This window comes from Schistocerca nitens, chromosome 1 (assembly GCF_023898315.1).
Source record: "Schistocerca nitens isolate TAMUIC-IGC-003100 chromosome 1, iqSchNite1.1, whole genome shotgun sequence".
NCBI lineage: Eukaryota > Metazoa > Arthropoda > Insecta > Orthoptera > Acrididae > Schistocerca > Schistocerca nitens.
In genome coordinates, this window is record NC_064614.1 from 862,378,707 (window position 1) to 862,522,885 (window position 144,179).

The window sequence follows — 144,179 nt, forward strand, 5'->3', positions numbered from 1 at the left end:
ATAGAGGCCTTCAACGTGCTCTTTCAACCTATCCGCTCTCTCTCCTCTGCGTTAGTAGCGACTTTCTATTGCTGTCTTAATGTTACCATACTTGCTTTTAATGAAACCGAAGGCTTGTCTAGGTGTCTATAACCTTACACAAATTCCGCGTATCTCTTCATTCCTTAGTACTTCCGTATCCCACTCCTTTGTGCGTCGATTCTTCCTGACAGTCTCTTGACCTTCAGTCGACTCTTCATCACTACTAAATTGTGATCTATGTCTCCTCCTGGGTACGTATTAAAATCCAGTATCTGATTTCGGAATCTCGGCCTGATCATGAAATCTCTACCTAATCATCATTTAATCTGACGAAAATGTTTCCGTACCTCTGGGTCTTTTCCAAGTATACCTCCCCCTCTTATGATTCTCTTACTTGTCGGTTGGAGTGTCAATTATCAGTGATGACCTATAAGTCAATAAGTTGAGATTGGGTCTTAAAGCATGAACTTCACGTTGCTCTTACTGAATTCTTGGATACCAGTGTAAACTCTGAGCTGTTAGCTCTCTGTAGTAATCGGTTGTTAATCAATATGTTCATGATTCGCTTACAATTTAATTTTTGTCAGTGCCAGTTTCAGCTTTTTTCATGCTTGGTCTGGGCAATATTGTGAATTCGTGTATAAATGGTTTGCCTTATTGTAATCTGTAAGTTAACTGTACTCTTTTCTGTTATGGAACCCTGTTGTAATTGTATGTGGTCTGGAGTTTAAAATTTTTGGGTAACTGAATACACTCGATGTTCAACTTAGATAACTTAATTTTGACTGAACACCCCAAATAGTTTTCTTATTTCAAGCCAGGAATACATGTACATGGTTCTTCCAAAAAACACGTTTTTTAGTGAGTGCTTAAATTCTTAACTGATATAAGGAGCAAAGTCAATTGTAGCACTTTAAGATTCATTTGAAACATTTTGTAGCTGCTTGGATTATTAATTGTTTGAAGGCCAAAGCCTAGTGCGCTGGCACAGGCTTTGTTAGAAAATATTAAAGATCCAATTTGTTGTTTATTCAAGTACCAATATATGCTGTATTCCAGACTTGCTTGTTTGGCAAAATAAAATGTTCAATAAAAGGCTCAGTAGCTTATAGCTCAAGGATCCCCGCATTAACTCTGACCTGCTTCACGGCTAACTACCGCCATCCAAGTTTTTGATTGTTTAAAAGTATATTTTTCAAGGAGAACTATTGGTAGAAGGACACATTCACACACACACTACATCGCTGATGAACTCACTGCGTCATGCGGTAGTTTATAATCAAATGCGTCTTGTATAATTATAATGTAGTATGCAGATCCCAATAAGCATTAACGTTAAACCTTTAATGCTACATATAAACTATGAACAATATTCACTACTCCTAATGACTGCACTGCTAATTACTTTTTCGTCTCCTTTCCCCCTAACATGGTTAAGGAAACCTGTTATTTCTGCAGCCAAAGGGCTTTCTCGCTGACTCGCTGCAGAGAAGTTAACATACGAAAAATAGGAGTGTCATAAAGTTGTTGGTGCCGAAAGCCATCTCTGGGCAGGTAATGAAAAGAACACGGCTGTCAGCAGTATCTGCACAGTAAGAGTGTTGAAGAGGTTCTGCGGCATACCCTAAAAACTTCATTGTGTAACAGTTGAAAAGGAATCCTGTTTAACTACATAAGATCAAAAGGCCAGCTGAAATATCACACATTCAGAATGCAGCTTGCTGTAATGTTTATTCAAATCCTAGTAAGTGATTCTGTGATTGGATCATACTAATTATTTCGGTAGAATTGCCTAGTTTTCACATGTGCATTCAAGCAGAGGTCATGTATGGAAATTTGATGGGGAGATTTCCTGCCTTCTTCTTCCCATCATAACTTATTGGTTGACAATGATAAAATCTGTGACGGTACGAAATCGTCAAACTTAGCTATAAAATTATTATTGATCGAAACTTCCAACGTCTGCTGCCATTAGCCAGCAAGGTTCTGATGCTGACGGAACCACAGAAGTTTCATAAAGCCAGCACACTTGCATCAGGGACATCAAATAAACTTGCTTCTCTTTCACAGTCATTGGCCGCATCCGCGACATAGTTTCATTTCATTTCCAGCCGTCTGTGATAAGGCTATAGTTTGTACTTGCAGTCCCTTGTCCGTTTATTAAGTGTTTATGAACTTGATACAGTTGTTAAATAATTTTTTGGTGTGTTATATCATTAAAACAAATTATTGTAGTGACTGCGAGTTTCCTTGTGTAGTTCAGTGAATCCGTTCACTAACATATCAGTTCAGAAAAATGATTCAAATGGCTCTGAGCACTATGGGACCTAACATCTGAGGTCATCAGTCCCCTAGAACTTAGAGCTACTTAAACCTAACTAACCTAAGGACATCACACACATCCATGCCCGAGGCAGGATTCCTACTTCCTTGATTATTTGGGCCATCCATAGTAATTTTTATTTAGTAAGACGTTATCCATTGTATGCCACTGTTTCTTTCAAATCTGTACGTTCTGATGGGAAGTTTCCTTATCATTTACATCGCTGGTGATCTTAGGGGTGTGCTAAGCAACTAAACTGACACATCACGACTGCTGTCAGTGTTTCTGAAATAATTGCTTCTCGCACATCATTAAATAAATAATCATTAAATAAATAATAGCCTCAGTCGCTGGAACCTTCCGTAGCCCCAGAGGGAGAAATTTAATGGAGGCAGGTGAAATCGTCGTGATGCAGTCCTCTCAACGAGACTGCCTCTTTCGCTCCTCGGCTTGAAGCATGATGGGCAGGACGTCCATCACGCTAGAACCACATCATGTGACGAGTTCTCAAGGACACATTTTCTAATAACAATGGTAAAGCACTTATCAGTAATCAAAGGTAAGAAGCTTACAGAAAATGGTAAGAAGCTTACAGAAATGAAGTTCTTCCAGGAATGATGTGACAAGGCAAATCATCCTTGAGCAGGCTGGAACACTAACGAGATTCGACTAAGAAAAGTGATAGAGATCCAACGAAAGGCGGCACATATCGTCACGTAATCGTTTAGTACGCTTGAGAGTGACGGGGTGCTCAAAAAACTCCAGTACCAGTCGCTGGAAGAGAGGCTTGATGCATCACGGATACTTTTACTGTTGAAATTCATTGAGCGCACGTTCCAAGAAGAATCGGGCAGCGTATTACTTCTTCCCATACACGTCTCACGAAATGATCACGACAAATCAGGGAAAACAGAGTACATACGTAAGCTTGCCGGTAGCCTTGAGTCACGAAAGGAAAAGGTAAAAGAGAGTAATTTCAGAGACGGCAGAAATATCTTCCGCCACACACCGTAATGTGGCTTACGGAGAGTACATCTAGATATAGATGGCTTTTATTTTTGATGCTGCTCCGTTTCTCAGGCTATTTTTCCATATTCAGGTGAAAATAAACGCCATGTCTACTTACGTCGATTGCAGGTAAATACTATAACATGGGATAATGGATTTAGTCCGAACAACCTGTAATGCTGCGAGTGGTCTTTAGGGCTTTCTCCAGCTTTTCTGATGAAAATGGAGAGAGGATTCAGTGTTTATCTACTAATATCAAATATTCAGTACGAGCATTTCCCACAGATAAATTCTTCTTACTTCCACATATCTTACTCAGATTTATTTTCCTCCCAACACGTTTTTCAGACTCTTACCTTTCTTCACACTTAAAAATATTCGTGGTTTTGTTTATGAGATTCAGTAATGATCCACAAATCTGTTTTCTACTCCTTTAACAATTTATTCAAGAATAATATTAATTTTATCTCTTGAACAGCAGAAAATTTTGTGTTTTGTTGTCTTTTATATGACTTCAATGTTAGCCTGATTGTTGCAACTACCTTTGACCAGTCAGCATTCCGCCACAATATTCCAAGCCTTCTGCCTGTGACTACTGCTTTCTGTCTTGTTGCAGATCTGCATGGATGATCATTAATTGCAATGACTAGTACTTCATATCATTCTGGATGAGAAGATTTGATGTATAATTTCTATTCTCCCCAACACACTGTCGATATATTTACTCTGGTTGGCTTCTTTAACGTTCCAACCACGGTTCCAGTAACAATTACAAAATAATAGTACCTTACTTCTAGCTTCTATAATTACAAAGCAGTGATCTGACTTAAGGAAATTTTTGCACATCTTCAAAATCTTACAAGGTAATAGTGAGATGGCATGAAATCGATCTTCTACCTAAGGCTAGTATCATTTTCGGTGAATTTTGTTTAGTTGTAAACTTATTATAACCTTCCATAAAAGTTTAAAAAACTAGTTCAGCTTTATCTGCACAAATTGTATTGTATGTTGATGCTGAGATCGCTGCAAGTAAAAATCCAGTGACGCAAGAGGATAGTACAAACCTACTATCGTTTCACCGTCGCACAGGCTCCAATAAGGAGAACCTATAAATACACTTCCTTGGCTTTGAGATACAGCTGCAAGAATATAAAACAATAAGTAGTCAGGTCCATCGAATTTCGGTTTTACGGAAAGTATCCATCGGCAATGTCCACTTACTTAGCTTATATTTACCGCGAGTCTCTCGTCTGGAGCGAAATCCAAATAGACTGGAATAAAGTGTGGATGATTTCTGTATATAAGAAAAGTAAAAGAGTGGATCTACAAAATTACATATCAATTTACCGAAGCTCCCTACCACAAGATGGTGACGGATCCGACAGGTGTTGTTTCTTTCCGTTCGCACAGGGAACAACGCTAGTGTTGAGAGGGCTGCGACTTTGAATTACAGTATCAAGCAGAACAGCGTTGTACAAAGCTAAGTCGTTGACCTTCAATTTGTCCGATTATTTAGGTGCTATTAGGGAGCACTCTGCCCCGGTGTCGGTTACGACATCCACGTGTGATTTACGTTATCATTTTTCACCATATAGGAAAAGCGTAAAGAGCCATTTCTTAGTTATTTACCGTCGTTTTGCAGATTGCTATGGCAGAATATCAACGGTTTACGACTGAAGACGAAATTCGTCAGGAATTGTTACGACAAGAGGCTGCACGTACACCATGGCGAATGCGAAAGTATCAACGAATCGTATACTGAAACTAGCGATGTAATCTTACAAAGTGATGATGTGGAAGACACTGCTTCACTTTCTGATGTCAGATTTTTCTGTAGCTCAAGCTTTTACCATGACTGACATGAGAAACGTCTAGCTACTTGGACGTGAGTCTGAAACTACACATACCAAAAAAAGTTTTGCATCATCTCGGTTCCGAGAGTTCCGGTACCTGTACAGATAATTGGAATAGAGATCAACATAAACATCAATGCCGCCATTTTAATTGCTCATGAAAACCACACATTTGATTATGCACCACCATACAGCGAGACCTTCAGAAGTGGTGCTCCAGGTCGCTGTACACGCCTATACCACTAATACCCAGTAGCACGTCCTCTTGCATTGATACATGTCTGTATTCGTCGTGTCATACTATCCACAAGTTCATCAAGGGACTGTAGGTCCAGATTCCTCCACTCCTCAACGGTAATTCGGCATCGATCCCCCAAAGTGGTGGGTGGCTCACGTCGTCCGTAACCAGCCCTTTTCAATCTATCCTTGGCATGTTCGATAGGGTTCATGTCTAGAGAACATGCTGGCCAGTCTAGTCGAGCGAGGCCGTTATCCTGAAGGAAGTCATTCACAAGATGTGCACGATAGGAGCGCGAATTGTCGTCCATGAAGACGAATGCCCCTCCAATATGCTGCCGATATGGTTGCACTACCGGTCGGAGGATGGTATTCACGTATCGTACAGGCATTACAGCGCCTTCCATGACGACCAGCTGCGTACGTCGGCCCCACGTAATGGCACCCTAAAACAGCAGGGAACCTCCATCTTGCTACACTCGCTGGACAGTGTGTCTAAAGCGTTCAGCGTGACGGGGTTGCCTCCAAACACGTCTCCGACGATTGTCTGGTTGAAGGCATATGCGACACTCATCGGTGAAGAGAACGTGATGCCATTCCTGAGTGGTCCATTGGACATGTTCTCATGTCCATCTGTACCGCGCTGCATGGTGTCGTGGTGCAAAGATGGACCTCGCCATGGACGTCGGAAGTGGTGCATCATGCAGCCTATTGCGCACATTTTGAGTCGTAACATGACGTCCTGCGGCTGCAAGAAAAGCATTATTTAACATGGTGGCGCTACTGTCGTGGTTCCTGCGAGCCATAATCCGTAGGTAGCGGTCATGCACTGCAGTAGTACCCCTTGGGCGGCCTGAGCAAGGCATGTCATCGACAGTTCCTGTCTCTCTGTGTCTCTTCCGTTTCCGAACAACATAGCTTTGGTTCACTCCTAGACGCCTGGACACTTTCCCTGTTGAGAGCCCTTCCTGACGCAAAGTAACAATGCGGACGCGATCGAACCACGGTACAGACCGTCTAGGCATGGTTGAAATACAGATACAATGAGCCGTGTACCTCCTTCCTGGTGAAATGACTGGAACTGATCAGCTGTCGGACCCCCTCCGTCTAATACGCGCTACTTATGCGTGGTTGTTTACATTTTTGGGTGGGTTTAGTGACATCTCCGACCAGTCAAAGGGACTGTGCATATGATAAGATACCCACAGTCAACGTCTATCTTCAGAAGTTCTGTGATCTGAGGTGATGAAAAACTTTTTTCGATGTGTATTTGGTCAGCTAAGCAGTTGAAAATATGTTTTCATTTATTCCACGGAAAACCTAATTACTTACCTTTCAGGAGCTAAAGATGGGACAAAAGGCCTTGTCGAAGAGAGTGAAAATTTTCGCTGTTTATCACTGATAGAATGATTGACCTATTAGTGAAATACATCAATGAAGAAACTGACCTTTAAGGAGAGAGGCCAAGACGATGATACATCGGTAGAACTGATTCAACAGAAATCAAAACATTTATAGTCTGTTGTTCACGCCAATCGTCCTAAAAAATTCGGAATTGGTTGTAACGGACATGTTTTCTGATATTATGGTCCACCTTTGCTACAATGCAAGGTGACAAGAAATAGATTTGAATTTCTGTTGAGCGCAGTAATTTTTATACAAAAACTTCTAGGGATCTTAGAAAAGAAAGCAATAAATTTGCTCATTCCGGGAATTTTGGAATTTGTTCAATAAAAATTGCTGGTAATACTAAAGCCCTTCAGAATACGTCAATGTTGAAGCGATCCTTTTGAGGTTTAGGGACAGATGCTCTTTTCGTATTTATATACCCCAAAAAGCAGATAAATGTAGTCTCCAGATCACTGCAATGTGCGATATGAGAACGTTTCGTTTTTGTGATGGGATTTCTTATGTTGGTAGAGACAAACGATCCGAAAGTACCTTACTCCGGCCAATATAGTATGTTCTAAATCTTACTGAGCCATTGAAAGCAATCAGCGGAAATATGACGACCGACAACTCATTCTCCTCTTGTGTATAAGTTGAAGAATTAACTAAAAGAATACTCACTTTAGTCGGTGCGCTTCGGAAGAACAAAAAATAATTTTCGCTATCCATGGTAAATCCTAAAGAGCTTAATAACAATTCTTCAGTATTTCCTCACGATGATCTTAAGATGTCTGTTTCTTCTGTCCGAAAACAATGAAACTGTAGTCCTCACACCATCCATGCATTCCATTGGCGAAATTGACCAAATAAGCCTAAAACCTGCCATAGTTTAATTCTTTTATTTGACTAAAGACAGTGCGCATGCTTTTCATAAGAAATGTCATGCAAAATATGTCAAAATAATGAGTGGGCTATCCTATGCTTCTATGGCATTTTAGATGCAGGGGCAGTAAATCCCCATGTAATCTACAAGCTAAATATGCCACAGAAAAGAAAATCACCAAGTGACGGGCAGAGGTTTCGCAAAAAACATTTTTTTGCGGTCGTTACACTACACTTGAAGAACAGGAAGACAAACCTCCACAGTACTAAAATATTGAGGGAAGAAGTATGCTACATCCTAAAAGCAGAAATGACCGATGACGCACCATCACTAATTCCTTCAACATTGGCAAGCCCAGGTAAATGTTCCGTTTGTGGATGGATAAAAGAATGGAAGATGGAGTCACATATGCACCAGGTGCAAAAAAAGAGTTAGTGGGAACACAAGAACGTGACTTGTGCTTCATGCATATGATTAAAATAAATTCGCTGTTAAAAAATGAAACACATGTTGTACTTTTGTGAGCAAAACGAACAAATTGGTTTGTTCCTAATTAAACTAACTTTTGTAAGTTTTATAAATGTAAATAATTTCTGTGACGTGTATTTATGTGTGTAAACCAAATGGATGTGATATATAAAGGGAAAAACAGTATTTGGCTATGTGTCATATACGACAGGATGTTCTGACATGTGTCCTGATATTCCACATCGTACAAGTTTGCTGAAGACTTCGTCAGCATATTCAAAGTGTGAAAATAATAAATTTCCTCACATGAGGATGGAGGGCATCAGGCAGATTCCATAATCGTAGGTTTCCGAAAATAGTGAGACACAGTGCCGCAACTCTGTCTGTTGACGTAAGTACGGTCACACGGAATAGTTTTTCAAATATGTGAGTGATTCGAAGACTTTTTAAGTAAAAGAAACCCACTACGTTGCCATGGATGGAGAGTGTCCATCAAAGACAAGGGAATCGTCAGAAGTGCCCCGGCGAAATGTGACAGGATATTCTTCAGATAGGTAAACTATCTGAGAGGATTGCATAATTAACAACAGAAGATTAATTCTAATCGATCGATTATTAGATGGGCCTTTTTACTTAATTATATGGAATTTATGAATTGCTTGTTGAAAGGAGATAAACATTAAAGTTGGACGGGTGATGTTTTTCTAAATCTGGAATTCGAAGTTTCAAATTTATAAATAAACTTTGCTGAGGAACATAAACGGATGACTATGACGTTTGCTAATTGATTTTGTGGAACGTAAATAGTCTTGTCGCCATAAAATTATTTTTCATTAGGTCATTCGGCTTGATAAACGCAAAATACAATGCGTTATCGCTGACCGTAACTTCCGGATGACACGTCGCATCTGCCTGACTGGCGCGCGCGCGCGCCTGCAGGCTTCACTATGACATATCATCCTAACGCGACAGCCGAGAGACAGCGCAGCGAACGACGTACCGTCGCTGCCCATAGTATCGTGAGCTGGCCGCCAGCCCTCCGTGAATGCTTAATTACGGCCGGCTTCTGCCTTTGGGCGCGAGACGCAAAACGGGGCCATTAACGTAAAAAATACTCAGCCGTATCGTTAGATATGCGTCGTGTGGTAGCGCTTTAATGTAATGATGATAAGCTGTGTGTCGTTAGGGAGGCTATCGCACGATCTAGTGCGGCACGAGAGCGAGCAAATGCTTCCAACATTCTATCTGTCTAACTTTCTCTCTTTCTGACCATTCCCTCTCTCGCCGTCTACCTTTCCCTCTCACGCCGTCTTTTTATTATACTTGAAGTATACTTGAGATTTCTGCGTCTGATAAACCGGCAAGCGCACATTTAAATGCTGGTAAACGTTCATAGTAGTCTATCACAAAACAATTATTTTAGCAACAGTATATTTCCCCAATAATCTACCTATCTGCTTTTTCCTTTAACATCGTCTGTTTTACGAGGGGTGTACAACAAGTAACACTTTTTTCTGTAAGGACGTTGGTTTTATTCTAGATTCCGATAAGTCATATTATTCCCCACTCTTTTGGCTAAAGAAGACTATTTTTCTATATTATCCCATTTAAAGGGGGCGACACCTTAAGCTACCATATTGGGAGGACCTGTGTGCCCGTATGGTACCACTCTACTGGTCGCCGTTGGAGCCAACGACTTGCTGCAACGTCTACCGTGCAAATGGAATTGGAAAGTGGGACGTCCGGGATGTAGGGTGGAGGAAGACCAGCAGTCCAATAATGTTTCCTGAGCTCCTATAGCGTTCATAGACTTCTGTGAGGATTTGCATTGTCACGGAGAAGGATAAATTCGTTGGCATTTTTATGGCGATTAACACGTTGAAGTCATTTCTTCAGTTTCCTGAGGATAGCACAATTAACTTCAGAGTTGATCGTTGCACCATGACGGAGCACATCAGACAGAATAATCCCTCCAGAGTCCCAGAAAACCGTTACATGACTTTACTCGCTGAGGGTATGGCTTTCAACTATTCTTCGGAGGAGAGGTAGTGTGGCGGCACCCCATGCATTGCCGATCTGTTCCCGGTTCGAGAAAAATCTACTACTATCACCCTTGAAACGCGCAAGCCATTTTATCATGTGGTCCTTCGTTTCCCTTTATGTTCTTCTGTTAGGCGGGTTGGAACCCAGAGTCACACATCTTGGAGTATCCGTGTTGGTGGACCATTGTGTCAGCAATACCAACAGAGACATCCAATTGTGTAGTGTGGTGTTTGATTGTGATGCGTCGTTCACCTCGAATGAGTCATCGGAAGTTTTCAACGTTGCAGGAGTCACAGCTGTCTGTGACCGGCCGCCGCGCGGGAGATCGCTTAGGATAGCACAAAGTTGTTGCATTGATAATAGACGCCTCGCCCAACGACTTACCGTGCTTTTGATTAGCTACCAAGTCTCTGAAGACATTCTGTAAGCCCCTATGAATATCTGCGATGCTCGGGTTTTCCGCCGAAAGAAATTCAGGGACAACTCTTTTCTTGGAACGCACTTCCAGTACAGACGCCATTTTGAAGACTACGCATAACACCGCCACCTACTGGACTTCATAAAATTATACGTAACGAAGCGGGAACGTTCGACGATGTCCCACTACAAAATCCTCATACTTTCAAAACGAAATTGGCAGATAAAAAATGTGTTATTCAATGCCCCTCGTATTTCCGCGGATACGTATTGAAAGGATATGGTACCTACTTAATAACGTATAAATGTGTTCTTCATGTATAACGCATACTTCAGGGACTCAGATACTAAGACTGAGGGGCCATACTACTGTAGTACTCATTTCCGAATCACGAATACGCTTCGTAAACACAACTGCAGAAATGTTTTCACAGAGAGCCTATCACACTGGCGCTCGCCCCGCGCACAAACGCGGACACGTGCAGGCACGCTGGCGTACCGTGGAGATCCGGAAGGAACGGATGAACAGCGGAAAGAGAAACAAAAGAGTCCGACCTGGCAGGCAGCGTGCGGACGCGGTACAGCCTGAATGGCGCTCCGCGTGGACAGGAGGGGTGGTGGGCGGGGGAGAGGGGCGCCGCGTGCTGGCGAAATGAGCGACGGGCCGGCCCTGCGGAATTAGGCCAGTGATGAGGTCACGGACGGAGGCGAGCTGGCGAGCGTCGCCGTGATTGTAATTACCTAACTAGAGTCGTGCTACAAGAGGGCGACGGCGGTGGCGGCGTAGGGCGGGGGTGGGGGAGGCAGAAGCGGGTGCGGGTGCGGCAGAGGCATCACGCAGCTTCCGTATGCAGTGACGGAGCCTGCCATATCTCGTCCCGTACAACAGGGTCGTAATCTGTGCTGCACTGTTTCATCGTCGTTTCTATCTTTGCAAACGTCAGGCACTAGGCCTCATGAGTCAGGTGCACATCAGCCTTTTGTTAAAAAATTCCGTACCGTGTTTCTCCCTAAATGCACGGGTATCAGTGTGTGATTGTTCCAGTAGTAAGTAACGCAGTAATACGACAGCGGCATTATATACAGAGTGATTCACGAAGATGTGTAAATATTTTAATATGTTATTCTACTAGTAAAACTAAAGAAATAAGTTCAAATAAACATATGTCCGCAAATGTTTAGTTACGGAGTAACGGCTAATAAAATATTTTGCCTGAAATTTAGCAACTTCGCTAATATGAAGCCTTGGCAAGCTGTACGACGTTAAAGTACAGCACGATTTCCATTTGTTTTGTTATTACTGATCTGGTGAATCTAATAAAACATGCCCCAGACGTGTATCTGCAGTAGTTTTCCGGAACATCCAAAGAAGCAAAGAAGTAATTTCGTATAATTTGTGATTTATTAACTAATTGGACCAATTTGTTTCTTTAAATTCCAGTCAATTGCAGAAAGTATTCAAGAGAATTTGTAGAGAATTTAATTTTGAAAAATGATGCCAATAACGTTAACTGAAACTGTATGAATGTGTCAGATAAGCTGCTTCTTCATAGAATTCGTGTTAAACCGGAAAAAAAACAAAGCTCAGTGTAAAGTAAGTTGTACAGTGTAGGTACAATTTCACAATAAATGCCCAAAAATGTCTCCACCAAGTTCAATGCATTTAGCTGCACGTGTATGAACAGATTTTGTTGCTCACTTCAGTTTCACATGGTTGTTCTTAATTTCGTCTATTGCATTCATAATGCGGGTAAGTAATGCCTCTCGTTTGAAGTTTAGGAAACGACTGAATCAACTCACTAACGATTGCCATCAATGAGATAAACGTTTCTACAGTCTTAATGGAAAGTAAAAAGATTTACTTGTATAATAATCTTTGCTTCTCTAGATGTTCCGCAAAGCTACTGCAGATACACTTCTGGGACATGTTCTGTTAGATTTACCAGCCTAATAACAACAAAATAAATGGAATGAGTGCTTTACTTTAACGTCGTAAATTTTACGGTGGCTTTATATTAGCGAAGTTGCTAAATTTTAAGCAAAATCTTTTATCAGCCGTAACTCCGTAACTAAACATTTGTGGAACTATGTTTATATGAACTTTTTTCTACAGTTTTACTTGTAGAAAACATATTAAAAATTCGCCCTGTATAGGGCGTTTCACAATTCATGTTACACTCTTTTAGACGTTATAGAGGGAAGTTTGTACATCAAGCTGAAGATCGGAACCCATGTCCCAAAACTTCATCCAACGACGCTACACAGTGTCAATGTTATAGCCGCCGGTGCCTGTAGAAGTACATATATACAGGGTGATTCTGTGATGATGTTCATAACTTTTTAGGTTGATGGAGAATGATAAATACATCAATTTGAGGTGACGGTCCCTTTATCGGAAACGAACGAGTCGAAAGCTATAAACGAAAACCATTCTGATGCTTCTGACAGTGGATGACATGTACTGTTACTGTTGTCTTTAATACTGTAGGTCGGCAAGTTCCAGAGGTGGTAGCATAGACCAAAGTACGAAAAATTTCTGGTAAACATGGGCTCTAAAATCCATACCTTAAGAGCTATGACCACTTATTCAATAAAGGAGATATGTTTCACACTAGAGAAGATGGACAAATGCTCATAGCTCCTCTGTCGTGCATTATAGATCTATGTTTACTAGACAGCTACAAACCGAAACATGTAAAGGTAAATGCTATTAATAGAAAATATACTCAACGTAACAGGCGGAGGTAGTGAATGAAGCAGACACAGTCTGTTTACACACAAATGTCAACTGCTGGATGGTGTGAAGAGACCATTGGTTCAGTAGGAGAGGCTCTCTCCACCGATTTCAGCATGGCGTTAGTAGCATCCAGTAAGACGCACAGTAAGTAAATAGGTTACAGAATAATGTACATTCAAAGTAATAGCGTACTACGAAATCAAAAGGTAAAATCAAGATACATAACAATAAAACATGACTGATATAGAATCAGCTTATCATAGTACATTGAGTAAACTTACAGGTAGTAAACCAATAGTAATCGGTTCTGAGAAAGAAGACTGCCCTCTATTGTCAGTTCGTCAACTCGCCATCGACTCGTAGAGCACACCCACAGAAAATATACGTTAAGGAGACACCGTTTTTTGGCGCTTATACGGCGTGAAACATCGATGTGGGTTGTCTGCGGCAGTCAGGTGATAGTATCAGAGCTGTAACAGCCATCGGCCGCTACTAGGTGTTGTCATGGAACGGAAGTCATGAAGCTCGAGTAATGTGTCTTTTGGACGCCGCTAGTGATCGTGGCGATATATTTTTCACCACGAATCGCCTACAAGGCAAATATAACTGTAGATATGGCTACAGAGACATGAGTGCTCCTTCGAGCTGTGCAGTGACGACCATTAAAAACGTCGTTGGACATATCGAAGACATCAAAATTGAATGGTGTTATCCAATGCTCTTGACCACATAATAACAGACCTAAAATATAGTGTAGGTAAATATAGAAACCTCAGTGATAGACGTAGTAGTTAGACTTCTTAAAGGACCACCATGGGATGCAGGAATTAGACAGGCTTGGTAAAATACATAAAAGATGATAAAATAATATGGAAATGACATTAGTGACGCATGCAACATTAAAAAGGGAATCAATTGTTAAAACAGAGAATAAGTACGTAATTTTTATAACACGTCAACTGAGTTCAAAAAAAATATTTTTCTCTAAAATCCAACTGCTCATTCAGTAGAGATAAGGCTTATCTTTGTGATGCGCGTAATTTTTATCTCTTCTAAGATATTTAATGCAATCCCTTCGTGGTACTATGGATAACATTTAAATTAATGTGAGACCCATCAGATTATTACTTTCTGTAACATGCTGGCCAAATAATCATTTAATAAGGTTGGTGCCTCATGTATGCTCTGTAAACCGAGACGCGAGATTGCCGCGAATGTGACCTACGTATCGTTTATCAAAGGCATCACACAGATTTTTGTTAACCTCAGAATTTCAATACTTACTGTTACAGATACTAATTTTGTGCCTGAGCCTATTCTGTAAGAGATTCAGAGTGGTGACACCTTTGCCCATGTAGTTTATTTTAGTAAATTTTTGACTGAAGCTACACAAAAAATCATTAGACTGTTGTAACTAATTAAATAAAAGATCAACTTCATTGTTATTAAATTACTGACTGACCTTAGAAACCTGTTTGAAAATTGTCATTTTATTTTGAATTTCATCAGACATAAGGGTTAAGTTTAATAATCTATTAATCATTGATGGAAACAATGGTTTATTACAGTTAAAAGCATGGCAAGAAGCAACACGAATGACAAAATATGTGGCAGTTATCTTTCTGTATGTCACAAACCTACATTTGCTGTCAAAACTACAAATGGTAATACCCCAAAAGTTTATTCTTCGCGGTTCTTGTTCTACATTGGCCGGCAGCTGCGGGCAAGTAGTTGTAGGCGCTTCAGTCCAGAACCATGCTGCAGCTACGGCCACAGGTTCGAACCCTGCCTCAGACATGGATGTGTGTGATGTCCTTAGGTTAGTTAGGTTTAACTAGTTCTAAGTCTAGGGGACTGATGACATCAGCTGTTAAGTCCCATAGTGCTTAGAGCCATTTGAACCATTTTTCTACAGTGAAGGAAAGCTTAGGTTGAACATTAAACATATTTAAAATATCAGAAAATGCATATATTTCATCTTTGGAGCCATTGTAAAGTAACAGCATGTCATCAGCATACCTTTTGTAGTGAAGAATACTACTCCCTATTTCCTAATCATCTTTTTAAAGTAGTAGTTCAGCACGACTAACAAAAGTGTCTACTATGATACAACTAGGGAGTTTCACATAGCCGAATCTTCTATTTGAGAATACATTTTGCTATCATAAGAAAAGTGAATAAAACGTAAAGTAGTCCAAAGAATTTGGTCGCTTCCTGTGTACTTATAATTTTGTGTTGTAATAAGTTAATTTTAATAACTAAGAATGAATAAAAACAGTGTAGATCGCTTTTTCAGATTTTTTTTATTTGTTAGAAATCCATTTCGGCCCTTGCCTGAGGCTTAGAACGCCATTATGGCTGCTGCTGTCAGCAGACAGACCAAGATCCATAGAAGTACACTTGTCACTGTCAGGAAACGCGATAAAGAGATTACTTTTATTGAGTTTTAACATTTTATAGCGATCACTGCATGTTTTCTAAAATTTTACTTTTAGTATTGTCAGTTGTTTCTATAATTGATATACAGGTATATAAATTTGCAACAAAATGCACAATCAGAAGTATCAACATTGTAAATTTTTTGAATTAGTTTATAAGTGCTGAAATTTTACTGATAATGGTCACCACTTTAATAAACAATTTTATATTATCAAGACCTTTTACTTTATAAAAATGTTGTTGACTCAGATAGCTGTTCTTTCAGCGATGTTCACTACAATTGTTAATTCGCTGCCTAGTCAGGTACTTGGAAATTATAAGAAGTAAGAGGGATAAAGCACAAGATCATCAAACTAAGTATGAGATGAACTTCAATAAACAGTGTTTAGGTAAATATTTTATGCCCAAACCTATAAACTTAATATGAAGACCAATTTTACTGTCACTTATTTTGTGGAACGAAAGATCAAACTTCTTTGGATATAGACTAAATTGGAGAAACTTTTAAGACAGAAGACATTTTGAATCACAAAATGAACAGATCATGCTTACTTTTAAGTAGTTATATTTATTCTTACATTTTTTCAAAATTGCAGTTCCACACATTCGTTTTATTGTGTGAAACTAATACAGAGAAGCGCCACAAAAAGCAGATTCTCTGATTAACCAGCAACATAACATTTTACAGGTATGTACTAAAAATGTGCAAAAATTCTGTCATAATATAACTAATTGCAACAATATACAATTCACTGCCCAATTAAATGAAGATTTAAAAATCAACGTGACATCATCCTGTAATGGTAACACTGACCACTTTAAACGGAAATCTAAGCTAACGTTAAACCTCTGTGAGGAATTTTTGATAAAGTTGTTGCTGTGAGATAAACTAATGGAAACAGGTTAATCATACTGGGATTCGTTTCTGAAACACTCCAGAGGAGTCTAACCAACAGAAACAGGTGTATCAGGAACAGACGTTTTCCCAACACAAAAGCAAGTTGTAGTATTACATATTAATATCGGTGGCCAACCTAATTTGGTTTTCTTGTGTCAAGCAATATAATAAAGCAGTATTAACGCTAACCCAACCTTCCTCGAGACACACATACACACACTAAACTATTTCTTTATATCTGTTCACACTGCAACACAGTAACCTAACCTTGCAGATAAATTTACTACCGACTTGGAAGTCAGAGAAACAAAAGGCCAATGAGATAGCAAATAATACCATAAGCCTCTCAGTAGCATTTATTTTAAATAAACTAGATGCAGCAGTTTAGAGAACCAATCACCAACACATGTGAAATTAGTTTTAATACTAAACAGGGAAGAACATGGAATGGTTCTGATTTAATTCAGGGGGTCTGTAAATGATCAAACCCTATAACATCATTGCTTAGTACAGGATCTCTATGCCTGTCCATTAATCAACTTCAATTAGAATAGCTAATGCTGTAAATATTTCTTTCTTAAACTCGTTTTGAAGCCATTAAACAGAATGTGAATCCAACTACACTGGTTCTGATGGAGCCTTTAACTAGCCTATTACATGAGGGCCTTGAGCTTCCATAGTGTGAAGAACAATGCTCATTAACAGAACTACACATGTATGAGAAATGGTAGGTATTCTTATCAACAATTATTAATTAAATAAAGAACTACAAACTACAATGCTTTAAATAACAAATATGTTTTGATAATCAATCTTCTAACCTACTCAAAATATAGTTGGTTGTACAAATTCCAATACAACATTAAATTGAAGTTCAAATACTTTCTCTAGAGGTGAACACTGACAAAACTTCGTAATTCTGACAAAAGTGCATAAATACCACAATAAATAATGTTTTTCGCTTCCGATAGATTTTACTGATTTCAGGCAGATTTCCAAGTAAGGCAAAATATTTAAGAAAATTACTGCAGATTGAATTAAAACTGCACTGGAGTCCGAATATTTCTCGAACTATTAAACTGAACTTTAAACACTATAACTCCATACTTTGGAAAGCAATCACAACTATTTTTACAGCTGCCAAATAAGTATTTCCATAATAAATTACGACACTCGGAATTAAATTCACTAAGATATGATTCCTGTCCAGGTTTGTGATTTGGGATAATCATGGGTGTAAGATCTAATTTTTAGCTTCACCATGATTATTATTAAAATAAACCAAATTTCATAAATACTTGGTCCATTTACAGAGTGCCAAATCCAAAAGTTTAGTGGAAGGCTGGTCCTCTGGCTTCAAAACTCCAAGAATATGAACCACAATGATACACTACTGCTAGCAAGATGTTAACCACATCACTGTTCAGCCTAGGCTCCTTACCCATCACAAAGGACAAGTTGACACTCGTACATCAACACACTTCTTCTACTCCAGCAGGCTACTTCTGTAGCTGCAGTGCTTCCCTACATTTTATATATTCAACCCTACTTTCTCTAACTATTGACTAAGTCATTTACAGTACATTATATAACAATCATTCTAGTAGTTATTTAAATCCACAAGCACAGTTTAAATGACATCATTTAAAAACATGACATAACTGAAATTTCTATATATAATCAAAGAATTTCCATGACAGATACATCACTCTATATAAACACCACTACAAATTGACATATAAATAGCGATACAGACACAAAATAGGTCGATTTTAGGTGTTACAATCTGCAGACCATACCAACGTTAATCACATAATTGCTGACGTTAAAGGCACACATACATACTCTAAAGTTAATAACTCAGTGGCCTGCAATTAGGTTCAAAACCTAAAGAATTTATTTAAAAAAAAATTAAATATAAACTGAATAAAGACTTTAAAAAGTTACAGTTATAAAAACAAATTGAAAACAGGTAAAACTAATGTACCATAATTGACAAAGTAGCCATGTTAGTTACTTTCAGAGAAGATGACTATATTTCTAAGACTCTTACATTCTTCAATGCATATAAAATTACTGGAATTATCAAGACTCTTTTTCAAACAAAGACAAAATACTAGTTGAACACCATAACTTCCTATGCTTAGCTAAAGATGAGATGTGACTGAGAATTGTAAGTCCACAATTGCCCAAATAGAATAAAAGCTGGAGAAACAAACCTGTCAATACATCAATCTGTGAGTATCAATAGCAACCCTTCGTACAAATTAAGCAAGAAAAACGTACATTTTGAATTTTTTGCATTTATGGGAAGTATTTTAATAATAACAATAGTTATTAATGGTTTCAACCAAATTATAAAATAGATACACCTAGCAGTGGTGCATTGGTCTCATTTGATGTTATAAATTTATAAATCAGATACAGATAGAAGTGACAATATTAAAAATAATTTATTCCAAGATAAAACTATGAGTACAGGAGAAGTGACCGAACTTATTGAAATACTTGAAAGTATGTTAGCTTTTAAGTACTTTTATTTTGATGATAAATTATATTCTCAGAAAGATGGTTTGGCAATGCGAAATTTCTGAGCTGGCACCATGGCATTCATTTTTGTTAATCACACTGAAAACTAAATTTTCAATAACCATCCTGATATAGCAAGTAAAACCTTCTTACAAAAAATATGTAGATGAACCTTTGTCCTTACAGTAGCTCCAGAGATGAAATAGATGCACTTACTGTAATTTTAAATGATGTTCACTTAAAGCTTTTGCCTGCTTTACAAGAAGAAAACCATAGAAATATAAACATTTTGGGTCCCACCATTTCTAAGTTTGGCAGTAAACATTGGTTTACCACACATAGAAAGTGGATTAAGATAGATGTCGTCATTAATGCTGCTTCCTCCCATTCTTTCAAATACAAACAACAGTTTTTCAATCAGTGATCTGTATAATTTTCAAACTACTCCTTAATTCTGATAAGATTGAAAAGAAATAACAATTCTAAAACAGGTTGCTAGGGCCAACAAGATTAATACCAAAGAAGTTGATTTTTAGTCCAACAGTTTACAACAGTCACATATTTCTCTAGACACTCTGAATCGAAAATTTACTGAAATAAAGGACTTAGGTAATATTTCCAATAAAGTAAATAAACTATTAGAAACAATGGACTAACCATAGCTGTCACTAAACTTAATCTCTTAAATCCAGGCACACACTCAGTCATTGTGACAGTAAGTATTTAAATTGTTGTGTTTATAATCTTCTGTGTGATGCCTATGATAAATATAATGTTGAAAGCATGCACCACCATTTCACCTTTCGGTTTAGAGAGCACACATGAGGGACCACCAAATGTAAATCATTATTTCTCTACAAACTAACGGAAAATTGTGATCCAAATGGCTCATTCACAAAAATTTAAATATTTACATATTTCCCCAAAAGGTCTCTTATTAAAAATTCTAGAAGAGATATAAAATATACACATCACAGAAACTGGCTTTTATCTGTAATCAATTAGCAGTTACACTTTACAGAATAACATACTTTTGAGGTCTTTGTTGACTTATAAAAATTACCTGCTTTTTCCCTTTCATAATGATTGATGACCTTCTTCAAGTTTTTCAAAGTTACATAGTTCACTAATGTCATTTCCACTAATATTTTATGATGTTCTATGTATATTAACATACATTTCATCCATTTGTGGTCCATTAAACAATTTTAAATTCACAGCTATAATTGTTTTTATATCTGTGTACATGAAGTTGCAGATTTGCTATTTTGTGAGCAGCAGTACTGGATAATATTCCTCAACTTTATGTCTTTGCAGGGTCCAATGGTTTTAATGGTCATTGTTGCAAAGCTCGATGTGGCACTTGTGGCTCTGCAGCCAAGTCTGAAGTATATCTGACTTGTTGGCGATTCATGACAATGAATACACCAACATGATTATTAGATGCATCCAACAGTCACATTACTGAATATTCATGTCTGCCACTCCATGCCAACATATAACAGTGCAGTTGCTGCAACATTTCCGCTCCATTCGCTACCTTTGCCTCCACCAGCACATATATCTTCATTTAACTTTTTTTTATCTTTATAAGTTTCAATTGGTAGCTTTGTTGTTAGACATCCCTCTACATATGTAAAAATACTTATATTTCAGTGTATGGTCTGGAGTTGGTCTTAAAAATGGAGTGAAACTTGTCACCATTTCACTAGATTTTTTATACCATCAAGACTATTTTAATTATCTGATAATTCTGTAGTTTAGTAATTCGGTAATTTATGAATGACATCAGAATTGTGATCCCTCAGTTAATTCTGTAACAAGATTAAAGGTGAGATTAAGTGAGATTAAGATTAAGCGAGTAATATCATGTACTGCAAACTGTGACACCTACATGCAAAACTGTGACACCAAATTGAGTGAAAACTTAATTTGTGTTCTTCTAAAACTTACAAAAGAGCCATTGAGCAGAAATAGTGCACACACATGAAACTAAGTACTAAATCACAGTCCTTTAATTGTAAATAAAAAGTAAATAAATTCAACATGCTGCCAAAAAGAGACTACATTTCTCACAAAAAATTTTCATAACTGCACAGTTATCTACTTCTACTGTGGTACCCACCAGAAATGCCTAATACATTCAGGTGATATCAATTTTCTAAAAGAAATAATAACAGTTCAGTTGCTAAAGACAGGTAGTATTTATTATAACTTACATGGTAAACTAAATTGAAGGCGCAACTCATGGAGAATTGTGGCAGATACAGTCAACTTAATTTTAAATTCGTGTAATTGGCTGGTGTGTCCTATAAACTATTAATTTTTCCATGTCATTTGCTTCCCTCCTGCTGCTAACCTTGCTGCATTATTTGAAATAAATGCTTTGAAACATTCAGGCAGTTAATGTCTCCCCTTGTACCTTGTTTTTTCGCCTCATTCACCATAGCAGACATAGATTGCAGAAAGTAAATAAAACGCTTTATATTCGCTACGTCGCAGACAAAGGAAAAGAAAGAGTCCAGTGTTTGACCATCAATAAGCAGCACTGAGATAAGATTTAGGTACTAGGTTGCTTCTACAACTAGATAACCACAGAATGTCCGCCAAAGTTTCCAATGGACAAATCAAATGAAGCACGTTGAGCAGTTTCACGAACATCACATTCTTCTCCTACGCTGTTATGGATCCAGTATTGATTTGGCGGATCTCTGCGTTAGTTAACACGCTATCCTTCTCCCATCCATACATTTAGCGAATTACTTTAAGGTGTCTTGGAAATTTTTGGTTTGAATCTTGTCATTAGAACGGGGTAATTGTCACATCCATGTCCCTCTGTGACTATTTCACGCTTTTGTTAAATTAATTATGTTGTCAATATGTGTGCTTCGAGTAGAGTACTGTAAACCATTTTTCTGCATTGAATGCGTCGCGTTTTCGTTGTTATGTGCAGTTTGGGAACAGGCAATGAGTCTTTTAGAAGGTCCCGAGTTCGAGTCTCGGTCTGGCACACAGCTTTTATCTGCCAGGAAGTTTCAATGCGTTTTTTTTTATTTTGAGGATCGTTTGTGTTTTTCAGATTTCATTTATTTACTTTTTATTGTTTCGTTCAACACCCGAAATTTCACTCACTATGTAAAATTCGTATCACATTTTGTGAGCAAATTTTCTCTCAGTCTGTTTTTGCTTCATATGATTAATCATTTGTATCATGTATATTGATGGAATAAGTAATAACACGTGGTTGAATCTTTGTCTATATGTTAAAAAGGAAAAAAAGGCAATACCACTGAGGAGAATGGTACTGGTCCTCTCCTGCTCTCCCACACAACTACACGGACCGAAAAAAATCGCAAACACCAAAAAATAATTAATGTACACTAATGATATTTCACGAGCACATTTGTCTATGAAACATACATAAGTATTTAACACTCTGAGATCAGAGGTCAGGGTAAGCATGAGATGAGCCATTTCAAGTGTGAAATACTAGTACACTAATGGCCGGTGCTACCGCCTGAATGATAAATGTAGGCGTGCAAAAGTACCATGCACCATGTCGTACATGGCTGGATGTCGGATTGAGGAATGAAATTCGGTGGATGTTGCACTTGGTCGGTCAATACCGGGACCGTTAATTCTTTTAGTAGATGACAGTAGAGTTGTCATCGGATGATGTACTACATGTGTTTGATTGAAGACAGATCTGGTGACCAGCATGGTGCGTTACATCAGCGTTATGTGGGCGAACGTAATCCTGTTGGGAAACGTCCTCTAACTTGGTGTTCATGAACGACGTGAATGGCAGCAGAACAGTTCGAATCATCAGATTGGCGTACAAATTGGCAAACAGGTTGCGTGGGGTAAACACGAGAGTGCTTCTGCTGTCAATCGAAGTCGCACTCCAGACCATACAACCAGGTGTAGATCCAATGTCCAGCTCGCAGACAGGTTGTTTGCATGCCTTCAACTGGCCTCCTTCAAAAGAACCGCCACCCTGTCTGAAATGAGCTCTCGCTTGACATCACTGAACTTTCAGATGGTGGTGGTTTGGGGCAGTGGAATGCATGCTACAGGGCGTCTGTCTGTCCTTTACGTACTGATTTGTAACAGTTTGTTGCGTCACTGTGCTGCTAACTGCTACTCAAATTTCTGCTACACAAGCAGTATGATATGACACAGCTATACGCTTCCCTCTCGGTAGTGCCGTTTGGAGACCAGTCTTCTTGCAACGGTACATTCTGGTCGCCAGTGGCTACATCCCTGACAAGTCTTTGTGCAATTTTGCTGAAGAAACACCCAGCTTCTCGTAGCCCTATTGCACGACCTCATTCAAACTCAGTGAGGTGTTGACAATGGTGTCTTTGTCACCTTAAATCCATTATCGACTAACACCAACTCAGCACGTCCAATCTCAAAGATCGCTCTCATGACCCTTACAGTGTGTATCTAAAGCGAACCTGATATGCATCCTCATAGTGGCCAACCTTACGCGACCAGCACCAAATCTGAATAAACTTTCGTTCATGTCGTACAACTTTTTCATGAAGGTGCAATTTCTTTTATCTGCCAGTATGTAATTTGTTGGAAAAGTTGACATCGCTGACTCTACATTTGGGCAGTGAGACAAGCAAGTGTTACATACTATTATTAGGAAAAATGGTCAACACATGCTGAGGAATGTGGTGCTCACTGACAGGCTCTTTCAATGACATTCTTCTGTGAGTGTATCTTCACCATGTTGTTAAATACCCATCTTTTCTATACATGCTACAAATTGTTATCAGAAAACTAATAGTGTATACCAGTGATCAGAATATGAACTGATAATAATACAGTGTTGCAAGTCCTAGCCTGTGTTGTAATTCGGCGTGAAAATGGTAGTAAAATGATGTAAGGAAGAAGATTTTTTAATTGTCTTTAATAGTATCTTCTTCTTTTTCTGTTTCTTCCTCTTCTGCAGCCTAAGAGTAGAACCGTTTCATAGGTCCTAGCTTATTTTATCCTATGAAAATTATCTCCACAAACCACAAACTCTCTCCGATTCCCTCAAAAATTGGTGATTTATGTAATTCTTTCCTATAGAAGAAATATCTTACAACGTACAAAAGCGCTCTACTTTCTTGAGATCATTCACTTCATTCCTAAGATAAACAATAAAATAATTTAGCAGGGAAATGACCTGTTTTAGGTTGTTGTTGTTGTGGTCTTCAGTCCTGAGACTGGTTTAATGCAGCTCTCCATGCTACTCTATCCTGTGCAAGCTTCTTCATCTCCCAGTACCTACTGAAGCCTACATCCCTCTGAATCTGCTTAGTGGATTCATCTCTTGGTCTCCCTCTACCATTTGTACCCTCCACGCTGTCCTCCAATACTAAATTGGTGATCCCTCGATGCCTCAGAACATGTCCTACCAACCGATCCCTTCTTCTCGTCAAGTTGTGCCACAAACTCCTATTCTCCACAACTCTATTAAATACCTCCTCTTTAGTTATGTGATCTACCCATCTAATCTTCAGCATTTTTCTGTAGCACCTCATTTCGAAAGCTTCTATTCTCTTCTAGTCTAAGCTATTTATCGTCCACGTTTCACTTCCATACTTGGCTACACTCCATACAAATACTTTCAAAAACGACTTCCTGACATTTAAGCCTATACTCGATGTTAACAAATTTTTCTTCTTCAGAAACGATTTCCTTGCCATTGCCAGTCTACATTTTATACCCTCTCTACTTCGACCATCATCAGTTATTAGGCTCCCCAAATAGCAAAACTCCTTTACTACTTTAAGTGTCCCATTCCCTAATCTAATTCCCACAGCATGAATCGAGTTAACTCGACTACATTCCATTATCCTCGTGTTGCTTTTGTTGATGTTCATCTTATACCCCCCTTTCAAGACACTGTCCATTCCGTTCAACTGTTCTTCCAAGTCCTTTGCTGTCTCTGACAGAATTACAATGTCATCGGCGAACCTCAAAGTTTTTATTTCTTCTCCATGGATTTTAATACCTACTCCGAAACTTTCTTTTGTTTCCTTTATTGCTTGCTCAATATACAGATTGAATAACATCGGGGAGAGGCTACAACCCTCTCTCATTCCCTTCCCAACCACTGCTTGCCATTCATACCCCACGACTCTTATAACTGCCGGCCGAAGTGGCCGTGCGGTTAAAGGCGCTGCAGTCTGGAACCGCGAGACCGCTACGGTCGCAGGTTCGAATCCTGCCTCCGGCATGGATGGTTGTGATGTCCTTAGGTTAGTTAGGTTTAACTAGTTCTAAGTTCTAGGGGACTAATGACCTCAGCAGTTGAGTCCCATAGTGCTCAGAGCCATTTGAACCATTTTTGACTCTTATAACTGCCATCTGCATTCTGTGCAAATTGTAAGTAGCCTTTTTCTCCCCGTATTTTACCCCTGCCACCTTCAGAATTTGAAAGAGAGTATTCTAATCAACATTGCCAAAAGATTTCTCTAAGTCTACAAATCGTAGAAATGTTGGTTTGCCTTTCCTTAATCTTTCTTCTAAGATAAGTCGTAGGGTCAGTATTGCCTCACGTGTTCCAACTTTTCTATGAAATCCAAACTGATCTTCCCACAGGCCGGCTTCTACCTGATTTTCCTTTCGTCTGTAAAGAATTCGCGGTAGTATTTTGCAGCTGTCACTTATTAAACTGACAATTTGGTAATTTTCACATTTGTCAACACATGCTTTCTTTTGGATTGGAATTATTATATTCTTCTTGAAGTCTGAGGGTATTTCGCCTGTCTCATACCTCTTGCTCACCAGATGGTACAGTTTTATCAGGACTGGCTCTCCCAAGTCTGTCAGTAGTGCTAATGGAATGTTGTCTACTCCAGGGGCCTTGTTTCGATTCAGGTCTTTCAGTGTTCTGTCAAACTCTTCACGCAGTATCGTATCTCTCATTTCATCTTCATCTACATCCTCCTCCATTTCTATAATATTGTCCTCAAGTACATCGCCCTTGTATAGACCCTCTATAAACTCCATCCACCTTTCTGCTTTCCCTTCTTTGTTTAGAACTGGGTTTCCATCTGAGCTCTTGATATTCATGCAAGTGGTTCTCCTTTCTCCAAAGGTCTCTTTAATTTTCCTGTAGGCAGTATCTATCTCACCCCTAGTGCGATAAGCCTGTACATCCTTACATTTTTCATCTAGCCATCCATGCTTAGCCATTTTGCACTTCCTGTCGATATCATTTTTGACATGTTTGTATACCTTTTTGCCTGCTTCATTTACTGCATTTTTATATTATCTCCTTTCATCAATTAAATTCAATATTTCTTCTGTTACCCAAGGGTTTCTAATAGCCCTTGTATTTTTACCTACTTGATCCTCTTCTGCCTTCACTATTTCATCCCTCAAACCTAATTCTTCTTCTACTGTATTTCTTTCCCCCCTTCTTGTCAATTGTTCCCTTCTGCTCTCCCTGGAACTCTTTACAATCTCTGGTTCTTTCAGATTATCCAAGCCCCATCTCCTTAAATTCCCACCTTTTTGCAGTTTCTTCAGTTTTAATCTACAGTGCATAGCCATTAGATTGTAGTCAGAGACCACATCTGCCCCTGGAAATGTCTTACAATTTAAAACCTGGTTCCTCTCGGTCTTACCATTATATAACGTATATGATACCTTTTAGTATCTCTAGGGTTCTTCCATGTATACAACCTTCTTTCATGATTCTTAAACCAAGTGTTAGTAATGATTAAGTTATGCTCTGCTAAAAATGCTACCGGGTGGCTTCCTCTTTCATTTCTTAGCCCCAGTCCATATTTCCCTAATATATTTCCTTCTCTCCCTTTTCCTACTCTTGAATCCAGTCACCCATTACTATTAAATTTTCGTCTCCCTCCACTACCTGAATAACTTCTTTTATCTCATCACACAATTCATCAATTTCTTCGTCATCTGCAGAGCTAGTTGGCATATACACTTGTATTAGTGTAGTAGGCGTGGGCTTCATGTCTATCTTGGCCACAATAATGCATTCACTATGCTTTTTGTAGTAGCTTACCCGCACTACTATTTTTTTATTCATTATTAAACCTACTACTGTATTACCCCTATTTGACTTTGTATTCATAACCATGTATTCACCTGACCAAAAGGCTTGTTCCTCCTGCCACCGAAATCCACAAATTCCGACTATATCTAACTTTAACCTGTCCATTTCCCTTTTTAAATTTTCTATCCTACCTGCCTGATTAAGAGATCTGACATTCCATGCTCCTATCCGTAGAACGCCAGTCTTCTTTCTCCTGTTTTAGGTTACATGCATGTATATATCAATATATCACAACCATGAAACTGATTATTATTATTTTTAATTTTCTTAAATCTATTTGTTTTTCTAGTTAATATGTCGATCTTCAAAAGACTTTAAATCCCAATTATTTACTAGCTTCAAGTATCTGTCTGGTAAAATATTCTTAATCTCATGATTAAGATCCATACAAGTTTTCCAAATATTTGAATGCAGTAACGTTATATAAAACATTCACATGTGGAACACAGTTTTTTTGAGTGTTCAAGAAATGCTTGTACTATGAACTTATTGAGTAGGGGCTACAACTCTATAGCAAAAAGTTATCTTCACAAAATTGAATTTTAGTTTAAACTAGCGAAACTCCATGCCATATCAAAGAAACATGGAGAACTTTTTCTTAATCTTTCTCTCTTGTTTCTTATTTCACCCTTTGGGTTTTTCAGCTGCTACTGATGTCGTTTTCTTCTGTTCCATCATCTTCTACATGTAGAATGATGAGCTGCCAGAGTTATGATGTCCTTAAAAATTCAGCATATCAAATGATGTAGTATGGCCAGTCAAACCATTACCTATAGCACCAGCGTTTGTCCATACAGCCTGGCGAAAACCGTTTACAATTCGTATATATAATAGGTATTTCGTGTGACTAAGCTAATTCTAGAACAAAGAATGATACATCTTATACCGGTTTTCTGAACAAACACTGAGGAAGGAGACAGAGGAAATTGTAGTTTCATAGGGAGAAACAGAACAGATAATTACTGAGAAGCATTCCACATTTTTTGCAGAAAAACTTCATTTCAACGACTTTTCAGATGAGCTGTGCATAGTATTGCACGATTGGATAATGATGAAACAGAAAACTGATAATTTCGACTTGTCTGAGATGTAAAGAATATGAAGAAAGGTGTACCAAATTCTGCTGGGTTACAGAAATATCTTAACAGCTAATTCAAAATTTTACACCCCCTCCCCAGTGTAGTGACTTCCACAGTTTGCAGTTAATAAAAGGATATCAGAATTTTACAAAATATTTTCTTCTTGTTTAAGCTCATGCCTAGCATCATATTTAACTATAGATGTAAGAGTTTCATAGATTCAGCAGCAGTTCTACCTTCATTTGGAAGAGTATCTCCTATTTACATGTCAGCGTCAGTGTACAAGTAATCAACCTGTCTAAGAATAGCATCTCCAGGACTTGAAGACCATGAAGGAGCTAAATGTCCACAACTTTGTGAGACTTATTTTTTTAACAATTGCTGTTTCTTCAGATAAATAATGTATCTTCAAATGCTATATAATAACCTCTACTTTCATTGCCTACTTCAGTTCTCAAGTACACTACAAGTTTCTTGAAATTTTTCTTAGACAAGAGCTTCCATGTTCTATGTCATGGTTGTTTGTTGTTATTGTTTTTGGTTCGTTTTTTTTTGTATTTTGTATATAAAGCAAGTGGATCACTATCCTTTATTTCTGCATATTCGAGATTACAATTTTATGAATTTCAAGTAGTTTCCTCTAATTGTCTTCATACTTTCAGGGTATATATTCTTACACCTCGCATAAACATAATGAATAAAACCAAAAATATCCTTAGTAATCAACAAAGTTTTCCCTTCAAACACTGGAGCTCAAATATCTTTAAACTAATTGTCTAAAATTAGCTGATGGTTGTTCTTCTAAATGAATTCAAATATATTCATTAAACTACAAGCAGATGTAGCTTCCTGGCAGATTAAAACTGTGTGCCCATCTGAGACTCGAACTGGGAAACATTGCTTTTTGCGGGAAAGTGCTCTACCGACTGAGCTACCCAAGGTCGAGTATAGGTCTGGCACACAGTTTTAATCTGCTAGGAAGTTTCATATCAGGACACACTCTGCTGTAGAATGAAAATTTCATTCTAGAATACAAACAGATGTGCTTCGAAGTGACACCATTTATAAAGAAACAAATTGTAACAGGGAAAAATATCTTGAATGTGTTCATATGCTAAAGCAAGATCATCGTCATTAGTGGTACTTTGACTGAAATATCACAATGAATTAAATATATTTAGTCTTCTACAGAATAAAGTTTGCATTGTATTAGATTTTTAACCCCTGGAATTACATATAAAACCAAGAAAATAACATGCAGAGATTGAATTCAGCATTGTTGTAGGGGGGGGGGGAATGTTCCCCATCCTGAAAATGTGTATTATTGTAAGGGATAAAATTTTTGTTCTCTTGAAAAATCTCCCATTTTTTCCATACTTTTCATATTCTGGTATCCTGGAGGCTGAAATACTATAATCAATGAAAAGTATAAAATTGTGTCACCCAAACATTTGGAGTCAGGAATATCGTACAAGGAATACAAAATATAATTCATGATGTTATTCAGAAAAGTCTCGTTATTTCACTTATGACTATGAAAATCTATATCATTGTAAGGAAAAGTGGTTCCCCCCTTGGAAATCTTCATAAATAAAACATAAAATACCCTTAGTCTTTTTTTATTTTCTTGTTAAAAATAAGTCTATAAATTGAGACCCTACAAGTCCTAAAATCCAGAGCAAAAGAATTAGGGTATCAAAGATGTTCTAAAATGGGAAGACGGAAACTTACTGATGTTATCATCTACAAAATCAATGAAATGATGAATTATTCTGTAAAGGAACTGAAACCTAAAGCAAAGGAACTAGGAGTTAAAGGATATTCTAAGGGAATAAATTAATATATTAATTAATTGTGGTTTTGAAATTTTGTGTTTTGAGGAAATATATAAATTGTATTCAGCTGAAAGATATAAAAATGAAGTTGTTAATTGTAGAAAACGAATAATAGATTTAATAAAGCTGAAAGAAAGTTCATACCAGGATGTTCTAAATTATCTGAATATTTTGTGAAAAAATTGTTAGAGGAACCAGACTGGATTGCACTATCAGTAACACGAAATTTACTTGATGGTTAAAGATAAAAATTATCTGAAAAATTTGTAAGACAATTTCAAAACAAATTATATTATGGGATGATACGTGGAAAGAACAGATATTGTCTGAAAATTTGATTACAGAATCTGAAAACAAAGGTGACTGGGATACCATCTTGAAATGTCAGAATTTGTAATCAACACTTTCTCAGATATAGTAATGCCTTATGAAATAATGGAACAGGCTGAAGGCAGCGAAAGTTCTATGCTTTTAAACATACAAAATTTCAATATGTGAAAACAAAATGAAATGATATGTTTTATCCAGAAAGTGTTGTTAAATGGTTAATATATCTTTTTCTTGTCAATGTGGAGAATAGTCAATAACGGGATATAACTAAAATTTTTACAAGACAAACATCTGGTGCCTGGAACTTCACAAACAATTTAAATTCTCCGGTATCCAGCTTCCCAAAGATTGCAATGCTGTAATGAATAAAACATAAAATTCTCAGAAAGTGTTCTTATGGCCAGAACTATACTATCTGTAACTGATAAAGACTGAATATATCAAATATTCTTGTGTGTAGCTATCCACAAGGCTAAAATAACTGTACCAACAATCAATATTCAATCTAGATTTCATTCTCTGGTACAAGTTTATTGAGTTGAGGCATTAATTAAGTCTTAGCAGCTCTTCAAAATCTCCGTACATACCTTTAATATATTTCAGTGGTTTTTGTAGGCTTCTTATTTGTCCTCTGATCACTTAATAACTGTATTTATAGTCTTCATCAAATTATTTTAAAAGATCAACAGCTGATCTTAATGTCTGATCGATTGTTTTATATACAGCATAAGGCAACAAGCCATCTATTTCTCTGTTTATATCTCATATTATTCATAACATAATATCTAGTATTCCATTTAAATTTAGTATGTCTTCCTCTTAAAGTTTACTTATATTTTCTAAGTGAGTAATTTGACTTTGATACATTTTCTACACTTCATCTCTAGTCTTATATTCTACACATTTTCGAATAGATAGTTAAATGTCTTCCTAAACCCAGTCTTGGAATTTTTCTGCGAAACACATCTTGGAACTCATAACTGAAGAATAAATATTAGATTCATTGATAAGTTTTGTATGATGGTGAATATGTCCATTTAGTAATGAAATTCTCCTACTGAAGTCCTCATACATTTTACAATAATTTTGGTTACTATGGGCTTTATTTGCTTTCCTAAAACAATCATATCCTAAAACATTTGCATGTTGTTTTACACAAATACATGGATTATTCTGTTCATCAATTATCAGAAATGCCTGCTTCCCATTGTACATTTGTTTGTTGTTGACAAGATCTATGACTGACGCCATTTAACAGAAAATATTTTTATTAAAACCTTTGTTAGATTCATCAACTATTTTTATGACATCTTAAAATATTTTACATATGTGTAAATGGAGATACTTCTACTATTGTTGTTTGTGAACATAATAGCAGCAGCCCCAGAAAAGAATAGTAAAGAGATAAAATATTTGAATGGTTTTGGTTATTTGGATATTCCATAAACAGATGAAGCAACTGAAGTGATTGATGATATATTTAGAAAAAAGTTAATGCTATGTCAATTAACATGTATTCTGGAGCTAAATTTCCAGTTGAGTAAACAGCCTTTAAATGTTATCCATGGGCCTAGATGTGGTGTGAAAAATGCATTTGGTAGTAATAAAAGCAGTAAGTATAAAAGGAATAAAAATGTTAAAATGGCACTAAGAAGTAGTATTTTGTTTACAGCTAAAATATATTAATATTTGTTTGTTTGTGACCGCAATACCCTGATATTTTATGCTCTGTATATAAATGAAATGTATGGAAACCTATGTTTGTAAGATCTAGATGGAAAAGGCTGTATGTTAGGTCATGCTTTTTTCCCAAATGTGGATGATGATCCAGTAAAAACACATATAGATAATGATGAAACATGGTACTTCAAGATTGAAGGGTAAATTAGCTACCATATCTATTTGTCGATTTGGTTTATGAAATTAATCATATAATAGGATTGTAACATTGAGACATTTATGGAGCAATAATATATGGTTACTACAATGGTTCAAACTTGTAAGTGTCTCAAGTTGATATTGATGCTGTTAAAAGATGTATAGTAGAAAAATATCGATGCAGTCTCTCTCAGTACCAAAACCACAGCCAGCTATACCAAAAATAATGTCAGTTGTTTCATCATGTTAAGTTAAGATGTTAAATAATTTATTATTTGTGAATGGAATTTTACATATTTTTATCAGAAGTAGTTGTGGATCGGTAATGGTATGAAATCACAATTAAGCTCTAAATGGTTACCATTCTTTCCACAAGATTCACAACATGTAGAGAGGGTATATCAAAAACTAAATGGAGAAGTTGTGTGATCTGTTGACAATATAATATACATATATAAATTTACATTCATTACAGTTAATTGCAGACTACACAGGTCTACTATGTAGTACAGGGTTATGTAAGATTTTGTATTAAGAGTTATAATAAACATGTATTCAGGAAGAATAAATACATTCTTTAATAATATTTTTCTATACAGAGATGGATGAATGCAGTTATAAAAATAAAATGTATAATACTATAAACAGATGATTTTCTGGTTTGCTACAGGAAGACACTCTGCATTCAGATACATTAATGAGATGTGTTTTTCAAAGATAGTGTATTCTATGAATATAATAAATTCACAAAAAAATATAGTTAATGCTGGTACAGCTGGTTTTCTGGATTTGCTATTGATTGCAATAAATCATTAGCATTAGTTTATCAGGTAATAAACATATTAAAAAATAGATTGAAAAAGGTGAATATTTTTAGAAATCTGTAAATTTTATATTTTCCTATTATTTTTTTCTCTTTAAATGGAAATTTCTAGATATATCAAGTGCAAAATGGGTAAATATTGCCAAACTGAGTAATCAGGTGATAATTTTACTGCACAGAAATGCACAAAAGATGGTTTTAGACAATATGTAGACAATGTACAAATGAATATCACACTAGAACATACAATAGCTAACTAATAACTTCTGTATGTGGAAAAAAACGCTTCTGTATGTTATTATGTTAATCACTTTAAACTCATTCCGAGTGATGGACATTCTACACAGTGTCATCAATAACAAAAGATGAATAGCAAACTGAATGTAATAACACAAGAAAAGTGAATGAGTTGTCAAGAAATTGAAGACTTGGATTGTTTTCATTCAATCCTATCATCCAAAGACAAATATTCAACAACATGTAACAAATGTACTCTGGAAAATATAAAAATAACGAATTTAGTATTAAAAATCAGGATGATCATGCTCCTATTTCAAACCAAAATTGATATTTTAAACTATTATATTTTATTTCTCTTAGATAAGTTACTGAATGGAGCAGTTCATGTTTGTTCAACTTCATGACTATTGCAGAAGAAATAATTTTGCTGACATAGTAAATTAAATAAAATTGATATAATGACATTTATTAATAGACATTTGAAAAATTAATTGGAAACATTTACAATATTCTAAAATTGGAGATGAGGTCGAAATTTTCAAAATAATGAAGTTAAGCCACTGAAACAACTATTCCCTTTTTGAACAAATGTATTTGAGAAATCAAGAGACAGAAGAATAAATCAAGATTATCTAGTTAATGAGGCATTAGCCGACAGACTACAGTGTCTAAATTCCGAAAATAGTCTTTACTCAATTCAGCCTAGCTTTTCCTTCAATACATCAAAGTCAAAAATTACGAAATAAGTGAAAAATTGTCTAAGAATTTATCATAAACTGAAAGTAAATTTTATCCCTTTAACTGCTCTGGAGGTGTTAACATCTAAGCATAGTCACGTTCAGATTACCAGGTAGAAGGACTGGTGTCACTCATAAATATGTTCAGGGCACACAGCGACAGGTACAAGGCGTGCACATTAACAAGTCAAAGTAGTTAAAGCGTTTAACTTTTTGTGAGTGTAAAATGAGGACAAGTGAAAATATTATGGAATTTATATTTCAAACACGGAATTACAGAATCACCAGGCAGAGAGAAGGTTCACTAAGAGATTAAAGAATACCACAGAAAATACTTTATCAAGAACATCGAATTTTCAAGCAAAAGGATCAGAATTATTGGCTTGCTATTAAGAAATAATAGACATGTCCCATTGTACTGACTTGCCAGAACCAGTGAAAAAGGAATCTTTTACTTATATGAAAAATAATGACCAAAAATATTTTCTATCACCTGTAAAATTTTCTTTGTTTTCTGTTGTTAAAAATGTCAAGTCACAAAATATAAAAATTTTGATCTTGACATTGATCAAAAAATTAAAAAAATTTTGGATTTGATGCAATGGTTTGTAATATTCCAAAAATTGAGACTAGAATTATATGTGTCTACTCCACCTCATCATTATGAAAAAATTAAGGTCACACACCTATGTGCTTAGTTAACAAAGCATAAAAAGTGGAATCACCTGGAAAGGCTTGTACACAAGTTTCAAAAATTATCAACAGAAAATTGCAACTGCTATTTATGCAAAGTCTGAAAGTTTGCTTTTAAAGTTGTATAATGGTGAACAAAATCCAGAACTGATAAAAATAATGAAATTACTTCAAATGTATCCTGTATCAACAGATTATGATTTTAATATTGATTCATAAAAGACAATATTAAAAGACAGAAATAAACCTATGAAAGATACAATAAACCTAATGGAATTAAAATTAAATGAAGAATCTCTTACTATGAAATATCAAAAATATGAACCAAGTGGTTGTTGTTACTATGTGAAGTACATCAATGAGGACTGTAAAGATCTAGTCACATACTGAGTACAAAATTATCATAAAAATTTCATTGAGTGTATGAAAAACGAGATTGCAGAAATTGGAAGATTTATTCTGAAACTGAAGAAATGGGACCAATAACACCTGAAGAATAAAGAAGATATGTAATATCTAAAATACACTCGTTACCTAAACATAATTATACAAAAACTGATAAAAATTTTGTCATTATACTTGCTTCACAGGAAAATACATAAATCCATTGTGTAATAAGTGTAGTCTTCAATTGAGGCAGTTTAATTTTGTGCTTGTTAATTTACATAAATTCTCAGCATAGTTTCTTATTTGCTAATAAAAGAATTCAATTATGATAATGAAGAAATAGATTAAATACTAAGTAATGAAGATAGATATTATAGTTTTGGCAAGAAGAAAGAAACTTTTAAGATGAGTTTTACTGATACATTTGGATTCACTGCCTCAAGCCTTGACAAACTTTCATCAAATTTGAGAAAGTGTCAAATTACTCACACTGAAAATTTTTTTCCAGAACATCTAGTCAACCTAGTAATCAAGAGAGGTTTCTATCCTTATGATTACATGAATATCAAGGGAATTTGAAGATAGACAGCTTTCATTGGGTGAAGAATTTTACAATAATCTGGAAGAATGTGAAATAAGTAATGAAGATTATAACCATGCAAAATTTGTTATGAAAATTTAATGTCAAAAGTCAGTATTGTCTTGTGTGATCCCACATTCCTCTAGAATCCACACTAATCTTCCCTGGGGTCGGCTTCTATCAGTTTTTCCATTCTTTTGCAAGGAAGTCGTTTTAGTATTTTGTAACCATGAGTTATTACACCGATAGTTCAGTAATATTCATACCCATCAGCACCTGCTTTCTTTGGAATTGGAATTTCACTGAGGTGACAAAAGTCACGAATAATGATGTACACATATGCTGATGACGGCAGTATCGTATACGCAACATACAAAAGGGCGCTGCATTGGCAGATCTCTCATCTGTACTCGGGTAATTCATGTGAACAGGTTTACGACATGATTATGGCCGCACGAAGGAGTTTAATAGACTTTGAACGCGGAAAGGTAGTTACAGCTAGATACATGGGGCGTTCGATTTCGTTACTCGCTAGGGGCTTCAGTAGTCAGATATCCACAGTGTGAAGGGTATGACGAGAACAAAAAATTTCTGGCATTATCTCTTATTGTGGGCAATGGTTTGGCCGATGGCTTTCACGTAAAGACCGAGATCAGCGACGTTTCCGTAACCTCGTCAGTGCCAACAGACAAGCAACACTGCTTGAAATACCAACCGAAATCAGTGTGGGACTTACGACGAACGAATCCGTCAGGGAAGTCCGGCGAAACGTGGTGTTAATGGGCTGTGGCAGCAGACGACTGTAGCAAGTGCCTTTGCTAACATCTCATCATTTTCTGCTGCTCCTCTCCCGTGATCAGACGGGTTGGACCCTAGACAACGGGAAAACCGTGGCCTGGTCAGTTGAGTCAGTTGTTAAAAGCTGATGATAAGGTTCGAATGTGGCGCAGACACTACGAAGCTATGGAGGCAAGTTGTCAACAAGGCACTTGTGCAAGCTGGTAGTGACTGAAACGATGATTGACTAGCCATTCGGCTACATGAATCCCAATGAACATTTATGGGGCATACTCGAGAGGTCAGTTCGCGCACAAAATTCTGCACTGGCAACACTTTCGCAATTATGGACATCTATAGAGGCAGTATAGCTCACAATTTCTGCTGAAGACATCCAACCATTTGTCGAATCCGTACCATCTCGAGGTGCTGCAATAGACCGGGGAAAGCAGGTCCGACACAATATTAGAAGGTTACCTCATTGTATATTAATCTTGAAGTCTAAGGGTATTTCGACTGTCTCATACATATTGCACATCAGATGGAGGAGTTTTATCACGGCAGGTTCCGTATTAGTATTTCCGGGCCTTTCACCTCACATCAGTAAAATTACATGTGTAATACCACGGAAAGCCTTTCGATTTAGGTTTTTGAACGCTAAGTTTACTGCATGTGTTTCAGCTAACGCTGCTGTACTCAGTATACCGCTTACATTGTGGAACATATGCAAAGGGAATAAAATAAAAGTGGAAATGCTATTCACGGTCTTAACTTTGACGTACCGATAAATTTTCTCCTTCGCCTTGTTGTAATGCAAGGCCAGGAAAAAACTGATAACAGTATGAAACTCCAGTTCGCCACGGTGGCTTTAACATTACGGTTTTTTTCGTTGTTTTTCTGTCCGCCTCTGTAGCTACTACAGGCGGTGCAGCATGCGGTTCTCTTGAAATAACAGAGGCGCAGTGCTGAACTGGGAGTGACATTTCGCGGCGGCCTTTCGCACGATCCGCTGTGAGGGACGTCAGTGCGTTTGACACGCGGTGCAGATGGGCGAGGCGCTTCGCGTTCCGCGGTCACTCAGGCGCCTAAAGCGGTAATTAGTCGCCAGCAGACAAAGGGCGGACGCTCAGAAACGCACAGCGCCCACGCCACAACCGTATGGCACACGCCACAGCGAACCCAGCCTCCCTCCCTGCTCATCTTCGCTGCAGCTCCATGCAGCAGTATCCCAAAAACGTCTCTCACATCGCAGTAACTTCATCTGCTATCATGAAAATATTTTTTGTTGCTACAAGATTCGTTGGCTAGTAAGCATAATTACACGCCGGAAGTACATAACCTGCAACACATAAGGACGACTAGATAAAATAAAGCAAAGTATTAACTACTCGGTGGAAATCGACGAAAGCGCGGGAGCGTGTTGCCAAGCCCGCAACCGTACACAGGAAGTGTGAAACAAACTTTAAAAATGCTGAAAGGTTTCTTGTAACGACCCGTCTTATAATTACCCCATCATCTGGTTACCTAATAAATAAACAAAATTTCTTTTTACACGAGGTAGAGCTTTCCTTCTTTATTTTCATTCCGTCATTGGAAAATGAATGAAAAATTAAACAAGAAACAGGTAGTGGAGATATCTATATTAAATTTAAAAGTAAAGTTTAAGTTTTTGGATAACGGTGGGTAACTTCTTACACTGGTAATTGAAACCTATAATAATAAAAGGTAAAATGAAACACAATATGAGCAGGTTTAAAGCATTTAAAACATATTACGGAAACACTAATATTTGAAAGAAGTACTCACCTGCCACTAAGATCCGGAAGGACTGCCCTGGGATAGGGATTCTGATGTCGACACGGTGAAGATTGGCCAATGAGGAAGGTAGGGGTGTGGTGGCATAAAGATGGAGGACTAGTTCATAGCAGCGAAGAGATAGGAGTGGCCGTTGGGATAGCAGAAGCGCAGAGTAGATGGGGGAATTAGGGACACAAATATTTGTTGGGAAGGGGAGGGAGGGGAACATAATATAGATTTTTTTCCCTTTATTGTTAATTCATCCCGCTAGCTCCATATCAGCGAGGGGGGGGGGGGAGGGGAGTGGGCTGACAGCGGTAAAATTCTCCGCTCTTCAGCCAAGAGAATTAAAGAAAAAATATAATGAGAAACAGAAAACTAAATCAGTGGCTATTTCTCTATTATAATTAAAAAATCAAAGGCGGAGCTCTAGAAAACGAAAATACATACATATTGAAAACACATCGCAGGAAGGTTAAAGTCTTCTGATAGAAACACTGAAGCACTGCACTTTCACTTAAAAACTGGGGGATCTGTGCAGGGTGAGAAGTATAGCCTAAGGGGAATGTATCTTGCATAGGATTTACGGGTGTGGGTAGAAAGATAGGAGTCAGTTAGGTAGGAAAACTGTGGAGATGATAGATAGGGGTTAAGGTACCCACCTTAACCCCTATCGGCGGGAAAGACAAAGGGTAAGGAGTAGTGTAGTATATGGGTAGGACAGAGGAATAACAGGGAGGAGCTCAGACGTGGAGTGGGATAGGTGGGTAAGGATTATACTTGGCAGGCGGGATAAATATTACACTACATCTCATTTCGGGGATAGGGAGTTTGTTGAAGTTGCGTTGGGATAGGAGATGGAGTGTATGTACGAGTAGCGACAGAGGGATGTGTTTGTGAGGGCGCAGCAGCACGCCACGATTGGAGATGAGAAGGGAGACAATGCAATGACAGGGATCTCTGTGCAGATCGTATAGGATATGCAGAGGAGTTCGATGTGGATGAGGAGTATATGGTAGATATTAAACGAGTAATGTGGAGATGCTCGACATGAGTGAGGAGTAAATGGTAAATGTTACAAGAGTCTTACAGTTGTTACATTGAAAAAATAGACAAGTATAGAAAAATGTGAACTTTTATCACATACCATGAAGTACATATGTACGACATGACTTCGACGTACCAGTAGTCTACCGTTGATTGAAACTTGAGTTTCATCAAAACTAGAACTGTATTGTCACGATGAACTGTCTGTGCCGTAGAAGATGACATGGGGCCCCTAGTGGGCGCTTGCGGCCATACGCGTACCGAACGCCACGACTTTACTTGGCTTATGCGTAAGCTACTAGTCAAGTAAAGTACTTTCAACTGGCTACTGAGGTCTTCCATTTGTAAGGTATGCTACCATCCGGACTTGACATGTAGTAATTCCATGGGAGCGTCTTGATCGCTAAAAACTTTGTTTATAAAGCGTTTCGAGTCATCATCATCAAATAACTGTGACAAAATTTACACAAAAGAAAAATTAGAAAAGCTAATACATAATAAATATGAGGCCAAAGTAACATCTGGAACGGAAGTATATACTAAGTACAAGTACTTACAATAGGCTTAGGAAAGGTCATACGAGTATAAGTGAGCAATACAAGAAATATGTAGTAGCTCATATGCAATTACTGTTAGAGATATTTGCAAAAGATGTTATTGGGAGACTTCACATGCCAGACTGAAGATAGTAGACTCAAGGTCCATATCATATCGACTTGGTGCCAGACAGTGTCGATGTCAAAGATCAAGAAAAACTAAGTCATAGCTTTTATAATACACAAACCAACGTAAATATTCCTACCAGATTACGCCTGCCCTTTTTAAGATAAGCGTCATATCTTCAATGAACAAATTATGCAGAACACATTATGGTCGAAACCTGTCACAGAACACATGCAAGCCGGCCGGAATGACCGCGCGGTTCTAGGCGCTGCAGTCTGGAGCCGAGCGACCGCTACGGTCGCAGGTTCGAATCCTGCCTCGGGCTTGGATGTGTGTGATGTCCTTAGGTAAGTTACGTTTAATTAGTTCTAAGTTCTAGGCGACTGATGACCTCAGAAGTTAAGTCGCATAGTGCTCAGAGCCATTTTTGAACACATGCAAAGATTGTACAGCACATTAGGCAGTTAGGCATCGAAAGAGAAAGCAACACATAGTCCGCTATTATAAAAGAAGACATCAACATTTTATAATTCCAATTTTACAAACAAAGCAAGCAAGCTTCAACCTATTGAGACCACAGATGGGTCATGTCAAAAACAAACCTACCAGAAAACAGCCATTTTTCCAACTGTGTCATGATGGGTGGATAGGAACAAGCCAGAGTGCGGGGGGGGGTAGGGGGCCGTAGGGCACAAAGAGCACTGTAGGGGTCAGATGGAGACACATGACACATGTTGAACTGCTTGAAGGTGGAGGTACAGGGAGAGCTGTGTAGGAAAACGGACAGAGGTTGAGGAGAGTGGAGAACTGAGGAACTGGACGAAAGGGTAGCATGAAGGGATGGAGGGGAACAAAGAAGGAATGGGAGGGGGAGGAGGAAACGTTACTGTAATGCTACAAATTTATACAACAGACATAATGGCATTAAAATTGCGTTACAGCAAAAATGACAATGGTTTTTTTCAGTACAGTATTATCTTTCAATGTAGATCATTATGCTGAAACCTCCTGAATATATTCACAATTAACAGAGTCATTATAGTAAAATTCTGGCTGTGGAAGCGGGGTAGGGGGAGAGGGATAGAAGGGTCGAAGAAGTGGAAGGAGGAATGAAAAATGCATGCAGATGCAAGACATTATTCAAATACAATATACCAGTATGTAACACGATTCAAATTCATGTTATTTGAAGAGGAAATATTGTCTGCATAACCCTTATATAATAGAAAGGAACTGTACACTTCTTATAGCTTGAATTAAAATGAATTATTAAGCTAAACCAAAACAATATAAAGCTTCTAGATGTGTTCGGGGGTGGGGGCCTTGAGGGAAGGATAGGTGTCTGGGGTGACAGAGGCCACCAAAGGAAGGGTCAGAAGAGATGGAACTTGAATAAGTTGGGGGGAATATAGATATATGCAGAAGGAAAGGAGGTGCTGGAGGCTCTACGGTCTAGAGGGAAGTTTGGTATGAAGAGATAGAAGGGAACAGAGAGGGGAGGCAGAAAGTTACTCAGGTACTACAAATTCCCATTTTGATTATTTTTAAATAATAAACATAATGAAGTTTAAAATTATTTTGACATGTAGCCACTTTTTTCCCTTACAGTATTCTCTTTTAAAGTGGAATACTATGCCAAAACTTCGTGAACACGCTCATAAGCATAGCTGTATCAGAGCATATTACTGTGAGGAGGGCAGGAGAGGGAAGGAGGCAAGAAAACTTATTTGCGCAATATAGCAACGTGGTAGTGAAATACAACAAGCAGTTATATAATATTAATTTTTATACTCACTATTTAAAGAGAAACATTCTTAGCTTGGTCCATATGTAATAGAAAACGAAGTTACAAGTGTTGTAGACCGGAAGGAAGTTTTTAAATGGACTACTAAGTGGGGACTGCAGGAACCTTTTTTATTTATTCTTTAAGTATATGAAATCATCATTAGAACATACTACTAGGGTCTGGCGGGGGGGGGGGGATGAGGGAGGATGCAAGTTACATGACAAAATTTAAAATCTGTAACCAATCATAGAATACAGAGATACTTAATATCATTGATAAATGCAATAAACTAAGAAGACAGTATTGCAAGTCACACAAGCAGATTTAGAAATATTTGAAAAACTATAGGTCACAGGTGCAGTAATTTCATTGAATAAATCATAGAGTAAGGGATTGTTGGGGGATGGGAGAACAAAACGAAAAAGGTCAAAAGTGGTCCATCACAACTGAGGACCACGAATTACCTAAATTCTTTCAATTTTTTCTCGAATAATTCTGAATTCTGATTTCTATTAAACCTCTCGCTCATTCAGCATACAATAATGCTCACCAATCCTATGTGTACGGATCTCAAATTCCTCCAAAATATCCAAAAATGTACCACCCTGGAGCTCACTGTAATAGCTTATGATCGTCGTCGATCTGACGCAATTTGTATCCCTCTTTCGTCGTATGCTGCCCCAACACACTGGCATTGCTAGCATAGCCTTGCTCCCTGTATCGTATATAGAAATCCCTCCCTATCTCGGAAATTTAATACTTATCAAATCCTCCACACCGTATCTTATAAACCCCAGACTTTTTAACCAACTCCCTCCTTTTATATCCAACATCGTGCCTCAATTTGCTGTATCTCTTTACCTTTGTTTAAAAAAAATCTTGATATTCATCTTGTTTTAAATATTAACTATTCCTTCACAATGCGGTCCATTATACGTGAATAATACGTATTTACCATTGACCTCTTCAGCTTTAGTTTGCTAACATCTTACGGAAACTGTACCCTGAATATTCACTAGCAAATCCTGTTTCAACAATAGTCTGAAGTTTGCTTCCCCTATCTTGATTACTAATTTCTATTTTCAAAAGCCTGTGAATCAATGAGCGAAATTAAGCCCATTTATAAGTATGTGGGTGGCATGAATCGTTACAATATCTAATGACACCAGTCATGCACCCAGTGGTAGTCACCGCCAGCATGCCAGGATCTACGACCAAGCAACATGCAAGGACCATCCAGAACGAGAGGCAACACCATTCCAACCCATGAGGATCTTGGAGGAACAGCTATACTAAGCTTAGACTCCAAACCTCGGGCCAAGAATTAGGCCCGTATGTATAGCGTCAGAGCGTCAGCGTCACCCAGTGGTAGTTCAATCGATTTTCAGTTCTTCGACAGGTCATATAATTTTTTGAAGCAATATACTTTTGAGAAGGTATAATGTTCTTTTAGTATTTAAGGAATCGATTGATTTTATAATTTCGACTCAGATATTTGTTAACTGTGGAACATACTGAGTAATTCTGCTTTTGTAACTTTGAGATCTTAATCTAGAAAATTGGGGATTCTCCATTATGACACATTTCTTGTCAAGCGTAATTCGGAATAATACGAGACGTGTTTTTTTTAAATAAGTTCCGTTTGGAAATTAAAAAAAGACTTGCTAACATATCTCAATAATTTTATTTTTACACGAAAGCCTGTACCTTATTCTACTTTTCTACATAAATTCCGTCAATATTGAGGCTCTTGTCATAACGTTGTACCAGTTTTTGTATACCCTCCTCATAGAAGTCTGCCGCCTAACTTGTTATCCACTGCATCACCACTGTTTTGACTTCGTCATCGTCTTGAAGACGCTGACCGCCCAGGTGTTTCTTCAAGTGCAGAAACAGATGGTAGTCACTGGGTGCAAGATCGGGGCTGTACGGAGGATGATCTAGAGTTTCCCATCGAAAAGATGTGATTAGATCTTTGGTTTGATTTGCCATATGCGGGCGGGCATTGTCTTGCAGCAAAACGATGCCCTTGTTCAACTTCCATGGACTGTTGCTTCGATTGTGGTGTGACGTAGGCCACCCGTGTTTCACACCCGTAACGATTTGGCTTAAGAAATCATCACCGTCGTTGTGGTACCGCTCAAGGAAAGTCGATGAACTGTCTAAACGTATGGTTTTGTGCACATCCGTCAACATTTTCGGTACCCAACGTGCGCACAATTTTCGGTAATTCAAGTGTTCGGTGATAATGTCATACAAAATACTACGGAAACATTAGGAAAGTCATCCCGCAAGGAGGAAATCGTAAAGCGTCTGTTTTCCCTCACCTTATCGTTCACTTCCTGCACCAAACTTTCATTAACGTCAGAAGGACGCCGACTCCGTTGTTCATCATGCACATTTGTGCGGCCATCTTTAAATGTTCTCACCCATTTTCTTACTGTCCCATCACTCATAACGTTTTCTCCGTAAACTGCACAGATCTCACGATGAATATAGATCGCTTTTAGGCCTTTAGCACTAAGAAATCTTATAACAGCCCGTACTCGACAGTCGGCGGGACTCACGATTATCGGAGGCATCTTAAACACTCAGTACACAACGTAAACAAGGAAGAATCAGACTGTAATGGCGTCAGTGCGTAGATTAAGGTACAAGCTTTCACGTAATAATAAAATTAAAGGAAGAATCAGATTGTAATGGAGTCAGTGCGTAGATTAAGGTACAAGCTTTCACGTAATAATAAAATTATTGAGATATCTTAGCACGTCTTTTTTTTTTAATTTCAAAACGCTACTTACTTGAAAAAACCACCTCATAAATGACATTGATTGACAATTTTTTTTACATTGTCTTGAAATTTGTTCGTTGGGTCACGTCCAGCCTCTCTAATCCCTGCTTCATGGATAAAACACAATGCTTTAGAAATATGATCATCATCTCAAGTAATGATCATGTATTGCCTTTACCCACTTTCGTGATTAGTGCTTTCTCATTTTGTAATTTGGCGTTTATACTTTTCAGTACCTTACCACTGTCATTTCTGTATCTAGGCTATCTAGATTGGGACCGGAAATCTTAACAGTTTCTACCGCTCTATCTATTTGCTTAGATTTCATAAGTTTCCGTTATTGCCTGCAGAATATATCGTACTCAACCATTTCAGTAGCAGTCATTGCTCAATATCAGACTGAATCAGCGATGTCTTTTTCACTTTAAAGTATTTAATTCTATAACCATCATGCACTTCACTTTTCACAATCACCATCTCAGACCTAAGCATTTTTTTCAAAGTTCATGAAGTTAGTCTTCACTTTATCCTAGCATAATTTGGACCTCCTGTTAAAACGAACTTTCATAAAAGCATATATAGTTTTCCTTCTTGTTAAAAATCACTGTTTCACTTTATCAACAGCCCGACGAGGCACAGTATCTTCCATTTGTAAGATATGCGACCATCCAGATCTGGCGTGTAGTAATTCCATGGAAACATCTGTCTCGCTAAGAATTATTTTAACACGTATTGAGTCGCCATCATCAGATAACTGTCGCAAAATTTACGCAAAAGATGAATTAGAAAAGCTAATACATACTAAATACGAGGCCAAAGTACCACCGGGCGCACGACTGGCGTGATTAGATATTGTACATATTTACACCAATTTTCGAGTAGAAGAAACACCTGATATAATTCGCAACAATTTATCGCACCATAAAAACCTTAGTATAGGGGAAGAAATTGAACTTGTTGAGTTATTGCATTGTCTCTTTCTTTTAACTCCTTTATTTTAAATGAAAGTTTTTGTACCGTAAAAAAACTAGCCATGGCTAATTCCGTTGTGGGCACACTGGCAGACATTTTTGTAAGTAACTTGAAATGTGGCTCATTAGCTTATGACGCATTCCTACTACCAAAAATTATACCATGTTTTCGTTCGTCGCGTCTGTACCCTTACCCAGCCTCTGCCTCATTTGCTACACACCTCTCCCTGTTCTCCCCATCTTCAAGTAATTAAACAGCTGTCTCTATCTGACCCCTACCCTGCCTTCGGTGACACCCCTCCAACCCCCCCCCCCCCACACACACACACAGCCACGCCGCCTTGGTCCTATCCATCCCCAGTAAACGCTGACACAATTGGAAAATTTTCTATTTTGTGATAGGTCTTTTTTTTTTGAGTTGACCCATGTGTGGTCTCATGAAGTATGCTTTGTTTACAAAACTGTAATTAAAAAATTGTAATGTCTTCCCTTATAGGGGCTGCCTTTGCATTCCCTTCTCTGTCGGTGTGCCTAGTTGCCTAATGTGCTGTACATGTTTGTATGCATGCTGTGACAGGTTTTGACTCTTGTTCATTGGCTATATGACACTTATCGTAACAAAAAAATGTAATGTCGCAGGAATATTTATGGCGGTTGGTCTTAAAATATATCATTTCCAGCGAAGACAGTTCGGCTTAACGCTGTAGTTGTAGACTTACGCCAGATAGTTTTCTTATTGACTTTACGTTTTTAGCTGATGGAGCTTCAGCTCCAATTGACGATACACGACTGGTATGTCAAAGTCGTGTTGTACTTATTTATTCTGTGGTATGTATGGGACGTTCATATTTTACTTCTCTTGACGGTTGTTTTGCTATAATAACAAGTATAAAGTTCTTGTAGTATCTACCATACGTAAAATTAAATTACGTTTATTTATCAAGTCATCAAATGACGAGATAATCCCAAATTGCCTCATGACAAGAAACAATAAGGAAGTTCACAAAAACTAGTGAATATTTTTGAGCAACATTATAGCATTTTTAAAGTGTTTCATAATTATTGTGATAATGGTTGTATTCCGCTTTAAGGATTTTCAATCAATTTATATTTAACGCACAGGAACTTCGACTTGAAATGTTGTGAGGTCAGCATGACATCAGCTCTAAATGGGGCTGGTGAGCCGGTACGGTTCGCTATTTATTTATTTATTTATTTATTTATTTATTTTTTAACCACGTTTCTTCTCAGAACTTGCCGCGGTGTCAATATCGAGATCGGATTGGAGTCTCTGGTCGCCGCATATTTTTGGCGAGTTGGCTTCCCGCTCGCCGCGAGACGGACAGAACGAGGAAGGTGGGGTTTGCTGTGAGTGAGCTCTGGACTGTGCGTCAGGAGCGACGTCGGTGTCGGAGGGCAAGGCCGCTTTGTCGGTGGGCCCGGCAGAAGCAGTCGGCTGGGGACGGAACGCCGTGGACTGTAAGATCCTAGTGTGGAGGGCCGGTGTTGTCCCGATGGCGATCATCGTGTGCTCATTCAAGGGCTGAAAAGTGATTTCTCGGTTCTGCCCTTGGATTCCGACGGAGAATTATGGCAAGTTTGGTGTATGAAGCGAACATATGAATTCTAAAATGGTGCGCATTGGTGGCGCGTATGTCAGATTTGTGATCGGTGTAAGCTTTCCTTCGGTACTGCAGTGCCCAGTTAAAGCGCTGCTTGGGAGGAGAGCGTTGATATCGGCATTGTCATCTGTTTAGCTGCTTTAAAGTAAATGTTTTGGATCGAAGGTGGAACCAAGTGAAGGACCGAATCATTGCCTGTCTTATTAAACACAACGTGTTAAACTCTGTTGTCTACAGTTATAAAGAAAAATTGACACTCTGGTAGTGTCCAGAAGTAAACTTGGGCTGAATTGTTAAGTGTTGGTAGTAAGGGAAAGACTGACTGGAGTTTTTTAGTCGGACGCTTATTAATCGTGTTAATTGCACTTCTCTTCTTATGGTATTTTACAGTTCTACTGGTCGTGGCGAAATCGTCGATAGTATTTTCATAATTAATTTAGGACGTCATTCTGTGGTTTGGTGTGGCCCTCCCAAGAGTTTAAAACCCCAAATATTTTCTTACTGCCTTGCTGAGGTAGACTTCCAACAGTTGTTGCTTTGCCACTTGTCTACCCCACCGTACTGCTGTTTGGTGCGGTGTGGTATAGTCGAAGTGTTCAGTACTAAAGCATCTACTCCCTCGCCCGTTTTAAGATTTGCGAGCCGCATCCACCTCGACACGTAATCCCAGTAAGCAATTTGTGTAAGTTGGTTGCGCCCTGTTAACGTTTTGTACATCATAGAAATTATTCCCCGTGCCGTATGTGGTCCGGAAGGAGAGCACGGTGCTCAACAGTGCATGACTATGACGAAATCAAAAGATGTGTATTAAATATTTTTAACGGATGTAATCACTAAGATTAAGAGTTGTATTGTGTCTGTTTTTTATTAATTTTGAAAGTAGAAGGTTATGTACTTGGTTATTTATAACATCTATGCTTAATTGTCCTAATTCGCTGCGTATAGTATGTATCACAAGTAGGGAGGCTCATGGTGTAAATTGTTTAAAAGGAACGAAAGTATTTTGTGATACGGTGCTCATCGTAGAGGCTACGGGGCTTGATTGTACGTTGATAGTAATCAGATTGTATTGCATTTAAGTGGTTTTGATTAAAAATTTTGCGATCAATATTTTATTGCCTTTAGAGGTCACAGGTGATATATATGAAAATTCTGGTATTGCCGTGCGGCGTTACAAACATTTATTTAACGTTTCATTATGCAATTTGTATTTTTTTCCCTTGCTTACAAAGGTATTTTGAGTTTTAAGCGTTGCAAATTGATTCTCAGAGCTGTTATTTGATGTGTTGAAATAATGCTTACCCACAATCCCGTCCTGCCTGATGTAGTTGCTTCCTAACATTGGTCGTCATCTCAAAATAAACCTTAAATGATTGCCTTCTCTGTACTTGATGAGTCAGACCACATATCAAAAGTGATTCATCTCCAGGTCATATAAATCGCCACCGGAGCATTAATGCGCAACCATAACACAGATATCAGACTGTAGCCTTTCAGGCTAGTTCAGATGTACTGGTTAGGAGGATCCAGGGGAAACAATTAGTACCAGGATACAATAGGACTATTTTGACGATTACAAATAAGACCGTTGACGGAGCGCAGAAATTCGCATATGCTTTTTAACTATATATTTATTGGATCACAGTTGCGATATGACACAATTAAATTTTTCGGCCATTGGGGACCGTTTTAATATCTAGCAAAATGAAGTAAAAATGACAAATGTACAGAATTCGCCGAAGTATCCATATACACACAAAAAATTCCTTCTATATTGCTGTGTATTTGTTATTTTTTGGTAATTTTTGATTATTTGAGGATGGACTTTGAATTATCCTGTATTTAAGAAAATTCCATGACCAGTGAAATGAAGGCGAATATAAACTAAAACTTGCACAGCAAATATTGCGGAAATGGAAATTACTGCACATATGTAGCTTTTGCAAAATGGGTTGGTCGTCAGGGGCAAGTATTGTCAGCCAGTTTCGCACGTGCTTCAGTACTGAAACACAGGGTTCCCGCATGATAACGGATATACTTTACAGCACATTTCTGCGTGCTACGTCACTTTATAAACTACGTTTTCACCCCACATCGGACAAAAAAAATGGTTCAAATGGCTCTGAGCACTATGGGACTCAACTGCTGTGGTCATTAGTCCCCTAGAACTTAGAACTACTTAAACCTAACTAACCTAAGGACATCACACACATCCATGCCCGAGGCAGGGTTCGAACCTGCGACCGTAGCAGTCGCACGGCTCCGGACTGCGCGCCTAGAACCGCGAGACCACCGCGGCCGGCCCACATCGGACAGTATGTGAGTTTTTTTTCGTTTTCATCTAGCGTAACTTTGAATCTCTTTATTTTGGAAAGTGATAAGGATATGAAGAAAGTTTTCAAGAGTGTTCTAGATAGTGATCTTAGAAATACATCGTAAAAATTATAGGCATTTGGTGTTTATAGCCGTATCTGAATCCGTAGCTGGGTTTTCCTACCTACAATACAAATTTTTGAGGTGTTTCTCGATAACCGATAAAGATTTCAGAAAACAGGGAAACGTTTCTACTAGATAAATCCCCTACAGAAAATACTGTTAATATTTGGGCGATTTTCTGCGGTTATTTATTACTAGCGTAGCTCCCGCTGATTCGCTCACGTTGAGTGTATAGTCTGCAGAGATGTTTCTGTTCTTATTTAATCGAATTGTTATGCTGTTCACTAACTGCAAAGCCTTCTAAGCTTTTCGTATGAATTAAGGCCATATAAGCATGACCTTCTCCGTATGTACTTCTGAACAAAAATTGATTGTGGTATCTGGAGTCCGAAGTCTTTTTAATCCACCTTTTGCGTTCTTGTGGAGATATTTCATTGTCAAATATCATCCCCAAAAAGTATTTCTTTATATCTAACCGAGATGTGAAAAACAATTTTCATAAATTCTGCTTTAACATTTTTTTAATGTTACTGTATGTTTTCATCCCCTGTTGCACTTTCTTAAGGTTAAATTTGCAGATACACTGAAACAGGTGTCTTCTTATTTCTAACCGGGAAGTCAATGTAACAACAAAAATCGTTTAGTAGTTCTTTAGTAATTGTTTATTTTCCAAAAAAATTTCACTCAGTTTCTTACCCCCTTACTGGCTGAATTTCTAGAAATGATGAAACACGTATTATTTTATTTTCTGACAGCGAAACCAAATACCATTTTTCGTAGTTCTAACTCCAAAATTCCATTAATAGCGGCATACTTCCAAAAAGCCTTCCATCCCCTATTTCAGTCCCTTAGGAGTGGAATTTCGGACAATGCCTTCTTAAACGATGCCTACAGTATAAGATCCACACCCTCTCCTAACTTCCAGTTTGTATCCTTAGTTGTTTGGGTTTGGCGATGATGAGTCAGTGAAGCAGTATGGCCGTATATCGCCCCCTTAGCGGTTGAATTTCCAAAAGCAGTGGCATTCTAACAGAAAAGCCAAATACAAATTTTCATAGATTTAGCTTCTAAAATTCTTGCGCAATGAAATATTTCCATAAGAGCTTTCATTCTTCTTTCACCGTGAAACACGTATTGTTTAATATCTATCTGAAAAACCCAATTTTCATAGATTTAATTTTAAAAATGTTTTCATAATAAAATATTTCCGTAAAAGAATTTCATCCCCTAATGGGGCTCAGTTTTCAAAACCACTGAAATTCATATTTTATTATGTGATACCGAGAAATCCAATACCAATGGTCATAAATGCAGGTTTAAAAATGTTTCTCAACAAAAGCATTTCACCCATATTTCTCCCCCAAAGGGTTAAGTTTACAAAACTGAAATTTTTCAAACAAAACTTTATCCCCTATTTCACCCACTTACTGCTGAAATCGCGAAAAATACCTTCTTAAACGACGCCTACAGTATTAGATCCACATCTTCTCCCGGTTCCAAGTTTCTGTCCTTGGCGGTTTGGGCTGTCGATGATGAGTCAGTCAGTCAGTCAGGACTTTATACATGGAGATTTAGATCTCATAAGATGCCGGATTTTGCATGTAGAGTAGGGTGACTTTGAATATCTGCGTCTTGAAAATGGATAAGGATATGTGCAAAATTTTCAGCACTGTTCCATATTTGCATCTTTGGAATACATCGTATAACTCTTAGCCGTCTTGGAATCCTCTGCTGGGCTTTCGACAGCTGATGACAATATGGTAGAAAACCATTCTCTCGGTGTTTTCTGAGTAACTGCCTACGAACTAGTGGTGCATCCATAAGTCCCGTCAAGCCCATCGTAGACCACATCAGATGTAAAAAGAATCCACCGATTTGCTCCGTTTTCCTAAGCAGGAGTAAGTGTGTAATATTCATACTTTAGCCCTGTAGTAGGACACTAAGACGATCCTTCTGTTGCGTATACAAACGGGTCCTAGCCCAAGGGCTATCCTAAGCACTTCACTCAACCTTTTTATCGCCAACAGAATTAGAGATATAAGCACCGGAATATCCAGTTTTTATGCGCGGCGTTTTGGAACATATTAAGCATGCTGTCACATGTATGCCGATGGCAGAGATAACTGAAAGAACAAAGAACTATTAATAACAGAGCAGACTGGAGATTCATTTTTGATTGTGCTAGGACTCTCACAAGTCTGTACTGACATGAAAGAAGAAAATTTCAAAATGAGTAAATGTTAAACCGTGAAGAGGAGATGATAGTGGGGTTACTGTGAGTGAAGGCACTTTGCCGCCACTTCCTTGCCACTCCGCTTCCCGTGAGACGCGGAGAGTTCCTGAGTGCTGCCCCGATAGCGTGTGGAGTCGCTGCCAGCCTGTTGCAAAGAGTTGAGAAACGGGAGGAGGCTGCTGGACGGGCAACTTGGGTCAGGCAATCTCGCGCGTTCCCCACGGATAGTTCCCTTTAAACGGCGCCAATACTCCGCTCTTCAAGAAACAAAACTCATACCCCAACAATCTGTGATATCGCTTTCCAAATGGCGAAGTATGAAGTGCAGTTGCGAGCGAATTCCCCGCCGTGTGTCGCTTCAGCACTGACTCCATTTCACCCCCTCGCCACCACCACCGTTCTCCCAGGGCGATACTTCTCGCCCCAAAGCTGAGAGAGCGCCAAGCAGACCTCATGGTGGAGGCAGTTGTCAGCTTCCGGCATCTCCCACCCCACAGGTAATTCGTTGTGAATAGGTCACTGAGGTAAAACGTGAAATGAGTCTTTCTGCTTACAGTCTTATTTATCACATTGTGACAGGCAGACAAAGTGGAGAAATCGAAACATTTTCGACCTATTCTTCTGTTTGAATATAGTAGCGGTGTAACAGCAGCGGGGGAAACAAGAAACATTTGCGCCGTGTATGGAGAGACTGCCGTTGCATAGAGAACGGCAAGAAAATGGTTTTCTATCTTTAAGGATATTCGTTTTGACGTTAGTAACTCTCCACTATCAGGAAGACTTCCGGGGTTTGATAAAGATCGTTTAAACGCATTAATCCACAATGATCCAAGTGAGTGTACTCGACAACTGGCGAATTTGATGATTTGTGATCATTCAACCATAGTGCTAGATTTTGCAGGCTAGGTTAAAAAATCGAGTATATTGTTACCGCATGCTCAAAGTCAAAATCAAGACTATCAGCAGGTGGCAATACGTGCCTCTCAGCTTGCTGGTCACTAATTGGGTCGAGAACAACACTGATCGTTCCTATCCTGTATCGTTACAAGTGAGGAAAAAGTGGTGTTTTTATGTCAACAGAAGGAAAAGAAAGGGATGGTTAAGCCCAAACAAAGCAGCCACTCCCTGTAGAAAACCCATGACATCCACATGTACATTTGGCGAAACAGCGACGGTGTGGTGTATTACGCAATGCATCCCCGAGTTGTAGCCATCACTATTGACATTTACTTCCAACAACTGAGACGTCTTTAAGACGCAATCCAAGAACAAGGTTCAGGAACAATGCGTGAAGTGATGCTACTCCGCGATAACACCAACCAACATTCTCTAAACTGACACAAAATACTACACAGGGGTACGGCTTGGGAAGCCATTCCTCACACAACTTCCTTACCTGATCTGGCGACATCCGATTTTAACCTTTTCCGCTCTCTACCAAAAAACCATCAAGGAACTTCCTTTCCCGATAAAAATGCGCTCCGACCATGGTTCGATGACTTCTTAGGCTCAAAACCACGTGATTTCTGCAGTCGCGCAATCGAAAATTTATCCCAGCGCCGGCAGACTGTTGTAAATAGTGATGGCGAATATACACTACTGGCATTAAAATTGCTACACCATGAAGATGACGTGCTACAGACGCGAAATTTAACCGACAAGAAGAAGATCCTGTGATACGCAAATGATTAGCTTTTCAGAGCATTCACACAAGGTTGGCACCGGTGACGACACCTACAACGTGCTGACACGATGAAAGTTTACAACCGATTTCTCATACACAAACACAGTTGACCGGCGTTGCCTGGTGAAACGTTGTTGTGATGCCTCGTGTGAGGAGGAGAAATGCGTACCATCACGTTTCCGACTTTGATTAAGGTCGGATTGTAGCCTATCGCGATTGCGGTTTATCGTATCGCGACATTGCTGCTCGCGTTGGTCGAGATCCAATGACTGTTAGCCCAATATAGAATCGGTGGGTTCGGGTGGGTAATATGGAACGCCGTGCTGGATCCCAACGGCCTCGTATCACTAGCAGTCGAGATGACAGGCCTTTTATACGCATGGCTGTAACGGATCGTGCAGCCACGTTTTGATCCATGAGTCAACAGATGGGGACGTTTGCAAGACAACAACCGTCTGCACGAACGGTTTGACGACGTTTGTAGCAGCATGGACTATCAGCTCGGAGACCATGGCTGCGATTACCCTTGACGCTGCGTCACAGACAGGAGCGCCTGCGATGGCGTACTCAACGACTAACCTGGGTGCACGAATGGCAAAACGTCATATTTTCGGATGAATCCAGGTTCTGTTTACAGCATCACGATGGTCGCACCCGTGTTTGGCGACATCGCGGTGAACGCACATTGCAAACGTGTATTCGTCATCGCCATACTGGCGTATCACCTGGCGTGGTGGTATGACGTGCCATTGGTTACACGTCTCGGTCACCTATTGTTCGCATTGACGGCACTTCCATCCCTGCGAAACCCTACATTTCAGCAAGATAATGCACGACGGCATGTTGCAGGTCCTGTACGGGCCTTTGTGGATACAGAAAATGTTCGACTGCTGCCCTGGCCAGCACATTCTCCAGATCTCTCACCAATTGTAACGTTTGGTCAATGGTGGCCGAGTAACTGGCTCGTCGCAATAGGCCGGTCACTACTCTTGATGACCTGTGGTATCGTGTTGAAGCTGCATGGGCAGCTGTACCTGTACACGCCATCCAAGCTCTGTTTGACTCAATGCCCAGGCGCATCAAGGCCGTTATTACGACCAGAGGTGGTTGTTCTGGGTACTGATTTCTCAGGATCTATGCACCCAAACTGCGTGAAAATGTAATCACATGTCAGTTCTAGTATAATATATTTGTCCAATGAATACCTGTTTATCATTTGCATTTATTGTTGATGTAGCAATTTCAATGGCCAGTAGTGTATTATTGATGACTAAATTTCTGGCAAGTGTACCTACGCTTATTAAACTTGGTGAAAAAACGCTACGAACTTATGCGCCATGTCATCTACATCTAAATGTATACGCCGGAAGCCATCGTACAGTGCGTGGTGGAGGGTACATCGTACCACTACTGGTCATTTCCTTTCCTGTTCTAGTCACAAAACGAGCGAGGAAAAATCGACTGTCTATAGGCCTCTGTACGAGCGCTGATTTACCCTATCTTCGTGGTCCTCAAGCGAAATGCACTTTGGGGGGTGGTAGAATCGTTCTGCCGTCAGCTTCAAACGCCGGTTCTCTAAACGTTCCCAACAGTGTTCCGCGAAATGAACGTCGGCTTCCTTACTGAGATTCCCGTTTGAATTGACGAATTATTTCCATAGTATTTGCATGTTGGTCCAACCTACCGGTAACAAATACAGCAGCCCGCCTCTGAATATCGGCCTCTAACCTGACGTGGCAGGGATTCCAAACACACGATCAGTGCTCAAGAATGGATGGCATTAGTGTTCTACACCCGATCTCCTTTACAGGTGAACCATATTTTCCTAAAATTCCTTCTCTAAACTGAAGCTGACCGATCGCTTTCCCTACTTCTGATCTTATGCATTCGTTCCATTTCCTCTAATTTGCAACGTTACGCCAAGATATACAGGGTGAATCACTTAAAACTTGCATCGCAAATATTTTGGAAATATGAAGTGCTGTTGATGAGCCGTTATCATAGAATGGATTGGTAGTCACGGGTTTGTATTATTAGCCAGTCAACAGATGGTAGAAAATTTAGAAAGTATATTTTTGGTGCAAAGATACACTTTTTAAACGGAATGATGCCTTTTGACATTAATAAATTAAATGTAGGATAAATTAGAATGTCAGAGTCGTTTTTTGCAGGATTCTAGCACAAGACATTTACGAAGTATCATATTTCGGAAAGGTGGCCGAAATAGGTCAGTCACATACGTAAGAAGGGGAATTCCTGCTCTGTCAAGGCTTTGAGAAACTTGATTCGCTGTTTTTCACAACACGCACGCCCTCGTATCACATGGTTTTCATGTCTGGAGTCTCAGTTGGATGTACTTTATAGTACTGAGCTGGCTGGTCTCTCTTCCTATAAAGGCGTGAAGGATAACAGCCACCTGCACCGGATGCACATTATGTTAGCGGAATGACACCTAGATAGCCTGTTTTGGGAAAACCAGGTCTTTTGCGTAAAGCTTGGCTGTACTGCGGCATAGTGTCTTTCTTAGGACTATTAAGTAATCTGCTACATCTGTGACCATTCTTGAACGACTTATCTCTTTACAGCAACAACAAAATCTGTGTGCGGAAGGCAAGTGTGGTAAGGTTGGCAATCAACCACACTTTGTGTTTCGCCAGGTGCTCAGCTAACTCATGAGATACTGGAGTGTCTCTTGATCCAGAATAAATGAACAGATTTACGTTGGCTTTTACATTGGTAAACTAACTTATGTACAACGAGCACATGGCAGTTGGAGTCTGACTGCTGATTTTCTAGTTTTAACAGTGCACTCCTGTGACGGTAAGGAAGTCGTCGGACATTTTTCCGTATATCGGACTCCTTACAAGAGACTCCTTGTACATCCTTCGGGAGTGAAGATGTTGGCTTCCATCCGAAGCCTAAACACAGTGTATGATAATGGATCCCAGCAAAGCAGAAAGCCCGTGCTCCACGTTAATGCGTTAGATTGGAGATGCCGATAGTAGAGGTGAATGACCCGATCCACGGACTGATAGATTTTGGGCCAGTAGTTCAGTGCTTCGTGTCAAAAGATAAATGCAGGAGGCAGAGAGTCTTCTGGAACGAAGAGTATCACGTATACTTGCAAAGAGCCTTTTGGAACGAAGAGTATCACATACACTTTCAGAGAGTCATTTTGAACGAGGAGTATCACATATACTTGTTGTCTGAAACTTTGAACTAGTAGGACTGCAATCCTTCTTCGACGTGCTCGTTGTCCTCAGTGGAGTAGTTAAGGTCATAAAGGAGAGAATGGAGTGTGTGCTCTGCTCTTCTAAGCATGATTTTCTCAGCCGAGCAAGTCCTTCGTAAAATGTTTTACCAAAAGTGCATTCAGATGTGTAGAATTCATTGCCGAAAACCAGATTCGAGTGGCGCGGTCCTGCAGAGATGTAAAGTTGTTCTTTTCTAGCCTTAGTTCACCAGCTGACACGACGATTGATTTCATGAGTGATCTGGAGATGAATGTATGAATAGTGAAAACTGGTCATCATTTAATGTATTGTGTCTGCGATCTTGACTATTAAAAGATTTTGTCAAAAAAATTTTAAAAGAATTCATTAAAAATGTTCATTTCGACACTGTCCTTTATCGTGTACGGTCCAGTCACGCTAAGCCCATGTCCTACGTCAGCGTGCAAAAACCATTCACGGACGGCAGGTGGCTGCATTAGCAGTGGAGGGTACATAAATAGCGTTGAAGGGCAGAGGGGGCGGAAAACTGTTTAGATGTTTTCCTAATGCTGAAACGGAGCGATTTATCTGGCGTCAAAAGTGACTTGATCACTAGCTTTCGCACCAAAGTGGAAGCCTTTCCGAAACTGATACATTTGTTAATCGTACAGTAAACGAGAGTGGCAAAATGGCGCTGTGGTGTAACAGGGGCTATGGATGACGGCTGTGGAGATGACTACGAGCGAAATAGATGTGCAGCTGTTGAACAACTGACCGCCCAGGTGAAACAAGGGGCTAGCAACGGTGTTTCTTTAACGGTCGTTCACCGAACATTATTGAGTATGGGCCTCTGCAGCAGGCGTGTGGGTCATGCATCCATATTGACTGCTATTCATCAGCGACGAAGGCTGGAACTTGCAGGCCACTAGGACAACTGGATACCGACTGAGTGCATACTGACCTTTGCGCAATAATCATGTTTTATGCTTTATCAGACAGATGGAGCAAGCACCCTGCCAAAATCACTCAAAGTGTACAGGCCGGTGGCTGCCCCCGTAGGAAGTTCGAGTCCTCCATAGGGCATGGGTGTGTATTTCCTCCTTAGCGCTAGTAAATTTAAGTTAGATTAGAGTAGTGTGTAAGCCTAGGAACCGATGACCTCAGCAGTTTGGTCTCATAAGACCTTACCACAAATTTCCAACTTTTTGTCCAGGCCGGAGGAGGGAGCTTTATGTAATGGGGAACGGTTTCATGGCATTTCTGGGTGATCTTGTCATTCTAGCAAGCAGAAAGGATCAACATAAGTATGAAGCTATTCTTGGGGACCATTTCCACCCCAGCATGCAGTTCGCTTTTCTTCGGTACGTTAGTATCTATAAGCAGGATAACGCATCGCGTCACACAGCTCGCTGTGATTCGAAGCGTGCCAGGATGAGTTTACCGTACTCCCTCCGGGCTCTCCGGATTTACATGCAATCGGGAATCTGTGGGGTCACCTCGATCGGCCTTCTCGTCTAGCGAGAAGCCCAGCACAACTGGTCTTTGCACAGCTCCGCTTCTCTGCTAGTGCCTTCCAGAGTATCATCGACCTTGTTACTGCACTTCTCGCAGCAGTCCGAGACGCAAAAGGTGTTTATTTACGCTTTTGACAGGTGGTCACATTAACCTGACTCGACTACGTATATCGATCATGCCGCATCACGTATGTTTCATTTACGAAGAAACATGACTCAGTGTAGGGTTAGCAATTTTTGGTGATCGTCAGAAAAAGAAAAGAAAATTGCGTGGCTTGAACGTCGTGTGTGCAGACTTCTAGTCTGCCGTCTTAGCCATTTTCCGTAACGCCGCTGCTCGACGGCTGGCGCCTTGTACGATATTTAGCCGGCTCGTGAAACTCGAAACCCCGATTGCACGAAAACGCTGTAGCAACGAATCACAGTAGAACAGCATTTGTTCCATCTAGTAATGTGCTACGATCTTACGAAAAGTGAGTAAAATCGGTGACCTATTGCGCGTACCCTTCCATTGTCAGTGTGGGTGATTTTTGAATTACGTTCTGAGAGCTTTTTCTATTGTTCTGAGAACACCTATTCGTGCAAATTCTCTAATATAATATTCCTGTGGGTATGAAGTCACAGTTTTGTAAATAACAACATTTAGATCAACTAACAAAGTACAGGGACAAGCATGCAGTTTAGGAAGAACGAATTTCGAAGATTCCATTCCTTTGTCGACAATGCATTTTATTTCAACGAAAAATAAAACAGCTCCATTTTTCTTAAATATACTCCAACACAAAAAATCGTCTTACTAGAAAGGACTTATCTAAATGGTACGGGATGTAGGCTAAATGTACAGACCAACAAATGGTTACAGTTTCAGAAAAACTGGATGATTTATTCAAGAGAAAGAGCTTCGCAAATAAAGGAATTCAATAACGCGTTGGTCCAGCTTTTGCTTTCATGCAGGCAGTATATGGCTTGGCAGTTACTGATGGAGTTGTTGGATGTACCCCTTGGGAATGTCATGCCAAATTCTGTTCAATTGGCGTGTTAGATCGTTAAAATATTGAGGTCGCTGGAGGGCCTTGTCTGTAGCGCTCCAAGCATTCCCAACTGTGGAGAGATCTGGCGACCTTGCTGGCCAATGTGGGGTTGGCAAGCTGCAGGACAAGTGGTAGAAACCCTTGCCGTGTGCTGATCGCTTGCCATAAAGGGCAAGAAAACGGGGCTTAGTGTAGTGTCGATGTATTGGTGTGCTGTAAGGGTGCAGTGATGCTAACCAAAGGGGTCCTCTTTGAAGTGAAATGGTACCCCAGACCGTCATACTTGTTTGTCGGGCCGTATGGCCGATGACAATCAGGTTGGTATCCGTCTGCTGTCAGGGGCGCTTCCAGATACGTCTTCGTTGGAAATCGGTACTGAATTCGAAGCGGAATTTATCATTGAAGACATTCTACTCCAGTCAATGAGGTTCCAGGCCGACTGTCCGGACACCACTGCAGACGGGATTATTGCTGTACAAAGATCAATGGTAGTCGTCATACGGGGCGTTGTGAGCTCCACCCCATTTCTGTGACGCGCCCTTTATTGTGGTGACTGAACCACAAGTGGGACGTCGCACAGATGATAACGAAGATTTCGATGCTCTGATTGCCTCTGGTGGGTTCTCTTTTCTGACGTCTCTCTACGTCGACCGCTTCCTTCTTGTCGCTGTGTTCGGCCATGGGTCACTAATTCCTGACAACATCTTCGAACAGTGACATCGCTCCTATTCAAATATCGAGAGGTTCATCGAATACTCCAACCAACTTCTTTGAGCCCAAATACACTTCCTCTTTCTAATGTAGACATCTGTTTATATTGTCCACGCACCTGTCTGCGAGGTATAGTTTTGCTGTCCTTCTGACAAGGGAACCTCCCTATCGCACCCCCCTCAGATTTAGTTATAAGTTGGCACAGTGGATAGGCCTTGAAAAACCGAACACAGATCAATCGAGAAAACAGGAAGAAGTTGTGTCGAACTATAAAAAAATAAGCAAAATATACACTAAGTAGTCCACGCGAAGATATGCAACATCATGGAGTTTGCAAAGTAAGGAGCGCCGTGGTCACGTGGTTAGCGTGAGCAGCTGCGGAACGAAAGGTCCCCGGTTCAAGTCTCGCCTCAAGCGAAAAATTTTTCTTTATTTTAGCAAAGTTTTGATCAATCCATTCGTTCATTGACGTCTCTGTTCACTGTAATAAGTTTAGTGTCTGTGTTTTGCGGCCGCACCGCAAAACCGTGCGATTAGTAGACGAAAGGACGTGCCTCTCCAATGGGAACCGAAAATTTTTGATCGCAAGGTCATAGGTCAACCGATTCCTCCACAGGAAAACACGTCTGATATACTCTATACTACACTGGTGACGGCATGTGCGTCACATGACAGGAATATGTTGTCGACCCACCTAACTTGTACACTTGGCGAATGGGTAAAAAGATTCGTCTACGTTGCTCGATTTAGGTTTTCTTGTGGATGTGATAATTACTCCCAAAAAAGTGATGAAAACATAAGAGTTTGTCACATAAACTGCAACAAATGAATCCAAAAGTCTCACACTCGCACACTTTTCGCTGTGCTCTGTCAAAACATATGTTTTTTACGTTTTCAAATTTTTCCGTGTGTATACCGTCAAATCCTGCATATGTCCAAGCAAATCTGAACATGTCCTGGAATTTTGGAGAGCGAAGTTGATTATGTGTTAGTGCCTGAAATTTGATAATTGACTGAAAATAAAAAATTAAACTTTTTCCGCGAAGGAAGACTTGAACCAAGAACTTCTTGTTCCGCAGCTGCTCACGCTAACCACGGGACCACAGCGCTCCTGTGTTCTGTCGGTCCTTGATGTTGCCTATCTTGCGCATGGACTACTCAGTTTGTATATTTTGCTTATTTTTTCATAGTTCCACACAACTTCTTCCTGTTTTCTCGATTGATCTGTGTTCAGTTTTCAAGGTCTATCCACTGTGGCAACTTATAACTAAATCTGAGGGGGGTGCGATGGGGAGGTTCCCTTGTGAGTACACGAAATGAAATCTTCGATGCCCTGGTATCGACATATAGTCTATGTGGAACTGCGCAGCAGCGCATTCATATATCGGCCACCAGAGTTTACAGTTTTGCATTTTCCTTCGCTAGCTGTATGAATATCAGTTTCTGACCAGTCTGCATATCTACAACGTGATGTGTCTGTTTTTGGTCTTTTTTGTCTTGCAGTGTATTTATATGCCTTACGCAATCAGGACTTGGATTATAAAAGCACGAAAGAGGAAAACACATTGAAACGGTACAGTTGTTTCAGCTCCATAAGCAGCAGGTTTCGCTGCTTGCTCACACCGGGAAATCCAAACGGAGGCGGCTCCGCCGCCAATTTTATTGCACGACGCGACCGGCCGCGGGTGCAACAGAACCCGTGTGGACGGGTGGAAAGAAATGTGTCAGGCTTCATAATACATATTTATACGTGTCGTGTATTATGCATTTCTTGTACGTGAATGTGAATCTGCACATGAACTTTCCTAATCGTCCTCACACCTTTCCATAAAGCGTGGCCAAATCAGGTGGGAAGTAGTGCTGTAGTATACTAGTGCCAACCCTACTCGTGGGTAGGGGATCAGAGAGACACCACAGGAAGGTAAAAGTCAAAGTGTCACAAGATTTGAGGTGGAGAGGTTGGTCACGGCCAATTGGTTCGACCATCCCCTCCACCGGGGCCCAGAAAGACCACTGGGTGCCCGCGATATTCTGGGAGTGTTACAGAACACGAGTAAGTGAGCAGACGTGCTCTCGGTCTCGATGTTCAAGCGTGGAAGAGAGGTATTCGAATATTTGTACTAATTCTTTTATTTCCAGCTTCGGATTGAGTAAGGAAATGAATGTTCTCGTTTAATTTCGTAAATTTGACCCCCCCCCCCCCCCCTGTGTCCCCAGTTTGCCCGTTATCCTCCTCACATAGTGGATGCCCCTTGTAAAATAATGGGAGACTTTGGTGGTATACATTTGGCCAACGCAATTCCGTTTTGCCCGTAGAAATGTGCCTGCAGATTAGTATATAATATACCCGAGCTATATGTTGTAAAATTGTAGTATCTGTAAACTGGAACAATTGCTGCAATCCCTATAAAGTCGAGTGATAATGTTTAAAATAGATAGATAATCAATTGTCATCAATCTTCAACATACCCTAAGGGAATTCATTTAAAATAAAAGATATGGAATGCAAGGACCCACACATCAGCGTCGGAGCCCTCCAGCCCCTTGCCTAGTATCGTACTGAATAGGGCACGCTCTCTAGGTAGCGCTCTCAAGCTCCCCTCCCCTGTTATCCGTTGCGCAATTTTCATTCAGGGCTTGACGACATCAACTTTCATCTGGCATCCCTAGGCAAGGAGGTTTGACGGTAGTCTTTCAACGTGTTGGAAAGACGTCTTGTGGAACTTGATAGGGTACGGCGTAGAAATTCTGAATCACCGGTGATAGTACTATGAAGGTAAAAGCCATGCGATTTCTCCCCACCTGTGGTGCATTCATCACCATCTTTTCCAAAGTTGTGTGTGCTCTCCCAGCACAGTGCAAGTTTAGGTAGAGGAGCCCATCGCGCCAGTTCGCGAACGTGCGCCCGGCGCCTGCACCGCCCCCCTCCCCCGCGCAGCGGCTGTCCTGGATACATATTTGTGGGCCGCGCGGGGCGGCGCGGCACTGTGATTGCAGTCGCCGGCGCGGTGTTTGCTCGGGCAACAGGCGGCCAGCCGGACCTGTTATGCCAGCAGCCTGCTCCCAGGCGGCGGGCGTCGAACCGCGGACTCTGCCCACACCGCCACCAGTCCCCTGCCGGAGGTTCCAGAAATAACACAGCTCGCTGCCGCTCCTGGGGCCCCGCTCGGGGACTTTAGTCCCGTGGGCGCTTGCTCTCAAACCAATTACAGGAGGCGATCCCTGTCAAAACGATATCTCATCAGCTAGCCCCGGGGTCTCAATTCTGATAGGCTCCGGGATGTGATACGTCTGAAATAATAACCGCTGCCTCCTCGAGGTATTGTATCAACGTGTCTGCCTCCCGAATTACCCTCAGAGAACGACGGACTCAAAGAAAACATGCAAACTATCATTCACATGGAAGCTATGACCAATTTTTCTGCTTCAGACTGAAATTACATTGATACATTTAAAAATTTTGTTGTTGTTTTGGACATTGTAATTTTATCCGCAAACAATTTGGTTTACATCGATCCTTAAAATTATCGTGTAGTTCCTGTTTCTTTGAAATTAATTACTGTTGAACCAGCCAATGTCACTCTATTAAATCAGCCAATATCACTCCTCTCATTTGAACCACTATGTCATTAAAATAACGCAAATAAACTGGTCATACAAAATCCAATGTGCGTGGAGTGCACACAGTAACAATGTTATGACATCAAATTCGTTGGTCACGCCAGAGGTTAGCGTAGACTAAGTATAGACTTCAGTAGTTTTCCTAGTAGCTTTGATGAGTTACGGTCGTACCCACGTTACCATTACGTTAGCTGTGTATCAAACCTATCAGGCGTTCCCTCTCAACGATTGCTTTCTTTACGTATGAGATCAGTGTTTCACTAGATTCCCCTAAAAACCGGTGGTCAACAGTCTAGTATCTGGATAAGGATATATATGAAGGGCCAGGTAACCTACGGAAATTTTTTGTTTTACTAGTTATCCAGCTGGCTATTATTTAAAAATAAACAGTATTCATAACAAAATTGAAATTTTTAGTGTATAACACAGGTTTTATTTTAAAATTCTTGATTTTTAACGTGAAATAGAGGGAAAAATCCGATTTATCATATAGAGCTAGAAAACGCATTTACCTCTAAAAAACGAAAAATAAGGAAAAAAGCTTCAGAAACATATGAAACATCGCATCAGTTCTTCGTAGAACTTATATAAAACATGTTACTGTTATTTATAAACAACTTTGGCATTTATCGATAATAACAGAAAGCTCTTGCCTTGGTCGTGATGAAGAACGTTCTTTTGAGTACAAAGATAATAATTATACAAAGAACAATAATTATATTTTTTATGTTTGTGCATGTAAACTGCACTTGCATGACTGTACTTGCATCAACAGTAACTGCTTTGGTTTCAAAAAGTAATAGAATAGTAGAAGACATGCGATCAATTACATTTTATTACTAATAATATGCAGTTTATGTTCTGCAACCATATGATACACTCTATGGACTGACAGCGAATAACGCACGGTTATAATTATGTGCAAAACATACGAAACAAACTAAAAAAACAAAGAGAAGTCGTCGGCTCCAAGCTTCAGTGTTACGCATTCGTTTATATTTCTTTCCTTTCTAATGCTGTCAAAACTACCGGTAATCCTACCATTTACTACGCCTTTTATGTGGCGTACCAAAACAACCGTACAGTTTTGGTAGAGCGCAGCTATATCCAGCCCGCAACCAGTTTGTCACCTTCCAGTCTAACCTAGACCTCCGATTACGCAACAGGTCTGTTAGTGACCACAAACCACAATCCAAAAAGTAATGTATGTGCAAAGTAAATAGTGAAAGAGTTCTTTGCAATCTCTGTTTGACGCTACACCCAACAAAATCATGAGATCACGAGACGTTCAAACCCACCCTGCTCAACTGAAATACCACACAGTCTAAAGTGCTTTAGAGTTGAAAGTTTATACAAAGCTGCCCTGAAGAGGTTTGCAAAAAAGAAGGTCGATACGTTGATTGTGGAGCTGTTTCAGCGTTTTACAATGGCGTGGCCAAACATCCGAAATGGTTTTACACATAGTTGATATAGGTTTAAAAACTCATTCACGATGTATTCAGTAGGGAACAAGCATGAAGAGTTGATGGACTGCCTGACACAGGTAAGCTAAACCTGCAAAGCTCATTTTATTCCTGAATATTTATTCATTATTTGCGTTTCTTGTGTTGTCTGTATTACAGGCAGTAGGATACACATCATATGGCGGATTTATCCCCTTAGGGTGAACTTGGATGTGTAGGGATTTTGGTATGAGGGACTCATGGTCTCCAGTGCCTCGTTGTAGTTCTGTTCTTACGTTCAAATTCACCCCGCTCTTCTACTTTCAGTCATGAAGAAAATATAGACTAGCGAAATCGGCTGAATGTTTTTGAAATATCCCCTGTATAAGGACCCATCAATAAGTTTCCGTTTGTGGGCGTTGTTGCAGCATACAAGCATTGTAGCGCGACTCACATGCAGGTCTACCAGCACTAACTTGTAGGCAAGGAATCAGTGTGTATTCCTGTCTTACCGACGTGCATGTAGTAAGTGCGGAAGCGTGAACTATGGCAATGTTATTACCAAATGCGTCCAGAAAAGGCCAAGGTGCTGTTATGCCCTTTTCTGCTGAAGAAAGACGAACACCGGTAGACATTCATCCAAGAACGAACAACGCGAATGCGACAGCATTCCTGTCGGAAACACCGTTGTGGACTGATTCACCAAGTTCCGTGCTGGTCCATCTGAGAGGCCAGCATAAATTACACAACAAGTGGGAGACAGTCGAGCACTCCACATGCGATAATCACGGCTTCGGTCTCTTAAAAACAGTTTTCAAAAGTTGACGATCCATGTAGGACGAGAATGCGAAGCAGGCAGTTATGGGCTTCTTCTCGCGTGCGTTGATGATGGGATGGTTACCTCAATTTCACGGCGATTTCGCCTGTGTGGCTTACCGATTCTGGACTGTGCGGGCGTCGAAGGGAACTTTTTGATCATCCCTTACATTTCCTCAGCACCTCCCTAATCATGAGATTAATGTTTCTATCAGCTACTAGTGGTTAACCATATGCCAACAAATGTACTAAACGAAGGAAAGAGAGCTCTTTACAAGAGTCAGCTGGAGGATACGCCACCGAGCGCTATAATGCAGTGATTAATGCATTAGCTCGTATTCGGGATGACGACGATTGAAAACCGCGTCCAGCCATCCTGATTTAGGTTTTCCGTGATTTCCCTAAACTGCTTAGGGAAAATGCCGGGATGGTTCTAAGGAACCACCCATCGAAAGGGCACGGTCGATTTCTTTCTCCCACCTCCGAGTTTGTGCTCCGTCACTAATGACCTCGTTGTCGACGGGACGTTAATTACTAATCTGTTCCTACTCCTTCCGCTCCTCCTCGAGGAGATGTCACACAATCTGCAGAACTCAACACTTTCTTATGTGGCACAAAAATATGACGGGTGCCTGAACGATGCTCTGATTAGTTTCTAAATATTGAAATTTCGACAGACCACTTTTCAAGAAGACTAGAGCCACGAATTACTTCCTCCCACATACCTCTCGCTTAGTGGCCATGAGGAAAAAATTAGAGACTGTCCATTCATTAAAGACATCAAATAATGAACTGATTTCGAAGTCGGATTCACCAGTGAAGACAATTCTATTCCAGTCAATAATATTCCAGGTTCCGATGACCAGTGACGATGCATTTGGAGACTCAACAATTTTATGTAATCAGTTAGGTGAATACAACGAAGAAAGATCTACTGTAGACGATACTAATAACGTTGAGCAATTATTGGATATTCATATAAAATTGTTTTGTGCTGAAAATTTCCGCGGTAGTTTTGTGGATTACTTTCGCTACGCTTATTGTAAATAGGTGTGACCTGTGCTTTCTTCCAACTACTGGGCACAGCTTTTTTGTTTGAGGGATCTACAATAGATTATAGTTAACACAGGGACTAACTTGGCTGCAAATGAAAGCTGAAGATGGGGTAGTGAACAATAAAAAATACAGCTTTGGGGAAAGTTGTTCATCGTGTGACATGTGTAGACTGTCATCGCATGACTTTAGGCGTATCGGCGTGAAGTGGGCTCGTTAAAGCAACAGTGAGCTGCCATCAAAAGCACGGCCAATAGGTGGTGTACTCATAGGCCTGACTGCTGTTTCCAATTTCTGCGTGGCGCAGCATTCTCTGCACTTTTAGCGAGAGTCTGAAAGGAACCCGTAGGTCTAAGGCTGACGCCGACTGATAGAGCACGATACAGAGACCAGGCGACACCGAGCCACACGGCTGAGTAGGGGCTCAAAATGGCTCTGAGCACTATGGGACTTAACATCTGTGGTCATCAGTCCCCTAGAACTTAGAACTACTGAAACCTAACTAACCTAAGGACATCACACACACCCATGCCCGAGGCAGGATTCGAACCTGCGACCGTAGCAGTCGCGCGGTTCCGGACTGAGCGCCTAGAACCGCTAGACCACCACGGCCGGCTAGGGGCTCAAAGCTGTCCATTGGGACGGGTCCGGCAACGGCCGATGTTTGCGACGCAACAATCTGCCACTGTAGGGACTGTGCTGTAGCAGCTGCTCTCTGTGTAGCCGGGTGGCGCGTTCACTGGAAGCACTGCAGGTAGTGGGGTATCTGTCTAACTTGTGAGTCTATACGAAACACAAGAGTCATACATACCATCTAAACATAGCAGCAAACACAGGATTAACTCGTTCAGATGAAGAACCAAGAGAATAAATTAGAATGTCATTCGACAAAAGTTTAAGCAACTAGAGGTAGTACCAACAGAAGTTCAAGTGGGATTGTTGGAAGTTTCAACAGAAATCCGAAAAACTTTTGCAGCTCAGTAAGTAACGTCATTAGTGATACATGCAATCCATCACTGGAATTCCTCCAGAGCGGTCAAAAGTATGCAGTTGTTAAACCACTTCACAAAAAAGGCGATAAGACAGACTCAAACAATTACAGTCCAGTTTCCTTTACTGACATCTTTTTCCAAAATATTCGAAAAAGTAATGTACTCCAGAATAGTCGCACTCTAGAGCGGAAACAATTTAATTACGATATCACAGATTGGATTCCAGAAGGGTTTCTCGACTGAGAATGCCATTTACATTTTATTTTATTTACACGTCAAGTTCTATAGGACGAAATTGAGGAACAAATCTCCAAGACCATGGAACGTGACAGTACATGAAATTACAACATACAAGTAATAACAGATAAAAATATAACGTTTATGAACCTAAAAAAGTCAATCCATAAGTTCACGTAAATGCAGTCAACAATATAACATAAGAATCATCTTGATGCTTCAAATAACCCCTCAACAGAATAGGAGTGTCCAATGAGGAAACACTTCAGTTTCTATTTGAAAGCGCGTCGATTACTGCTAAGATTTCAGAAATCTTGTGGAAGCGTATTAGAAATACATGCAGCAGTATACTGCACACCTTTCTGCAGAAGAGTTAATGAAGTCCGATCCAAATGCAGGTTGGATTTCTGGCGCGTATTAACTGGGCGAAAGCTGCTGAAATTGCTAACAAGAAAGGACAGTGAAGAATATATATATCGAGAGGTCAATGTCAAAATACCCAGACTAGTGAACAGGAGTCGACAATAGGTTCGTGAACTTACACCACTTAATGTCCGAACCGGCAGTTTCTGAACCAAAAATATGCTTTTAGAATTGAAAGAGTTTCCCCAAAATATAATAGCATACGATAAGCGAATGAAAATAAGCAAAGTAGACTAATTCTTGTGTCGATCACTTACTTCAGATACTCTTAGAGTAGTAAAAGTGGCAGCATTAAGTCTTAGAGCAAGATCCTGAACGGTGACTTTCCAAGATAGTTTACTATATATCTGAACACCTAGAAATTTGAACTGTTCAGTTTCACTAATCATATGCCCATTCTGTTAAATTAAGACGTTGGGGTTTCGTTGAATTGTGTGTTAGAAACTGCTAAAACGGAGTCTTACTGTGCTTTTGTGTCAGTTTATTTTCTACAAGCCATAAACTTATGACATGAACTGCACTACTGGAAATCGAGCCAATGTTACACAGAACATCCTTTAGTACGAAGCTAGTGTCATCAGCAAACAGAAATATTTTAGAATTACGCGTAATACTAGAGGGCCTATCATATACAAAGATAAGGAACAGGAGTGGCCCCAACACTGATTCATGGGGCACCCCCCACTTAATTGTACTCCACTCAGATCCCACATCACAGGGATTCTCAACATTGTTAATAATGACCTTTTGCTGTCTGTTGCTAAATTAAAATGTGAACCAATTGTGAGCTACTCCCTGTATTCCGTAATGGTCCAACTTCTGGAGCAATATTTTGTCATCAACACAATCAAAAGCTTTACTTAAATCAAAAAATATGCCTAGTGTTCGAAACCTTTTGTTTAACCCATCCATTGCCTCACAGAGAAAAGAAAATATAGCATTTTAAGTTGATAAACGACTTCTAAAGCAGAACTGTGCATTTTATAGCAAATTATTCGATATAAAATTATCAGTTATCCTTACGTACACAGCCTTTCCTATATCTTTAGCAAACACTGACAGCATAGAAGTAGGTCTAAAATTGTCTACATTGTCCCTTTCTACCTTTCTATAAAGCGGCTTTACTACTGACTACTTTAATCGTTCAGGGAAATGATCATTCCTAAATGAAAAATTACAAATATAGCTAAGTTAAGGGCTAACATGTGCAGCACAGTAATTTGATATCCTGCTATGCACTGCATCATAAGAGAGTCCTTAGTCTTCAATAATTTAATTATTGACTCAATCTCCCCCTTGTCTGTATCACAGAGGAGTATTTCAGACATCAGTCTCGGAATGGCGTTTTCCCAGAGTGTTACATGATTCCCTGTGGAAACTAATTTTTTATTTAATTCAACAGCAATACTCAGAAAATTATTGTTAAACACGGTGCATACATCTGATTTATCAGTAAGAGAAATATTTTTAATACAAACTGAGTTTATATTGTTGACCTTGTACCGATGACTAGTTACTTCCATCACAATTGACCATATGGTTTTAATTTTATCCTGTGAATTAGCTGTTCTATTTGCCCACCACATACTCTTTGCCTTACTAATAAAAATTTTAAGCTCCTTACAGTGCTGCTTGTAATGGGCTACTGTAGCTTGATTGTGACAAATTCTTACCTTTTTATATAATTTCCGCTTTGTTATACATGATAACCTTATACCAATGGTCTGCCATCCAGGATGCCGTTTATTGCTTGTACACCGTTTAGAACGTTCTAATTGAAAGCTACTCTCAAAGAGCATGAGAAATGTGTTGTTACCTATGTTATTGGCACTATAAACATCCCACCACTCTTGTTCCATGATGGGTTTTAGAAAACCCTATTGTCATTCAATTGACTTACCTACAGAGTTTGTAATTATATGTTACATTTGTTTCAGTTGAAAAGCCTTTTAGTGTTAAATTTTGTGTATCATGGTCTGAAAGGCCATTCACCCTGTTACTAACAGAATGCCCACCTAGTAATGAAGAACAAATAAGAATATTGTCTATGGCTGTCCTACTGTTCCCCTGCACGCTAGTTCAAAAAAAAATATCTGCATTAGATCATATGAGTTTAGGAGATCTACCAACATCTTTTTTCTTGCACAATTATGCACAAAATTAATATTGAAGTCACCAAGAAGAACTAATTTCTGATACTTCCTATATAGTTGATCAAGAACCCTCTCTAGCTTGGGCAGTCATACAGGCACTCATCAAATAATACAGACCCTAAATAATAATTTGTCGATAAAAGGTATGTTTGTTGATCTTTTCAAGACGAGTAGATTGTATTACTCTCTTAGAAAAACTCAGTGGAACTGATGGCTTTACAGACAGCTGGTTTGAATCACCAAATAGAATGCAAAAGGTTACACTAAATAACTCGAACAATGTCGAAAAGTTAGAAAATTTTAGTGACTGGAAAAAAAAATTTCATGAAGGTTTCTATTTTGGGTCCACTTCTATTCTTTATATGTATGAATGACGTTGTACTCAACATTTCACAAGCAAAACTGGTTCTATTTGCAGACAGTAATAGTATTATCATAAATTCCATTGTAGGGAAGGCATCAGAAGAGTTGGTAAATGATATTTTCCAAAGAATGATTAAGTGGTACTCTGAAAATGGATGTTCCCTAAATTTTGAAAACGACACTAGATTCAGTTCTGTACAACAAATAGAATCACGCCAAAAATGGGCGTAACACATGAGCAGGAGTTAGCAAAAAAGGTAGAATTCTCCAAATTTTTGGATATAAATGCTGATAAAAGTTTAAACTGGGAGAATAATATTACTGTGCTTCTCAAACTGTTAATTCAGCTACTTTTGCTCTTCTTATAATTGCTGATCCCCGAAACAAATGTATCAATCTCCTGACATATGTTGCAAATTTCCACCTAATAATGTCCTACAGAATAATTTTCTGTGGTTGCTCGTCACTTAAAAAGAAAGTATTGATTGCACGAATGCGAGCAGTAAGAATAATACGTGATGTTCACCCATAGGCATCATGTAGGCACCTCGGCCTCACAATTCATATATTCACCAACGAAATTCATGTTAAAGAATCCATCACAATTTTAGAAGAACACTGATGACCTTGCGTACAACAATAGAGGGAAAAATTTTATTACACATTCTCAAAGATGTCAGTGGCTCAGAAAGGAGTTCAGTACGCAGTAGCAAAAATTTTTGTTCTTTTTCCCAATAACAATAAAAGTCTGATAGTTAGCTAAGCAAATTTTTAATCTAATATAAAATCAGTTCTCCTGGACAACTCCCTCTACTCCATTGCCGAATATATATTTAAAAACTGGTAGCGACAGAAAAACAAAACTTAACTGTAGTTGCATGAGGAGGTTCATCGAGCTCATCCTGTACCATTCGAATATGTGCAACGATTTTTGTTTGGCAGCAGAAGTGTCCTCGTACAGTTTGCAATCCTTTTTATTGCAAATCGAGGAAACAGGTGATCATAAAGAGACAAGAGTTAGAGGTTTTGCAAGTTGTGTTCTTCCAAGTAAGGAAGTATCTTATTTTTTGACCGGGCTGGAAGCTTTGTCAGCCAGTGTGCTGTAAATTTCCACTTTTATATTTACGTTTATTATTATTTTTTGTATTTTTACGGGTTTGATGCAGCCCGCCATGAATTCCTCTCATGTGCTAACCTTTTCATGTCAGAGTAACTATTGCATCCAATGCCCTCGATTATTTTCTGCACGTATTTTAATCTCTGTCTTCCTCTTTAGATTATACCCTCAGCTGCTCACTCTAGTGTCGCTGAACTTATTCCATGATGCCTTAACAAGCGCCCTATCATCCTGTCCCTTATTTTTGTCGGTATTTTCCATACATGTCTTTCCTCGTCCATTCTGCGGAGAACCTCCTCATTTCTTACCTTATCCGTCCACCTAATTTTCAATATTCTTCTGTAACACCCCCATATCAAAGGCTTTGATTCTCCTTTGTTCTGGTTTTCCCACAATCTATGTCTGACTACCATACAATGCTGTGCTCCAGACGTACATTCTCAAAAATTTCTTCCTCGTGTTAAAAGGTCTATGTTTAATACTAGCAGCTTTCTCTTCGTCAGCAACCAAATGAAAATCTACTTCGACCATCAGGCTCCGCGTTTCTTGCTGACCTGTAAGCTGCCTCACGACAGGTTGGCAAGGTGGGCACTGAACTTAGAGGGATATCGGTTGCAGGTAATGTATATCAAAGTAAAGTATAATGTGATCACTGACGCATTATCAGGACTTCCACAATACATATCTGAACTCACAGAGTTGACTGAGCAAGCCTCAGAGTGTAAAATATTGTTGGTAAAAGACTAAGTACACAGGAAAAAGTTTTTGAGTATATGCACCAACATATACGGAAAAACTTCCTGGCAGATTAAAACTGTGTGCCCGACCGAGACTCGAACTCGGGACCTTTGCCTTTCGCGGGCAAGTGCTCTACCATCTGAGCTACCGGTACTCACAGCTTTACTTCTGCCAGTATCTCGTCTCCTACCCTCCAAACCTTACAGAAGCTCTCCTGCGAACCTTGCAGAACTAGCACTCCTGAAAGAATGGATATAGCGGAGACATGGCTTAGCCACAGCCTGGGGGATGTTTCCAGAATTCTGTTGCAGCCCCTAAGTTAAAATGCAAGGGTGCTTAACGATCTACCTCTCTTGAGATGTAAATTAGTAAACTCACATATTGTGGAATTCGCATAACGTCATCTAGCAGCAAATCCATGAAGAATATCTACTAAGATATACAAATTAAACAAATTGATCAATTTCCCCACCTGGGCACACCCTCTTCCCCATCCTCAAACTCTCAGATGACGTCCTGTGCTTTCCTCAGCTGGTATGTGCATCCCCACCCCCTTCGCCTCACCCACCTGTCCTATTGTTGTAAATTTCGAATTTTGGTGGGAATCACGAATTTTGGTAGGAGTATCGAATTTTGATAGCAATTTCTTTGTCCCAGGGCTTTGGTGACATCCCACCCTCCTCCCTCTCAGGTATTGGAAAACAAATAAAAATTGCAGTGTCCTTCCTGGGACTCTAAACCGGGTCCATCTGAACAGAATGCCGAAGTGCACCTCCAACTCATGGAAACTGGGTCGAGATGCTGGAGAGGAAGGTTAGGTTAGTGTGTTAATTTTGGTTCAGGAATTGAAGTAAAGATCGTTCCTGGTTATGTAATTAATCATAACTGTATGCTTAGAGCTACACAAGGAGTGCCTACAATCGCAATACAACTCAGAAACTGATAATATCATACAACTATTGCTGGAATTTTTTTTTTTTACGATACCACGCGAAACTAGTGGCAGATGCACTCAAACTCTATTCTTCACCTACAAACTGGTGGGAAAAAAGGCTGGAGTGGAATGTAATAATCTTTGTTTTTGGCTGGAATTATGTTCAACTGACGAGATGCTGGTGGTGGACAGAGAGAAGTTGATTAAGTGTACCACCTATAATCATATCACTGAGAATTGTTTCTACCGCTGTTTGATATGAGACTCGCTACAGTCGCCTCACCCTGCATTCCTCGATAATCACCCTAAAGCCCACGTAATCGAGACCACGACACACTATCAAAACTGACAGAAAATGCGCCACCGTTCTAATTATACGCCGAAAATGTCATGAATAAAAATACTAGCACTCGTAATCAACAGGTCATAATGCAACATATGTAGTGATGATAGCGAAAAAAATCACCATAATAACACAAATACCTCAAAACCAGCCCCAGAAGATTGCAGAGGGGCAGGTGTTGTAGCTGTGTACTCCTCGATGGGTGGTCATGAACTGACCAACTTGGAGGCAGTCTTACCCATCTGCCCTACCACCCCTCAACCCTCCCTCTCATCATCGTAGGTGGAGCTAAATTCCTGTCCTATCTTGTCAGTGATGGTCCACAAAGAAATCCTTCTGGTGGCATTATACTGTCTGCATTCGGCAGTAAACTGTCACAGATACACAAAAGACAATAACAAGACACTTCATGCAATTCTTTGACGTCTTTCCCAGGAAAAAATGCCCCCCCCCCCCAACCTCTCCCCATCCCAAATGACACGAAATGCTGGAGAACTCTCCAGTCCGCTTATTCAAACGTCTGCTGATTTGAAAACAGGGATCTCACTTCCTGCCCCGACCGCAGCGCCCAGGAACAGCCTCCCGCCGACATGGTTGTGTAGTCTTCAGTAAAATGCGTCCCTGACAAGCATGTGACTGGGTAGTCCGTGCTATCGATGCCGACAAAAACTACACATGCAATGGACAGTGACGTTGGCAACCCATAGAACTAAAGCAAGATAAATAACAGCTATCCTTACTCCAGGTTGTTTGTCTAAAAGGGCAGCTACCAACTTACACGGAACTATTCACTGTAACAGTTGTATTTGTCGTCAACAAACCTCCTATAAGGAAGTATCTATTAAAAAGTAACACTCAATTTTTACGATAGTAAATGTCCTCTTTCCATGATTATAGGTGCAGAACATTTTGTTTCAGTTCTGTGAGCAAAACCGTATAGATTTTAGGTTCGATTGCAGAATACAATTCGCATCTGATTATTTAACGACATCAAACAAAGTGAAAAAACTACAACAATGCAGCCATATACAGATGACCAGACTGTAGAAGCCCGGCTATTCACCACCTATATATGTCCACACTGCTTAAAATCTGGAAATAACTTCCACTACTTTGCTGCGAAAACTACCAATCATTGCAGAATGTGCTTGTGGTATCTAAACCATCATCAGAATAAATGAAAATCTGGAGTTTAATATCTGAAGAAAAAAAATCTATGTTAAGTACGGTAATTTCTTTCAGCTTGACGGACACGTTACATCACCTGACAGCGTCTCTCGCATTCAAATCAGTGTCTGTAAATAAACTGTCATGCACATGTGATTTACAAACATTGCAGACACTTGAAATAACATTACAGAATACAACATTTGAGCCATTTACTCACATGTCAGAAAAGAACACACTCATTTTTCGTTCGACAACAACACCAATAATTCAAGACGACATTACTTTTCGTATACTATGTCAGGTCTCATTTTACCAATGTGATGCTATATCACACTGGCGTTTACGAAAAAAATCATGACAGCCTTTCTTGTAATGGAACATCCTTTAAGATATTACTGCATCTCTCTCTACCAATACATCGAAATCAATTCACGTGGTGTCTACTTTATAATTAGAGGTTTTGAAGTATGAAATAGCACATGACTTGCGGTAACACTTCTTTCTAAACAAGCAAGACGTTAAGAATGAAAACAGTAATGATTCCACAAGAACAGAGAGAGCCGATTTCTGTTAGTTCTATGACCAAATGTGGTGTAGTTTTGTGAGATCTATCCGAATCTATACTCTGACCAGTTATAACACTGCTCTACCTCTCTTGCGACATGTCAAAAAGCAAATACTGCCTACTTTTTGACATTGAGCATATTACATACACATATTGCTTCACTGGAACTGGTGACCAGTGGTCGAAGTTGCTTACACACATCTGCACAAACTTTTATCAACTGCACTGGAGGAAGACCATATCCAACAGATTCTCAATCACAGGAATGGGTTCCTGTATTTTTCATTCGCAAGCTGTATAATACATTGTTCTTTCTTTTTGCCTGTAACACATCAAACAATGTACAAATACAGCTTTGTACACCACCATTCACTTTATTTTTCTATCATGACTTTGAGGTCTGTGTCAGATGCTAAACAGAGATCAATATCTTCTGATCCGTTGGCTCTCACAGAAAGCTGAACTTCGCATCGTGTAAACTGTTTAGCTTCCACAACACACAGGTTGGTAGAAATAAAACACCGGTGTGATGTTTCTCATTGACATAAATGTGGAAGACATTGCAACATATGGAATCTGGAAGAGTTTGCAGCATTCTACAGAATTTCCAACAGATATCCGAAGGCTATGAACTATTCAGCTAATCTCATCTTCCACAGTGATGGGGTAGCGAATGTCTCGGCATTCCATTTCGAGAAGCATTGTTTTCTCCTTTTGCACACATGTACATGATTACTCTTCCAGTGTTGATCATCGCCAGAAGAAACTATTCACATCATGCGTGAGGTAGTGGAAATAAAAAGAAGGTAGTTATCATATTGGTGAAAAGAAAAACATCAGAAGGGTATCACAGAATATGGAAATATGACGAGTCTGCAGCGTTGAGAAACGCTTCCAAACAACCGTCTGGAGGTGACGACCTCTACATTTAATCCCACACTCCACAATGATCAGTAGTGGATATCCAGTGTTCCACCAAGGCACACCCCGTCTCAAACAAGTGGTGTCACTCAATTATTATGTGGTCATCAACAGCTTATCAGTGGATGGATGGGGTAGGAAAGACACCATTGATATGGGATTGTGTATTGTAACATGCGTTGAAGTTGATAGCATGATCGATTTTAGCAATTTTGTCAGTTCCGTAATTTCAACTTCAGCGGATGAGACAGAGATTCCTTCCCAATTTCTGTATCATCGTTAAGTCACCCCTGCACTACTTTGCAAGTCTCATTTAGTAGATTGCAAATGCAGGTAGATGTCTGTGCAGTATGTCCATTTTGTCATATACACCACATTATACCAGACAGCGTCCTATATTGATGAAGTTAGGTTATCTATATATTTCCATCACGTCGATCATAGTGTAGAATTTACGATTACGACCGATCATTTTTCCCTATGTGGGTGGGCGTTACAGAGTATTCTCGCATTCGTATGATAAAGTCGAAGATTGACAGATTCCTCCAACATTTTCGTTGACCAATCCTCCCTCCAACACGGTCGCCAATTAATCTACAGCTGAACAGAAGTGTGAGCGATCTTCACTCACTTAATTCCACGTCTCATAAAGGAACAAGGCGACCTGTATCCCTAACTGCTCTTTAGCGAAGACTGTTCCACACCAATCTCACCCAAGGCGCCTGTCCAAATGCAGAATACCTCTCGAGATGCCAGCACGTCGAGAAAAGTAGGACCTCTTATTAGTGTATAGTAGACATGAGAATGTTGCAGTGATATAACAGATGGTTTACAAGTAAGATGTGGTTAATAAATTATGGAGCCCCAGACTAATGGAATTTGAAACATTTCAAGTAAATCAACTCTGCTATTAATTCTTAAGTTTATTATTCCACTCTCTGGAATCAATACCAGGAACGAACCAGCATGAGAGAAATGATTGTATAATTTAAAGACACAATCCTATGGCTACACGGTTCTGCACCTAAAAATGTTATATTGTTAAATCCAGGTGGTTTCCAAAGTAGTAACCGTATGGAATGCAGTTCAGGATATATTTCTCCATCGTCAGACCACCCTGCAAATCTTCTATCCCTATCACTATAGTGACAAACTTTAAAATGAGAAAAGTACTTCCGTCTACACCATTCTGGTGTCTTAGGAAGCCATCGTCAGTGTACATCCGCCGCTCAAGCTGCTTATAAAATAACTAGAACGATGTTAGGAGACTGCTGCTCTGTCTTTTAGGAAATTAATGCATTTATACGTCTTTTTAAGTCAGAAATGTACGTACCATCAATCACGCTTCCCCCATCAGTCATGTGTATTTTAGCAGTAGTATCTGTTTCAACAGATCCGTCTATGACTCACTAGCAAATGGAGCAAGGAAAAACCGACATGAATATTTTCGATAGCTAATATATTGTGGCACCGCTCACCCCCTGCATGATAATGCAGATGGAGAAGCAGCAACTTCTTATGATGGAGTAAGCACCATAATCAGTAGGAATAAGATATTTAACAGTCGTATTTCTGTTTACAGTAGCATCACCACGGCTCTGATAGCATTACTTTTACACAAAGAAGTCCTGGTCTGATGTTGGGTAGTGTTGCTCATGTGTAGTATAATAGCAATTACGTCCTAACACAACGTATCTCGAGTATTACCCCCACCCCCTCTCCACTTTCCTACAGAATACTCTAGGGAATTCCGTAAGACTGATAAACGCATTGATTCTTCTTCTTAATACTTGAGTAATAACATTGCTTGTGAGAACCAACAGTAATGGATATACTTGGGATATATATGTTTCGCCTGCTTTAATACAGAGCGTGTGTAATACTTATGTAGTCTCTGTTGAAGCTTGTGTTTCGAAAACTCATTTAGTTTACAGGGTAATACAGTACAACATAATTTTTAAACTTTTCTCGGTCTTGAGCGTCTGGGTACCCGAACCCACTTCAGTTCCTCGCATTTCATGATAATTTTTCTGTAATTTTATATACTCTCAGTCATTTTACGTAATTTTGCAAGTTCTTTCGCGATGTTACATATTTCGTCGTATTTACTTCATTTTTACGTATTTTCCATCAGTTTGTCGAAATTATACGAGCTTATCCTAGCTTTTTACCGATTTTATGTTATTTTTCATATTTTTCGACAGTTTTCCGTATGTATGTGGTCACATTGCTGGCATACCCATGCGTTGATTTTCTATGAGGATGTTTGTGTTTCCTGTATGCATTGTGGGTAGTAAGATTTTAAAAAGTGTAGTAATACTCGCCTCGTGCCTAGCTGTGACTCAATGAGTCCTGCAGATTGGAATCTCGTAATCTGGAAATAAATCCGTGTACTTCTACGAAACATCAGGGAGCTTGTCTGCAGACTCATGCAGCGATGCACGTTATGGAAACCCAAACTTTGGCACAGCACTACACGTTCTTCTGACTTTTGCTCTACCGTGTAGGGGTCTGCAGCAGGGAGTTGACATGTGTACAGAGTTGATTTGTGCTGCTGATCTGATATTTTTTCTCGTATGTACATGCCATCATTGCTTACCAGATTAACTTCGATACTTTTGTTTATACTTTTCAAATCTGATACGGCCCCACAACAATGGCAGGGCATCTACAGACATCCAAGGATGCTATGTGGAGTCGACACACTTCAACTAATGAATAGCTTATTGCTACGATAAAAAAAAAAAGAAATCTTTTTTTTTTTTTTTATCGTAGCAATAAGCTATTCATTAGTTGAAGTGTGTCGACTCCACATAGCATCCTTGGATGTGAGAGTCCACTCCCCCTCGAACCCCCACCCCTCTCACCACACCTACAGAGTGTGCACCTGAGACAACATAATTTGTAGACCAACAGTTACCAAATCATGCATTCAGATAGAGATTATGAATGCATATTAACAATCGTGAAGTCTCGATTTCAACCGCTTGTACATTGTTTTCGACCCCATAAATAGCAAAAAAACTCTTCACAAAACGATTCTGTAGGGGATATAAGCAAATTTGAATTCATTCTGCTAAAAGGCATGGAATCTTCTACGCAAGTTATATTACTGATATTTCGTAACAATATTGTCTAGATTATCCAGTAATAACAAGGCGTCCTGCTGCACTTATCACACCTCCTTTTATACTCATAGAGAACCACGATGATGACACATGATCATTCCAATTCCTCTATTTTATGTGCTAGATGTCCGTTTGAAGGACAGAATTAATCTTTCATGACTACTATTCTTATGTACAAGATAGAACAGCACAGTAGTTGGACAGTAAAATACAGCACTGTACTCGAATGCAGCCAATCACTCACCGCCATATATTCTATACATGCAATGCATTTGCTCTATTTCCTGTATGTCTATATCTATGTGAGTGTCATGGAAATCTGCCATAAACGTCACCCAGTCCTCTCAATGATGAATAAGCCTTTGAACCATATCTCACACATATTGCATTGCGGATCATCCTCTGGAAACTATTCTGGATGTAATGGATGGTGGATACACCAGCAGGAGGATTTGGTTGGGTTTATTGTGGTTGTCCACAATGCATGAATAGATAAAGACATACAGAAAATTGAGCAACTGCATTGCATCTTTAGAATACGTGGTTGTGAGTGACTGTGCACTTTCAAGTACAGTGCTATACAACACAGTCTGACTACTGTGTTGTTCTTTCTTGCACGCAAGAATAATACTCATGAAACATTAGCTCCATTCTTCCAATGGACATCTAGCACATAAAATAGAGGAACTGAGATGATCATGTGCCACCGTTGTGGATATCTAAGAGTATAGAAGGAGGCGTGATAGGCGCTTGTGTAGAAGATGTGAAGCTCTTTAGCAGGACGAATTTAAATATGCTTACATCCCATAGAGAATCGTTTTGTGAAAAGTTTTTCACTATTTGTGTGGTTGTAGCACTGTCAAAAATAAAATACAAGTGGTTGAAATCAAGGCGTCACGATTGGTAGTATGCATGCGTAGCCTCTATATGTATGTGTTTGGAGCTATCAGCGACGAAAGGTTGCGGTTCGAATGCATAACATGGTAACCGTTCGTCTATAAATTACGATGCTGGGGGTGCACACTCTGTAGGTATGGGGAAGGAAAATCTCACATTCTAGGGTCCGCAGATGTGTACAATCGTCTTTGACCACTGGCCAACAGCTCCAATGTAGCTATACATATATACGTAATAGGCTCGATGGCAATACAGAGACGGTATTTGTTTTACGATACGTTGGAAAAGAGAGAGTGATGTGGTAAAATCTTATAGATGGTTCTATTGCAAGACAGACTCCTAAGATTTGTTTCATAAATGCCAATCACATACAGCATCGCATTGGTAAAATGTCCTCTTGAATTATTGGTTGTTTTTGTCTAATGTAAAATGACTGTGTTGTTTTCCGGCATTTGAGCGAATGGCCTGAAAGTCTGTATTCTGTAATGTTATTTCATGTGTCTGAGATGTTTGTAATACACACATGAATGTCAGTTCATTTACAGACACGCATCTGAACATGAGAGACACTTTCAGGTCGTGTAATTTGTCCATCAGTCCGAAAGAAATTGCTTAAAAAAGGTTCAAATGGCTCTGAGCACTATGGGACTTAACATCTGAGGTCATCAGTCACCTAGACTTAGAACTACTTAAACCTAACTAACCTAAGGACATGACACACATCCACGCCCGAGGCAGGATTCGAACCTGCGACCGTAGCAGCAGCGCGGTTCCAGACTGAAGCGCGTAAAACCGCTCGGCCACAGCGGCCGCCGAAATTGCTTAACGTAGATTTTTTTCTATTCCTCAGAGTTCAAATTCATGCTTTTTCCTTTCTGCAATGACGGTCTCCATGTAACAAGGACATTCTGCAGTGATTGGTATTTTTCACGGCAAAATAGTGGTAACTTTTTGCCCGATTTTATGCAGGGTGGACTGTATAGGTGGTGATTAGTTAGCCTTTGCAGTCTGGTCATCTATAATCGATTGTGGTGCTGTAGTTTTTTCACTTCGCTGGATGTCGCAAAATGATGAGGTGAGAATTGTATCCTTCAGTCGAACATAAAAACAATAGCAATTTTGCTCAAAAATCTAAAAGGAAATGGACTGCACCCATTTTCGGAGAGAGAGGACATTTATTGTCACCACAGCTGTGTTTTCATTTTTAATATACGTTTGTGTATTGGGGGGGGGGGGTGTTGTCGATAAATAAAACGGTTACTGTCAATTGTTTGTCCTCTCAGAATGGCGTGCGTTTGCCTGTGGTGCTACTAGACGTGTGGTGAGCATGTTCTGTATGAGATTGCAGCTTCCCTTTTAGACAAATAACCTGTGGTCAGGATACCCATCTTTTATGTCGCTTTTATTCTGACGGATGCCGGCTCTGCGATCTATTGTATGTGTAGCTTTTGTCTGCAACGATAGCGGTGACCACTCAGCCACGAGATCATTGGGGATGCACTGTACTGAATACTCACAATCAGATCGACAGGAGGCATCTACAGGGACTGCAGTTGGGATAGATGGTGGGCTGTCTGAAAAAGCGATCTAGAGAGTTCTCTAGAATTTCATTTCTGTTCCAAGCGGAGGGCATGTCCATTTTGTCTGTGAAATACATTACAAGATTGCACGAAGTGTCTTGTTGTTACCTTTCGCCTTTCTGTGACAGATTACTGCAGTATGGAGACATTATATCAAGGAACTCTTTGTGGACCATCAGCGACAAGATAGGACAGGCATTTATCTCCACCTACGATGAAGAGAGGGAGGGATGAGGAGTGATGAGGCAGAGGCATAAGACTGCCCCCTAGTTGGTTAGTTCGTGACCGTCCGTCAAGGATGACACATCTGCAACTGCTGCTCCTCTGCAATCTTCTGGGGTCGGTTTTTGCGGTAATTGTGATATTATGGTGATTTTTTCCCAATCCTCACAACATGTGTTGCATTCTGTTGATTACAAGTGCTGGTATTTTTATTCATGAAAATTTCTATGTGTAATTACAGCAGTGAAGCATTATCCATGAGTTATGGTAGTGTGTATTGGCCTCGATTAGCTGGACTGCAGGGTGACTGCCGAGCAGTGCATGATGAGGTGTCTGTAGTGAATCTTACATCAGTGACAGAGTCAGCCCTCGGCAGTATACCTACAAGTAATTCATTTATTAAACGCCTCTCTGTCGAACACCAGCATTTCATAGGTTGAACACAATTCCAGCCAAAAATAAAGATAATTACCTTTCACGCCAGCCTCTTTTCGCGCCAGCTTGTAGGTGAGGGGTAGAGTTGAGTGTGTCTGCCAGTAGCTATGAGTGGTATAGCGAATTTTTTTTCCCAGTAGGAGAGCACCAGATTTATGACGTCGTCAATTCTTGAGCTGTATTGTGATTTTAGGTACTCCTTGTTTAGCGCTATGCATATAGTTGTGTAACTGGGACCGATTGTTATGATTACTTATGTAATTAGGACCACACTTTAATCCAGTTTCTGAACCAAAGTAAATGAAATACACTAACCTAACCTTGCTCTCCTGCAACTGGAGAGTTTGAATGTTTCGGGGGAGCACTTAGGCTTTCTGTCCAGAAGGACTAGGTTTCGAGTAACCGAAAGTGCACCACCATTTTTTATTTCCCGACAGCTCCTGTGAGTGGTTTAGGGTGGGACGCCATCACAGCCCTGGGACAAATAAATTCCCACTAAAAATTCGAAATTCCTGCCGAAATTTGGAATTCCCGACAATAGGGTAGGTGCAGGAGGGGGGGGGGGGTGGAGGGGACAGTGACACATGTGCTGGCTAAGGAGAACACATGGTGTCTTCCGAGGAATGGGGGTGGAGGTGGGTGCCAGTGTCAGTGGGGGTACTTAATTGATCAATTTAATTACTTTGCGTTCCAAGTTTATATCAAAATTGCGCTTGTAACGTTCTTTAAAAATATTTCATTGTGGTTATTCAAATTTACTGTGTGATGTGCTATTGTGGAAATGGTGTGCTTAGTTTTACTTTAATCCAAAGAAAATTAAAACAACTTAATCTGGAAAACCAGTATCTAATGCCTATAACGAAATCAACCCTTCTGAAATTTATTCAGTCTCGTGAGCACTGAGTTCCATGGCCCTGTGCAATAAACTGATAAAATTCCCTATGCAAATAAACAATGAAATACATTTTCCTTAGCCCTTGAATCGCTACGGAAGTAATCTTGGTACTCAGTTCTCTCCACAGTAGGCATACAAAATATTCAATCTTGGCTCAGTGAAGTGCAATGTCGGCCGTAAAATAGCTTTCTACAAATAAACGCTGTAAACTAGTTGATAAATGAATAACATTGCAAATGTTCATTATAATTTTGGATGTTGGCTCAGCGCTGTACAATGCTGCCTCCACATACATTATATTATGATATACTCCGCACGAGCTCACAAACTTGCCAACATTACGGCAGCCTCTCAAGTCTCCTTTGGCGCGGTTCCTGGAGATTCAACGATGGATTTGCTTGCTAATGTCAAGGAGGATGAAGTCCACGATGCTAACCACGTGGGTACTATGAACGAGTCACCCGGCCGTGACACCCTCCCACTGGTGTTTTATCGGACATTTCGTCTCCTGACGGCGTTGGCGCAGGCGGAAATTTGTCGGGACGTTATGTCGCCTCTCGTGCAGATTCTAGACTGTTTCTTCGACGATCTCGCCATTCCCATCCACAAACCTCAGGGTACTTCACAAACAAGCGATCACAGGTCCTTGAAGTTGCTCAACAACGACCAAAGATCTTTTTCTGGCTGTTGGCTGCACAGCTTAAACGGACAGTCCTGTACGTGGTTTCTCTTGATCAAACTTGTTTTGGAGGTGCGCAAAACATTCACGCTGCTCTGTCGCTACAGAAACCATAATCGCTCTTGCTCTTAGTCATCGTAAGCTTGGAATTTTGTAAACCCTTGACTTCAGCCAGGCGTTCGATCGGGTTGATCACGACTATATGGAAGGGATGGTCTGCAATATGTGATACCCTGATATTACCATCGACGTCGTAATTCGTCTCCGTGTACTATGCGCCAAGGCTGACCGCTCTTTGCACTAATGCTTACTTTCACCATGGCACCATTGCTCAGCACCCCCTGTGAACGACTGTTTGGGCTGTCTCTTGTTGCACTGCTTATGCGCACGATCTCGTCATCGTTCTCGATAGCGGTGCTAAGGTCAGGGAGTCACCGGCATGTGTTACCACAAAGACTAAGCTTAACGTCCTAAAATCGATTGCCAGAGCTATACACTGATCAGTCAGAACATTATGACCACCGACCTGCTATGGATATAAACCCGTCCGGGCGGTAGTAGCATCACCTGGCGCGGAAAGACTGCTAGCACGCTTACGTATGGCCCATGGATTATCAGTGAGCTGTGAGTAGAGTGGGGAAGGCGCGCGATCTATCAGACTTTGGTGGTCCAGAGGCTCGGCACGAGCATGTCGGTAACATGTCCCTGACAGAGCGACAGCACTTTTCGTCAGCTCTCAAATGCTACTGTGGCATTGCAGCCTGTCGTCTGAGGTCTTTGCAGCATGATCTGTCTCAGCCTATAGCCAGCTTTCGGACGTCCCGCCGCCCTTATTTTACTTCTACCATTTTTGTTAGAACTGAACTGAGTCCATAAAGCGGTATTGGGAACACATGACACCCACGAAGGTACTATATAGCGTTCTACAGCAGCACAGGTTACCGAATATGGATGAGGGGAAGCATCCTCAGGTCGAGTGGCGTGTCGTCCAGCGATCGGTGTGAGCTCCTTATGTTGCCAGTGCGTGGTACTCTACGGCCGATGGGAAACAAGAATGCCGCGAACGCCGTCACGGGGCTCACCTTGCCGACACACAATTCTGTGACGCCTGTGATGTTTTGGAATCTGCGAGCACAGCCTGTTGTCCGTATCGGCCATAGATGTCTGGTTCTTGGTGTGACAAATGCTAGCCCTAATTACGAGGTGCATTCAAGTTCTAAGGCCTCCGATTTTTTTTCTCCGGACTGGAAAGAGATAGTAACTTGCGCATTGTTTTAAAATGAGGCCGCGTTCATTGTCAATACGTCCCAGAGATGGCAGCACCGTACGGCAGATGGAATTTTACCGCCAGCGGCGAGAATGAGAACTGTTTTAAATACTTAAAATGGTGACGTTTTCCTTACTTGAACAGTGTGCAATCATTCGTTTTCTGAATTTGCTGGTGTGAAACCAATTGAAGTTCATCGACAGTGGAAGGAGACATGTGGTGATGGAGTTATGGATGTGTCGAAAGTGCGTTCGTGGGTGCGACAGTTTAATGAAGGCAGAACATCGTGTGACAACAAACCGAAACAACCTCTGGCTCGCACAAGCCGGTCTGACGACATGATCGAGAAAGTGGAGAGAATTGTTTTGGGGGATCGCCGAATGACTGTTGAATAGATCGCCTCCAGAGTTGGCATTTCTGTGGGTTCTGTGCACACAATCCTGCATGATGACCTGAAAATGCGAAAAGTGTCATCCAGGTGGGTGCCACGAATGCTGACGGACGACCACAAGGCTGCCCGTGTGGCATGTTGCCAAGCAATGTTGACGCGTAACGACAGCATGAATGGGACTTTCCTTTTGTCGGTTGTGACAATGGATGACACGTGGATGCCATTTTTCAATCCAGAAACAAAGCGCCAGCTCAATGAAAGCACACAGATTCACCGCCACGAAAAAAATTTCGGGTAACTGCCAGTGCTGAAAAAATGATGGTGTCCATGTTCTGGGACAGCGAGGGCGCAATCCTTACCCATAGCGTTCCAAAGGGCACTACGGTGCATCCTACGAAAATGTTTTGAAGAACAAATTCTTTCTTGCACTGCAACAAAAACGTCCGGGAAGGGCAGCGCGTGTGCTGTTTCACCAAGACAACGCACCCACACATCGAGCTAACGTTACGCAACAGCTTCTTCGTGATAACAACTTTGAAGTGATTCCTCATGCTCCCTACCCACCTGACCTGGTTCCTAGTGACTTTTGACTTTTTCCAACAATGAAAGACACTCTCCGTGGCCGCACATTCACCAGCCGTGCTGCTATTGCCTCAGCGATTTTCCAATCGTCAAAACAGACTCCTAAAGAAGCCTTCGCCGCTGCCATGGAATCATGGCGTCAGCGTTGTGAAAAATGTGTACTTCTGCAGGACGATTACGTCGATAAGTAACGACAGTTTCATCGATATCGGGTGAGTAGTTAATTAGAAAACAAATCGGAGGCCTTTGAACTTGAATGCACCTCGTATCTGTATGACTCCTCTTCAGACACCACTTAACCTACTGCTCTTTCCAGAAGCGGAGTACTTTCCACCAATTAAGACGATTTGTGAACACGCAGTTTGCTGGGGTCGAAAAAAATATCCCTAGTTTTTGACATTTCCTAAATAAACACCATTGTGAAGTTCTGCGCAGTCCCAAATACAGACAATTTTTCTCCAATTTCCTTTACAGTTTCTTTCTTAAAACACCCTGGAGTTGAGGTAATAGTTCAATGAGAAGTAGATACATGCCTTTTCCACTCTTAAACCGGTTATTTTATGGTCAACGAAATCTTCTCCACATAAAAGCTATGCGTCGGTAGTCTCGCCGAGTCTGGAGACCCGCCGCTCCTTGCTCCAAGGGACGCCGTTTTCCTAGTATTCTCGGTTGTATTAATAAGGGTTAATACCAATAGCAGCAGAAAATCGTATAACGAAAACAGGATTCGTTATGAATAGGAAGGCAAGACAGAGTTACAGTGGACAGTTGAGACGTAGGATTGTTCTCATCAGAATCGACAGGAGACCAACACCGACAACTACAGTTCAGGTATACATGCCGGTATCACAAGTCGAATACGGAAAAAGGATATGAGGATATCGAACGGATAATTCAGTACCTAAAGGGAGATGAAAATATAATAATCTTGGGGGCTGGAATGTGGTTGAGGGGGAAGTACTGGGAGAAGGGATTAGGGGACAATATGGGCTTGTTACCAGGAATGAGAGAGGAGAACGGCTATTTGAGCTCTGCAATACATTTCAGCTAGTAAAAGGGAAGAAACTGTTTAAGAATCACAAGAAGAGGATGTATGCTTGCAAAAGGCCGGGAGATAAATGAAGATATCAGATAGATTACACCATGGTAAGGAAGAGATTCCTAAATCGGATGTTGGATTGAAAGGCGTACCAAGGAGCAAACATGTACTCAGATAACAATTTAGTTACTTCTGAAAAGAAAATTGAAAACGTGTTAGATGACAATCAGTTTGGCTTTAGGAATGGTAAAGACACTAGAGAGGCAGTTCAGACGTTGCAGTTGATAATGTAAGCAAAACTAAAGAAAAATAAAGACACGTTCATAGGATTTGTCGACATGGAATAGGCGTTCGATAATATAAAATGGCGCAAGGTATTCGAAATTCAGAGAAAAATAGGGGTAAGCTATAACGAGAGACGGGTGCTGTTCAATATGTACAAGAGCCAAAAGGAGAGAATAGGAGTGGACAACCAAGAACGAAGTGCTCGGGCTAAAAAGGGTGTGAGTGCAGGGATGTAGTCTTTCACCCCTACTGTTCAATCTCTACATCGAAGAAGCAAAGATGGAAATAAAAGAAATATTCAGGACTGGAATTAAAATTCAAAGTGAAAGGATAGCAATGATACGATGCGCTGATGACACTGCTGTTATGAAGGTGAAGAAGAATTACATGATCTGCTAAATGGAATGAACCGTCTAATGATTACAGAATATGGATTAAGAGTGAATCGAAGAAAAACGAAAGTAATAAGTAGTACCTGAAATGAGAATAGCGAGACACTTAACTTCAGGATTGATGGTCACGAAGTAGATGAAGTAAAGGAATTCTCTACCCAGGTAGCAAAATAACCAATGACGGACGAAGCAAAGAGGACATCAAAAGCTTTGAATGGTAGTGAAACATGGATTGTGGGAAAACCGAAACAGAAGAGAATTGAAGCATTTGAGCTGTGTGTTACTGACGAATGTTCAAAATTAGGAGAATCGGTAAGATAAGGAATGAGGAGGTTCTGCCCCGAATCGGACAGGAAAGGAACATGTGGAAAATACTGACCAGTAGAAGGGACAGGATGATAGCACACCTATTAAGACATGAGAGAATGATTTCCATGGTACTAGAGGGAACCGTAGAAGACAAAAACTGCAAAGGAAGACGCATATTGGAACACATACAGCAAATAATTGGGGGCTTAGGTTGCATGCGCTACTCTGAGATGAAGGGATTGGCACGGGAGAGGAATTCGTGGCGGGCCGCATCAAAAGAGTCAGAAGACTGATGACTCAAAAAGAGAAAGAAACAAGATTAGGCTGAAGTTCAAGAGACTAAAGAGACACTCAGGAAGATTCAGTGCACAAAGAAGTGAGATATGAAAGTTTTAAGGAACAATGGGGCATGAACGAAGTTCTCTTAGGCTATGGATGCTGTGATAAGGAATAGCTCAGTAAACGGTTCAGTTGAAGGGGAATGAACATTTATAAAAACGGCAGTCACAAAATTGTCCAAACGTCTCTGAGCACTATGGGACTTAACTTCTGAGATAATCAGTCCCCTAGAACTTAGAACTACTTAAACCTAACTAACCTAAGGATATCACACACACATCCAAGCCCGAGGCAGGATTCGAACCTGCGACTGTAGCGGTCACGCGGTTCCAGACTGTAGCGCCTAGAACCGCTCGGCCACACCGGGCAGCGCAGTCACAAAAGTTGGAAAGGAAAACATAGGTACAAGGAGAGTAAATGCGAAGATATCATGGGTTACAGAAGAAATATTTCAGTTGATGGTTAAAGAAGGAAGTTCAAAAAAGTTTAAGGAAATTCCGGAGTAGGGAAGTACAAGTCGGCGAGTAATGAAATAAATAGGCAGAGACGATGACGTAAGACGAAACGGCTGTATGAAAAATGTAAAGTAACCGAAAAAGGAATGACTGTCGGAACCTTTGGTGCAATTAAAAGTATTAGTATAAGAATATAAAAGGGCCATGGAAGAGTTAAGATCAGGTAAGGTCGAAGGGATAGCTAATATTCCATTAGAATTTCTAAAATAGTTCGTGGATGTAGCAAAGAAACGACTGTTCACGTTGGTGTATAGAATATATGAGCCTGGCAAGATCCATCTGATTTTCGGAAAAATATTATCCTTACAATTCCTAAGATTACAAGACCTGACAAGTGCGAAATCAGCTTTAAAGTTCATGCAAACAAGTTGCATAAAACACGAAAGAACGGAAAATAAAATTGAGGATTTGTTAGACGACGATCAGTTTGGTTTTAGAAAAGATAAAGGCACCAAAGTGGCAACCATGACGTTGCGATTAATAACGAAAACAAAAATAAATAAAAAATGAAGATCCGTTCGTAGGATTTGTCGGTCTAGAAAAGGCGTATGACAATGTGAAATGGCGCTAGATGTTCTAAATTCTGAGAAAAGTAGGACTAATCTACAGGGAAATATACACTAAGTACAAGAGCCAAGAAGGAACACCAAGAGTAGAAGACCAAGAACGAATCGGTCGGACTAAAATGGGGGTTAGAAGGGAATGTAGTATGTCACCCTACAGTCCAATCCTTACGTCGAAGAAACAACTACGGAAACAAAACAAAGAATCAAGAGTGGGATTATTATTCAAGATGAAAGTGTATCAATGCTAACATTCTGTGATGATATTGCGGTCCAGTGAATGTGAAGAATATTTACAGGACGTGTTGAATAGAATGAACAGTCCAGTGAGTACAGAATGCGGATCGAGAGTGAGAACAGTGAGAAACTTAACGTAAAGATTGATTATCACAAAGTAGATGAAGTTAAAGAATTCTGCTGCCTAGGCAGCAAAATTGCCAACGATGGAGCAAGGAGGACATAAAAAGCAGACTAACATTGGCTAAAAGGCATTCCTGCCCAAGAGAAGTCTGCCTTAATTTGAGGATGAAATTTGTAAAATTGTACGTTTCGAGCACAGCATTGTACGGTAGTGAAATATGGACGGTGGGGAAACCAGAAAAGAAGAGAATCGATGTATTTGAGTTGTATGATATTGCAGTGCCGATGTTATTCTGATGACAATGCACTGCGGCGATCACAGCCGTTACTAAACACTTCAGATAAATTCACTATTGCGAGGAATCACTACTATCAGCTGTAGAATGGAATGACGGCAATGAAAATTTGTGCCACACCGACAGTCCAACCCGGATTTCCCGCTTATCGTGAGAGGTCGCCTTACCATTTTTCTTTGGTGGTCTCATTTTGTTCGTTGTATTTCTTGGGGGCGGATGTCCAATGACGCTTGTTAAAGTTCATCGTTGGTCCATTAACTCAGTTTTTTATTACAGAGTGCAGCTAACCCTCTGACCGAACAAGCTGAGCTACCGTGCCGGCGAAAGCCATTGCTATCCGTGCAAGACTAACAGTCAGACCCAAACTTCCATATGTAGTCAACCGTTCGTCTACGACTTGTTCTCGCACATCCACTATGAGCATTCCCGTACGAATCAGACGTTGTGCTTGAAAGGGCTCAAATTTTTTTTGTCATTCCATTCTTCAGCTGACGGTAATCATTCTTGGGAATTGCTAATTCATCTGATGCGTTTAGTAACGACTGTGGTCGCCGCAGTGCATTGTCAGCAGAATAACACCAGCACTGCAATACCCTATTTATCTGCCGATACCGAGCATGTGAATTACAGTCACAACGTGTGATTTGTACGGGATTACACGAAATGGATGTGCGATTACAGATCGTAGACGTATGGTTGACGACGTATGAAAGTTTGGGTGCGACTGTGAGTCGTTAACAGATAGCCAAATGGTCCCTTAATGCTCTGTAATTATTCGTCTGTCTGTGTTGTGCGTCAGTGTACCCCAACATTTTAAGTTTCATGGGCAACACCGGACGCTACGCCGCGCAACGTGATTTATATTTTCTTGATAGTCACAGAAGATTCGATGGATGGGAAACCAAGATAGAAGATTTTTTTTTCGGTGTAAGAAGAAACTGTGAGTTACTATGAGCAAGGTTGTAACGGCTCTCATTATAATATATGGAGAAGGAATTATATTTTATTTTATACTGCAATGGACTGTAACAATTTATGTAAGAAAACATTTTCTGTTTTTATGTTACTGGAGGCGGAGCTACGCCGAAGCAGTCATTCATTACAAAAAGGAGGCAGAGCGACGTGATGACAGTTAAGGTGGCCAGGCCTCAGCTTGCTTTGACCCTTGCCCAATTTGCATCCGCCTGCCTGGTACCGCTAAGCTTCTTACATTTCCCTGAAAAAATAAAAAGTAAAAATAATATAAAAATGGCTAGGATAAACTAAAAAGTTGGTTCAAAAATGGTTCAAATGGTTCAAATGGCTCTGAGCATTATGGGACTTAACATTTGAGGTCATCAATCCACTAGACTTAGAACTACTTAAACCTAACTAACATAAGGACATCACACACATCCATGCCCGAGGCAGGATCCGAACCTGCGATCGTAGCAGCAGCGCGGCTCCGCACTGAAGTGCCTAGAACCGCTCGGCCACAGTGGCCGGCAAAAAAAAAATTTGTAAAGCGGTGAAAAAAAAACATGCGGTAACGGTTAAAAAAAGTGACAGAGGGCAAAAAGAAGTACCAGACAAAAATAAAGTTGATAAGGCAAAAAAGCGATCTAAAAAATGTGTCTTGGATACCTGGTTCTCACCCAGGAGGCCCGGGTTCGATTGCTCGTAATAATCAATTTTGTACAAAAGAAAAAGAAAAATATGGTAAGATGACCGCCCGCGATAACTGGGAAATCCGGGTTCGAGTCCTGATCCGGCACAAATTTTCACTGTCGTCATTCCGTTCTACAGCTGATGGAAGTCGTTCTTCGCAGTTACAAATTCATCTGATGTAGTTGAGATGTCGTGCTACAAAAGGAAGCTAAAAATTAGGGGCCCTGATAAGGTGAAAAATGTGGAGGTTCTCCGCAGAATAGGCGAGGAAAGGAATGAATGGAGGGGGAACGATGACAAGAGGAAGGACATGATATTAGGACATCTGTTAAGACATCAGGGATTAAATTCCTTGGTTCTAGAGAGAACAGCAGAGAGTAAATACTGTAGAGGAAGACAGATATTGGAATACATTCTGCAAATAATTAGGACGTAGGTTGCAACCACTGCTGAGATGAAGAGGTTGTCGCAGGAGAGGAGTTCGTGGCAAAAAAAGGTTCTTGTGACTCTGAGCACTATGGGACTTATCTTCTGAGGTCATCAGTCCCCTAGAATTTAGAACTACTTAAATCTAACCAACCTAAGGAATCACACACATCCGTGCCTGAGGCAGGATTCGAACATGCGACCGTAGCGGTCGCGCGGTTCCATACTGTAGTGCCTACAACCGCTCGGCCACCCCGGCCGACTAGTTCGTGGCGGATCGCATCAAACCAGCCACAAGACTGATGGCTCAAAAAGAAAAAAAGAAAAAAATAAAGTGACAGCGTTCATTTGGCAATGTCCAAAGCGTTCAGCACTTCAACATACAGCTGTCCTGGGATAGTCTGATAGGAGTGAAACAAGAATGCGGCACAGAGATCTTCACATGCAGCCTTGCAAAATCACGGTTACCCAACAATTACGTGACCGATGACCTCAGCAGTTTGGTCCCATAAGGCCTTACCACAAAAAAAGCAACTATATGAGAGATTCTGAAACTTGTAGAGCCGTGTGTGAGATCACTCTTCATTACAATCCCCCCTCGCCCTGTTTTAATATCTTCTGACGAGGCTCACTTCCATTTCTTATGTGCTGTAAATAAACAAAATTTTCGGTACTTGGCAGCAAAATACCGCCTGGAACTTCACCATCGGCCATCGAGTGACAGTTTTGTGCGCCGTTGCTGAATCTGATGTGGGTCCTCTATTTTTTGGGAAACGTAACGGTATCGGTTAAATCAAATCACTACGGCCACATGATATGTTCTTCTGACGTACGTTAAACCAGGTTTTTGGGGACCATGAAGAGGGAGAAGTCTGGTTCCAACAAGACAGAGCCACGGCACACACCTTTCGGCTTCTCTAGAAACGTTGGGGGTTGTTTCCTGGACATCTCTCCTCGAGAGGAGACCTCACCTACCCCAGTATTATACATTACATAGATGCTCCGAAAATCACACGTAAGTGCCTGGCAGAGGGTTCATGCGAGTAGAGCCACATTCACATTAATTATCTATTATTCCAGTCGCGAACAGCTGGCGGAAAAAACGAACACCTATATCTTTCCGTGCCAGCTCTGTTTTCCCTATGTAATTCAGCCTCAGAAAAATATTTTCCCATTCTGAGGAGAAAGTTGGTGATTGAAATTTCGTGAGAAGATGCCTCCGCAACGAAGAACGCATTTGTTTTTATGACGTCCATCCCAAGTACTGTATCATATCAGTGCCGTTCTCTCCAGTGTTTCGCTATAATACAAAACTTGGTGCTCTTCTCTGAACTTTCCCTATGTACTGTGTTAATCTCATATGGTAAGGACCGCGCTGCAGTATTCCAAAAGAGGACGGACAAGAGTAGTGTACACAGGCTCTTTAGTAGACCTATTCCATTTTCTAAGTGTTCTGTCAATAAAACTCAGCCTTTAGTTTGCCGTCCCCACATTTTTTATGTGTCTTTTTTTTAAATTTACAATGCTTGTAATTGTAATTCCAAGGTATTTAGTTGAATTTATTGCCTTCGTATTTGTCTGATTTATCATGTAACCGAAGTTTAACGGAACTATTTTAACACTCATTTGGATGACTTCACACTTTTTTATTTAGGATGAACTGCCAATTTTCACACCGTATAGGTATCATTTCTAAATCTGTTTACTATTCGCATGGGCTCTTGAAGTGACTGCCGGAAGTAAGATTGAGAGAATGCGTTTGGCACAATTTCGGGTGATTTTTTAAGCGTCAACATATCAAGGGTAAATTAAAGTCACCACCAACTGTAACTCTATCTTCTGATGATTTTAGTAGACGATAAACGGCTCCATCATCTGCAAAGAACCTAAGATGGCTCTCAGTATGTGACCAAAATCGTTAACATAATAAGGAATAGCAGAGTGTCTATGACATTACCTAGGGGAACACCAGAAACCATTGTCTATTTTACTCGATGACTTTCCGTCAGTTATGACGAAGTGCGGCTCTCTGACAGGAAACCACGAATCCAGTCACATAGCTAAGACGACACCCACAAGCACACAATTTCACTACAAGGCGCATTTGTGGTACAGGGTGTACAGCCCTCTGGAAATCTAGAAATACAGTATCAATGGGAAATCGCTTGTCAATAGCACTCAGTACTTCGAGTTTGTAAAGAGCTAGTTGTGTTTCACGAGAACGATGTTTCCTAAATCCTCTACGAGGTAATTCACCTTATTCGAATACAACATTTTCTCTAAAATCCTGCTGCATAACGACGTTAATGAAATGGACCTACAATTTAGTGGATTACTCCTACTACCTTTCTTAAATACTGGTGTGACTTGTGTAACTTCCCAGTCTTCGGCTATGGCTCTTGCGTCGAGCGAGCGGTTGTATACGATTGTTAAGTGTGGAGCTATTGCATCAGCGTACTGTAAAAGGAACCTAATTGGTATGCAGTCTGGATCGGAAGACTTGCTTTTATTAACTGATTTACGTTGCTTCACTACTCAGAGAAAATCTGTTCTTATATTACTCATGTTTTCAGCTGTTCTTGATTCGAATTCAGGATTATTTACTTCGTCTACTTTGGTGGAGAAATTTCGGAAGACTGTGTTTAGCAACTCTGCTTTGGCAACACTGTCGTCGATAGTATTTCCGTTGCTATCGCGCAGGAAAGGCGTTGATTATGCTTTGCCTCTAGGGTACTTTACATGCGACCAGAATCTTTTCGGATGTTCTGGCAGTTTTGGAGGCAAAGTGTCGTTGTAGAAACTATTATAAGCTTTTGGAATTGAAATCTGCGATAAATTTCGAGCATCTGTTAAAGCTCGCCAATCTTGGAGATTTTGCGTTCGTTTAAATTTGGCCTGCTTCTTGATGTTCGTTAATAGCTCAGGATATTTTGTTGCTAAGAGATCAAGTGTGATTTCACAACTGTTTGCTATTAGCGTGTGCTCATGAAGTGACTGCCCTAAATAATATTAAGAGAATGCGTTTGGCAGAATTTCGGGTGATTTTTTAAGCGTACCTCCGGATTTAAACACGTATTTTCGCCAACATATCGAGGGTAAATTAAAGTCACCAACAACTGTAATTGTATGAGTCAGGTAGGTGTTTGAAATTAAATCCTAATTTTCTTCGAACCTTTCAGCAATTGTATCATCTAAATTGGGGGTCGGTAAAAGGACCCAGTTATCAATTTATTCTGGTTGTCAAGAACAACTTCTGGTTACACTAACTTACAGGAACTATCTACTTCAATTTCGCTACAAGATAAACTAATTCTAACAGCGACGAACATGCCACCGCCATCTGTGCTTATCCTGTCTTTTCGGAACATTGTTAGGTTCTTTGCAAAATTTTCGGATGAACTTATTTCCGGGTTTAGCCAGGTTTCAGTGTCTATAAAGATTCAAGCACCAGATCTTCCTATTAATGCTTGGAGCTCTGGTACTTTCCCAACAAAGCTACGACAGTTTGCAAGTGTTCTACCAATGGTTCCTGTATCTACGTTCTTCTTGTGTTCTACCTACACTCTTTGAGATTAAAGCCCACTATCCTAAAAAACCAGTCAGTCCACGCCACATAGCCCCTGCCACCCATGTAGCCACCTTCTGAGTGTAGTAAACACCTGATGTTGTCAACGGAAACCGAAACTGAAACACCCTATTGCATCCTACAAGGTCGCAGAACCGTCTGAGCCTCTGATGCAGATCCTCCACTCGCCTCTGTACCAGAGGTCCGCAATCGGTCCTGTTGAGTATGCTGCAAATTACGAACTCTGCTTTTATATCGCAAACAAGACTGCCAACCTTTACCACTTCTCTTAGCCGCTCGAAAGCTGAGAGAAGCGACACACATCATTGGTACCGGCGTGAGCCACCACCTGCTGTTGGCTCTTCCTGACTTGTACTCTTCATAGCATCCAGAAGGACACGTTCCAAGTCTGGAATGACCCCACCCAGTAGATACGTGCAGTGCACGATGGGTTTCTTCCCATCCTTGGCAGCCATGTCCCTAGGGGCCGCACAACGGGCCTAACATTGGAGCTCCCAATTACCAATAACCACACCCTCTGTGATATCTTGGATCTTTAAGTCTGGGCGCTTTCCTCTGAAACAATACAGGCTTTTTCATCCGGCTGATGGAGAGTGTCAGCCACAGATAGAACCTGGAACCTGTTATCAGGCAGAATAACTGGAGAGTCATTCATGCGCGGACCGTGGGAAAACTTTCGCCATTTGCCACACCCTAAGGCGACCTCCCATACGACCAGTGCGAGCAGTAGCTGGGCTTCCCATATATGTAGACCAATCGGCGAACTCAGACGTGTTGGAGGTCCATTGGACCCTCATGGCCAAACCCCAACAGGGATGGCCAGTCATAGCAGCTTCCAGCTGCATAACGGAAGTCATCAAAGCCAAAGCCTGGAGCAAGATGGGTGATTTATACGGACTCTCTCACTTCTTTTCTCTCTCTCTCTCTTCACGAATTCCTCTCTTATGCCAACCTTTTCATCTCAGTAGCACTTGCAGCCAATTTTCAGAATGTATTCCAATCGCTGTCTTTCTCTACAGCTTTTACCCTCTGCAGCTCCCTCTAGTACCATGGAAGTTAATCTGTGATGCCGTAACAAATGTGCTATCATTCTGTCCCTTCTTCTTGTCAGTGTTTTAAATCCAAATTTTCCTCGTCAATCCTGTGGAGAACCTCCTCATTCCTTACCTTATCAGTCCTCCTAATTTTCAACATTCTTAACAGTCCAAATATTTTTAACTTTCTTTTTTTAGCACTATATCTCAAAAATATCGATTCTCTTCTTTTCTGATTTTCCCACAATGCATGTTTCAGTACCACACAATGCTGTGCTCCCAACGTTCACTTTTAGATATTTCTTCCTCAAATTAAAGCAAACTTATCTTGGCCAGGAATGCTTTTTAGCCAGTGTTAGTCTGCTTTTTATGTCTTCCTTGCTGCGTTATAGGGTATTGTACCACCCAGGCAGCAGAATTCCTTAACTTCATCTACTTTGTGATAATCAATCCTAATGTTAAGTTTCTCACTGTTCTCATTCATGTTACCTTTTGTCTCTTTTCAGAATTATTCTTGGTTCGTATGCTGCACTCATTAGACTGCTCATTCTATTCAACTCATCCTGTAAGTATTCTTCACTTTCACTGGTGGTAGCAATTTCATCACCGAACGTTAGTATTGATACCCTTTCACCTTGATTTGTAATCCCACTCTTGATTCTTTGTTTTGTTTCCGTAGTTGCTTCTTCGACGCATAGATTAGCCCATAGGGTGACATACTACATTCCCTCCTAACCCCAATTTTAGTCCGAGCAATTCGTTCTTGGTGGTACATATTGTATATTACCTTCCTTTTCCTACAGATTAGCCCAACTTTCCTCAGAATTTAGAAAATCTTGCACCATTTCACATTGTCGCACGCCTTTTTCAGGCCCTAAAAATCCTACAAAAGCGTTTTTTTCTTTAGTCTTGTTTTCGTTATTAATCGCAACGTCATGGTTGCAGCATTGGTGCTTTTATCTTTCCTAAAACCAAACTGATCGTCCTCTAACATTTCCTCAACTCTATTTTCCGTTCCTCCGTATGTTACGCAACATGTTTGCATGAACTGGTAAGCTGATTGTGCAATAATTCTCTCACTTGTCAGGTCTTGTAACCTTAGGAATTGAAAGGATGATATTTTTCCGAAAATCTGATGGATCTTGCCAGGCTCATATATTCTATACACCAACGTGAACAGTCCCTTCTTTTCCACTTCCCCGAATTATTTTAGAAACTGAGATGGAATTTTGTCTATCCCTTCTGCCTTACCTGATCTTAAGTCCTCCATGGCTCTTTTACGTTCTTATACTAATACTTTTAATTGCAGAAAAGGTTGTTTGACTTTTCTATGTGCTGGATCAGTCATTCCGAGAGTGATCTCTGTTACGGTTACTTCACGTCTTTCGTACAGCCGTTTCGTCTTACCTCATCTGCTCTTCCTATTTCTTCAATTCTTCAGCAAGTTGTATTTCTGTCCTCCTGAATTTCCCTGAACGTTTCTTAACTTCCTTAACTATGAACTGAAATATTTTTTCTGTAACCTATGATTCCTTCGCAGATACGATCTTTGTATCTATGTTTCACTTTCCAACTTTTGTGACTGCCCATTTTAGAAATGTTCATTTCGTTTGAACTGAACTGTTTACTGAGCTATTCCTTATCACAGCATCTATAGCCTAGGAGAACTTTGAGCGTGTCCCTTTGTTCCTTAATACTTTCGTATCTCACTTCTTTGCGCACTGAATCTTTCTGGCTAGTTTCTTGAACTTTAGTCTACTCTTCATCACTATTAATTAAACTGTGATCTGAGTATATGTGTGTTCCTTGGCACGCCTTTTAATCCAATATCCAATTCGGGATCTCTGCCTGACCATGATGTAACCTGTTATATTCACTTATCTCCCGACCTTTTCCAATTATATCTCCTCTTCTTGAAATTATTGAAAAGAGTGTTCGCTATTACTACCTTAAATGTATTGCAGAGCTACTCTCTCATTCTTGGTAACAAACCCATACTGTTCCGTAAAACTTTTCCTGCACCCTCCAGTGCTCCAGAATTATTAGATTTCCATCTCCCTTTGCGTTCTGAATGCCCGTTCGATATCTTCATATCTTTTTCTCGTGTTCGACTTGCGACGTCGGCATGTATAACTGAACTATCGTTCTCCGTTTTACACTATAATTACAATAATTTACAATATAATTACTATCAGTTGTATGCATTCAGAAACAAATACACCTGCACTTCGATTACATATTAAATATAGTTTCTGTAATAAAGCCTAATGCATCAGAATGAGAAGTTCAGTAGAAGTTACCAATGGATATTAAGCGGCGAAAAATTTAGGATGTTACATAAAGTATTTCATCTTCATTTTCGTGTTACATTCCGTCGACCTAAGAAAAGCGTTCTGCAATGTAAATTGTGTCAATATGTTTGAAATTCTACGCGAAATACCTATAAGCTTTAACGAAAGACGGCTAACATACAATGTATGTAAGAACCAAGAAGGAACAATAAGAATGGAAAATCAAGAAGGAATCGGCTGATTAAAGGAGATGTAAGAAGAGATGCAGTATTTCTGCTCTACTCCAATCTGTACATAGAAGAAAGAATGACTGAAATGAAAGATAGGATCAGGGATGGAATTAAGATTCAGGGTGAGAGAATATGAATAATAAGATTCGCTGATGATATTGTTATCCTCATTCAGAGCGAGGAAGAATTACAAGACCTCTTGAAACGAAAGAGCAGTCTACTGAGCATTGAATACGGGTTGAGAGTAAATAGAAAATACACTACTAGCCATTAAAATTGCTACACCGAGGAGATGACGTGCTACAGACGCAAAATTTAACCGACAGGAAGAAGATGCTGTGATATGCAAATGATTAGCTTTTCAGAGCATTCTAACAAGGTTGGCGCCGGTGGTGACACCTACAACGTGCTGACACGAGGAAAGTTTCCAACCGATTTCTCATACACAAACAGCAGTTGACCGGCGTTGCCTAGTGAAACGTTGTTGTGATGCCTCATGTAAGGAGGAGAAATGCGTACCATCACGTTTCCGACTTTGATAAAGGTCGGATTGTAGCCCATCGCGATTGCGGTTTATCGTATCGCAACATTGCTGCTCGCGTTGGTCGAGATCCAATGAATGTTAGCAGAATATGGAATCGGTGGGTTCAGGAGGGTAATACGGAATGCCTTGCTGGATCCCAACAGCCACATATCACTAGCAGTCGAGATGCCCGGCATCTTACCTGCATGGCTGTAATGGATCGTGCAGCCACATCTCGATTCCTGAGTCAACAGGTGGGGACGTTTGTAAGACAACAACCATATGCACGAACAGTTCGACGACATTTAGAGCAGCATGGACTATCAGCTCGGAGACCATGGCTGCGGTTACCCTTTACGCTGCATCACAGACAGGAGCCCCTGCGATGGTGTACTCAACGAAGAACCTGGGTGCACGAATGGTCGCATCCGTGTTTGGCGACATCGCGGTGAACGCACATTGTAAGCGTGTATTCGTCATCGCCATACTGGCGTATCACCCGGCATGATGGTATGGGGAGCCATTGGGTACACGTCTCGGTCACCTCTTGTTCGCATTGACGGCACTTTGAACAGTGGACGTTACATTTCAGATGTGTTACGACCCGTGGCTCTACCCTTCATTCGATCCATGCGAAACCCTACATTTCAGCGGGATAATGCACGACCGCATGTTGCATGTCCTGTACGGGCCTTTCTGGATACAGAAAACATTAGACTGCTACCCTGGGCAGCATATTCTCCAGATCTCTCACCAACTGAGAACGTCAATGGTGGCCGAGCAACTGGCTCGTCACAATACGCCTGTCACTAACTACTCTTGATGAACTGTGGTACCATGTTGAGGCTGCATGGGAAGCTGTACCTGTACACGCCATCCAAGCTCTGTTTGACTCAATGTCCAGGCGTATCAAGGCCGTTATTGCGGCCAGAGATGGTTGTTCTGGGCACTGATTTCACAGGATCTATGCACCCAAATTTCGTGAAAATGTAATCACATGTCAGTTCTAGTATAATACATCTGTCCAAAGAATATCCGTTTGTCATCTGCATTTCTTCTTGGTGTAGCAATTCAAAAATCGTTCAAATGGCTCTGAGCACTATGCGACTTAACTTCTGAGGTCATCAGTCGCCTAGAACTTAGAACTAATTAAACCTAACTAACTTAAGGACATCACACACATCCATGCCCGAGGCAGGGCTCGAACCTGCGACCGTAGCGGTCGCTCGGTTCCAGACTGTAGCGCCTAGAACCGCACGGCTAAGTATGTTTCATGTAAGTGCTACTCTGAGATGAAGATGTTGCTAATGGAGAGGCTGGGCTGGCCTGGACTGCAGCAAACTCGTCGAGGACTGCAGAGGTAGTTGTGACTGCCGCATTAAACATTTAGAGGACTGATGAGTCATTAGATCCACAAAAATTCACCGCAACGAATCTCCTGTGGCATATGCCATGCTGCTTCAGATATGCTGTCTGCTGTATGATGTGGCTTTGATTAAACTGCAGCAACCCACCAAGATCCACAGCGGGCTGTAATTCTCGTATGGCAGCGTGCGTTAATGCGTTAATGTGGAACCGAATTATGCTCGAAAAAAATTAGTTCCAGTGTTGGCCACCAGATGCAAATATGGCGTTATACAAACAAGAAAGACGTATAAAATGTTTCCGTATGTAATGGCTTAGGAAAGGGACGTGGGATGAAAATGTCTAACAAGTGACAAAGACAGAACGATGATTTTACTATTAACCACCACTTACAGAATTTGTACTGTAAGAACACCGGAGACGTTAACGAGATGCTGCATCTGTAAAACGACGTGATCAACAGTTGCTCGTAGTAGTTCCGGTGGGATCTGAGCAACCTTTTCTTTTACACTGACCTTCAGATCAGGCAGAGGGCAAACGTGCCCCTCGATTCAAAGGTCAAATGGATTCAGATCAGATGATCTCGGATGCTATGCATCTGGAAATCCTATGGAGATAACACGTTCATAGAACGTTGTCCGAAACAGATCTTTCAGTGGCCGAGTGGCGTGACAAGTGGCACCATCTTTCATGAAAACAGCTCTTCCAAAGCGGGATTCACATGCTGTAAAAGGAAGTCTCGACAACGTGCAGACGTCACGGTGCACCTGAAAGGCCCTGTGGTTGTATTCTCCTTAAAGAAAAAACGACCGAGTATAAAGGTGAGTGTGAATCAACCGCCGGCCGAAGTGGCCGTGCGGTTAAAGGCGCTGCAGTCTGGAACCGCAAGACCGCTACGGTCGCAGGTTCGAATCCTGCCTCGGGCATGGATGTTTGTGATGTCCTTAGGTTAGTTAGGTTTAACTAGTTCTAAGTTCTAGGGGACTAATGACCTCAGCAGTTGAGTCCCATAGTGCTCAGAGCCATTTGAACCATTTTTTTTGTGAATCAACCCATACAGTCACATATTGCGAATGCAATGGGACTTTCGTGCTCAGTTCGCGATTCAACTGTACCTCATTTTCGCTAGTTCTGTACATTCACTGCACCCTCTAGTGTTAAAGGTTTCTCGTCACTCCATAGAATATTGACCGGCCACATGTTATCAACTACAATCTCTGCCAAAAGACGAGGAGCAAATTCAGAACGTTCCTGCGGATCATGAGGTTTCAGTTGCCTCACTGTCTGGATCTTGAACCTGTACCAGAGTAAAAAAGGCCGCAAAACTTCCCTTACTGTTGACCATGGGGTAGACTTTCCTGCGACACTGCACGAGCACTAACACTAATCGGGGCACGTAAGCATGGTCAGTTACAGCAACAGCAACCTCGTCAGTAACTTCCACTCGCATAGGACTCCTTCCTCATCTAGGTGCCACAGTATTTCATTATCATTACCTTTAAACCATAGCAACACCGGGCCTCTCCTAAGACGTTTCAGTCAGCGATGCTCTCCCACGCAGCACTGCAAATGGTGCCGTTCACATAAAACAGTTTAACTAAAAACGCACGGTCTCTCTTCTCTATAGTTATACGATTCACTTACGTTCTGGCTTGTCAAATGGCAGCGTGGATGTCATATCATCATACAAATAGAGTACAGCACCAGATTTGTACCTGGTGCCCAAAACCGGTACTAATTTTTCTCCAGCGTAAATCGATCCACATTAACGCATTAGCATATCTACCAAGTTTCGTTTGCATGCGATAATTATAGCCCACACTGTACTTCCGTGAGTAATTGCACTTCAACAACAACCACGCAGAATACAGTTTGGATCCACAAAATTCACCAAGGTTTCAACTGGAACATCATTTAAGAAAAGAAACTAGAACTACCTTATGTACACCGGCGAACGTAGATACATAAAAACTGTATATGTAACAAGACTTTCTTCTCGCAGCTATTCTCCTGTAGCATATCTCATGCTACTTCCTTTTTAGGTAACCTACCATCTGTTAGCACAACTTCATATTGTGTTCAGTTATCAAAGTCCGTTCAGTGACTCAAATGTAAAACATTTTTTCGCCATAGCTGTGTACTGTACTGTTCACCGCACAATATACAGGTTGTGGCACATTATAACAAGTGGGCGTCGTCACAGAGAGCGCGTTGTTAGACTAGCGTCGAGCGGACAGGTAGCAGGGTTCAACACGACGCTGGGTCAACAGGCAGCCGTCACGGTCCACCGCCTAATGAGAGCGCCTGTCAATTAGCCGTAATAGATGCTAGACACCGCGCCTCGTCTTCTCTACCCGCTAAGCTGAAACCAACCTTGCGGACGCAAGGTGTCCATAAATTATCTTTACAACTTAGGACTTTAACAACTTTAAAACTACACTAGACATTAACAAGCGGTTTCCAAATGTAATAACTCATAAAGTTTTATTTTTCTTTTATTCCTTTTTTCCAGGTTATGCAATTTTAACGCAATATTGAACTTGAAAACCTGCTAAAATGTAGATGCCATGGGAGAAAACTCGGTGTGTGGCCCGGTTTATACAGACGACGTCCGATACTCAAGTGCAATGAATCTTTGTGTATCGAAGAAGACCACCGATCCGACCAATTATTCGGATTTAATGTATGTCACTCATGGAAACAGGTAGCGTTCTCGATAAAAAGGGGGCAGGTCATCCATCTGTTTCAGACGCCAACGTGGACAAGGTGCAGAAGACGTCTGCAAGCAGTCCGACCAAATCGGCGTGTTCAGCAGCCAGAGAGTTGGAATTGGGACGATCAACAGTGCACAATGTTTTGCGTACGAGATTACCGCTGTAACCCCCTACAAAGAGCAGCTGTCTCGGGCATCAAAGCCTACTGACAGACTTTGAGGTACACAGTTTGCAGTGGATATGAATGGCAAGGCTGATGCAAGAAATCAGTTTTTGGGAAAGATTTGTTTCTCCGATGAGGCAACGTTTCATCTATCCGGCAAAGCGAATCATGATAACGTTCGTACAGAGGCCTTGCAGTAACCTCATGCTACAGGCGAGATGGAAAGAGACAGCCCCATAGTCAATGTTTGGTGAGGACTGATCCAAATTTGCATCGTTCGTTCATGCTTTCCCATCGAGTCTCTCGTCTGTGGTGTTTACTTCCTCATGTTGGAAGAGCACATGCTACAAGAGTTAGCTGTGCCGCAATTGGAACACCTTCAACCTCATGTCAACTCCCGCAGGATTGGGCACCATCTCACCGGTCCCTAAATGGAAAGTTTCCGGATCGGCGGATAAGATGATGTAGTCCTAGTCCATCGCCCGCACGATTCCCTGACGTCACGCCACTAGACTTCTTCCTGCGGTGTTTTGTAAGGGACCTGTGTACCGAACCAATGTAGACCTGTAAGCACACGATCGCAGTGTATTTGAACATATTATCGTGGAGATCTTGGATCGCACGTGCAGAGAAATGGAACTCCAGTTGGAAATGATCGTTTTACTAAGTGTCCATACAATCATGTGTACGAAGGGGGAAACAAAACTTTGCGTGTCATCTTATCAAACGTTGAAAACCATTGGTTAATATCTAGTATAGTTTTATGGATATAAATGTCATAAATTGTTATGATACACTCCTGGAAATAGAAAAAAGAACACATTGACACCGGTGTGTCAGACCCACCATACTTGCTCCGGACACTGCGAGAGGGCTGTACAAGCAATGATCACACGCACGGCACAGCGGACACACCAGGAACCGTGGTGTTGGCCGTCGAATGGCGCTAGCTGCGCAGCATTTGTGCACCGCCGCCGTCAGTGTCAGCCAGTTTGCCGTGGCATACGGAGCTCCATCGCAGTCTTTAACACTGGTAGCATGCCGCGACAGCGTGGACGTGAACCGTATGTGCAGTTGACGGACTTTGAGCGAGGGCGTATAGTGGGCATGCGGGAGGCAGGGTGGACGTACCGCCGAATTGCTCAACACGTGGGGCGTGAGGTCTCCACAGTACATCGATGTTGTCGCCAGTGGTCGGCGGAAGGTGCACGTGCCCGTCGACCTGGGACCGGACCGCAGCGACGCACGGATGCACGCCAAGACCGTAAGATCCTACGCAGTGCCGTAGGGGACCGCACCGCCACTTCCCAGCAAATTAGGGACACTGTTGCTCCTGGGGTATCGGCGAGGACCATTCGCAATCGTCTCCATGAAGCTGGGCTACGGTCCCGCACACCGTTAGGCCGCCTTCCGCTCACGCCCCAACATCGTGCAGCCCGCCTCCAGTGGTGTCGCGACAGGAGTGAATGGAGGGACGCATGGAGACGTGTCGTCTTCAGCGATGAGAGTCGCTTCTGCCTTGGTGCCAATGATGGTCGTATGCGTGTTTGGCGCCGTGCAGGTGAGCGCCACAATCAGGACTGCATACGACCGAGGCACACAGGGCCAACACCCGGCATCATGGTGTGGGGAGCGATCTCCTACACTGGCCGTACACCACTGGTGATCTTCGAGGGGACACTGAATAGTGCACGGTACATCCAAACCGTCATCGAACCCATCGTTCTACCATTCCTAGACCGGCAAGGGAACTTGCTGTTCCAACAGGACAATGCACGTCCGCATGTATCCCGTGCCACCCAACGTGCTCTAGAAGGTGTAAGTCAACTACCCTGGCCAGCAAGATCTCCGGATCTGTCCCCCATTGAGCATGTTTGGGACTGGATGAAGCGTCGTCTCACGCGGTCTGCACGTCCAGCACGAACGCTGGTCCAACTGAGGCGCCAGGTGGAAATGGCATGGCAAGCCGTTCCACAGGACTACATCCAGCATCTCTACGATCGTCTCCATGGGAGAATAGCAGCCTGCATTGCTGCGAAAGGTGGATATACACTGTACTAGTGCCGACATTGTGCATGCTCTGTTGCCTGTGTCTATGTGCCTGTGGTTCTGTCAGTGTGATCATGTGATGTATCTGACCCCAGGAATGTGTCAATAAAGTTTCCCCTTCCTCGGACAATGAATTCAAGGTGTTCTTATTTCAATTTCCAGGAGTGTAATTTATGGACACCCCGTTCTTCCCCCAGGTACCTTGGATGCCATGTAACCTGCCTCTCTACTCGCTGGTAATTCTTCGAATACTGAAACACATGTTACCCTCAAACAGGCCTTAACCTTTGTATAAAAATTTTCCAGTTTTCCTCCCGCATAAAATTATTCTTAAAAGTTGGACTACCGATGATTACCTCCATCGTCTTCGTCACACTCGTCGCGGAGGGTTTTCACCACCCAATCCAGAACAGAGCCGTTTCAAGTACATTGATCTACAGGTCTACATCATTTTCTGACAAGAGCCACTAGATTCCGAGATTACATATCTCAAGTGTATATACTAAGTATGAAGATAGCACTCTCCGACAAGTGTAAACGTGAAATTGTTGGAAGATTACGTGATAACACTCCTGAGGTGCTACTTCCAGCAGATTATTTAAGGTCCTGGAAAGACAACGTATAAGACCACTTCTTTCACAACCTTAGAAGATAAAGTAAATAGTGAACTTGGTGAAGGTCTCGGCCTCGAGTTAAAGGAATTAATAAGATTCCCCGAGAATCTGAGAAATCAGTAACTGCTGGGTGCAACCACGTAAACAAACACAAATTAAAATTGGATGAAACTAAAATTTGGTCCCGCGCTCCGGCGTACAGGGATCCTGTGGTTACAGAGGCAGTAGAAATTTTAGTGTGCGACAACAGCTACAACCGGTAGAGCGGCAATAATGTTAGCGGTTCATGCAAGTGAGGTCTGTTCACTGATTAAATATGACAAAGCCGCCGAGATGTATAACTCTCTTTTAGACTGGTAGTCACCAGCGCATGTATTGACACAGTATCTGGCAGCAATACGTAACGAGGACCGAGCAATTACGAATCGTCTGTGGGCTATAGATTGCCAGATCAAAATTAGCCACGACAATCACTTGCTCAGACGAAGGCGATGGAGGTGATCGTCCAGAGCACGACTGTTTACTCTGAAAACCGGTTACTCTTTGTAGAAAGATAGCGCAAGAAACTTTGCTTTTAGAGTTTAGATGTCATTAATGTACAAATGTCGATTTCTAAGGGTTCAATTAGCATAAAAATAAAATGATTAAAAAAACTTTCAGGTAAACCTTACCGTTACTAAGCATGGAAAGAGGATGATCCGAAGAAATATAACTTGGGAAAATACGCAGCCGGCCGCGGTGGTCTCGCGGTTCTAGGCGCGCAGTCCGGAACTGTGCGACTGCTACGGTCGCAGGTTCGAATTCTGCCTTGGGCATGGATGTGTGTGATGTCCTTAGGTTAGTTAGGTTTAAGTAGTTCTAAGTTCTAGGGGACTGATGACCACAGCAGTTGAGTCCCATAGTGCTCAGAGGCACTTGAACCATTTTTGAAAATACGCACTATATAGTAGCGTCAATAAGAGGACAGGAACAGTACTACATAGACCGAAGAATTGCCTCGCAACTGTTACTGAAATGGAAGCTACGTATACATACATATTCCGAAAATCGATGCACAGTGCATGGTGGAGTTTATTTCGTACCCATATTAGCGATTTTCTGTCCTGTTCCACTTCCGTATCGATCGAAAGAAAAATGACTGTATGCCACTATATGCAATCCCATCTCTCTTATCTTGTTTTCATTATACCTTAACCAGAAATAGGGTAGTGACAATAGATTCCTTCCAGTCTTCCTCAGACAGAATTTCTCTACGTCGGAGCAACAGGGTTTCGCAGGTGTTATGTTGATTGCCTTCACATGATTTCAGATAAGCTGGATGAAGCTCTCGCAACTGAATAAACGTGGAAACAAGGATCAACATGAATCTTCAAAGCCAAACGGCATAATGTTATTATGTGAATGGGCTCGAACGGATCAAAACAATTCTTCTTCGGGAATTACTGTAGTTACAGTACATCATAACATTCTATCCTACTCCGTATAAGTAGAACTTAATTAATAGTCACTCACATCAGCAATGGTGCAGAGTTAGTGGAACATACGAACGGCTCCTGCAGTAGATGATAGTGGAGTTCACGAAGTGAAAAATTAGCCGAAAACAAAGTCCAGGGTGTACCCAGAGTCGTAGTAAGCGTGCGCACCACAGTACAGGAAGGTGTCTGAACCATAAATGTTTACACATGCAAGATCAAAGCATACTGAAAGCTTTAGAAACTGACGAGAACTGCCAAAGAAGTACGGGGCGAATGAACTAACGAAGCGCTGTGACATGTCCCCGGCGGCCTCTGCGAGCGAGCAGACCGAGTAACTCTGATCTTTCTTCCATATCGATAGTCAGCCTGGACGGGGTATCCGAACTACAGTGGAATACTGCTAGGGAAGCAAAGGGAACTTCACAGCAAACATAAAAATAGCGAGAGCCTTGCAGACAAATAAAATTTACACGAAGCGAAATGTAGTGTGAGGAGGCCTAAGCGAGAGGCGTTCAACGAATTCGAAAGTAAAGTTCTACATACTGACGTGGCATACTTAGGTTAGTTAGGTTTAAGTAGTTCTAAGTTCTAGGGGACTGATGACCATTGATGTTAAGTCCCATAGTGCTCAGAGCCATTTGAACCATTTTTTGACACGGGTTACCAGGTAGATGCCGTGTTTCGTGACTTCCACAAGGCGTTTGCTACAGTTCCCCACAGTGGTTTAATGAACAAAGCAAGAGCATATGGACTATCAGACCAATTGTGTGGATTGAAGAGTTCCTTGATAACAGAACGCAGCATGTCATTCTCAATGAAGAGAAGTCTTCCGAAGTAAGAATGATTACAGGTATGCCGCTGAGGAGTGTCGTAGGACCATTGCTATTCACAATATATACATAAATGACCTTGTGGATATCATCGGAAGTTCACTGAGGCTTTTTTGCGGATGATGCTATAGTATATCGAGAGGATGTGACAATGGAAATTTGAACTGAAATGCAGGAGGATCTGCAACGAATTGTCGGATGGTGCAGGGAATGGCAATTGAGTCTCAATGTAGACAAGTACAATGTGCTGCGAATACATAGAAAGAAAGATCCCATTAATTTAGCTACAATATAGCAGGTCAGCAACTGGAAGCAGTTAATTGGTTGGTTCAAATGGCTCTGAGCACTATGGGACTCAACTGCTGAGGTTATTAGTCCCCTAGAACTTAGAACTAGTTAAACCTAACTAACCTAAGGACATCACAAACATCCATGCCCGAGGCAGGATTCGAACCTGCGACCGTAGCGGTCTTGCGGTTCCAGACTGCAGCGCCTTTATCCGCACGGCCACTTCGGCCGGCAAGAAGCAGTTAATTCAATAAATTATCTGGGAGCAGGCATTAGGAGTGATTTAAAATGGAATGACCATATAAAATTAATCGTCGGTAAAGCAGATGCCAGACTGAGGTTTATTGGAAGAATCCTGAGGAAATGCAGTCCGAAAACGAAGGAAGTAGGTTACAGTAGACTTGTTCGCCCACTGCCCGAATACTGCCCACCGGTGTGGGATCCGTACCAGATAGGGTTGATAGAAGAGATAGAGAAGATCCAACGGAGAGCAGCACGCTTCATTACAGGATCATTTAGTAATCGCGAAAGCGTTACGGAGATGATAAATAAACTCCAGTGGAAGACTCTGCAAGAGAGACGCTCAGTAGCTCGCTATGGGATTTTGTTGAAGTTTCGAGAACATACCTTCGCCGAGGAGTCAAGCAGTATATTGCTCCCTCCTGCGTATATCTCGCGAAGAGACCATGAGGATAAAGTCAGAGGCATAGCGACAATCTTTCCTTCCACGAACAATACGAGCTGGAATAGAAGGGAAAATCGATGTACTCAAGGTGGCGTGCGGAGTATGGGTGTAGATGTAGACGAATACTAAATCCACAGTAGTATTTTTGCCTGTATAGGGCATGATGCTGTGATATTGATGCACATACGCATCTAACAGACACTGAATGAAAAAAGTCGTTACACCAAAAAATATTTAATGTAGAATAATGAAATCTGAGGGTATGAATTTGTCTGGGTAGCATATTTAAGTGATTAACATTGCAAGATCACAGCGTAATGTGAGCATGAGATAAATCACTTCAAATGTGACATGCTGGTACATTAAGAACTTGTGTGACTGCCTGAATGTTGAACGCCAGCATGCAAACGTTCATGCATTGTGTTGTTCAGGTGCCGGATGTCAGTTTGCGGAATAGAGTTCCCTGTCTGTTATACTTGGTCGGTGAACAGAGGCGGTTAATGTTGGCTGTGGAAAATGCTGGAGTTGTCCTCTGACGTTTTACCATATGTGCTCGATTGGAGGCGGACCCGGTGATCGAGCACGCCAAGCCAACATATCGATACTAACACAGGGCCATTACTGGCATCGAGAGAGAACCATCGTTTATCATCAAACACAGCAGACCACTAACCTCCACACCAATGAGCTCTCGCTTGATACCACGCAAGCAGAAATGATCTGTGGTCAGTGGAACGCCGCTACAGGGCGTCTGGCTCGGAGCTGTCCATGAAGTAACCGATTTACAACTGTGGTGTCAAGTGATGCTCAAATTGCCGCTGCAGATACAGTGCTATGCGACAGAGCCATACGCCGAACACGATGGTCTTCCTTCTCGGTACTGCCACGCTGCCATATGGAGACCAGTCTCCTTGTGACTGTACAACCTCGTGGCCACCGCTGTCAGCAGTCATGCACAGTGGCTATATTCCCGCCAAGTCTTTCTGCAGCATCGCAGAAAGAACATCCAGCTTGTCGTAGCCCTATTACGCGACTTCGTTCAAGATCAGTGAGGTGCTGATAACGGCTTCTTTGTCACCTTAAAGGCATTCTTGATGACCGTCAACTCCCTACGACCGTTCTGAAAGGTAACAATGCTCACGACAGTTACATCGTGTATTTAAAGCAAACTTGATTTGCACCCCAGTAGTAACGCTACTAGCGCCACCCCTCTGCGACTGGCGCGAAATGTGAATACGTAGACATCATCTGTTTAGATGTAAAAACAAGCTTACCAACTTTCCTTTGTGTGACACAAATGGATCAAATGGCTCTGAGCACTATGGGACTCAACTGCTGTGGTCATAAGTCCCCTAGAACTTAGAACTACTTAAACCTAACCAACCTAAGGACAGCACACAACACCCAGCCATCACGAGGCAGAGAAAATCCCTGACCCCGCCGGGAATCGAACCCGGGAACCCGGGCGTGGGAAGCGAGAACGAGTGTGTGACACAACTCCTTCTTAAGTTTCCGATTTTTTCTCTGTGAATTATTCAAGCTGGTTCCTCGGGGTGTAGCTTGGAGCGCTGGCGGGAAAACTGACATGTCGCATGAGTCACCTCAGTTTCTGCTTGTGTCGCTCACCGGCTCTGCTGCCGAGAGATTTCAGCCTACTCGAAGCGGTAGATCCGCCGTCACGGCAGGTTAAATGGCGGATATTTAACACTCGCGTCGTTCGAGGCAGACTGAATGAGGACGCTGGCCGTCTGGCCTCGCCCGTGCGCCCTATGGGTGGGTAGGTTGTTCCTCCTTCGCCATGGTCCGAGCAGCCATGCTTGAACAGGTGCCATTGCAAGTAATAAGGACAGACTATCTTGTGAAATAGTTTTGAAAAAGTTTTCCGAAAACTGTCTTGACCAGCTAGAACAAGAGTCCACACACAATGGAAATATTTTACACTTTGCCGCTACGAACAGCCCTTACCTTATCGGCATTATAGAAACAGGAATTACTGATCTTGAAGTCATCATAGCGACGATGGCTGTTAAAGCTAGCAAACGTATTAAGAAACCTAGAAGAGTATTTTTGCTGGAAAGAACAGACAAGCAGTTGTTGGAACCCTACTCTCAGATTGAATGGACACCATTTAGTTCTAATATGACGGAATTAAAGGGACTTATGAATAAAGTTTAAACTGATTGTAAATATCACTGTGAAGTACGTGCCGAGTAAGTGGTTCCACGGCAAAGTTTTGGTTCAAATGGTTCAAATGGCTCTGAGCACTATGGGACTCAACATCTTAGGTCATAAGTCCCCTAGAACTTAGAACTACTTAAACCTAACTAACCTAAGGACATCACACACACCCATGCCCGAGGCAGGATTCGAACCTGCGACCGCAGCAGTCCCGCGGTTCCGGACTGCAGCGCCAGGACCGCTAGACCACCGCGGCCGGCGGCAAAGTTTTGTACCGTACAGCCATCCAGTCTTAGATGTAATCGTACAATGATATCCTCGCCACGAAATTCTACAAGTTGATTATTCTGGTTCACAATATGCAACTCTCAATACTCCAATGTCTGAACTGTCACTGGAAGATGTATTGCATAGGTGGGAGTCTCAGCACTCTTATACCCTACTACAACTGAGGGGAACAATCCACAAATAGTACGAATCAGACTGACGTTGACACAGGATTTCGTTGCAACGTCATACTCCACTCGGATTGTGCTGACAGGTAGTATGTCCACAGTCTGACGTGACTTGTAAAATTTACTACGATCCTTCTTCAACACCTATCTTTTTGTTAAACCCATTAGGCACCCGATTTAATCTTTCTGGTTAAAGGCAATCGTTTCATTCACAGTCCTTATTTCAGATTTCAGTTTATTGATGTTTTCACGTACCTCAATACCTTTTCCAGACAGATATGTATGCACCAGGTTCTATTTCCACAATTTCTTTTTTACCACCAGTATCCAGACACAGTTTGTTCTTAGTCTTGGTGATACTCGGGATGTTGTCCGCCTGCTTCGCTGAGTGGTTCCATGCGTGCCTCCCATGCTGCGGGCCGGGTTCAACTCCCAGCTGGGCTGGAGATTTTCTCCGCTCGTCGACTGGGTGCTATGTTGTCCTCGTCATCATTTCATCCGCATCACCGGCACCGAAGTTGTCCAGTTTGACGTCGACTGAGATAAAGTAGGTTTCCTTGAAACTCACGCTGTAACCGTTGTGGGCGTTAGTTGCTTTTGAGACTGAACTTGGTGAGTCGATCTTAGTCAAGAATGCATTAACGGCGGCACCTCACTGAGTCTGAACGAGGTCGCGTAAAAAAGGCTACGAGAAGCTGGATGTTTCTTCTGCGATATTGCAGAAAGACTTTGCAGGAATATAGCCACTGTACATTATTGATATCAGCGGAGGCCATGGGAATACAGCGCTCACCGACAGAGGTGGCTCAGTGGTTCGCACACTAGATTCTCATTCGGAAGGTCTATGTTCAAATCCGCATCCGGCCATCCAGATTTATTATTTCCGTGGTTTCCCTAAATCGCTCCAGGCAGGAAATGGCACGGCCGATTTCCTTCCCCATCCGTGACACAATTCCAGGTCGTGCTCCGTCTCTAACGACCTCTATGTCGACGGTACGTTAAACCCAAACTTTCTTCCTTCAAGACCGGGCTCTGGACGTCCACGCGGAACTACCGAGAGCGAAGACCATCGTGTTCGGCGTATGGCTCTGGCGCATCGTACTTCATCTACAGTAGTAATTTGAGCAGCAGTTGACATCACAGTGACATAACGAACTGTTACAACTCGACTACTTCGAGGATAGCTCCGGGTCAGACGCCCTACTACGTGCAATCCACTGGCCCCAAACCACCGCCACTTGCAACTTAAGTGGTGTCCAAAGAGAGCTCACTGGAGGGCTGGGAGGAGGTCTGTGGCATTTTCTGATGAAAGCTTGTTCCACCTCGGTGCCAGTGATGGCTGTGTGTTGGTTAGAAGGAGATCACTTGAGGGTCTGAAACCAATCTGTCTTCGTGCTAGACACACTGGATCTATATCTGGAGTTACGGTCTGGCGAGCGATTTCGTACGGCAGCAGGAGCACTTTCATGCTCATCCCACGCCCCGTGACTGCAAAATTGTACGTCAGTCTGGTGATTCGACCTTTTACGCTGCCATTAATGAGCAGCATTTCAGCGGGCGTTTTGCAACAGCTATCCCACATACCACTGTTGGAACTGAACATGCTCTACTGTGTGTAGACATGTTGTCTTGTGGTGCACGATCACCACATCTGTCTCCAATCGAGAACATGCAGGACATCATCAAACGACGACTCCAGCGTCATCTACAAAGTATTGACCGACCAAGTGCAACAGGCATGGAACTTCATCCAGGAATGTCGCATCCGGAAAGTGCACAGCACAATGCATGCAATTTAGCACATTCTGTTGGTTATACCGGCTATTAATGTACCAACGTTTCACATTTGCAACGGCTTGTCCCTAGCGCTTGCATTAACCAGTGATCTTCCAGTATTGCTTAAATGTGTAACCCAGGCAAATATATTCCGAAACTTCATTACTCTACATTAATTATTTTTACTGTCGTGATTTTATTCGGCCAGTGTATTTTTAGAAGAAGAACAAATAACTCTTGTCGCTTTACTCAATAAGATGAGCGACCAATGAAAAGCAGTCAAATTTTGTAAAGTAACAGTAGCAGCAAGCCTCGCTTTTGTAACGGAATTACTCCTTTGTAACTACACCGTGCAGATGTTACATTTTGATGCTGATTCTAAGTAAACAGCTTTTCATACTGATCAGAAATGTATTGCGAATGAACAAATTACTACCAGCAGCAGATTGCATAGGATACGATTGATATTGTGAGAAGAATGGGTATGTAATTGGCAATAAAGCACTGGAATGTTTGCTCGGGATACATCTATCGGTTTGCATCCTTTTATGACTGAACTTTTTAAAGCTCTGATACCTATTGATAAGGTTCATCAGAGAAGCAACGTAGTTTTTCAGAACAGCACATAAAAAGCGTGGAACTAGGTCAGTAGGAAACGATAACACTAATGCCAGTCGGCCAATTTCCATAATATACGATATAAATTCGCATCATAAATGTAAAAAAAGCCGCTCTCCGCCACAGCTACAAAATTATTCATACCATGTTTGTTAGTAATTTCGGCACTGGTGCCAAACAACGTTGCTTTAGATGTCAATTCTTCAAAGCAGCCCAAGCGCATTACTATGTTCTTATTCCTTATAAGACTATATGCGTATTTGATTTGATGTGTATAAATGGTTCAAATGGCTCTGAGCACTATGGGACTTAACATCTTAGGTCATCAGTCCCCTAGAACTTAGAACTACTTAAACCTAACTAACCTAAGGACATACACACATCCATGCCCGAGGCAGGATTCGAACCTGCGACCGTAGCAGCCCCGCGGTTCCGGACTCCAGCGCTAGAACCGCACGGCCACCGCGGCCGGCGATGTGTATAACCCAGCACTTATCTGAACAGTAGAATATGGTTTGTTATTGATGATGATGATGACATCCTTTGTTTATGATGTTTCATAGTAGTCCCCATCCAGAGATCCAAAATGGAGGCAATTTTATCTCAGGAAGCCATCAACATTGAAACATACAGTAGAGCTGCATGGTCTCGGGAAATTTTACAGACGTATTTCCCCTTGTCTTCACCCGATCATAGTATCAACACATCAAAGGCATGGTGGCTAATATTACAAAGCGATACTGAGAGGTGACACGTCACTTTCTCACTTTAACAACATTGCCACTCAGATAAATGTTCATATTTCAGGGCGTGGTCTCGGTGTTCTCAGTATTACATTTGGTATGTGTGGTTTATGACATTTTTACATGAAGAAATTGTGGGCATAATGTTTTTGTGTGGCGGAAAACTAGGAAACAAGGAGAGATATAATTTGGGGAACTCAAATGCTGAGTGCAGCGACTGGGCTGCGTCAGTGATTCTGGGAATCAGCGCTCAGTGGAACGTAGCTGCCGAGGGAATTCTGACCGATTCTGACCGAAGACCCCCCCCTCCCCCACCACCACCTTCCGCTTAGGCATGACCAGTAGCGCGTCGATTCACAAAACATTTTACCTGGGCTAGGCAGCAGTCCTTCTCGAAGGGAAGCCAGCCGGTTGGCGGAAAGTGGATGGAGGAAACCATTTCAGAGAGACTGCTGTAAACTGAGCCTTTGTGCAAACGGTGGACAGTTAGATCTCTCGGTAAATGAGGGACTGTTGTTCCATCTAAATAGCTGTTTTTTGCCAAAACATGTCCATGGTTACCGGAAGAAGTCTAGTCTAAAATATTATTTTTTGACAAGTCGCTGATTTAGCTGGGTTGGTTGCTAGGCCAACAGAACGGTCAAGAAATGAAATTCAATGAGTAGGGGTTTAACGAACTCACGCAGTTTGGCATGGCCTGTCCTTACCTCTTACCACACACGGATGGTTCGGACAAGTTTTAACTGCCTGTGAACCGAGGCTCTGCCAGGTAAGGAGATCCTAGACACAGTGACGTTTAGATATCAGAATAATAGCTGTTATAAATGACGTAAAATACGTCTGTGAGGAAGTAGTAACCTCTACTTTGGATCGCACAAACGAACTATTACCTGGACTACATATTTTTGTTATAATAATCACCATACACAGTCGGTTCAGGTTGTGTGAAAAAGAAATAAATATAAGGGAATCTTATTGGACATAACTTCAAGCAAGATAAACACATCAAAATTTACCAAAACAATTGTTACACTACCGTAATCTAAAGAGAAAACCAAATACTAATGTAACTTCAAGTACAATGAACACAAAAATTTAACCTCAACAATATTACACTGACAGTGTTATAAAATCGCAGAACTGACGGTACACTGACTTCCCTGTTGTAGCTGGACAGTATCGTCTATCTGCTAAATACCTTCCTCAGATTTAAGACCAAGAACACACGCACAACATATAGCTAACGTGGACACGAGGGTATGAGAAAAGCTACACAAATTAACACCACACTAAAATAAATCTGAAGTGATCGCACTCCAGTGATTCTCACCCTTACCGCCTGAACAGTGTGATATTTACCTTGTGTAGACTACGGCGATAAGGACAGCCATACTGAGCTGTGGCGTGATCAGTGGCGGTTCAATCGAAGCCTTGAAAACCTGTAGGCCTGACAATTATACTCTGGCCTTGAGCGGTTGTAATCTGCCTTACGTTTCTGTAAGGCGAAAAACTATGCTTCTCCCTGGCTAAATCAAATGGCTGTGTCCACTCGGTTAGGCTGAGCGATGTACACACTGTTGCCCTCAAACTAGCACAGCTCGTAGCTCGTAATCTCCAAGCCTTGTGAACATACACAGGTGTCCACAACAAAATGTCTCTACCAGAGCCACGACAGAGCGGGATGCGTTCCGTCCAGCACACGGCACTTCTAAGAAGAGAGTGACCCATTGAATTACCCAAATTGTCTGTATTTTCACAACCTTCCCCCAATGTATTGAGGGTTCGCCTCGTGCCACAACAAGCGTCGGCAGAGAGTCCTTTTGCTGCAACTTTCGTGGTTTCTTTGCCCAATGGACGTAAGCCGGTTTCAACCAGTCCAAAGAATGAAACTTCCTGGCAGATTAAAACTTTGTGCTCGACCGAGACTCGAACTCGGGACCTTGTTTTTCGCGGGCAAGTACTCTACCAACTGAGCTACCGAAGCACGACTCACGCCCGGTCCTCACAGCTTTCCTTCTGCCAGTAAAGCTCTGAGGACCGGGCGTGAGTCGTGCTTCGGTAGCTCAGTTGGTAGAGCACTTGCCCGCGAAAGGCCAAGGTCCCGAGTTCGAGTCTCGGTCGAGCGCACAGTTTTAATCTGCCAGGAAGTTTCATATCAGCGCACACTCCGCTGCAGAGTGAAAATCTCATTCTGGAGTCCAAAGAATGTTCAACCTTCTTTCATTTGTATTAAGTTCTGCCCAAACAGGAGCTGTCCACTTGAATATCACGTGTTGTCGTCATCAGTATCACGTGAGTTTCTAATGTTTATCAAACTAGCGGTGACTCACACTCACTCTCTTTCTGCATCTCAAAAATGACCTTCCTGAGTGCTTTCTTAATAGGCTTTCGCAGAACAGGTGTGGCTCTCACGTTCAGTAAATGTGAGTGTCGCTTGAATTTTGTTTATGTCAAGATGATGATGCACTATCTGCATCTTTATTTTCCCGCGTAAGTGGAAGGGTTGTGTTCTCCTATGAGACCACTCCAATATGGATTCCCTACTGTGGTAAAGTGTTTACTTCAGCACATGTGTGGGCCAGAAGACTGGCCCATTGGTGGCTCATTGTTGTGCGGTTGTATCTATGGAAAATGCCAGGTGTGGTCTACGAATCAGATCCCTATGTGATCCGCAGAGAGGTTTACTCTTTCCTAAGTGGAGTTCCGTGTCACTGTGCCCAGGTCAGCTGGGACACTTGGCTTCCACTTCAGTCCACTGCTATAGAAATGCTACGTGTCTATGAACGAGCAATTTTGGTGTATTTTGTTTGTACCAAGTTCGTGTGAGCCAGGCATGAATTACGTACTGTCTGAACTGTGGAAATAACAAGATTCTGGGCAAAGTATGGCTTGTGGGGAATCATATTCATTGGCTTGATTACTGGAATCAATTTTTTGAAATAAAAATTATGTCAGCTGGTAAAAATTCTCCTTCACCCTACATATCTTTTCTCTTCTACTTAATTTTGTGCTAGAGTTAATCAATGGTTGAGAAGTTTATTAATACCGCGAAAAAGAATATAAAATTCTCAATGGAAACTTCCATACCTGCAAGGGATATCACCCATATTGATCAGCTGCCTTAAAAATTTATTCCACAATATATTACTATAATATCTAACTTTTCTTTGAATGTTCATGTAGTTTAAGTATCATAATCCATTACTGATCGACATATCTTTCACATGTTATTATTTTATCTTGCAGGTTATTGACTGAAACTTACACTTCAGGAATATCAAAATAATTTTTTTCAATAAATTAGTTTTACCAATCACGTACATTAAGTATGATGAAAGAAATGCATAAAGATAAGGAAACTTTTGTTTACTGAATTGAAATATAACCTCAACCAGTCTATATAACCTTATTTGTTTTAATTTACATAAATAATCAATTATCTTATATTAGAGCATGTCCAAAACGAAATTATCTCAATTTTTTTTCAGTTACTACCCAAATATGAACACTTTCAAATTATGTTAAAGAAACACACAAATCATAAATACAAAGATTACTCCTGAAAATATTATGAATTCAAAATGCCAAAAATTGGTTAGGTATATTTGTAGCACTACAGTCTACACAAATGTACATGGCTCAATATGGATGAGAAGGGTTGAGTCATGTACATTTTTGTAGACTGTAGTCCGACATGACATCAAATACATGTTAAAGTAATGTATCGAAAAAACTATTTGTATTTTCATGATAGAGCATGACTAATGTTCTACATAGTTTTTTTATATATTTCTCCCATCTTCTGTCAGTGTTGATGTCTAGTCTTCCGAACCTGGTGTGCGATGCCGTGTAGACGAAGGTGTACATAATTCGAGAGTGTTGTGTTGGAACGCCATATGTTGTCCCATGACTGTCATGTTTATTAGCAGATCTACTTCTCAGAGCAGTCATGTACACTGTATATGGTAGTGCCAACCCATCATATCTGTCGTTATTCCATATCAGCGTTGTTAGACTCCGCTGTACTTATTTATCATAAGACAAAGTGCTATTAGGGTGGATTTAATGCTCAAGAAAGTATTTCAGGGTGGTATATTAAACCTGGTTTTCTAGTAGTTGCTGTAAATAAGGATGGGATGTGAGAAGGTCTGTTCTTCTTTCTTATAGCCCAATATCTTTCTTCCCTGTCATCTACAATGGCTCTTCTGTATTTATCACTTCTTCCTTTCTTATTGCCTGTATATTGTTTTTTTCTCTGGTCTCAGATATGGTAGATTTCTAGGATTTATAACTGTTGTTTTCCAGGGCTTCCTGATATTAACAACGTGGTAAGGGATGATGTGATTCGTTTTTCGCACAATCACCTCAACTGTTTCTTCCAGCAGTCCCTTTATCTATACTTCTGATATGTGGTATTGATCTTAATTAAGGTGATGATTTCGGTGATGCTAGTCTTAACATAGCACATAGCACTCTCCCATCGCAGACATGCCTCCCATCGTGGCTCCTAATATTCATAGTGATATTCGTACAGCTCCAGGCTGCCTTGTCAGACAGGAATATTGCTGACCGGCTCTTTTAAATATTACACTTGCCGCTCTCGCGTATGCTGTCGCCTCGTTCCTTCTTTGTAAATGAACATTTCGGCAAACTTGCTCTGTACTGTCCTTTAAACTCTCTGCTACTATAGCAACAGGAGCAGTAAACCCAAACGCCTCTTCTCTCACTCTGTCCGTCTTTCCTCTTCGTCATTGCTCTGCCATCTCAACTGATGTGGAACATTCACGTTGACCCTATCGATTGTCGTCGACTTGTGATGTGCTGCGGTACTCGATGTCCACTTGTGTTACCAAAATTTTTATAAATTGTGGTAAACTAATTCCAGATTTTTCACGATTGCTGCACTAAAACTTTTCAATTGTCCCTGGACCTGTCGTACAATTATTTTAGTCAAATTCTATTTTACTTTACACTGATACTATTTGTCTTCAATCTGAAGCAAGTTTTCTCGACTTCTTAGAGAAATTCAAAGTATGCACTAACGGCGATGTACGTCGGAAACGTTTGTTATAATATCCAGTTAGTATTTATTTCTTGGATTTCAAACCTCATTAGTTCTATTCACGCAGATAAATATATTTAATTATTTTTTTAAATTCTTGTTTGCCCTACGTACTCTTTTCTGCAACATAAAATCTCGAAACAAAAGTGTTCCCCTACTGATTAACTCATATAGGTTCATCAAATGATCTCAAAAATAATTTACCAAATTATTCTTATACCTGTAGTCTTACTGTACATCTGATGCATCATTCTGGTCTCTTTTTACCTTTGTTTTCTCATCACCTTTTAAAAACAGAAATTATGTCAATTAATAGGCAATAATTTTGTCCTCTTTCATTAATTCAAACATACTCTTTCCTCTAATAGTACACCTGTAATTTGGATTATAGGTGACCTGCCGATAAAAATTATATTAGTATTGTATAAACTGGAACAGCACTAATACTGAATGAGTCACCTAACATTAACACTGGAAACTCCTCCCAAACCACAACAAACACTGAATAACCAATTCCGCGTACCGAAAGTGAGGAGAGGGGCTGGTATAATTGGTTAAAACAAACCACCGAGAAATATACAGACGTATGATTTTCAACACAGATTTAAGTTTTTTTAAAATGGAAACCAGTTATTATCTTTTACCCAACTGAAAATAGAAAACATACTTAATCAGTGCCGTTTCGTATATTGTAAAATGTTAATTACATCCAGAGTAACTTGTAGCATAAAGCTGACGCTTGACCAGCTCCTCAGCAATTCAGTAGTGTGTACTGAAGAGAACAGAATTAATTAGGGATACAAAAAGAACAGTGATGTAACGTAGTTACAGAAGAGACTTGAACAGCACGTTACGTCCACTTGCTAACATTTTTATTAGCTTTTTTCTCTGAAGAATACTGTATGGCACTGATTTGTTAGAAGAAAATGTACATTAAGATGAGAATTTAGTTCAACTTACAAATTTGATTTTTGTTTTCAATTACAGAGTGTGTCCTGACATATCAAACCATCATTTGCTGCACACTTTTGCAGTCTACCGCGTAATGAATGTCTTACACGACGCAGTACATCTGGTGTAATGTTGCCACAGGCTGGCTCAATACAATTTCTCTGAGGTTGTAGGCGCATCACCGTACACGTTCTCCTTTAACGTACCCTACAGAAAGAAGTCTAAAGGTGTAAGATCAGGAGAACGGGCTGGCCAGTTTATGCGTTCGCCACGTCCTATGAAACGCACGTCGAACATTCTGTCAAGGTTCAACCTAGTGTTCCTTGTAGAATATGCAGGGGTACCATCATGTTGATACCACACACATCCACGAGTTTCGAGCGGGACATTTTCTAGCAATGTTGGCTGATCATTTTGTAGAAACTCGATGTATTTTTCTGCTGTTCGGGTGCCTTCAATGAAGTGACGACCAATGAGATGGTCGCCAATAATTCCGCACCTTATATTTACATTCCACAGTCGTTGTTGCTCTACCTGTCGAAGCCAGAGAGAATTTTCCACGGACCAGTAATGCATGTTTCGTAAATGCACTGCACTGCCATTTGGGAAACCTGCTTCGTCGGTAAATAGGTGGAACTGTAACGCATTCTCTGTTAATGCCCGTTGACAGAAATTCACTCGATTATTGAAGTCATCTCCATGTAATTGCTGATGCAGCGACACATGATACGGGTGAAATTTATGAAGTATGCGCATCACACTACTTTGACTCATTGCACTGCCTCCAGCGATACCACGTGAACTGATGTGTGGGTTCACGGCAACAGTAGCTAACACACTAACTACACCTGCTTCTCCTGTGACGGGTTTCTTACGGACCCGTTTGCGTGTTACGACCATACCTGTTGCATACAATTGTTTTAGATGTTTTCAAATGTGCGGCGTGTTGGATGATCACTGTCCGAGTATCTTTCTGAATACAACCTGTAGACTGCAGCTGCATTTTGTCTACACTCGCCATAGATGAGTATCATCTCTGCGTTTTCAGAGTTAGAATAAACCATTTTCACAGTTCTTACTACTCTGTACTTGCGATCTTCTCACGTTCCTACTGTGCGTACTTGTGTTCTCACTTGTGTACAGTACACTATCACAGACGTCCGGTAACACAGTGTACTACAGCTACTCTGAGCACAAGGACTAAGTCAGCAAGCCCTACATGCAGACACGGAGACAGCCAAACTCGTAAACATCGTAGTCTTGGTAAACATTCCTCTACAGATCTTGTTTGCTACAAAACGCGACTGAATGTCTGGGGTTTCAATAGTCAACTTTACGTTACAAATTACTGTGGATGTACTTAACATTTTACAATGTAAGGAACGGCGTTGATTAAATTTTTGTTTCTATTTTCAGTTTTGCTAAAAATAATAACAGGTTCCCATTTTAAAAAAACATAAATATGTGTTGAAAATTAGACTTCCATGCATTTCTCCGTGGTTTGTATTAACCAATTACAACAGCCCCTCTGCTCACTTTCGGTCTACGAAATTGGTCATTCACTGTTGGCTGTAGTTTGGGAGGTGTTCCAGTGGTAATGTTATGTGACTCACCGTGTATACCTCGCCCTGGTCAATCTTTTGAACTCTGTATCTCGCCGTCTATTCTTCATATGCTTTAAATGGCTTACATGGTGCATCCACAGTGGCTCTCGAATCTTTTTCTTCCATTTATGATTGATTCTTAAAACCTTCCGATTCTGACCAACAGCTGGGCCTTTCATTTTTCGCGTCTTAAACACCAAAAGTTCTCTTTCGGTGTTGCATCGATTGAACAGCTGTTCCGAAATGGCTGTCATCTCACTCCCACTGTCAATTACTGCATTTACCGATGTACTGCCCATTTCAGCAGTAATTATTGATTGTAACTCAAGCGGTATATATCGTTCATCCTCTCTCATGAACGCTTTTTCAATCAACTCTTACACAAGCATAATAACCTCTGTCCTCTTAAACACCAATTTTTGTGGTGAAGGTACATCGATCGCTTTATCTCCTTTTTCTGGATGGCTTTCCCAGACCTTGTTGGCACAATTTCGCCATAATTGTCCGTGTACGCTCGCACTATCGCTTCGTAACCTCCTGAATTGTATTATCGGACTTGCTATCAGACTGTACTCCATCACAGGTTTCGCCTGATTACTCGTTATCCTCATGAACTGTGCCCACTCTATTCTCCGTTTGAAACATCTGCTATAAACACTGTAATGCCTCATTGTTCTACGTTTGTATTATTTCGGTTGGCAGGACTTCTGTCTCATCATCAGCCGAACTCCAATCAATCGTGTCCAAACATGCTAAGTGTGCTTCCATTCCTACATGTTCTGTCGCTATTAGTGGTTTCTCGTGTCCTGAATCATATGCACATTAATGAAATGGTTCAAATGGCTCTGAGCACTATGAGACTTAACTTTTGAGGTCATCAGTCCCCTAGAACTTAGAACTACTTAAACCTAACTAACCTAAGGACATCACACACATCCATGCTCGATGCAGGATTCGAACCTGCGACTGTAGCAGTCGCGCGGTTCCAGACTGCAGCGCCTAGAACCGCTCGGCCACACCGGCCGGCTGTACGTTGATTAATTTGTTTACAATTTTTCGTGGGTTGTGCATTATCCTCCTGGTCTCTCACTTCAACAAGTAGTCAATTCTGACGTTTGCCTGGGTTATGTGGTCTAATCTCAATTAAGTAATTTGTTTTTGCTTTGCTAAATGACGTACTATGATTCTGTAGTTCTTTTACTGGCCCCAGAGAGTAGTTCGAATTCGAGTACTTCTGATTCTTTAGCTGAAACCAATTTGGTCTATTGTGATCATTTCGCCAGTTCCCATTTTTGTTATTATTATTATTGTTATTTCGGTGAAGTCGACTGTTGTAGCTATGACTGCTTCGACCTGAATTCCAATGTCCTTGATTTTGTCCATTATTCCGGCCTGAAGCAATTACTATTCCCATTGTTCCCATTTACTTTCCTCCGCCTATCACTGTCATGTCTTGTTGGTTTCTACACTTTTGTGCATCATCCTCGCTGAATGTAAAGTCTAACTGAGGAAGAATTCCCTTGAAAGCCTGCACGTTATCTCCAGCTCGACATACTAAAGATTGTTGGTATCTTAATGGGACTTTGTTCGTACATAATTGGATTAGTCCTCCATCACTATGTGGGTTACCTAAGCACTGATTCTTCTTTACCTGGTTTTCAAAGAATTTACTGGGCTCTTTTCTTTCGAATTCTCATACAGTGTCTCCTGAAGCAATTCATATTTGATTCTATATTGTGCCTCAGGCGATCAATGCCGTGACAAAAATGACAATTTAAACATTTATACGATCTACAAGTTTGAGCTGTCCTTGGCGTCGTTTCTGCAATTGCACTGTCAATGTGTGCACAAATGAAAACTAACTTGTATGAAAATGCTCAATTTTCTGGTAAACCAATTTGAAACTGATTGATAAAAGTCTTTCGATGCAAGGGACCTCCGTACTGCTGAGATTTCCTTACAGTGAGGAGGGGGTCATAGTCCGGTTAATGTTGACACTACCATACGGTGTTTGTTCCAAACCACAACTCTTCCCTCCAATTACACCTCTTCATTCTCCTCTGTGCATTATACTGTCACGGGGTATTGCACGCTCCTGTTATCCTCTGCATGTGTATTAAATCGTTGTAACGGTGAACAATTATTCGTCTCAACTTCAACCACACATCCTAAATGTTCTACCATTGTTACTGGTCTTGGATTCTGGCACATACTGTCCATGACAAGATCGTCGGTATCCGTTCTTGCCAGTCGCATCGGACTCTGGTACGGCCTGTACTGTTCCGTATAGCAGCTTGCCCTTTCCTGATCTACTTGTTGCGGTATCGCATATAGCTCGCCTGAACGTTAGTCAGTGTACGTTACATTTTCTGGTTGACATCGTATTTTGTTGTGCTCTTCGCAGTTCTGTCTCTACATGACGCATCCTCTTTCTCTGATCAATTGGTCCGTTCGTTTGCAGCTTTCCAGTACCCATTTTGGTGCATAGGCATACTCGTTTTTTCGCATGTTTTGTCCCTTTGCACATTTGTGCGCTCAGATATGAAGCTACATTCGCGTCTCTCCACGTTTTCGAAATGTACCTACATCTCGCTATCCCTTGCAGATGACTGTTTTATGACCTTTACAGTGTATTTATATGAATTTACATTGGATTAAGGTGTCGTAATCGACTCTGAACACCCGCTGTCGTTGTCACTTCGACCTTCAACACTTCTCAATAATTCTGCTCAGAGTCTTTGGAATTGATCCTTGTTTTGGATTCGATCTTCAAAATACGAGTATCAAATCTTTTCAAAGTCGCTTTCTTAATTCTTCTCTGAACGGTTATCTTTTCTATGGCCTGTTGTGCCTTACGAGTTGTTTGTGTTGCAAAAGAATCGACTCTGCTGAGTCTCGTCATGCAACTTGGTCATTTTTTTCTGCACCTCATCCACGTCTGTACGCATTTTTCGATGACTTGAATCACGTTTAATGATTCTTTTGCTTCCTTTCGAATCTCATCCATCCAGTGTTCTAAATATCGTATGCCTGTATTTGACTGTGCAAACCCCTTTCGGTTTGACGTACTTGTACCACCAAACAGTCCTGCACACTCTGCATGGTTTGTGCCAAATATTGCAACTTTGCAAACATATTACTGGGTACGTATGTTTGTATCTTTCCCAGTGGTCATTTGGTGTGATCTTTCTCTCTTCTGTCTTTCCTGCACTGTTTCCTTAAGTTCTGAATAGCACGGAGGTGCACTGGCACAAAGGCATTTGGTCCTATCATGTGAAAATTGTAAACGAACTGTGATGTGTGCTAATTTCATTCAGTCCTACGTGGGTTCGTCCTTCTTTCATTTACTAATAAGCTCTGCCCAAACATTAGCTATCCTCGTGAACATCATGCAATTTCTTCGCCAATATCACTTGATTTTCGAATGTTTACCAAAATACCGGTGACTCACACTGGTGTCTCTCTTTCCGCATCTCATAAATGGCTTTCCTGTGTGGTTTCTTAAGTCAAAAGGGTTTCATAGAACAGGTGCGTCTCTAACGCCCTATACATTTGAGTGTCACGATAATTTTGCTGATGTCAAGATGATGATGCACTACCTGCATCCTCATGTTTCCATGTAAATCGAAGGGCTGTGTTCGCCTATGACACCACCCCAAAATGGATCACTTACTGTGCTCAAATGTTTACTTTAGCACAAGCGCGAGTCAGAAGACTGGCCCATTGGTGACTCATCGTGTGGGGTTATCTCTGCCGAAAATACAAGGTGTGGTCCACGAATCGTATTCCTAATTAATCTCCTGCAGTGAGATTCTGTTGGTTTAGGGCTTTCCTACGTAGAGTTTCTTGTCACCGTGCCCGAGTCAGTCGGGAAGCCTCACTTACACTTCAATTACCTGCTACACAAATGCTAATTGTCTATCAACATGCAAATTAGTTAGATTTTGTTAGTACCGAGTTCATTTGCGCCAGGGATGAACTAATTACCCTCCATGCTATGTAAGCAACGTGTTTCTAAGCAAAGTATAGATAAGAAATTTACGTTAATAGCATTCGTAGATTTATAGAAGACGATTGATAATGTTGTCTGGAATCCATACATTGAAATTAGGTAGATACCAGGGATAAAATAAGGGCAGCCAAAGATTGACACACCTTTCACAGAAATATGATTGCAGATATAAGCGTCAAATGTCATAAGGACAAGAAAGAGAAGTACTGACTGATAAGGGGGTGGGACCGAGCTGTAACTTTTCTCCAATGTTATTCACTGTAAACATTTGACGTTTGTCGATGGGACTATAATTGTGAACCTGGACGAACAGTTGAGCGGAATGGAAACTGTCTTGAAAAGAGGTTATAAGATGAGCGTCAACAATAGTAATATAAGGGTAATGGAATGTTGTGGAATTAAATCAGGTCGTAGGTGAGTTGCCCTGTTTGGGCAGATAAATTATTGACGACGGATAAATTAAACAGGATGTAAAATGCAGACTGGCTTCGGAAACGGAAGACTTTATGAAAAAGAGGAGTTTGTGAATTTCTAACATAAATTAAGATGTTAGACAGATTTTTCTGAAGGAATTTGTCTGGCATGCAGCCTCTTATAGAAACGTTATATGAACGACGAGGATTTTAGACAAGAATAGAATTGTAGATTGTGGCACGTAGAGCTTTAGAAGACTGCTGAAGATCAGACAGATACACTGCACAATTATTGAGGAAGTACTGAATCGAATGGTGAGAGAAGAAATTTATGTCACAACCTGACTAAAGGATTTGTTGATCACACACATTCTGAGGCATCAAGGAAGTCATTTTCGCATTGGCGGGAAGTGTGCGGGGAGAGGTGGAGGTGAAGCTTTAGAGGGAGTCCAAGGGATGCATTCAGTTGGGAAGTTCAAAAGTTGTAGATTGCAATATTTATCCGGAGATGAAAAGGCTTGAAATGGACAGAATTGCGTAGAGAGCTTGTTGCATATACAGTTGGCTATATTGGTAACTTACATGCCCAATTTTGATATTTTCGTAATTATAGTGTGGTGAATTATGTTTTATGTTCTACATATGTATTATAATGAATTACATCTCTGAAATGTTGCAATCTTAAGATGAGGATGCTATCGTCGGTGAAAATGAGGGAGCATTCAGGACATTTTTAGCGGAATTAACTTTGTGTTTTAAAGTATACCTAGTGGATTGGAGAGCACACAAAAACCTAAAAGAAAGTACCAGTCAGGTTTCCGTGAACATCGCAGCCCAATATGTGCCTTAATAAAGGAACAGATCACCTGAAGCTTACCATGGATGCATTAGAGGCGAGTTCCATGTGCTTCTTAGGCTCCATGAAATGCTTTGACTTTGTCGGCTGCGACACTTCTCTAGCCGATCTTGGCAGCCTTAGTATGTCGCTAAGTGCAGTGCAATAACTTCGCTCATCCATGACGTCTCGCCAGCAATGTGTCATGTCCGGCACCGTAAAGTCATAATGGACACGGATAGTGTCAGGAGATTCCGAGGATGGCTTATCAAGTCCTGTACCACAGGCTGTATCAAAAAGAATCAACCAGTTTGACACGTCTATTTTTCTGAAACTAATAACCATACACAAATAATTTAGTTTTTTGACGAACGGGAATTTCAAAAAGATATTTTTTTATCTTTTCGTAGGTTTTCAGTACGCCCGCCTCGAGATGCACGCCATTTGTCCTGCGGTATTCAAATTTCTCCCACACTGGAGCGAGCATGTCTTGAGTTACAGCTTCAACATCTGCTGTTACGCAATGTGTCAGTTCATTCATTGCTGTTGGTAACGGAGACATATAGAGTCTTCTATAAAGACCCACAATAAATAATCACATACAGTCAAGACCTGTGACCTTGGAGGCCAGTAACCTATGACTGAATTATTTGGTCCAGTGCGACCGATCCATCGTTCCGTAATCCTTTGATTTAAAAACTCCCGCACTTTCAGACGCCAGTGAGGCGGTCCTCTGTGCTGTTGGTAAATGAAGTCGTTCGAATCAATCTCCAGCTGTGGGAAAAGAAAGATCTCAAGCATATCTAATACGTGTTTACTGTAGCCGGCCGGTGTGGCCGAGCGGTTCTAGGCGCTTCAGTCTGTAACCGCGCGACCGCTACGGTCGCAGTTTCGAATCCTGCCCCGGGCATGGATGTGTGTGATGTCCTTAGGTTAGTTAGGTTTAAGTAGTTCTAAGTTCTAGGGGACTGATGACCTCAGACGTTAAGTCCCATAGTGCTCAGAGCCATTTTTGTGTTTGCTGTAAAAGTGAAAAGACGCTGAATTATTTTAATACTATTTGTCCTATTAACATTGATATTTCTTAGGTAACTATCAATTAAAAAGGTACTTTATGTGTGAAATCCTGCCTTGGTGAAGGGAAGGGTCTGATGGCTCAACGTAAATAAGTTAATACAATAAATAAATAAATCGAAGAAAGATGAAAGTAATGAGGAGTAACGGAAGTGAGATTAGTGGTAAACTTAGTATCAAACGTGGGGACTATAAAGTAGACGAAGCCAAATAGTTCTATCTTGGAAGTAAAACTACACATGATGGACGAAATGAGGAGCATGTCAATAGCAGACTATGACAGGCAAAGAGGGCATTCCATAAAGTGTTTATGACAAATCTGTCACAGTTGCACTACACACATAAGTATATTTTGGCGACTGGTTTCGAACAGATTGGTTCTTTCTCAAACCTGACCTACTGAGGCTGCACTGCAAGTACCGGATCTCAATGAAAGCATTGAAACTTGGCAATACATGCATCAAACAGTGACGGTAGGTAAATGTCACAATACAGTATACATATGCTTACTGTACTCTGGGCTCATATCCGGCGAGTTAAGGTGCCGCGCATCTATTAGAACTTCCACTGTGTTCCTCTAACCACTCCGTAACATTCCTGGTCTTATAACACGGCGCATTATTTTACTGAAAGGTCCGACTGACATCGAGGAAACATGAGCGTCATGAAGCGGTGTACGTGAACTCCAACCAGTGTACGATATTCCCTGGCCGTCACGGTGCCTTGCACAAGCTCCACTGGACCCATGGATGACCCCACGAAAATTTTCCAGAGCATAATGGAGCTACCGCCAGCCTGTCTCCATCCCGGAGTACAGGTGTCAAGGAGCTGTCCCCGTGGAACATGATAGATTTGCGCCCTCTCATTAGCATGATGAAAAAGGTATCGGGATTCATCAGACCACCATGTCACTCTCCGCCACAGCGCCAACATCCAAGCTTGACGGTCACATGCTGGTCGTAGTGCTAACATTGGCACATGGATCGGTCGTCAGCTGTGGATGCCAATCGTTAGGATTGCTCGGTGTGCGCCTATTCAGACACACTTGTAATCTGCCCAGCATTAAAGTCTGATTTCAGCTTCTCCACAGTTCACTGCGTGTTCGCTTTTATCTCTCTGCCCTTCCAGGGACGTCCTACATCTGTAACGACATCTAGGTGTGGTCTCACCACGTCTTGAAGGCACTCGCCACAGCATTCCTTGATCACATGACAAGTCGTGTAGTCTTCGAAATGCTCAGGCAGAGTCTCCGGGCCATTGAAGTGTGCCCTCGGTCCATCTCAAATAGATCGCGCGCCTTCCCCATTCTACACACGGACACCACCCTCACTGATATTACATGCACTCTGCGTGTGTCTAACTGTCATTCTTCGCAAAATAACGCTGCTGTCCCCTAGACGGGTTTATATCGGTGACTATAGTATTCTAGCTGATCACTGTACATCCAGTTTGATTCTGGTTTGTATGGTGAGCATGTGTATTTTGTGACATTTATCACCGTCATTGTGTGACGCATGTAGTGCCAATTTTAGAGTGTTTTCATTAAGACCAGGCACTTCAGTGCAAGTTCAGTAGATGAGGCTCGAGAACATACCAGTCCATTTGCAACTAGTCGCTAAAGATGTATGTGCGCATACTGCAACTGTGACAGATTTGTAATAAACGCTACACGAAGTAAAATGTTTTCTGATCCTGCAGCAACAAAATATTGAAATTGGGAAGAATAGGGTATACCTTGCCAAGAGAAGTCCAGTAGTATCAAACCAACGCCTTAATTTCAGGAAGAAAATTTTGAGAACATTCATTTGGAGCATAGCATTGTGTGGTAGTGAATCATGAACTGAAGAAAAACCGGAACAGAATAGGAATGGACGTGTTCGAGATGTGGTGCTAAAGAAAGATCTGAAAATTAGGTGGCTTAGTAAGATAAGAAATGGGAAGATTCCCCCAGAATCGGCGAGGATAGGAACATATGCAAAACAATGACAAAAGGAGGGATGGGATGATAGGACAGGGTGTTGGAGGTTAAAGAATAACTTACATGCTGAGGAAAAGAAATGTCAATTTACCGACATATTTTGTGGTTCCGGCTGTACGATAGAATAAATAAATAGTGATTCACTAACTAAATGTATCAGGTATAAATTGCAGAATACTTTGTTTATCTGGTTTATCTGTGTCTCTTCTCGGGCTGTGGGCGTGGAGAAAGCTGAAAGGTAATACGAAGCTCCAGAGAAAGGGGCAGGCGGACTAATGCGTACACCGGCTGCCGAGTTGCTGGAAGGAAGACAAGCGCCGCTACATCCGTCACTGTCGGCCAGCCGGAAAACAGCGCCACAGTCGGCGCCTCCAGCCAGCAGACCGCGTTGTCACGGCTGGCCACGGAGAGTGGGCGGGCTCGCCTTCGCACTCAATTACTCATCCGGTGGCCGCGCCTCTCCTCTCCACAGCCCAAGGGACACTCGACTCCCAAAAATACGCGGCCGCCGCGTTGGGACGACGCAGCCTCCCCATAGTCACAAAAGCGGTTCAGAATTTATTGCCGTCGATTTTATAAAATCCTACGTAGGCGTTACTACACTGGCCACTAGTAAAATATCAAGTTGTAGCCACCGGAAAAGTATTTTTGTCAGCCCACCTCTGCATTTAAATGAATGCCTTTTCAGCCGTCCATTCCTATATTATTTTTGTTGGTCTGCACAATTGTATGAAGTGATGAGGCAGCCAGGCTTTCTAATATACATTTAATATTCCTGTACGTTTATATTTATATTAGATCATTAAGATGCACAATAGCATTACTAATCATTTCGTTGGCTGGTACTGGCTAACACCATGTACCAATAATTTCTGTAGTATTGTATGGCTTGGAATTAATTAGGGCTGAGCTCTGACAGAAGAGGCAAAGTGGACCGTGCGTTCCTCATAAGTTGCTATCGGCTAAAGAGGAGCTGGAAACGGACTTTTCGTGTTCTGCACGGGTGGACATTCGCTGCCCCGAGAGAACAGAGCGTGGGGGCAGCAGTTTATGATGCCAGTGGCAGCAGAATCCCTGTAGTGCGAAGAGAGCAGGCCGCAGGTGATGGAAGAAGATGAAGGACATCCTTTTAGTGCAAAGGAAAGCGAAGGGTCAGAGATAATGGTCACGATCTAACCTCCGATAACTCTTCTCATGGGAAGCACGAGGTATTCTTCCAGCCGAAATGCAGAGACACGTTTTCTATGGGCAGAATTCTAAGGATATAGGAGGGGAAATGGCACCTTCCAGAAAATCTCCTGAAAGGAATGTGAGCTTCAGGTGACGGGCTGACATATTCATGACAAGTGGTGGGGGCTAATGCTTTTGTAACGGCCGCTGGCATTCGACACCAGAGCGCGGACATATATGTCGTACGTCCATAAGGGAATGGAGTGTAACGTAAGCAAGGAGTTCGCTATGGGGATCAATCGAGAGCACTTCCCTGCTATAATCGATCGAAGTTAGTTCCCTCTGGGCATTGAGCTATTGGCTCTGCTGGTGAGAGCGATAACTTGAGTCGAATTCGTGTTCCTGGATAGTGAACAAAAAGAAATCTTGACTCGTGTTTTGTCTTTTGCTGATCTAATTTCAGACCTAGGGATTTGCTGACTGTGAAGGCAGAGAATTGTAGGTACACCACGCACATCATCTTCACAGCGGCCTACATGATCGATGTAGTACAACTGCTGTATGTACGTCAGTAGGTGATATATGCACTCTGCTTCAGTGGATAGGGAAACAAAGTAAATGTGTTGAGTTCTATTACCTAGTCCACTGAGCGTTTCCCGCCACTCATGGTGAAAGCATTTTGTTTCTCACCGCTGGTCAGTATCAGTCAACCTTGTGTACGTCTAGTTAGGAAGGGCGAGGTCTAAAGAAAATTAAATGTATTTTCTGCCAACCTTGAAAGTTTCATATGAGTCCACACTCCGCTGTAGAGTGAAAATTTCATTCTAGAAACACCCCCCAGGCTGTGGCTAAGCCATGTCTCCGCTATATCCTTTCTTCCAGGAGTGCTAGATCTGCAAAGTTCGCAGGAGAGCTTCTGTGAAGTTTGGAAGGTAGAAGACGAGGTACTGGCGGAAGTAATGCTGTGAGGACGGGGCGTGAGTCGTGCTTGGATAGCTCAGTCGTTAGAGCATTTGCCCGCGAAAGGCAAAGATCCCGAGTTCGAGTCTCGGTCCGGAACACAGTTTTAATCTGCCAGGAAGTTTCAACCTTGAAATTACCTGTAGGGCTGAATCAAATATTGACTACTTCATGGATTATGAGACTAACTAATTTACTATATCACGTTGTGATTCACTCTAGAAGCATCCCGAGAGGAATGACTGATTTATTGTGATAAACTTTTGTGACGTAAAACCACAACAGAACGGTTTATAGAAATCCTTAGATGAAGATTGTCAATAGCAATTTTAATCAATTATAGGTGTGAGAATTCAATTGCAGAGTCAACATTAGGGAACCACACACTCACATCCCGTATATTAGAAACGCAATGCAGGTTTACAAAGTAACTTGAATTAATATAGCGCTACTGCATGAGGTAACAAGATGAAAAAAAAATCAAATAAAGGACTGACAACAGAGCAAATCAGAGATGACTGGCGATTCCAACAAGATTTCTACATTGTTTGAATCTAAACTTTCACTTACCGATTATTAAGCAAAAGATGACACAAACACCGTTTTAATAGAAAAGTTACAGAAATGTGCATACATGAACTACCCCGAACCCCATACCACAAACGCTCACCACACAACGTATTAGCCATCACCCTAACAGAGTTCAAGGGTCCCTTTTGAACGTTGTACAAGTTTAATTGTGTAGGCTTCCGCGGCCAGAGTCAGTCGACATAAAAGTTTTCTGTGTTTGGTACCGCGTCATAATGTAAAAACTACTGCTGCTATAGAAAAACCAACGTTTCGGCCACGATTTCAGCGTCCTTCTTCTGGGACTAATGGTGCGTTCTAGCTATGCAGTGTCCTTTATATTTTGTTGTTAGTGTTCGCTGCGCCAATAGCAACGCTCATTCGGGAGCACGAGCGTTATATTCGTGTAGGGCAACACAAAAAATCCGCAGTGGCAGAACATCACCATAACTGCGGAGAATAAATAAAATTCAGTGAAGCCTGTGTGTTGGCCAAACAGCCAATTATGACGAAACGCAAATTCAGAGAGGCCATTGAAATACTTAAACACCCCAACAACATAAACAGGGAGGATGGACTCAGGCTTGCCCCATCTTGGCTGCCAGCAATCAGAGCCCAACAGACCGCACTGTCAATACGAGACACGAGCACTACCGGCGAGTAACTGCCGCCGCGCGGCCGACGTCCAGCAGTTGGTAAACAGCCGCCAACTTCTCATTCGACGGTGGCATCCAGTCATGGTACATAACACAAGAGCCAATGGACAACAGAGACGTTCTCCCTCCACCGCAATAACCTATTAAAATAAAGGTCCCTCTCCTTCTTCTTTAAGTGACCAATGAAACTATCTACCATTTTAAAATTATGACGTAATGGCATGCGCAGTGAACACTAACAACAAAATATAAAGGACACTGCATAGCTAGAACGCACCATTAGACCCAGAAGAGGGCCGCTGCAATCGTGGCCGAAACGTTGGTTTTTCTATAGCAGCAGTAGTTTTTACATTATGACGCGGTACCAAACCCAGAAAACTTTTATATCGGCTGTACAGGTTGTGGACTTGGTGTCAGGTGGCTGTGTGCCCATCTACTAAGTCATGTAAGGGCAGTGGTGGTTATGTGCCAATCGCATGTATAAAGTCCCCACGCAAGATACGTTGGCGGGTTGTCACTAATGGCTCAGTTGACTTTACTCGCGTATGTTATAGCGATATGAAATTTGACAGGTAACTACTTTGTACTTGGCTTCCAGCACACAGTATTAGGCTCTGGCGCGGGTTACATACTACAAGTGTCCAACAAGTAATGAGAAAACTTTTTTTTTTAGAAAGTGGGTTGGTTTTATTCAAGATTATATACACCATATGACTCCCCACTCTTTTGGCATCAAATCCCTATTTTTAACATAATTTCCGTTGAATGTGATGATCTCACGCCACCTTGCTGAGGGAGCGTGTATGCCTGCATGTTAGCACTCTACTTGACTGGTCGACGTCGGAGCCAACGTCTTGCTGCATCAGTAGCCTCTCCATCAGCCACGTACTTCCTCCCGCGGAGTGCATCCATCATTGGGCCAAACTGTTGGAAGTCGGTGGACCTGAGATCAAGGCTGTAGGGAGGATGAAAAAGAACGGTGTAATGAAGTTTCGTGAACTCTTCTCTTGTGGGCAGCAGGCTTGTGTGAGGCCTTTTGTTGTCATGAAGAACAAGAATTTTGTTGGCATTTTTGTGTCGACGAACACGCTGAAATCGTTTCTTCGATTTATAGAGGACAGCACAACACCCAGCAGAGCTGATCGTAGCACCATGAGGGAGAAATTCAGGCAAAGTAACTCCTTCCTAGTCCCAGAAGACCCTTGCCATGACTTTAGCGGCTGAGGGTGCAGCTTTGCACATTTTCTTCGGAGGGGAGTTGTTGTGGGGTCATTCCATGGATTCCAGGAAATTCGTGACACTTGGCTGCATGAGGACAATTTTCTAATTTGCTACCGGTTTTGCGTAAATGACCATCATCTGACACGAAAAGCTGGCTTTTGCAAATCACATGTCAATGATGTGGAACCACAGAATAGCATTAACTGATAGTTTCATGAGTTACAATATGAAGAACAATAGTTTTCGTACGTTAACAAGCGTCCTTATGAACACACAACAGGAAACTCACATTTAATGCGATTCTAGGGTTCAAAGTGATTCACATGTAACTTTCAGTAGCGATTTATTGTGCCGGATGATGGTCAGTTCCCGAAAGCGGCAGCAAATTAATATATTGTTCTAACGCAGTCAAGCGTCATGAGTGTCCTGAAACATATATCCGCTGCTAACACTTCCCTGAAGAAAACATTCAGTGAATGGCCATTTTTTTTTCTGGTTCGAAGTGATGAACCCATCGCCTGTAACGATGTTCAACAAACAAAATGTCACGGTCAGCCTCGTAACAAGCAAGGAATTCCGCACAAATTGTCCTTCGTTGAGTCTTCTGTCAGGCGGCTAGGAACCCAGCGGGTCTTCACCTTTGATTACCTCAACTGGTGGACGAGTGGATCAGTTCTAACAACAGGACGTCCAGTTCAGCAGCGACGCGTTTGATTACGATCCGTCTATCACCTCAAATAAGTGTCCGCACCTTCCAACATTGCAGCTGTGTGCGGCCGGCCGCCAAGCGGAAGGTCGGACAGCTTCGCACGAGCGTGTTGCGATGATGATAGATACTTCGCTCAACGACTTACTGTGCGTTTGTTCACTGCCAGGGCTCCGTAGATATCCGGCAAGCGCCCACGAATATCTGGGACGCTCTCGTTTTCCGCCAAATGAAACTCTATGATAGCTCTCTGTTCGGGACGCACCTCCAATATAGACACAATTTTCGAGGCTACGTATAGCACCAGAACCTATAGAAACTTCACACATTCCACATGTTTTCAACCGAAATTGGCCGAGAAAAGGGTTGCGTTGCATTATATATTGAACGGCCTCACGTACATCAGCTTTGAAGTTTCGTAACCAACTTACGAAAAGAAAGACGAATGAAATTTAAAAGTCTTATAAATGGCAAAGAATTTTGTAAATTACAAGTTATGTTTAACACAGGACAATTTTCTGTTGCTTCTGTAAGGATCCGCCCATGTGATTGGGCCTGGGCGATTACATTTCAGTCAGGTGATTGAGCACGTTCATAGGCTGGCCACACCTCCGGTCAACAACAAATCCGACACGGGCGCGAATCCACACGTGAAAGGGGAAGAACTGCAGGAGGTTGAGTAAGGATAAACAGAAAGCGGATGAACTTCCACGGAGGAAGGAATAATAGGAACACTCACTTTTCAAACAATGTTTCTCTCGTTTACACACTTCGTTCACAGCTACAGCGCTTTGAGTTTGCATCCGGTGTAAATTATGACATTCTCAAAACAGTGAAGGTCTGCTACAAAATATTTTATCAGGTCATCATATGCAGTTGCAGAACATACTAATAAACTAAAAAAATGACTTATTTACTACACGACGGGTTTCGAAGCCTAAAGCTTGATCTTCAGGCGCCACCAAATGATGTACAGTCGAGCCAGTCAGTCATGACAGGTCACACCCACACCAAGATAAGGCATCGGAGCGTAGGACCGCAACCGCATTGGCCCCTCAATGGTCGACACGGAAGTATGGCACCTGAAGACGAAACTTTGGGCTTCGAAAGAGGTCCTATAATAAATGAGAAATTACGGATTTTTATTCTATTATTGTGAGGGTTTGCTCCTCTTACAGTTCTTAAATTATCTTCATCACACATATAATACTCAAAATATTTGACTTATGCTTTTCAAATTATAATTTTTCTGAACTGCAGTTTCTTGCACGTTAGGCTAAAACAATGAAGTAAGATCTGATGAAAACATATTATTACTATTATATTACACTGAGGCCAAAAACTTCACAGTATAGTGGCACAGCAACGTTTTTTGCATGGTGACAAAACGATGCGACCTGTCAATTACTATATGCTACTGCAATAAAGCAAAGCACATACTGTAGCTGTTGTACACTGTATAGTTCCAAAAATATAATCAATATACAGGTTCAGTTTTAACGGTCAAAAGCCTAGGGCGAAAGCGCATTGGTTGTAGTAGCTTTAGTAGCATTCATGATTATAAAAATTCCTTATCGCGGTCTTGTTTATTATTTTGTCGACATAGCAACCCAAAGATATTCACTTTCTGCCAACATTTAATGTTTGGAGCAGTTTATGATATTTCAGTGAAAAAAAGGACACAGACTCACGAAGTTTCACTTTTAAAGAATAATTGGCCTTTGGAATAGTTCCAACTAACACTTGTGGGAACGTGAGACTAGCCAGAGATGCATGATTCATTTAATCCACGCAAGTGCAAAGCAAGTTAGATATAAGTTTTGACTCTTTGACTCTTAGTTCAGTTAGTTTTCTTTTCCGAGTTGGAAAAATAAAGTATTTTGTGCAAAGCTGTATGTGGGTTTAATTTGTTGCTTACATAATTGGTGACCCCGGGAAAAATGAGTAAAGCTCTCGCAACGTGGTTCAAAAATGGTTCAAATGGCTCTGAGCACTATGCGACTTAACTTCTGAGGTCATCAGTCCCCTAGAACTTAGAACTAATTAAATCTAACTAATCTAAGGACATCACACACATCCGTGCCCGAGGCAGGATTCGAACCTGTGACCGTAGCGGTCGCTCGGTTCCAGACTGTAGCGCCCAGAACCGCACGGCCACTCCGGCCGGCCGCAACGTGGTATTGTGCGGTAGTTTCACCAGGGAACGGACTCTCGCATGCCTACAATGTCAGCGCTACAAAGTAGGACGACAGGTTCACGTGGAAATTGGGAATTTCACAGGATCACCAGCAATATCTGCCCATGTCCACCTAGACTTAGTGGGTACACTCCCAGTTTCAGATGTCTATAGACACTTGTTAACAGTAGTAGACCGATGCACGAGATGAACGGAGGCCATTCCGATCACTGACATAGCTGCAGAAACGGTTGCAAAGACGTTTTTCTCTCGATGGCTAACTCGCTTTGTGTGCCCCCTTCATATCACGACAGGTCAAGGCGCCAGTTCGAGTCTAGTCTGTTCAACGAGCTAGCTAATTTATGTGGGTTTCAACACCGCAGAAAGCTACCATCCAGTGAGCAATGGTATGGTGGAGAGGTGGTACAGGAAGTTGAACGCAGCTCTCGCGTGTCATCGGAAAAGCTGGACAGAAGCATTACCATTGATTCTCCTTGGATTACGAACTGCATACAAGATGGACATCGGTGCCTCAGTGGCGGAATTTCTGAACTGAGAGTACCGCAGATAATCTAAGCATCTGTCCGCCTGCTTGGCTGGGTGAAAACGTGCTTGCCTGCCATGCAATGGGCCCTGGTTCGATTCCCTGCAGGGTTGGAGATTTTCTCCGCTCAGGGACTGGTTGTCGTGTTGTCCTCATCATCATTTCGTCCTTATCATCGGCCGCAAGTCGCCCAATGTGTCGCCGACTGAAATAAGACTTGCACTTTGCGGCCGAACACGACTAGGACATCCCGATCAACAGTGTCGTAAGAGAATTTCATTATTTTCTCTCACCGCTGCCGCATCACCAATGCCAACGAACCTCTCATCGCTGATACTTGAAATCTGTGAGCATGAGGAAACAATGAGAAGGCCGCGGTATCTAGACCACTTTTCATGCATAAGGCATTGGCTGACTGTACACATGTCATGCTCAGCACATGTTCAGAGCACCACTACAAACTCCATATGCAGGACCTTATGGAATAATACGACGCAGCATCCATACTATGGATATCTCACAAAACTATTAGTGTCCATAGAGAGGGTAAAACCAGCATGGGTCTTACCATAGCTGGAGAATGATGACACTCAACAGGACTAGAAGAACCAAAGTTTGGAACTCACTAGGCGTGATATGGCAGAAGAACATATGGCAAGAGGACATGGAACCACGACGCATCAGCCCACACCCACACCGGCTCCATGATCCTCGCAGCAGCAAGTCGTCCGTACGAGAGCAGTCAAGTTTAAGTACCCATTTATTCCGGGTGCTCGGCACTTTAAGGAGGGGAGGGGAGGAGGAGTCTGTGTGGCAACGTGAGACTAGCCAGTAATGCGTGCTTATTTTACTCCACGCAAGTGCAGTGGTCGTTAGACATAAATTTTTACTCTTTGACTGTTAGTTCAGTTCATTTTATTTTCCGAGTTGGAGAAATAAAGTGTGCAAAGCTGTATGTCGGTATAATTTGTTGCCTACACACTTCTCCATAATTAGTATGACTTTCCACTTTAAAATTGCATTTAACGTAATTTACAACAGTCAGCGAATCTAATACAACGGTATGCGGCATCTACTCTTCAAGTACAAAGACGATCTTTGTCTGTTGATTTATAACTGTCACTTGAAAACATATTTCTCCCGTAATTTGATAAACCTTCGTTTCAGCAATGTTATGAATTTAGATTTATCTTTTGTATGTATGCTAAAGAATATCTCAGTATCCTAATCGCCCTGAGGTATAGTCCATAAAATAGCACGTCCATGCATTCAATATTCCTCGACCTTTACAGGATCAATTCCATACAAAATCATTTTTCAGTTTCTAACATTTTTTCTTTTTTCAATTGTTATAGCAACTCTGGGCGAGGCGCTTCCGGACGTCTTCTTTGGAACTCGACCGCCGTTGTCACGTTTCTGATGGCCGGTAACTCTGACTATGCGACGACGGGAAGATGTTTCGCCGCCGAAGTGGCCGTGCGGTTCTAGGCGCTGCAGTCTGGAACCGCGAGACCGACTCGGTCGCAGGTTCGAATCCTACCTCGGGTATGGATGTGTGTGACGTCCTTAGGTTAGTTAGGTTCTATGTTGTAGGGGACTGATCACCACAGCAGTTAAGTCCCATAGTGCTCAGAGCCATTTGAACCATTTTTTTGAAGATCTTTCCTTGCGCCACTGCCACACTCCCGCTCGTAATATGAAACAGAAATAAACACAAACATTTCTTCCAGTGTTACAGTTGTAACAACAAAATATAAAATTCATTTTACCGTATCTAAACATTATGAAAAACCTACAGCTACGTACATTCCGGGTGTCACGTGGCGGAACAGATCTATGGTACAGCGCTCCAAACACTGTATCATCACAAAGGATAGCGACATTCACATATACAGGTGGCAGTAGTACCACCTCCACCAGATATTAAAAAGTTGTGTGTTCGAGGAGCTTTATTTGTACTCAGGTGATTGTTGTGAAAAGGTTTCCGACGTGATTATGGACGCACGACTGGAATTAGCAGACTTCGAACATGGAATGGTCTTAGGAGCGAGACGCAAGGGACATTCCATTTTGAAAATAATTGGGAATTCAATATTCGGAAATCCATAGTGTCAATAGTGTGCCGAGAAAACCAAATCTGAGGCGTTACCTCTCACCACGAACTGCGCAGTGGCCCATGGCTTTCGCTTAACTATCGATACCAGCGGCTTTTGTATAGATTTGTCAGTGCTAACAGACGATCAACACTACGTGACATAATCACAGAAATTAATGTGTAACGTACGACCAACGTGTTCCTTAGGATAGCGCGTCGAAATTTGGCCCTAATGTGTTACGGCAGCAGACGACCGACGCGAGCGCCTTTGCTAACAGGCTCGTGACCATATCGCTTGGACGCAAGACGTCCGAAAAACAATAAGCTGTTCAGAAGATGTCACGATTTCAGTTGAAAAAAGCTGATGGTATGGTTTGAGTGTGGCGCAGTTCCCACGAAGCCCTGGATCCAAGTTCAACAAGGTACTGTGTAAGTTTTTGATGGCTGCATAATGATGTTGACTGTGTTTATGGTGAATAGATTGAGTCATCTTGATGTTCGTCTGCTATGAGACCATTTGCAGCCATTCATAGACGTCACGTTCCCAAACAACGATGGAATTTTTATGGATGACGATCTGTCATGTCACCGAGCCACAATTGTTCGTGGTTGGTTTGAAGAACATCCTGGAAACAATTCCAGAATGATTGCCCATCCAGATCGTCCGACATTAATCCCGTCGAATATCAACGGAAAACAGTCGAGGAGTCCTTTCGTACACAAGGCCCTGAACCAGTAACACTTTCTGGATTATGTACGTCTACAGAGGCAGCATTACTCCACATTTCAGCAAGGAACTTGAAACGAGTTTTTCAGTCCGTGCAGTATCAAGTTCCTGCTCTACGCCGGGCGAAATGGGATATTAGGAGGTGTTTCGTGACTTGAGATATACCGTGACTGTTGTCACATCAGTGTATATTTCATCGTCCTTTCTACCAAACACTGTAAATAGCTGTGGCACGTTAAAAGTAGACAAGGATGATACCTTCGGTTTGGACGAGTGAGGGGCAAGGTTGGTAGGAGTCGGGGTAGACAGTAAACTCTGCACTTCTCCCACTCCCGAACAGATCCTGCTCCCATGGACGTTTAGGATGGGAGAGTATTGTTATTTACAGTTTTCTACTGTTAACGGTCAAGCCACACGAACTGTAATGCGACCATTTCAGCTAGACATTTCTTACCTACCAAATAAATATTTTCACATACCTCGTT